Below are 139,582 nucleotides of genomic sequence, written 5' to 3'. Positions count from 1 at the left end.
TTCATACTGCAGGAAGATGAAAGTTGTAGCACTGAAAGCCAGGTAAGTCAAATAATGCCATCTGAAGTGCAGTTAATTCATGATGAAATTAACTCACCTGTTCCTCTGTAAAGTACTTTTTCAACAAAGGAAGGAGAATGAGAAGGCTATCATACCACTTGGGGCTTCTTGCTACTTCTATACGGACTGTTCACAGAGAGCATACTTTGAGGCAGGTAAATGAGCAAGTGGAATTTTCTTCAGCCAGAATTTCCCTACATCTGCTTGATTTTATTTATTTATGCACATACACTGAGTGGGGCCGCTAACTTAGCAGTTCCTGTTCTTGGCTTGAGAGATCCAGTTTGGTAGATTTGGGACATGTCAGACTTGGAGCTACAGCCAAAGAAAGATTCACATATCAAAAATCACCCAAATTTTGGAAGTGCATTCCAGACCTACTGCTGTTTAGCAGCTGCTTGGTTAGCTCTAAAAAATACATAAATTCACTAGATATTCCCCTATACGGCCTGCAAGTCCACTAAAAGCACTTGCTTACACGCCAACTGGACCATCCCCAGCTGTAATCTAATCCAAGTAATTAGGTGCCTCATTTAATTAGGTAGGTGCCATTGAAACCCAGAAACTAGACAGATCCTATTCTGAGGGCACCAATCCAATAGCCATGCTCTGAGTTCACTGAATGCAATTCAATGTCAGGGAGTTCAGCATCAAGACAAACAGCCACAGTGGGCACATTCAGGGAAGGAGGGACATTTTCTGGTTAAATACTGTGTTAAATCACAGGTCATGTGTTTTGTTCTCAGTCAAAGAGTCCTCCAGAAGAAGTCTCTCTTTGTGTCCCAGCATTCCTAGACAGCTGAAAGCCCATAGCATGGTCATCTCTGAATCCACCACTGGTCTCTGAAGGGTCCAGGACACAGGATGCTTTTTCTCAACGTACCCCTGAAGGTGGTATTCTCCTTGTCAGGTAGGTTTTGGGGTCTTCATGTAGCCTTCCTCATGCACTGGGTAGGTAGCTTAATGTTTAACTCATGAATTGTATTCCAAATTGAGACAAAAATAAAAAGCTTGCTGTTACGCTGTTAGTAACACCCCCAAATCATTTTTATACCTGATGAACAATTCCTGTAAAAAAAAAAAAAACAGGATAAAATAAGGGGAATTCCCAGAGTCCATCAGTTTGGACAGCTTTAGTGTACGTTGTGTTTATATTGCACACATCTGTACAACTTTGTGTTTAGCAATAGATGCTAGTGAACAACCAGCATCTGGTCCTGTCTGTTTTATTTTAAGCAATATCTGTGCCGCAAGCAATGTACTCCTCACTCCAACAAGCATAAAAGAAAGCGTGAGTCCCAGGGACAATTTTGGACCAGCACAGCCATCCAGAAAGACTGCCAAGGCTTCTGTCCCAAATGGGAAGAAGGTGGGTACCGCAGGATACAAGAAGCTGTTGTTTGTGCCTGATGGGATGGAAGAGCTGGGAGGAGAGGGAAGTGGAAGGGAGACAGAGCATGGGCAGGATTAATTCTCATTTCTAGGATTCCAAAGCTGAATCTATGATTAAAATTTCAGTCTTGCTGGGTTCTGGCAGATATGCTGGGCAGCGAGCACCCTCCGTACACGTCTCAGAGTTTTAAGTTCAGAACACTGACTTCAGTACTCAATAGCCCTGGCAAGTGTTAAGAGGAAAGCTTTGGCATGTGTTAAGGATCTCAAAAAGAGGGGGAAGGGGACTGCTGCCAAAAGCTCTCAGTTTCAAACTCGGTTTCTCTCAGAAACTTTGTTTCTATTGCTGCTCATTAAAGCTGCTATTCCCATACCTGGCAAAACAGGGAGACAAAGGAAAGGGAGAGGATGAGGCTCTTGGTCTTGAACAAATGTTCACTTCTTGCGTTCACACCACTAGGTTTTTGGAGGTAAATTCATAAGTGAAGTAAGTATGCTTCCCAACTTGAATTTAGGTTGGGCAGTAACAAAGGCTTTTTTGGAGATGGTCTTAATGTAGAAACTGAAAACAATGCTCAGTGTTTCTTGAAAAAAAAATGTTCTTATTGTTTGTTAAGACTTTTTTTTTTTTTTTTTTTTTTTTTTTTTGTCCTCTGTGGTGCTATTTTGAGTTCTAGCATGTCTATTGTACACAGGCTGGAGTGCTCACTCTAGTTGTTTACAACAATTTTCCTTGCATTGCCAGGCTTTTCTTCTATGAAGCATGATTTTGTAGCCAAAGTTTAAAAAAAAGGAAAGAAAGAAACAAGCCGCAGCATAAACAAACTGAACATGTGTGAAAAGTGTTGGCTCAACATCCCTCATAAGTTGTCTCTAGCTCTAACACCATCATGAGAGCATGAAACATGACAAGTTTCAGGTTGGATTCAAAGGCTTCAGCACCTACTTAGATTCAGTGTTAAAGGATTGTCTTGTTTATGTAAATCTGTAATTGAAAAGATTTCTCTGATTTCAGGGTTGTTGGGTGGGCTCTGGTTGTTACCCAGATTTCACTCCAGCTCTGTGGAGCTCACTGTGGTCACAGCTGCTCTGCCACTGCTGATTTCAGGGCTGGAAGAGACTTTTTTGATTGCAGTAGCTGAAAATGTTGCTTTCTGGGGCAGCCATGCCCTGCTGGCCACATCTGGGAGCTAATAGTGGAGAGAAGTGCTTTGTTCCATCCTACTTTCATGTTCCCCACAAACGGCCTACCTAGCTCACTTGAGGCACACCTGGGAGTGCCCTATGGTCATAAGAGAATGGCTTGCTGACTTTACGTTATTGAACTTTCCTAGGAGATTGTGAAGCAATACATTGTCTCACGGGGACAGGGATTGACTAGAGAAACAAACGAAGAGTGAAGTGATGGGGAGTGCTCTTGTTGCCAGTTCCCTCATCCTCTGAGATGGCTCAGTAAGTGGACACAGCACAGCAACGCAGCCTTTCCCAACCATGCAATCCACCGCACACACATCAGGCACTTCCACCAGCCCAGTCCTACACAGTGCCCCTTTCATCAGATACCATTTCTGCATGGAAAACAGGTTTTGAGAACCATTGGCTGAAGGCTAAAAGGGAAAAAAATGTAACTGTGGCACTTCTACAAGGTTTCCCAGTCCCACAGAACAGTGGGGACAACGCAGGAATAGAAGAAAAACTAACTTGCCCGGCTAACGGCACACACATCTGTAAACCAGTTGCTGTCGGTGATAGGAGCGCTCCCAAATATCCCACAGGTGGGTCCCAGGAGCTGAACAGAGCACCTCATGTAGATCTGGAGCTGCTGTTTTCTAGCTGCTCCTCGACTGCAGCTCTAGAGCAGTTCTGCAGGTGGCACTTGGATTCTGCATCGTTAGCTCTGATGTGTTGACAGAGTTTGGGCTTCAAAAGCACAGTGAAGTTGGGGCTCAATAACTCAGTGAGCTGCACTGAAGAACTTTGTCTCCTTGCTTCAAAAGAGTAGTATGAGACCATGCAGAGTTTTTGAAGTGGATACACAACTTACTGGATGATCTTGCTCTCTGCCCACCACCACCGCTGTAGTACTTGCCAGCATGCCATCATCCCTTGACTAGGACCATCTCTTGGTAGCCATTTTTCCCTACATCAAATAGGTCCTAGAAGGTGCTGGAACGTGCTGTCTTTTTCCACTAGCTCTTTGTTTCACCCAGTGCACAGAATGGACAATACTCATTTCATGAGCAGCTAGTCACTATTTTATTTTTTTTCCTTGCTGCTTAGCATGTGGCCTCATCCTTTGTTTACTACATGCTTCCCAAATCCTGCTATGAAAAAAACAGTGATTAAGTCTCTTGTTGGGTGCTTCTGTCCTGCCCATCATTAGCGCATTTGATTGTTTCATGAAAGTTAATGACATTTATTTCCCTAACTCTATGGCACATTACATATTACTTGGTGAGTGTGTACAACACAGCTGAATACAGTAATACTATTTTTAGGTTAAAAAAAAAAATGTAAAAACAAGCTTGCAAGGCAAAATTGACCATAAGAGGGCTGCATGTGAGTGGCTCAATATCTTTAGGTTACAAGAATGTAGTCTAGAAGTCATCCTTCAACCAGTCTTCATGAAAAGGGCTGGATGTGTTATCCTGACCAATGACAACAATTATTTTTTAGTGTGTATCTCAACAGAAAATTTTGTATTAGGTCTGTGTGTATACGTATTACATAATGGAGCTTTAAGATAAAAATTGCATGAAAACAAGATTTTTTTAAAAAGTCCCTAGAGCTTGGAGCACTGAAGCACACTGTTATAACATAAATTGTCATTCACCTCATGACCAAAACCACAGGGCAGTCAGGAGCTCGTGACTCTCCTGTGTGCCCCTTTTCACAGCCACTCTGAGTTTTCACATGCTCATCTCTGAGACCTTGAGCACAGCCATTGAAATCCTCACTGATGGCTACTTCACAGACACATTTATTGCCATGACCACACTGGTGTAAAAGTAAACCATAAATCACAGTTCTTAGAAATAGGTGTCTCATCCCCTCCACGTGCTAACATGTGCACCATCTTCTCAGCTCAAGAGAAAAGTAAGATTCAGACAGGCCACCACAAACAGACAGGAACACTATCACGTATTTAAGCATTATGAAACCTTTTAACAGACGTTATTAAAACAGAATGACAAAGGAATATTTTAATGAGGCTTATAAGCTTCTCGCTTAGGATGGATGCCTTTGTCGCTAAGGTAAAAGCTGCCCCAACTCAGACCCACACACAGGCTTCTTCAAGTTGCTGAATGCACAGAAGTAGTAGCTGCTGGAATGACCTTTCCCATGAATCTGAAACGTTCAGGCTGACCCTGAAAATGGTGAAGTAACTCAAAAATGCTGTTTTGGTAGACTGTGTGATCACAGAAAGAAAGACCCATTTCTATTTACCATTTGTTTAAGAGATGGATAATAACACCATCCAGATCAGTCTTCTGATGAGTTGGTGGAAAACTGTGTCCAGAACCTCTCTGAGAATTAGCAGTTGTCGTGCATCTTAGATATTGACTTCAGTAAAAAGGTCAGCTGCACTTTGACACCTAACATTAGAAAGAATTAGGGCTCCTGCCATTGGGGTTTCCCAAATAGAATATGCACATATGTTATGTGGAACACAGGCAAGATATATTCAAAACTTCATGGTTTCCGGGTGTTGTCAGGGGTATTACATGTACCGCATTGCTGATCTGCTCATGTGCTGTATGTAGCTGGCTTTGATCAAAAGATGTCTTGTTGAGTTGAAATCGTCTCAGACTCTTTGGTGAATGTTTGCTCATATTAGTCCAGTTTCCTAACCAGGATCCTACCTGTCTCCCCAAATACATGCTGTAATTTACTTTCCACATTCACTTTTCCACTTCTGTGCAAAGATAAAGGGAACGTTTTGCTTCTAGAGACAAGGAAGCTTTCCAGAAAGGAACTGCGGTGAATTGCTCGAGGAAGCCATTGGCTTGCCAATTGGCTTGCCAACCTGAGGATTTCAAGGGGGAAAGAGAATAGATTCCTCCTCCTCCTCCTCCGTCTTTACTACTAAGTCTAAAAAAGGGAAATTTCTAATCACAGTGAGACACTGATTCTGAAAGTCTGTCACTGAGTCACTTTCCAGTTTTTCAGTAGTAAGAGCTACCTAACTAGCAGTGATATAGTAAAAGAATTTTATTCCTCCAGGTATTTACACTTGGTGTGGTTGAAGAACGCAGTAAAACTGAAACTAATTTGCAATGAATGCTGGTGCACTAGACCATGAGGTTGTATGTCAGTAGAAAGCTGCATGTGACATGCAGATTATAGGCTATTTTTTATTGTCAAACTCGATCCTCAATTCAAATGAATACATTGTCAGAACCCTAATTATTTCTGTTAGAAAGGCTGCAGCTTGCTAAGAAAGGGGCATAAAAATCTTTCTCTGTAAATCCTTGATCATTGCATTACAATTCCAAGCCATTTATGAAATACTCCATCATTTAATTTACAGCCTGTTTCTCTCCATGTGGGCTCTGATTACAGAATCATCAATCATTATACAATATTAGTCCTGTGATGAACCATGCACTAATTTTTTAAGTCTGCCCCAAAATAATGCCATTCATTTCTTCCTCATTATCTCCTGTTCCTCCTAATTGCTGACAGGCAACTGGAAAATCTTTTATTCAATCTTCTTGCTCTTTTTATCAACGAGAATTTTGGGCAGATTCAGTGATAATCCTTCTGCCTTCACCTAGTGCTACCAAGTTTCATGGGCTGGTTTTAAAGTTCAGTGTTATTAGGAAAATGTTCTGTGCATGCACTGGAAGCCTCTTGCCTGATTGTAATTCTGTATGGAATTCAAGTTTGATCGATGGAAAAATTGCAACAGGCACAGCCTCTTTTGGTGCACATCTGCACACACAATTTATAGCTTAATTATGTTTCGAGGGAGCAAATGCACCAAAATAATAGTATCTCCTGCCATTGCTGCTGTTTTCAGGTCAGGTCAGCATACCAGGATATCATCAAGGTAGCTGGAACAAAGTCAGAACTCAAGGATTATAGGTGTGTATTTATTTATTTTTTTACCTCAGCTGGAAATGATGACTCAAAGATGTTTTAGGTACAATGTGACTCATGCTGGAAGCTACATAAATCTGTAAGGTGATGTGATCCCAGTGCAGCATAGCCCAGAACAAATATGTGGAAACACTGGGTCCGGTAGGAAGAGCTGGAGATGGCTACCTGAGTAACAAAGCCCAGGGTTATGCTGCAGGGAAACTGGGGAGAAAAGCACATGTGAATTTAAATCCAGAAACAAAGGCCAGTTTTCCAACACTTTATAATGAAATGTTTATAAATCCCTGACTGAGCAAGACTGAGTACATCCCTGGTCAAGTATTGATGCCGGGGAGACCTCACATTGCTGGGTAGCAACTCAGACACTGTCTTTAATGAACCTTGGCCCTAGATTTCACCACCCAAGGCTATCATATCTTTCCTGCCCAAAATCATGAGCACCAGGTGGAAGTGATCAGTGGCTCGCAGCTCAGGCTGATCTGGCTCTCAGAGTGGAGAGAAGTGACAGCAATTCTCCCAGGCTGCCAGCCAGTGAACACATTTTTGTGGCTTATTGCTGTGAGAGCAGCACAGTGCCGGCACAGCTTTTTTGCAGAGTTTTTATACCACCTCCTTTGGTTTGTGCTGATGATGTCAGTGTGGGTGTTATGTACAGGACCAGGTTGCTAGGTTAAGCAGTGGGAAATTGTACCTGAACCGGCCTTTGGAATGCAGGTAAAGATATCGAGTAGGACATCATCAAAGATTTGCCTTGAAAAAGCAAAACTCTGAAATACTATGAATAAATGATATCCTTTGCTCTGAATGAATTGGGAGTAAAACAGCTAGATCCTGAACTGGGAACAACTTCCCTGTAGAGAAAACCACCATGAAGGTGGGGTTTTTTATTTTTTTTTCCCATTTTCTGTGAACTGAGAGCTCTGAACTCTTTTGCTTTTATTTTTCTGAGAAAGTTAGTCTCGTAATTTCTTTACTTTAATACAGAATTCACTGTGCTCATCCATCTTCTGAAACCAAACCAGGCTTTGGAGATTAATTGCTGTTCTCCTGCAGCATTTAAACGAGAAGTCAACAGTTCAACCTGGCAGCAACCCAAGGCTTCAGAGGTCTGCTTGTTTCCAGGGATCTAACTTAGTATTTTGAAGGGTTTAAAATTTTCTCTAATACTTTGAGATAAAATAATGCACCTTCTCTTATGATTATTTTTTTTTTGAAAGGGGAGAAGGCTGATGACCTTTCTCTGGGGAAAATTTAAAGATTTTCATGCCAGGATCCTGTTTTATATACAGTGTTGTGTTCAATGAGTTGACAGAATTAATGTCATAAACCTCAATATAAGATATTGTTTAAAATATCACATTGTATTTCTTACTAACATAATGAAAAACCTCAAATTGCAAATATTTCCTCTTCAAAAAAGCTTAACTCCTGGTTCTACTTCTGTATTACTGCCTAGTTCTGCTCACTGAAATAAATAAGCAACATAAGGTCCTGTTTCCATGAGGGAATCCTCTAAATGAACACATCCTCATGATGTAGGAGAGGATAATAACGGTGATGCCCTGCTCCAGCTGGAAGAAGGGAAATACACAAATGGAAGACGTTTTCCTAACTAGACCACCATATCATACCATCACTACCCATTCGAAAACCTTACATGCATGACTGCTTTGCGATGAGTATTTTAAGACAGGAATGAATTTGCTGGTCATTGGTTTATTTTTACATGTAAGCTACCCAGAACCATTGAGTTCTTACTACACAGGAGCACTTTACCTATTAAGTATCTTCATTTCAGAAAAAAAAAAAATAATCTTAAAACTGGGAACAAAAGGGCTTTAACACACAAATGTTTTGGTTGTCAAGAGTCCCTGGAGAAGACTAGGGACTAGAAATATAAAAGAAAGCCTCTGTAAGTGGCAACATACACTGTGGCTCATGCCCATGACTTTAATTAAAAAATTAGAAATTAAGATGGTGGATGTACCCTAAAGTACTCCACATGTACTTGTGATTACATCATCATAAATAAATTCCCATCTACTTCCAGTATCTCTCTGAGTAACTCAGAAAATGTTCTTCCACATATCAGGGACAGGAAGAAGATTATTTTATGTTGCAGTGGAACTGAGAGAAACCTTTACAAAAAACAATACTGAAAATATGATTTGAAGAGAAATGATCCAAATTGAGAGAGCATACTTGTCGCAAATACTTCAGACTGAAGAGCTCAATGAAGTCTGTATGTTGCCTACCAAAAGCTGAAGAGGTTAATGGAGAAATTGATATAAAAAAATAAAGGGGGTAGTTGATCTGTTAGCTCCTAAGGTTTTACCGTAACCCATTCTCTAATTCTTGTAGTGAAATGGGAGACAGAGCTACAGCAGGACATGTAACTGGGATCTCCCTACTTTAAAACCACTTGCCTCTTCCTGTTCAACCAAAGAACAATCTCTGTAAGTCTTTCCTAGGGAGAAAAAGTTTTATTTGTCTCTACCCTGAAGAGGGAGGGAATACACAGACATTTGCAATGTATTCACCTAAAAAGAAAATCAAAGAGGTGAAAGAAGGCTGCATTCAAGGATTAAAACATGAACAAATGTTTTATGTATCTCAAAGAAGCAACATACGAAGAAAGAGTTTTGAATTAAAACCCTTTTGAATGGGACAGAGAATCAAACAGCAACGGAAATCAGAACAACCAAGGTATTATCCATTCAAAGGCAAGAACATGCATGAAAACGACTACTAAATCCATTGTCACAAACGTCTTCAAGATCAGTGAAGCGGAGATATTTAGTGAGTTGGCATTGCTCAAAACCTACTAATCTCCATGAGCAGACTGAGATTCAAAGCAGACCAGAGAGCAACCCTTTGTTAATCATAATAAAGAATTTGCTGTATTCAAATGAAGTTACAGCAAAGTGGATGCGTGCCAGTGCAGCACCAGTGTTCCAAGAGAAAGGCAAGCTAGGAAATTATAGACCCTTCATCTCAATGTCTGCAATTTGCAAAATAAAGAATACAACAGAGGAGTAAGTTTGCAAAATGCGTGTGCAAACGGAGTATCATTCTCTGTAATCTAGTTGCAGATAACTAGTAGGGATAGATGGTGTTGGTTAACTAATCTTTTTGAAATAACTGTGCTACACTTTAGTTATGAAACTTAAAATACTCAAATAATGGTTCGTGTGACAGGCTGCTCACCTAATGCTTTGTGGTAGAAGAGGTTAATTCTTTAAAAATAGAGTCAGTTGTTCTGCAAGATGAACTTCCTGCTCCTGTAAGAAAGTGGTAATCTAGGTCCCATGTCTTTTAAGTCTGGGTTTGCAGCCAACTGAACTTCTGAAGGCAGAAGGGGCAACGTGACCACAGAAATAGACACAGAAAGAAAGTGATCCAAGTTGTTATCAGAAGCTGCATCAGACATCTTCAGGACACTTACATGTGTCACGGGTAATTATCACAGGCCGCTTTTAGAGGCATGTAATGTTCATTTGATCACCTACTTCTCCTTTATCCCAGTAAACTCCCTGTGAAAAAGAGTTGTGTTTGAGGGAAAGTTATATGAAGAAATAAATATCAGAAACAAAATTATCGGTTTCATCATCTCTGCTTTCATTCCATGCCCTGGGGCTACTCCTTCATTCCTACTACTTGACCCCGCCAGCCTCTCACTCCTCTTTTGCTGTCCTTCCTCTGTGCCTACAGCCGTCCTCTGCTATTTTGTGTTGCTCCTTCTCTACGTTGTTTTATTGAGCCGCTTCGCTCTGCCTTTGTTTTCTGCTTTGACACTGTTTATCTAAGTAACACGTTCCAAATGACTAACTCAGCCAAGGCAGTAGATGCTTCAACAAATTGTAGCTCAAGTAAAACTCATTATCTTGCCATCTACACCAGCCTTGCATTGTGTTAGCACGTTCTGACCAAGCAGCTTTAACACCAAGAGGAGGGAAGCCTCCAGGGTTACTCGGGTGGCTTCTCCCTGGGCTCTCCTCTTCCTTCCGCCCCGACCTCCCACCCCGCTGCTCTGTTCCTCCCACAACAAAGCCTGGAGTAGCAGCTCATTCATATTCTAAAAAAATATATAAAAAATGTTTATACACAAATAAGTTTGTTCTGTACACAACCGAAAAAGAACCCTTTGTATCTAATAACACTTTCTGTACCCGCAAGGTTTCCTTCTTGCTCACACAAATCGCTGATTAAGATATAACACACCGCTACCAAAGGGAGCCAGCAAAAGAGAATCACTCTGGTGGCTCTAAACAAAATTCAGCCAATTATAAACAACAACAAAAAATAATTAAAAGATATAATTCCAGCCAGAACATTACTCTTGAAAAAGCAATCACAAGAAAATACTTAAAATACTTCAAAATTATTATTTTTTTCATTTTAACAGATCTTCCCTCTCAAAACGAAATCAAAGCCCCAGCCACCAGGCAGAGCAATAAATGAGATTTAGGACGTGAAATGTAAAAATGTTCGCTGTTTCCTGGGGAGGGCTGCTGCAGTTTAGGAACTGAGCTCATCACAGCTACGACTCGCAGCCTTGACTGCACTGCGAGCTCAGGAAGTGTATTCTGCCCCAAACCCACAGCCTGTTTAATGTTACACGCTTACATTGGTATTACGTCTGTAAAATATGTAACTGAGGGAGTACAAACTGTCCCGATCTAACTCGGCTCATAAACTGCGGTTTCCAGTTGGTCAAATTTTAGCTTGAAAATGATGAGATGCGACTGAGCAAAGTTTTGGTCTTTGCATGCATTTGCCGATTGCTGACTGTTTACTTATTTCAAGTTTCCAAATCTTATTTATTTTCACCACAGACGAAGGTTACAAACGCTCTACTTGGATATCTTTTTAAAAGGGAGCTGAAAGTCTTATGCAATACTAATTTGCTAACGGGGGCTTTGAGATGTTTTATTTACGAGTTATAAAAGCGCTTATTGCAAGGGGTGGGCTTATTGAGGGGGGCTCCCCTCAGAGCCAGGGGCGCCGGCCGGCCGCCATTTTCCGCCCCTCCGCCCAACACACGTTGCCGCGCAACGGCCGCCAACGGGCCGCGCGCGCGGCGGGCGGGAATGGCGGAGCTGGCTGAGGGGGCCGCGCATGGCGGCGGCGGGCGGGAGGAGGAAGCCGAGGGAAAAGCCGAGCGGGATGGCGGCCGGGAGCACGGGGACGGGCCCAAGGGAGCCGGTCGGGCCCTCACGCAGCCGGGGGCATTGGAGCGAGGGGCCGGTGGGCGCGGGGAGCCTGTGGAGACCGGTGGCGCCGCTGCCCGCCTCAGCTCGTCCCCGGGTGTGTGACGGAGAAAGGCGGGGAGAAGTCTGCTGCCGAGCGCGACGGCGTTGTGCCTGTCCAGCTCCGGGGTGTTTTGTGGCTTTATTTATTTATTTTACTTTCCTGGAGGAGAGCAGGGAGGGAGAGGCAGGAAGAGGTCAGGCGGATTTCCCTTGGGAAATGGGGCTGCTTGTTCCCAAAAGGGGGCGGGAGGAGGAAAGAAACGACCCAGAGGTGGCTTTTCCAGGGTTAGTTTCGGTTTGGTTTTAGTTAGGGGAAAACGGGACGTCCAAGCTGTCAGTTTTTCGGAAGACTCCCCAGGAGCACCTCCAGAGAAACCTCCATCAGGGAACTTCCCTGAAAAACACAGCAAACACGGGCCTTAATGAGCCCTGTCTACCCACTGGGAATTGGGAACACGTACACCATGGAGAATGGCTCCAACCCTCAAACTGGTGTCCTGGCTTTCAGTTAATAAATTCACAAAATCTTCGTGGTTTGGGTGATCCCCAAGTTATCTGGCTAGCTGGTGTTTCCCTTAACTTCTAATTACTATAGAATTTACTTAAAGAGCCTTTGGGGTTAATGTCAGTGTGGTAATGCAAGCCAGAAATCTGGAGTGCTGTTTTCCAAGCAGAGAACATTCATCTCCAAGACTGAGAATTTACGCAAATAAAACTATGCTATCATAAGATAGGTAGCAGTATGATCAAAATAAAATTGTATCCGTTGCTTAATTTATTGGATGAAATGTTTTTATTGCTGACATTGACAGCTATATAATTCTTTTCCTTGATTCCACAACATTTACAGTGGAGTTTCCATGTAAAAAGTGAGTCTGTAAGTACTGTTTTATGTGGTCCTGTTATATTTATGTTTTCCCGAGTGCTTGATCTAATTTGTTCATTTTGAAAGGAACAGCTAGTTATTTTCTTTGTAATTGCTACCTCTGCAAATTCAGTCTTTACTCTTAAGAGTCAAGCTGAGTTCTTTGACACTTCACTGAGAAAGGGGAAGTTGGCATGCCAGTCTTGCAATTTTTTAACATATGTTTAACTTACATGGGAAGTTCCACCTAAATTAAGGCAATGAACACACTTAAAATAATGTTTCACTTACTGTCTTTCCTTTTCTATGTGCTTCCTTTTATTCTGGTAGCATTTTAGGGATCATTATTCACACCCATTGCTATTATGCACAAACCACTTTAACCCGCCCCCCCAACAGGTTTTTGTAAAATATATTCACATTTCTTTCCAGTATGTGCTCAAACATTTGCGTGCCAGAGGCCTACGTTTTCTGTGTTTCTGCTCTCATTGCAGACTGAATATTTTGCTGTTGTTGTCCTGTGCTGTGTTCATTCCCTTTCTTCCTCTCGTTCTTTATTTTTTTCTTCCTTGGTCCCTCTGGACTAATTAAGTAGGAAAATGTTAGTCTTTTTTTTTTTTTTTTTTTCAAATTCATGGCTTTGCTACTCAGACTACTTGATTTGATAAAGGGGGATCTGTAGCCACGTAGCCATCGTATTCATACTAGCATGAAACAGATGAGCTGACCTGTTTTTCTGGGAAACAAGGCTTTTTAAGAGACATAGTTGTGTCAGTTTTGTGAAATTCCTGATTGAAATAGTTAATAACAAAAACGTTGGTGAGAGGGTTTAAAAAGGACGTGCCATTCTAGCTGATGTTCATTCTCTCGCAGTCCGAGGATAGAACATCCAGAATTCCTTTCCATACCCGTGAGATTATTCAGAGCTAGTAAATGTTTCAGAGAAGTAACTGGGAAGAGTAATGCTTAATTGATGATGAATTTGTCTGCTTCATTCCAATGCATGGCTGGCGCTGGAACCTCCTTCAAGCAAAAAGCATAGCCCTGTCTGCAGGGCGGGATTTCGCTGCACAACAGCCAGACGCAGCGGTGACCTTGTGCTCCCCGCTCAATTGATGATTGGGGCAGAGGCAAGGCACAGAAGCGATGATTTCGCTTATTGAGAAGGGGGTCGGGAGGTTGCCACCTCTCCTTTTGAGCAGCATCTGGTAGACAATTTTCTGCCTAATATTGTCAATCATTGCCTTGTTCTCCAAGGTGCCTGACTGTCCTCCCAGCTGGAGTGAGAACTTCAATGCTCACTATAAAGCAAAACAAATGCAAAGTTTACAAAGGGGGTGTGGAGAAGGCAGGTCCCCACATAAAGAAGTTGGCAGGGGCTCAAATGCCAGGCGTTATGGGAGGAGTGGGACACACATGATTAGTGCACGTGCTGGTCTGAATACTAAAGCTCAAACAAATAGATTTGTTGCGCACTAAAAAATGAAAAGTGACTGACTACTTCAGCAGGTCGTGTTCTGAAAAATGTTGTGGTTAAGTGCGTGGAAAATTGGGGGTTTCTTTGCTTCCTACTGGTGCTAGACTTTTTTAAAGGCACGAAACTGAAGCATAGCATCGGTCTGGGAGGAGGTAGGAGCAGAGGGGACCTTGCCTCTAGTGATAAAAAGCTGGCATTCGGGGACAAAAATATTCCAAGACTAAAGGAACCTCTGCCTTTCAAAGCAAACCAGGCTCTCTCCCCAGCTTCGTGTCAGGCAAGGTTTGCCTGCAGTCATGGTCAGGATAGAAAGCAGCAATAGCTGAACGAAACACAGTGTCAGGCAGTTCAGTAAAGAATTAAACCATGAGAATACTTAGCTGAAAGATGGGCTGTACAGGGTGTCTGGGAAAAGTACGTATCATAAGAGAACTCCGCCAGACATTCATGAGTACGGACTGGTTAAGTCAGTGCCAGGGAAAGCGAGAATTTTCCTGTGCCTAGTGCACGGAACTGCCCGGATTTACCGAAAGAAGTTAGACAATGATTATTGGAGACAAACTGCAAAGCTGTCGCTGTCATTGACCTTCACAGATTGTTCTGGAAGAACTGCTGGAGGGAGGAGATAAATACACGTACGCTTACCGGTGGAATTATTTTCATAACTTTCTGTAGGGGGTACTTACTGCTTTTTTGGAAATATGAACTGACTGCTAAGGTGAGGGGCAAGGGAGCATTTGGAACATTTCTGCTGTGTTGGAAAGCTGTGTACACAAAGGGAACGGGAACGCGCACATTAACTTTTAATGAGCGTGGAAATCGTTGACACAGAAGCAGTTATTATTACAGCCAGAGCCTGTACGTTTGTGAGAGGCGTATTACGCTGCAGTGCCATCATTAGATGTCTCTGTTTGGCTAAGTGTTACCACACTGCCCCGTACATCACAAGGATTTTACTAGATGTCGGGACGTGGCTGTGGGCCAGAATTGTTCAGCAGTTCACCCCGAGAGCGCTAACACTGAGTCTGAGGGAAAAAAATTTGACGGGTGATAGCGGATTATGGTTTATGTTTGACTCTTTAACTATTTGTGAATGTAGCAGATTAAAGACACCGAAGAGTGCTATAGCTAGGACTCCCTGACCGTCCGTAGAAAACTTTCTCCAATATTTAACTCCCGTGGGAAGCACTGGAAGGGCAGTGTAGGTTCGGCTTCAGTCCCATTCATACTGCATGTCAGACAGGCTGGAAGAAATCGAGCAAGCAGTCATTTCTATCCTTTGTTTGTATCAAATATTGTGAGAGAAGTTATTCTTACTACAGCTCCAATCTGGCTCGCCTGGGAAGTGCTAGAAATCTTTAACCAATCTGTTGCAGAGTTGTCAACACTGGCTTCTCGTTGCATTTGATAACCCAGCAGGAGTAAACAGCAGCAGCTTAGATTACTAATCAAAAGTAAGTGTCCTCTGAGCCCCGTCTTGGGATTGCCCTGCCCACCTGCCCACTGAACTCCGGACTGCCCTTCCTTCTCCCTCCTGAGCCCGAAGGTGTTTTGCCCCCTCTCCCTCCAGCAGGATTGGGTTACCCTCTTCCTCCCTCACCCTGCCTAACTTTTCCGGGGCTCACCTGCGGTCCTGCTCTGCCTGTCGAGCTGCGGGGCCGCGACCTGCGGGAGTCCTGCGGAGAAGAGGCGGCGTGCTGCAGGATGGAGCAACTCTGCAGAGGGAGAAACGCCCCTCCAGCAGGCGAGCAGGCAGGCCCGGGGGGTCTCGCGTGTCCCTAAGACCTTTCCGAGCCTCTTTTCTCCCTCCTACCACCACGCTTCCAAACCGGAGAGCCTGGCTGGGAACTTTAGAAATGATAGTCACTGAACTGACAGCTGAAAATCCGCTTGTTGGTTCACGATCCCCGCTTCTGTGTTCATCCACCCAAACGGAGCGAGGGGCGGCAAGTCAGCTGCCTCTCAGCGGGTCCGGAGCTAACCCGACCAAAGATCTGAGTGCAAGGTTCAGGTGAAGGCTGCACTGTGGGGTTTCACTGAAGTTAGCCGGCACGCTTGTGCAAGCCCAGCTGTACTTTATCATCACTACTTTCTACATGAGATCCTATGGTCTCCGTGCTATTATTTTGGGGTGTTCATGCTAGCATATAATCCAATTTTGTGAAAACACATTTGATTTATCATTGCTAATTTTTATTCCGTTTTTGCTACAATTAAAAGATACAGGCTTTTGAAAACCTCAGTGAAGTCTCTCAGAATTCACTCTGGTATGTGACAGGTAGGAATGTGACATTCAGTAACAGGGTTTTAATTTAGATAACTGTGAATGCAGGCCACTACACAAGATCACAATTAGATTTAGGTGGTATTCAAGTGATTTGAAGGTATTTGAAATAATTTGAAACCATTGATTCTGTTTCTAGGTATCTGTGCCTTTGAGGTATGAGTATGAAGGAACTGGGAATGCCATTTAAATTCAGTGAGGAATTTATGTTTAAGACAAACCTGAAGCATAACTTTTTGTCACACAGTCAACATAGAACTAAAACTACAGAGAGTTCATCCTTTTTTACCCCACAAATCTATCCTTTATGCAACATCACCTTCATAAAACCATGTCTGATCCACCAAGCAGGCACCACGAAGCTAAGAAGGGGCAGGACAAGGCTGGAGGTGGCTGTGCCGACAGCTGTTGCCACACGTGTCAGGAGGACGGACCCTCACCAGTGCTGGCAGCAGAGGCTTTGTGAGGTGGTCTGGGCTTTGTGAGGTTTGTCAGGTGGGCTGGGCTGATGTGGCATAGCTGACAAAAGCTGTGGTGAAACATCTGGAAATGTCACTTCATGACGTGCGAAGAAATACTGTTGAAAAACCAGATACGGTACAATTTGCCAGTGATTGTGTTACGGATCTCGTCCAGAAACACACCGTCTCCGGCAACCTGGAAAGAATAAATGAAAGCAGATGTTCTGTGGGGCTGGGTGGAGAAAATCGAAACACCTTCCCTAGTTAGACCTGAAAAGTAACTTCATTATTTCTTTAAGAACGGTTACTGTATTACCTGTAATTTCCTGCATGGCAAGCACCGCATGTTGTATTCCAAAATGAGTAAAAATCATTACTTTTGACAGTGACAGCCTGCCTTAGAGGTGAAGCTCGGTTCCACGCTGACACATTACGGGTACATTTTGCACATTAGCATTTCGCTAAAACTGAACGTGGCGGGGGGACAGGTACTAACCTCTGGAAATGGAGTTACTGAGGTTTGTCTGTAAATGGAAAAGAATATATATGTGGCTCAGAAGTGACATGTAAGCGAAGACTCAAAACTTATTTTGAGAGAGATGGTTAAAAAAAACGTAACAAGCCTAAGGGTGACTAAATTAATGTTAGGAGGTTTTAATAACTGTATGGAAAGCTATAGGAAATGTAAATGGTGGGGGGAAACTTAAAGCTCTCGGTTTTGAAACAAATTAATAGAATTTTAAGAACTTTCAGAAAGGTAGTTTAAAGATTAAAGTGCAAAAGTACTGTCATTTAAAGGTAAGTAGAAGTGATTTTGCTGGCCATCCCGGTTGGTTTCTCCTCAGCAAGCTTTTCATCTTAGAGAAGAAAAAAAAAAAAAAAAAAGGGAAAAAAAAGCCTGTTTTTTTTCTTTTTCCCCAAAAGTTGTATTTTTTCCCTTCCCGCTGTTTTTGCAACAACCGCGGCTATCCCCCCCCCCCCCCCGCCCAGGCCCGACCCCCCGGGGAGGCGCGGCGGGGAGGCCTCCTCCGGCGGGCCCGGCCCCGGCCTTTCGGAGCCCCGGCGGCCGCTGGAGGGGGGCGGCGGTGCCGGTGCCGCACCCCTCGGCCTCGGCCTCGCCCTCGCCGCGGCCGGGCCCGGCGCGGAGCAGGTGGGCGGCGGCGTTCGGCCCGTGCCGGGCGGCGGGGAGGCCGGAGGAGGGAGGGAGGGCGGCGGGAGCAGGTGGGCGAGCGGCGGGGCGGCCGCGCTCCGGCACCGGCACCGGGCCCCCCCATGGCCGCGGCGCGCCCGCCGCCCCCAGCCGCCGCCGCCGCCGCCCCCCGGTGAGCGCCGCCGCCGCCGCCGCCCCTTGGGCTCGGCGCTGCCGCGGAGCGGGGCCGTGCCGAGCCGAGCCGAGCCGAGCCGGGCCGGGCCGGGCGGAGGCAGCATGCAGGCGCGGCGCCTGGCCAAGCGCTCCAGCATGGGCAGCCGGCGGCTGAGCTCCTCCGGGCCGGCGGACGGGGCCCGGCCCCCAAGCCCGAGAGCGGCTGGAGGCCGGCCCGGCGGGAGGGCTCGGCCGCGGCGGTGGAGGAGGAGGACGAGGACGAGGACGCGGTGGTGGTGGTGGAGGTGGACGAGGAAGAGGAGGACGAGGAAGGCGGCGGCGGCGCTTTGGGGAGCCCCCCCCGCGGCAAGGGCCCGCTCCGGGCCGGCCCCAAGGTGCGTCCCGGGCGGCGGCGGGGCTCTGGGGCGGGCCGGGCCGGGTGGCCCCGGGCTGCGGCGGGAGCGGCTCGGCACGGCCCGGCCCGGCCCGGCCCCTGCCCGGCGCGGGGAGCCCGAGCTCAACAAGTCCCGGACAAAGCGGCCGGCAGCGGGAGGGCGGCGCCGGGCTGGCTCCGGAGCGGGCGGCGGGGCCCGGGGGGTCCCAGCCCCGGGGGTCCCAGCCCGAGCGGGTCCGGCCCCGCAGCGGGTGCCGGGTGCCGGGGTCCTGCGGTGCTCAGGTGGCACCGTGCTGCCCTGCGGGTTTCTGTCAGCGGTGCTCTCGTGGGGTGACCCACGCCGCTGTGTGGGCGTTCACGTGGTGGGTAAGCGGCGAGTGAGGAGAATAACATGCCTGAGAGTTTGAGTGGTGTCCCTCTGGAGCTGTTGGTTGTGTTGTTTGTTTGTTTGAAATCCCTGTGATGACTCTTGCTGAACAGGAGATGAGGAGCAGTGCCACGTTACCTTCGGAGTGCGCCCTGTGTCCGCAGGGAGAAAGAAAACCAGAGAGGGAAAGCGGCAGCAACACGAGCTGTCCCCGTGTTGCTTTGTCAAGTTCGATGCGGCAGTGCCAAGGCAAGCCCAGCCCAGTTCGGCCACCAGGCTCTCCGTGCCGCCGCCCGGTGTGCTCGGCTGCCAAACACGCTGTCTGACGCGTGGTCATGGTCCGGGTGGCCGGGCCATGCTGCCACAGCACCCCATGGCACCAAGCACTTGGGTGCTGGGCGTTAGCAGAGGTTTGGATGGAGGCAGCCCCTGCAGTGAGGGCAAAGGGCCTCTGGTCAGCCTGGCAGGCCGAAACAGTGGGCGTACAACCTGGTGACAGCCCGCACGAGGGCTGCCTGGGGGTGCCATTCTCTTCATCGGCCCTCAGCACACCATCAGTGTAGGTCTGTTACAGTGTACAAGTTGAGGTGGCTGTTATTTCATTTACTTAAGGCTATGTGTGCATATGAGAACATCACACCTGCAGGTGGTTTCACCCCTGGAAAGTAAATCTGCCTCATAGATCAGGTCACAGGAGCAGCGTGTGTTATGTCTAATAAACCCTCAACTCCTCCGCAGCACTGTGGTTCAGTAAGTAGGTCCAGGTATTTACTGCATCTGCAAGGATATTTCTAACCGTCGTGACCCGCTCCGTTTTTGCTTTCAGCGCTTACACTTTTAAGTACTATACACTTGGAAAAATATTGCAATTTAATAATTTAAAGAAATTAAACTGTTTGCTTTTTGTACATTTCTTTAGGGGTTGATAGTGTAGGAGTGCATAAAGCTCAATCTAAGGGTTCTTTCAGGCAGGTTTAAAGGAAGAGACTAAGTAGGAAAAGCAGGCGTGAAATGAATGCAGGGGACTGACCGCAGAACTGCAAGAGGATAATAGGCCTGGCACGGTGTGCCCGCGGTGAGTCAAACTGGATTCCAGGCAGATGGAGAGCTGGCATGGGGTCATGAACATTTCCACCCCCAGGAGCTGAGTGAGCTGGATGGGGATCCGCTGTGGAGGTGGGACAGGGATTGTCACGGTGTCCAGTACCCTCCAGAACAGGAGACATCCCAAAGAACTTTAGAATTTAATCAGAGTCGAAAGCAAGGTTGTTTGGGTGCTGTTCTTGCAGTATGCTCTTCTCGTATAATGCAATTAAATAGAAGCATGCAAAGTTTGCATGTGTGGCATAGGTACAAACAACATGGGTGTACACCTGACTTCTGCTCCCCTTGGTGGAATGGCATTTTGAGTCTAGAGATATCACTGGCTCTTCACAAAGTCACCTCTGTGGAGCGCCTGTGATAGGTAGATGAATGTGTCAAAGAGTCTGCAAAGGAATTGGTATTTTTGAAGGAGCCTGAGAATTTGGTCCAGGAGTCAGAACGAACGGCACCCACGCCACCAGGTGTCACAGCGGTGTTTTCTCCAGTGGAAAGAAGTCCCCTGTGTGGTTGCACCATGGCGGTCAGTTCCTGACCACCACTCTAAAGTGTGGAGAGAGATAGGAAGTACTTTCCAAAGACAAATCTCACTTCTCCGATTTCGAAGGTCTTGGAAAGAGAGAATAAATATGAGAGAGGGAGAGGGAGAGGGAGAGATTGCTTCCTTTTGCTGCTGTGGCCACACCGTTATGCGAGAGGCAGAGGCTGGACGCTGAAGAGCACTCATTTTTTCCCCTCTCCCTTTCCCCTGCTGTTCCGACCTGATGCTGCACGTAGCTGGTGGGTAGTGCCAGGACAGCTGGGGAAACCTTTGGTGCCTGTAAAGCCTTGCTCAGAGCTACTGGTATTTCTGATATCGTCAGATGTGCTCGTTCATATGTACTGGAAGAACAAGTAACGCTGAGGCGCTGGTCGTACCGACTCCTTTTGCGTGTGAAACTCTCCTGGTGCAACCCACAGTTCCTGCTTTGGCTGCATCCAGATTTATAGCCATTTGAAATTAGACGAGAAAGAAAAATAGCATAATCCGCAATGCTTTGTCTTGTAGCGTGGATTAATTTGCAGTCCTGTTTATTTCATCTTTTGTATGGAGTTTCTCTGAATCCCAGCGGAATGCTTCCTGCTGACACTCCCGCTGCATTAAAATCTGCGAAATCAGTACGTGTGCGTGGGGAGGGTGTTTTATTTTGTACGCACATGTCAGTTTCACAAGTTTTTGTTTTTCCAAGCTTGAGTTGGAAAAGTGGTGGTCTGATATCCTTCGGTAAGCAGCCCCCCTCCGCTGTGCTCCGCATGCTTCTGGGATGCCGCGTGCTGTGTAGAGACCCCAAAGCAGTGTGCCTGGGTTGGTTCGGACACCATGAACAGCCGCATCTGTGCTCTCCTGAGCCTGCTTCACACTGTGGAAACTGCTCTTTTTGGCGATACGAGAGGAAGTGGTGGATGGGGGCTGTCAGCCCCCAGCCAGCCCCGCTGCAAGCCTCAGCGCTGCAACCACCGGAGCGCTGGGACTGAGGATTTGGGCTGGTAACAAACACGGGCTTGTGATAACTTGCCATCGTGTCACCGTATTTTCTCTGCTGTTGAAATGGTAAAGGGCTTAGTGGCTTCTGCTTAGCCCACCAGAGCTGCTGCTTCATCTCCAGCCCATGTTCTGTGCCCAGGTTCAAACTATGGAAACGGGACATTTTGAACCCAGCCTGCCGTGGGGCTGCTCCTGCTCCTTCAGCAGTGTTTCCATGGGCTGTACCCTTTGCCTTGCCATAAGCACCCGCAAAATTATTCATTCTAGGCGTTGGGCTTGTGTGTGAGTACTTCTGTACTTCAGGAGGATGAATTTACTTCAGATGTAGTTGTTTCCCCAAACACTCAGCTCCCAGAATGTGACCCTACAGGCGTATGAAAACCCATGCTGGATAACCAGGATTTCACTTCTTGCACACAGAGGTGCCCTCAGTTTGTCCCACCTCGCGACATGGAAATTGCAGCAAGTGCAAAGTACAGGGCACAGACAAGGCGCTGTTAAAGGGTCTAAGTGCGGGTGGCAGCTGTTGGTAGCAAACTAGATTAATCCAGTAAAAAGTACACTTTTGGTCATGCTTTTTTGTTCTTCTTGATAGAGACGTACATGCAATACATGGAACGTAGAAGAATCTTCAGACTTTGTCTGGAAGCAATTAGTTGCCTCTAATTTTGTTGCTTTGTTTCACTTGGTTGACTTCTTAGCTCCTTTTCTCTGCGTTCTTTCTAAAGCCAGGTATTAATTCGTTGTCATCCTTTAAATCAAATTTCAGATTTACTATTGGAATGGATTATAGTCTCACCTCAGGCAAAACAAACTTAATTTTTTTATGATTAGTAAAGTGCTATTTAATTTAGCTTTCATATGTCCTTACAAATATATTTTAACTGGCAATTTGCAAAATGCAAAATTCAGCAAATACCAGATTTGCTTCGTGGTGGAGAGTTAGCAAGAACACTTTAGGAACTTGCATACTAAGGGTAAACTGAAAAGTTCTCTCTCAGACTAGTAATGATAATAGCTATGAGTATTTTTAGAAGTGTCTCTATAACATAGACCTCGTGTTGTGGTCTGGGAGCAGGACCCTGTTACGCTGGGCTGTGTGCGGACCCACAGCAAGCATAGTCCTGCTCTACCTGCTCCTGTGAAGCTGAAGTGTAACACGAGGGAGAGCAAATGGATGCTGATAGACAATGGCAGCCCAGTAAGTTAAGACAATATACAGTTATTCACAGCAGCAGCTTAGCCATGGTTTTGCAAGAAAGTAAACGTCATTTTTATCTTTCCAACTCCGTTCAGTTATCGACGTCGAGTGGAAACCTGGCGAGTGAAGTTGGTCTGGAAACTGCCCAAGTAAACTTGGGATTTTTTTTCTTCCTTATTAAAAATTAAAAAAAAAAAAAATTTGTACATAGTATGGCTTAGTGGGGGCGGAGATGGGGGTGGTGAGATTGTAAGATTTTTTTTTTCCTGAATCTCCCATAATAAAGAATGAATGGGAGTAATTTGCTGGCGATTTTTGATGCGGTTTATTTTCTTGTTGTTTGTTGGACACGGACCAAGGATAACTACTCTGGCCTTAAAAGGAGCTGTATTAGAAAACTGTAATTATGTGAGACTAAGGATGTAGCGGAGCTGCTAGCAGTTTTGCTCCCTGCTTGCTGGACTGGTTTCATGCCGGCTGAGCTCGGCTCAGAGCGATCTGGTAGCTGCCATTCGTACGTGGTCTGTACCAGAGGGTAGGTGTGTGCTGCTCTGTCCTTTTGCCTCTGAAAGCTCCACACTGGAAAAGTGCTTTTCACGGTCCAGCCATCGATCCGTGTGATGCACCCTGCGAGAAGCACGGAGGCAGAGACCACCCGTGCCTTTCCCATCCCCACAATGCCCAGCCTTGCTCCTGACCCCAGGCTACTGAGAAGCCCGATGGTCCCGTGGCTCACCTTTGGACCCTCCTCTGTGTGCTCCCCACTGTTCGAGCAGGAACTCTATCCCCCGAGAGCACTGTAGAGATCTGAAGGGACCGCGACAATAAACCCATGTCCCAAACCATGCCACCTGGCCGTATCAAGGTGGGGTTTTGCTGCTCGGGCAGTCGAGAGCATGCTGGTCCTGGCTGGTGTCCACTCTGTAAATACTGCTGCAGATTGAGCAATGATGGGTTTATTTATTTTTTCTCAGAGTAAGAGTGCCCATTGGCTTTCCCATCATTACCCTTGAGTATTTGTAATACTTTCAAGTGATTTATTGAAGAATTTATTCCTAAAAATAGCGAGCAGCTTGGCCATTCCTATTGCTCGAGGTCAGCCAAAAGAGTACAGAAGGATGGTAGGCGAAGAGAGAAACTGTAATTAGTGTTTTTGTTTATTTGTAAAAAGCGAACAGGAAGTACAAAGTGAACAAAAAACGGGCATTATACTTGTGGGGTATTCAGCTTAGGCATTGTGGAGCAGTGCTGGCTATGTGGGAGCCCCGTGCCACCCACCCCAGCCAGCAGCCTGCGAGCCGCTCACTTTCACCGCTCTGGAGACTCGCCAGACTTTCCAATCTGAAATGAGGGCCGCGGTGACGTTCGCCTCATTGTATTAAGAAGTACATGTGTGGGTGGTATTTGTTGTTTGACAACAAAACTAATGAAGACAGGAAACTGAACAGCTTCTGTTGCTTGAACTTTGGAAAAAAATACAGATCTTTTATTATTGATTTCACAAAAGATAAAGAGTCGAACTTCCGTAAAATCCTGACCCAGCTGAAGTTGATGGAAAAATGCCTTTAGTTTAAGCAGATTTGGCTTTTCAGCCCAATTACCTAACCACAGGTGTGCATTCACTGGTCTAAAAGCCTTTCTGCAGCAGTCCTACTCATTGCTTCAGACTACAGGAGGCAGCTACCATCACTGGACACAGAACCAGAGAAGGTAAAACGCCTCAGTGATTAGATACGGAAGTGAGAAATTACATAGCTCATCATTTTACTGTCTTGAAGGTGTTTTTTAATGCAGTGGAAAAAGGTTACTTGAACTTTAGATAGACATTGCAATTACGACGAGCGGTTTCAAGATTGGATGGTTACTTAGAAAATTTTCTGCTTCAGTGGAAGTGGCTAATGCCTCCGTCATTCTGACATAGAGAACAACTTGTGTGATATCTCTATAGAAGTTAGACTTTGTGAATTTGGTGAGATAAATGTTTGGGCCAATGTGATCTTTTGTACATCCATGCCTATGCATTTGAAATGGCCAGAAGAACTGTCTTTGAATTGAAAATTTTTGACCCCCTATTTCTTAACAAGTCTCTTTTTCATGTAATTGTGACTAACGTAAGTACTGCATGAGGCAAAAATCTGAAACAACTTTTTTACTACTGTAAAACACTTCTAAAGAGAGCACCATGGTGCAGATCCTGTTGCTCGTACTGTCTGGGTGAGTGGTGGTTCCTCAGGGGCTCTTGGTTCACAGGGCTGTGGGAGGTGGTACAGAGCTGTGTAGAAAAAGCAGGAAAGGTATTAAGGTGAAATCGTGGTTGCCAAGGGTTTAGAGCAAGCTTTTGCTTCAAAATTCATGGCCAGTGGTGTTGTAGGCAGGTGTCCTTCCTTTATCAGGGCAGGAGGAGAGTGGCTTGTTCTGCAGGCCTTCCTCTTCCCCCTGTGCCCTCGGTGGGAGCAGCAGCGCTTGGGCCCTGCTGACCAAAAAGCCAGGTAAAACCAGGTGATGCTTGAGGAGATGTGGCGAGCTGATAGGTTTCATCAGCACGGCAAGGGGTAAAGTGTCCCCTTCCCATCTTTCCTTCGTTCCTTCCTCCCAGCGATGCACTGGTGGCCTTGGCACGTGCTTTGGTGGGCTGTCGTAACTCACCGAAACAGAGGGAAACGAGTGCAGCGAAGAGCCTGTAGGCTTCTGGTGGGGACAGTGGCTCAGGCAACGGCTTGCCAAGCATCTTGATGTTGTGAGGGAAAGATGGGGCATCACAGATAGGGCATGAAGGAGGAAAAGGAAAGAGAGAGAAGGGAGCGAGCCTTCTGCCTTTGAGGACAGCACCCACCTGACTGGGCGGGCTACGTGCAGGACTTGGGGCTTGGTTGTTCTTCAGGCTCTTGGTGAAGGCTCTTCTTGCATGAGACATGTTGTTGCGTCCATCTGGTTTGCCAGGGGCTGGTTTCTAGAGTGGCTGAGGAAGCGAGGGTCACTTTTTGCCTCTGCGTGTTTCGACTAGTGCTGTTCCCTTGCTTCCAGGGATAATGAGATGAAACTCTGTGATACCGCTTCTCTGCGTAGTCAGGCCCCAAAATAAACTCCTCTGTTGGCGCCTGTCCCACTCAGCAGGAAAACTGGCAATGTTTTTGTCTGGAGCCAAACATAGCTTTGGGAGAACCTGTAAACTGGTGGCAGTGCTCCTTATGTGTTAGTCTCCACTGGAGGACCAGGCTTTCTGCTTCCTGGCTGGAGCTGAGCTAGAGGAGACAAGAGCATGTGCATAGTACTGGTGTTGTAGTATCTCCACCAGGCTCTAAGCTCCAGGGATCAGCACTGACCCTTGAAGCTTTTGTCCAGTGTCTGTTTCATTCAGAAATTGGATACACCTGAAATCCCATCTTAAATAATCATAATAATTAAGAAAAAAAGCCCCCTTTTTTCCCTAAAGATGCTTAGGCAAATGGATTAAATTTTCACGCCCTTTCAAGGGATCTGCAGTCTCCATTCTCTCATCTTGGCTGGCTGCTTCCAAACTGAGGCAATCGCTTCTAACCTTAGAAGATTTACACCTCTCTGTACTTTATTTGCAAGTGATCTTGCAAACGAGGCTAATCTGTCCTCTCACTCACACTCACCCTCCATCTCAGTCCATGGAGAGATGAGCTTTCAGATGCAGATGAACCAGGCCGGTGTTCCTTACTGAGGAGCCAGTGAGGCAGCTTTCCCAAAATCTTTCTGCTAAGTGTGGAAGGTTCCCCACTGCCTCTCAGATGCTTTGATTTTGGGAGCTCTGCTTGCTTAATCCTGAACGAGGTTATCGAAGAAGCGATGGTATTTCTCCATCCTGCTTTGAACCACTTTCTTACTTGTCCCAAACCACTGGAAAATGGAAAGAGAAGCAGAGCTTCTCATACACCTTCAGCAGTGGTCTTGAAAGAGTTGAAATCAAGGAGATAAAACATTAATGTAGATTCCTTAATTGAGATATTTTATTTACGCATGTAATATGACAAATACAGGCTAGATGGATATTTCTATCCTTAAAGAGTCCACAACTAAGGCTCTGTTAAACTACTTAGATATAAAGCTGTTGCATCCAACTTCTTAATGTAGACAGAACCAAAATCAGGGTCAGCAAAGACACCAGATACTTCTCTGTTAGCTTCTAAGACCCTCTTTACATCTGCTACAGTAGAAAAAAATCATCGTTTCAGGGGAAATAGATGTTCACAGGAAAAATAGCTTTCACAGAACGTTCACAGATGTTCACAGAAAATACCTTGGTGTGAGGTTTCAAACCTTCAGCCATTGCAATAGGAACACCTGATTTGATGGCACTCATTAATTACAGCTTGCCATTACAGCTAGCCCCGTAACAGAAATGAGAGAGAAAAAACTTGTAGTTTAATGAATTTGTCTGCTGCCGTGTTAACACACTCATTTTTAGCTCCTGTTTTTTCAAGCTTTCCCAGGGATGGACGGACAGACCCAGTGTACCCTACTCTTCTGTCCTTTCCTGCTCCGTGACCAGCCCGGTGGCACGTTGTCAGCCCCTCTCCCGTTCGGTATCCGGGGGCAGAAAGCATGTAGTGTCTCGCAGGGACCTCCGACTCGCAGAGCCAGGCACGTATGCCACCTTGGGGAAACGTGATAATTGGCTTAGTTAATTTTAAACTCGCCATTTGGGAAACCAGTAATTGGGAAAGCAATTATGGCTTCCCATTCTGGGCCAACCAAGCCCTTTTTAATTTGTGTCCGGTGGAAACCCGAGTGTTTGACGGTGAGCGGGCTTAGCAAAGCTTAACGTGCAGTAACAGGATTGCTGAGTGAAAAATGAGCCTGTTTGGCAGATACAGTCCTCTGCTTTCCTTCTGCGTAAGGCTTTCCAAAGCAGCTTCTTAATTTTACGTGTCTAGAGGCAAAGTGCTTCTCCTTGTTTTGTTTAAGAAAAGGAAGATGGGGCTCAAGGGCCTCTGCTGAGATCCTGCCAAGGACTTCTGTGTGTGGTGGTTGTCTTCCAGAGAGGTCCAGGCTGGAAAGAGCCTTGGTGCAATTGACCCTAGTAATCCACATATGTTTGTAGAACATCCAAAATACCAAGCACTGAGGGTTTTTTGTTTGTTTGTTTGTTTGTTTCAAATTTAAACATTGCAACCAAATTGTGAAGATGCACGCATTCGATAGTTGGTATTAATATTTGGTGATTGTTATTAATTGGTGTCTGACTATCTTAGAAGTGATGTCGTGTGTACTTTTCTGTAAGAAATTTATGGCTGCATTTAGAATGGAAGAGGAAACTGCCAAACCTCTTTCATGACTTTGTCCCTTTGTTCCTGTAGTAGAGGCACAAAAGGCTGTAATGTCTCTGAATTATTTATTTTTAGATCTGAAAATGATGTATGGGAAGGGCCGTGGATTAGTGGTTGTTCAAGATCAGGTTGGATGAGACCCTGGGCAACCTGATCTAGTGGGTGGTGTCCCTGCCTATGGCAGGGGGGTTGGAACTGGATGGTCTTTGAGGTCCCTTCCAACCCAGGCCATTCTATGATTCTGTCCCTCCCTGTGATCTTATTAACATATCTCTGTCCAATTTTAATACTGCTTATGCTTCCTGTGTCAGTTATGCTGAATTTCAGATGTCACAAATCGATGGTTATTCTATATGGGACATGGTAGGTACCTGGATGAGTGTTGGATTTTGAATGTGGGTATGCACTTGTGTGCATGTGGATATGTGCTGGTAAGTGTCTACACTTCCTGCAGGTAAGTTAAATTTAGCCAGATAATGTCATGTCAGCACTTAAGAGTGAAGGGATAGAAACTTCTTGCTGACTCCAGTTCTTGCTGGCAGCGCCATATTGTGTATCCATACAACATAAATGTTTAGATTCACATTTTAATATTTAGAAAATACATTCTCTGGACACTTTGTATATTCAGTCAAGTGATGAAGATACAGACTTCATCCTACCCAGGTTGAAAACGAATACTACGGTCACACTGATATATTGGAGAGAACACGTAGAGTGACCTTAAAATGCATTATCTTAGGTATTGTTAGAGAGAAACAGTTTACAAATGCTTAGAGTGATTAGATTGACAAGGTTTATGTGTAATGAGCAATAGCTGGTGAAGCAAGTAATTAAATGCAAAGTATACTCCAAAATGTAATAACACATTGAAATTCAAGGCTGAATTATTTCCAAGCATCATTACAAGAAACTGTCTTATCTCTTTGTATTCCTGTATGAATAGAGATTTCTGGTGAAATAGAAATTCAGTTTGTACAATGTGTTCTTTCCTTCCGGTGAGAAGGCAGTTTGGGGATGACAGAAATGAGATCCTGCTTACAGAAAGAACACTGCTAAAGGGACTCCAACTGCAAATAGTGTATGAAATAGTAAGAATAAACCAAAGCCTTTGTCCTTCTGGGGATTTAATTTAAATATTTTTTACTTGTATGATGTTATCTTGGTAATAAGTTCAGTGTTTCTCATTGCTGCTTATTCTGTTTTGCTGTGAACTCTACTTCTGATCTCTTTCTTTCACAGAAAAATGGATAGGCTTATCACTGTCTATGGAACATAGCCGGCTGTTCAGGCTGTGCCTGAAAATAGGCTTGAAAAAAAAAACAAGAACTGATCTCTTACTTTGGCTGAATGTATATCATGTTGAATATATTCATTTCATTATTATTATTATGTATGCATTAGCACTTTCTATTAGTATTGCTAGGCTGAAATACATTAATTCCTCCTTCCTCTCTGCCCTTGAACTGCATATTTGTTCAGTGGTAGATCAAAAATGGTAAAGCCTTGTTTAAAAAAAAACAAACAAAAAAACCCCAGTGACTTGTGGTTTCTTGCCAGGTGGAGGTTGGCAGTCCCTAACACATATCATCTTTGCATTTATTTCAGAAAGTAGAAGAGGTGGTCACCAAGTCAGAATGGAAAAATTACCTGTGAAATACAACAGAGTTGTGTGGCAGGTGGGATGGTACTAAGCCATCTTGTGGCTATTAGTGTTTTTACCAGTAATCACAAGGTGGGGGGGGGGGGGGGGGGGGGGGGGGGGGGGGGGGGGGGGGGGGGGGGGGGGGGGGGGGGGGGGGGGGGGGGGGGGGGGTGGGGGGGGGGGGGGGGGGGATGGTTGATGAATTAGACCAGATAATTGCATAATAAATCAGACAGAAATCCAAAATCCTCATCTTGAACTGTGCCCTCTTTAACAGCTATGTAGTGTTGATACTGTACATAAGCCAAGTGCTCACAATTAAGTTAAAATATTTATCTGTCAGCCATGGAAACTTATCCAGAATGGGAGCAGTGTGACTGTTGGTGTGTTGGTGTGTGTTTTGTTTTGTTTTGTTTTAAATGAAATCCTTCCTAACCTGGAAAGCAGCCGGGGTGTTTTATTAGGGATCTTGTTTTGGAATGAGGTGACACTGGGGCGGAATCCAATTATGGTGACCTGTAGTTGAAATACTGGAAGTATGACTTTATGGGTTGAGGGAGAAAAGGAAGTCTGTATAAAAATGGAAGCGTGGCAATGGCATCAGGAATATTAAGATAAGGTATTGGTGGTTTTTTTTTTTTTTTTTAGATGCTAGTTTCCCAAAGCATATTCCCACTGGCGTTTTTTGTAGGGAGTTTTGGATGCAGTCAACTTTTATTTACTCTCCACCCTCATAAAATATATTTTTTAATGTTTTTAGAGCTACTTTTAGTAAAATGAGCTCTTTTATCTGTTTGGCAACAAAAAAGAATCAAAAAAAACATAATGGCACAAATAGGCCATAGTAGCAAGATTATTTAATTTACCCAGGCCTCTGGGATTTGAACTGTGCAGAGAGGGGACCTGCTTGTACATCTTAGTGCTTCTAGAGTCCCAGCAGACATGTGAGGACAAATGGGAGTTAGCTGGTGAGCTTCTGTTTGCTGGGTGACTGCTTGGCAGCCCACGCGTGTGGCCACAGCTTCAGCTGGCATTAATCAGCACAGCTTCACAAAGGTTGGATCATAGAATCATTAGGGTTGGAAAAGACCTCCAAGATCATCTGGTCCAACCATCCCCCTACCACCAATGTCACCCACTAAACCATGTCCATAAGCACCACGTCCAGCCTTTTCTTGAACACCCCCAGGGACGGTGACTCCACCACCTCCCTGGGCAACCCGTTCCAATGCCTGACTGCTCTTTCTGAGAAGAAATGGCTCCTCATTTCCAACTCAGATGAGCGGTGCTCAGTGCTGGCGGCTGTGCTCTTCTTGCACCATCCCATCGCGTTGTGATGCCTGGCTCCTCGCTGGTGAATGAGCCCCTGAGGTGTTTGTACAGCTGACAGCAAAGTGTGTGCCTTGTGGGGCATGGCAGCTCTTCTGATTGTTTTCCTGTTACCATGTCTTTGTAGACCATTACAAAGCCTGTTAAAAATAAGGTCTGTGCTCCTGATGAGTCCACCTGATTTGACAGGTACCGAACAAGAAATAGGGGGGTTGAGAGAACATACGTGGGAGTCAGTTTTAACATTTACAGGGGCTTTTCTATACATTTGCATCACATACAGGTAAATTCTAATATTCTTGGGAGATGAATTCTTTGCTCTGTATAGGAAAAGCAGGCATCTAAATGCCTGGTAAGTGCTCGTAAACTATCTGAAATTAACTAACTTCAGTTTTTAAGCAGCAATGGGCCAAAAGTGAGGGAAGATGCTAAAAGCCCCGTGGGGTTGTACTTGAGGTGACGTGTATAGTCTGCCAAAATGAAGTCACTCAGTTTGATTGTAAATAAAAGATGGGTCTCCTTTTTCTAGTGCTAGTCCTGGTAATCTTTTAGCTGTAATATGGAATATTAAACTACTTTAGCTAAAAATAATAACAAACCAAGAAAGAATTTTAAACTAAAAATAAAAACCTCAACCAAAACTGTCTTGGCGACTTCGTAACAGAAACTAAAACTCTTTCCGCTTTGCATTTAGCAAAGTTTCAGCTCAGAGACTAAAGCAAAAAAAGCTACTTTCAGTTTTCATGGGAAGATCACCAAACTGTCTAGCTGCAGCAGCACCTGCCTCCAGTTTGCTGGAGCACAGCTGCCACAATCCTGATCTGCTGACCTCGGAGAGGGGGAGAATTGCAGACCGAATGAGGGGAGGAGGCTCTGTGGCCTGCTTCATGTCTCAGAAGAAGTCTGTGGAAATGTTCGCGCTGTTTGATGTTGAAAACTCAAGGAGAAGGAGTGGGAGGGCCAGCACTTGTTGCAAAACAGCAAGAAGAGTGAAAAAGCGGGACCCAAGCACTTGCAAGTGCCAGAGTGGAGCTGCAGGGAGGAGGCTACATACAGGTAACATTGAGCTGTCATTTCCATGCCTATCAACAGTTTCACGTGCCCAACCAGTGCAGGAGGGAAGTTGTCAGAGGGAGGTGATGGTAACTGCAGATAGAGACAAGGTTAGATTAAAATTTGCAGATTGCTTCCAACTCGTGTTTTTGTACCTGAGCTTCGAAGCAATGTCAGTTGCCCGAGGGCAGGTTGCAAAGCACTTAGCTGAAAGCAAGCTGAAGGTTACTGATGTCTTGAGGGCAAAAATATGCAATGAATTACATAGAAAAGCAGTTACCCTAGCATAAAATGGCTTGTATGAGTGATAATTAGTTGTGTGTATGGAAAAACTCTGCAAGTTCTTATCAGCCATTGATACCGGAGGCAATAAGGTGGCAAGTACTAAGGTATGATGACAAGAAAGCCAAACCATTAGCAAACAACATAATCATGTGGTTTAACAACTGCTTTGCAGCTAAGGAGAGAGAAGTGCAAAGTATCAGAAGTAAGCTGGAATAAGTTGATATAAGCGTGTTAGTGTACAGCTGACAGTGAGGCTGTAGCTGCTTGCGCTAGACCTTCCATCAGGTTTTTGCTAAAATGTGTTGTGGCTTTACAGAACCACCAAAAGCCTTGAAATGCTTAAAAGGCTATGAGGGATCCATGGAAAAAATGTTTCTGGTAAGATATATCAGAATAGTTAACTTATCTGCAAAGATGCATTAAAAATTGACAATGGTATCTCAGAACTGTGAATAATTGCGAAGCAGAACTTGAGGGCAGAGAAGTCCCAATGGTTAACCAATGGATTTACCAAAAAGTGAGGAACTTGATCAGTCAAATTACTAGTGGCACTTGATGCTCCCACATTTGCGTCTGCTTATGTATGTGGTTGGATTTCTGTAAAAAGGTCAGGTACCATGTAGGCAGTGTCTCAAGTGGAAGTGTTTCTTGTAGACCTGGATGAATTAAAGACAAAAACCTGTCTGCAGGGCAGGAGAGAGTTACCAGACAGTGGCTACCGAGTTAAAGTCTCGTCTTTCTGTCATCACCACCTGTTTTTAAAGCAGAAAATATTCTTTATCTGAAATCACTGTCAAGGGGATGTTTAAAAAGATGTTAATCATTTTTTTTCAAGTAGCTGTTGAAAACAGAATAAGCAATAGTTTTGGTCTTCTGCCATTTCTGGTCATCTAACCAGTGGACCTGAACTGTTTGGCAGCAGCTCTGCAACCTTCGGAATATTTGCCTGTGTGGTTTTTGTCATTTTTTCACTTTCACATGCTTGGATAGGTCTGGGTATTTATTTCAGCATATTGACATTTGAAAAACAAACCATTATTGAATATATTTGAACTGCATATGAATAATTTTCATATATATATATATATATAATATATATAGATGACAATCTGGTATCACAGTACAAGTATTCTGCTTTTTTGCTTTAGACTTTATTTGTCCAACCGTTAAATTAGTCTGAGTCTGCAAGTCTGCAGTCTTTTGTGATCACTAGGTCTGTAAAGTAAACTTACAAATGTGTGACAGTATATTGCTGACAAGGAATAAAATGTAATAGTTCCGTATGTTGAAAAAAAAATCCTTTAATGAAATCATGAATTTATTGGATAAAAAAAAATCCTGATGAGTAGTGTGTTCAGTCTGGAATTGGAGGGTAGGTAAGAGGGGAGTCTGCCTGTGCCGTGGAAGACAGTGGGATTCACGTTTTTATACATACCTTCATTTGGCTTTGTATAATGTCTAGAGGCTGGATAGTGGAACCTGGGTGTTCTCGAGCAATATTTTTCTTTAGTGATCACTTCTAAGTTAACTTTGATGCAAATGGAAGGCACCTCAGCATCTGTTAAAATCCTCAGAAAAGGACTTGTTTTTAATCTAAGTTTTCTGAAAATAATCAAATCATAATTAAATTTATATTGTTTATGTCTTCGCGTAATTTTGTGTGATCACATGCTGACTGTTTTGTCTTCCAGGCAAATTTTCTTGGTAATGTGTCATCTGTTTGTGTGTGAAGAAGTGTAAAATGACTAATTCTTTCTACTATTTACATTCATAAAGCAACAATTCCAGCTTTGTTCTTGAAGCAACTGCCAAAAGCCCTTCCATGGAAACATGAGAATGAGAGACATTAAATCATCAGTCCTAAGTATTTACGTGTTAATGGTGACATATGCTTTGCATAACAAAGCAAAATTACCTTGACAAGATTGTCTTTCCTATGAACTTACAATAGCTTGCACCATTTTATACCTGCTAAGGTCTGCAAGTTATAAATAGATTTGTGGGGAGAAGAATATATCTTATTTATGTATAGATGTCAATATTCATTACATCTGCAGTATTTTTGTTGAACACAATGAAAAGGAGTAAGGTGACAGAGTTTACACAGGAAAGGATTTCTGCTTATTCAAGCTGTTGGTATCTGATGGTAGCGTATTCTGGATTTCTCCACTGTAAAGCTCAGCGATAGTTTACAGGTGTCTAAAAATCCAGTTTGTGGGTCCGAGGAGACGTCTGGATTTCTCTGGGGCAGTTCATGTGCTGTGGAAGTGCGTCTGTTCAAGCCAGGCATTTCTGCTGGCTGTCTTCTGCCGGGGGCTGTTGGCCTTCGGGGCCTACCCTGGGGCTTCCAGCAAGAAGGTGGTTGACGCTCCTGATACTAAAAGCACAGACACCTAGAAATAATACATGATCAGATACTTCTGGTTAGCCCTGTCTTGTCCACATGTGTTCATATGGGTGTGAGGATGTTAGCAGGCTGAAGGTGTTCACCCAGCATGGAGCAGTGGGCTGTAAGGGCCCGCAGGACGGCCTGCCCTGTGGAGCTGAGGAGCATGGCTGGCTGGGGAGTGGTGTTTCAGGGGAAATTGTACATCCCAGACTTCGGTTTACTTGCTGGCAAGAAAGAATGACTTGATTAAGACATCCGTTTTGCTTATGTGAAGCAGCTGCAGGAGCCGAGGCCACTCCTTTGTGTGTCCATGCTCCTTGGTGGCGGAGCTGGCTGGCTCCTCATGGAGGTCCTGCCGGCATCGCCTGCTGCTCTGTGCTGCCCAGCAGATGACTTGGGTCGTGACAACTTACCTCTCTGCTCATGGAGAAATCCTCATTTACAAAATAGCTGTTAAAAGAATCCCATACGTGGCTGTCGGAAGCTTCTTCATTGCTTGGTTGCCTTTTAGAAAGCCATCTGTATAAATTCTGTTGTCTTTACTAGGATTTTAAGAGGAGGGTGGCAAGGATTTCTTTTGGATAGATACACAACACAAAGGAACATACAGTAAATGTCAGTTGTACGTACTGTGGTTTACATTACTTAAATTCATTTAAATTCTATTTAGCATTAAGAGGTAACTGATTGCTTTACGAAACGGCCAAGTACTGCTTATTTTCTTGGACTGTCTTCAACACCGTTGAGAAATTAACAGCAGTTTCAGAATTTATGAAGGACAAAGAAATGGTATACTATGATTCAGAGAGCTAATTAGAAGTAAATGCCTGTGGGTATTGGGCTTTTCGCCCCCTACTTTTTAGGAGAATTAGAGGAAAATTTAATAATTGCTTTTAATTTTGCAGGCAGCCAGCATCAAGCGTGAAATGACCTTCCCTGCATTTCAACAGGAGGATGTGAAAAGTGACATCAGTCAAAAACTGCCAGACCAACAGTTTCTCCTGTTCACCACAAAGGAGGAAGATTTAAAAACAGCAGAGACCAAAAAACTGAGCAGAGTTCATGAGTATGAAAAGGAAAACACTCGTTCTGTTTGTCTTCTTGAACAGAAGCGCAAGGTTGTTTCTTCAAATATTGATGTGCCTCCAGCAAGGTAGGGAAAGTTGGGTTTTGTTTATTTTTTTTTCCTGCTGGGATATTGAAGGCAAGTTTGACAAGTGGTACTATGAACTATTAAGGTTAGTAGTATTCATGTACAAGTAGTCCAAAGTTGATCACAACTCCTCTCCTTGAAAGATGTGGTGGAAGTTTTACGGTAGTAGTGGGAGCTGAGACTGTCTGCAATGTAGGACTTTGTATTGCTTTTGCAATGGTTTTGCTTTTATCATGTGCTGCAACTGAAGTACCCCCAGAAGAGGACGTGCCTTAACAGGAGGAGGTTGTTGACCCAGCTTCAGCAGCGCCTGATAAGTAATCTTCTAAATGAGACTTAGAATCAGCTTCTGGCAATGTTATTTTATTTTTTCATACCTACAGCCACCTTATACTCATGGGAATGTGCGGTGCCTTATTCGGGATAGTGAGGATGTAGTATGTTATTTTCTGTTACATTCTTCTATAGCGATAGAGCTGGGTCATGATGTGGTCTATGAAATGAATTAATAGAAAAAAGTGGCATAGAGAAATCGAATTTGTACAGAATAGGGATTGGGGGATTTTGGTATTGCTTTTTAATTTCTTATTCCTTGAGGAACTATTGTAAATGCACATATTTTTTTTGTGACTTCAGCACTATCATCTGGGCAGTTACACTTTTAATTATAAGCTATTTATAGGGAAATATTTTGAGGAAAAAAAATATTTGTTCTTTAAGACATGACATATATCACAGCAAGAAATTCAAGATCTATTTATGTATTTTTATTTCCTTCTGACATTTAAGTAGAATAATAGTAAGAGAAGGGGAAACTGAGAATTGCATACTAGCTGATGATTTAAAGAGAAGGGGCTAGAAAATAGCCTAGAACCTTGAACTTTGGGGGAAGGGGTTCTCTGTTTTCAGAGAGAAGGGGAATGATTCCTCTAGACAAGTGCTGAAAATGAGTGTAAAGGAAACATCCAGTAATGCTACAGATTCTCATGTAACGGTGGTGAAAAACTGACAACAAATTGGGTGTTCTGTCTTGCAAGATGACAAATGCACGGGAGACTTTTTATTGTTTGTGATTACATGTTGGCATCAGTCTATCTGCAAGAGATATATATTTTTTAACTGCCTGGAAAATTCACTTGCACAAAATGTTCAGTGAAATTTCTTCCATGTTTATTTTCTATGATGTCACTTAAAAATTTAGTAGTCAAACTGTATGTTTTGTTGTTTTTTGGGTTGTTTGCTTTCTAAAAGCCAACATAAAGCATCTGGTTTTGCCATGTCATCCAGAACAGGATCATCATTTTTCTCTGGCTCTCATAGATGACAGTTGTGAAAACCACAAAGTTCACAAGCATTTTGATAGGATTTTTTTTTTCCAACAAATACCTAGTAAAAAGCTATACATTAAAAAGTCAACAATTTTACAATATTTACTTCACCTGTAATCAGCCTTGTAATGGCTGACTGCCCTTTTCATTCATGCCTACGTGTCTCATAGTAAATAGGATCATCAGAAAATTCAGGCTGGGAGGGGACTGCAGGAAGTCACCTGGTCCAACTTTCTTCTCAGAGTATATGTTAGCATTTCCATTTTACAATTCAAGAAATGAAGGTACAGGCTTTAAGAGCCTTTTTGTTTAACTTCATGCAGATAATCCAGAGCGGTCAAGTCATCCTTCTTCTGAGCTACGGAGATTTCTTCCCCAACAGGGTGGAAAAGAGAATGAATAAATGTCTTTAATACCTCATTAGAACTAATTATGCCACTAGTTTTGAACATAGGGTAATAAGATGATAGGAAATGTGTTCATTTGTGAAGGTGTCTTATGAATTGTTCTTGTACTTTGTTGTGAACAGATAAATGGTTTTACGTACCTATGAGAAATTTTTTGCATGTTTTCAGACACGCAGGTCAAGGTGCCTTATTAGAAGATTTAGAAAAGGAAATAGAAAACAAACCTAGAGTCTAAATTCAAGAGTATGATAAGTGTCTTGGTCGCTTGTGCCATGGTTGGGAAGACAAATTTAATTCTCCCTTAGAATTGGAGGTGACTTGTTGGCCCGTCTGTCTAAAATCAACAGGAAGAGCTCTAAAAACCTTTGCTTGGGGAACTTATGAAATATTTGTTGTTGTAATGAAGGGAATACCAAGTCTCTCTTCCTCTTCAACACAGTTTGAAAAGCCGTATTCTCTGGAATATAGAGGCGTGTAAGGGCAGGCATTTGAAGTTCTCCTGCCTCTTTCTAAGCCTCTCCAGTCTTCTCTTTAGGACTGCGCTGATGCAGCTGCTCATTCCCCCAGGTCAATTCCTCCTCCGTTCGCCCCCTGGCAGGGTTGGCTGGACATCTTGTGTTAATCAGATGATGTTTACAAACCTGTGGGAGAATTTGAGATGAATCACAGAATGGCCGAGGTTGGAAGAGACCTCTGAAGATCATCTAGTCCAACTCCATGTGATCTTCAGTTTCCATTTGCTCTTTGGAACAAACTCAGCTCGTGCTTTGAAGTAGAAAAATGCCATGGAAATGAAGTTTGATGTTTGTTTTAAAACCTTGATTGAGCTGAGGAGGTTATCTACTTTACTTCAAATGCCAAAGTAAAGGGTAAAGTTAAGTTTTACTAAAGTGATTTTGAGACAGAAGTTTATCGTACTGCAGAATCCTCATTAACAGGAGTGTATGAATGCTCTGGAAAAGGGTCTGCAAAAGAGCGAGTAACATGCATAAATATCCTTCATTTTGACTACTAAATGAAACAAAGTCCATCCCATCTCATCTGTTCTTAAGGATGCCAATGAATATGAATGAAAATCCTCGTGAACCACTGTATCCACAATCGCCAACAGCTCAGAAAATATTGGCATAATAAATACTGCTTCTCAGACATTCAGCTGCACTGGTGCTGCAGTGCTTTAATTATTGCTTACAGACTCCAACATTTTAAGGATGTGAAAATATTTTATCGCACTCCCTGACATCTCAGGTGCTTCATACTAAGGTGTGCTGAAATTGTAGATGGAAGTGTAGAGAAGGGACGGTCTGGTGGCCGTGTCATGTGCGTGTGTGGGAAAACAGGAATCCAGTGGAAAACGTGGACACTAGAATTCTGTTTTTCAATGAAATCTGCAGAGAAGGGATAGATCTGTAGTAATTAACAGCCCAGCAGTTATGTACTTTCCTGGAGGGTGGAAGGTGTGGGTTTAGGTTTTTCTGTTGCGTTTGGAAGGACGCCCTGGATGTGTCGGGGAGGGGGGTGTCATAACCATAGCATTCCTGGCATGGTTGGGGTGCTTCGGAGGGCAGGTCTTTAAAGGCCTAGCATTGGGATAAATGTAGCAGATCTGGCATCGGTATTTTGCTACATACCCGAGAATTTTAATACTGAAATACAAATCGATTATTTTGAAGTTTAGTGTTTACAGTATTTATTTCATCTTGCATTATAACTGTAGAACTTGCAGTCTCTCTCAATAGTATGTGCTGTATTGGAAGTGTCTGCTGAATTCAAATAGGAGATTGGGAGGTTTTTTTCTGGAAAAAAAAAAGTTTTTTTTTATGTTTGGGAATGCAAAAATGAAATATGAGATAAACAGCATTAAGTCTTTCCCTTTTCAGATCTCTTCATTTGCTCATTTTGAACAAAAATAAAACAAGTTATATAGCTTTCCTACTTCTGAAACTCAGATGAGTGCAAATGAAACTGTTCAGCTTGAGTAAATGATTTGTTTAATATAAGGAAATTTGAATTCCTTGCTTTTCCTTTCCAAGTTTAAATTTAATCAGTAGTTTTAGTGTCTACAGGACTGGAGTCTTGGAGAAAGCAGTCTGAAAACTCAACTGTAAACTGCGATTATCTCTGAGAATTGAGATTTTATCTACACAGTAGAGGAAAATATGCTTTAGATTGGCTTACTGTTCAAACGTCAGTGATCAAACACAGAACAGATCCCTAGGATCTGAGTAGTGAAAGGACATTTACTAAAAAGAGAGTGGTGTCACGGAGGGAATAATAGCGTTGCATTGTAGGCAGAAGCAAGCACAGGTCTGCTGGTGTTTTGGGCAGCTCCATCTGCAGAGGTCAGATGCAATCAAAGATGATGTCCCCAGTAGGCTGCGCTGTACAAATTAACAGAGTCTTTTCACTCATTTTTATTTTCATCGGTTGCTTACCACAATCCACACTTACTCCCAAAGCACGTCGGCAAGGCAGGCGAGAAAGAGCCTGGGCTGCTGATAGCGCAGTTGTGAGCACGGGAGTCATGGCGTGGGGAGCAAGCTTGTGCCTCGCAGAGATGGACAGCAAGGGATGAAATTTCCTTTTTTTGAGTAAAATGTAAGGCTAAATGTCTGGAAGTGGTAATGGGGCTAAAACTCCTTTTTAGACAGATGTGTTTCGAACAGCTATATCCGGAAAGTCTTCACAACCTTTATGTATTACTTAGAAAGGCTGTCGTTTCTGGTGTCGCAGAAAGGAGTAACTTGAAACATCCAGAAGGATTAGAGGATCAAAGAAGAAAGTGGGCAGGCATCACTCCTATCCCTCTGCTGGGTGGGAGTGTTTTAGTAATTTCATTTTTGGTAACCTTCTGCTAGAAAATCTGTAAATATTGTGAAGTTTGTATTACCTCCTTGCCATATCATTACCATTTCCCCAGTCCTCCTGTAGTGTATGTCCAACAAAAAAAAAGAAAGAAACCAGAACTTTCCAAATGTCCAACTTTTCTATGTTGTTTGCTCTCTTAAAGGAAAAGCCAAAGCTAAACCTCATCTGCTCAAGTACTTCCTATAGTGAGGAAATAGGTATTGAGCAGTAAAAGCCTCTAGTTCCTGTGCCTTCTGGTTCACTGTTACTGAGCAGTGTCATTTAGGATGACAGTAATATATTGGATTTTCCTATCTCTTTCTTTTTTAAAAACAGTTGCTCTTACTACAGAATTAATTTTTATTCGTGTGCCTATACTTTATTGCTAATTAGTTCACAATTTAATGGAAAAATGTGCGATATAATCGAAATAATGTAAATGAAGTGTCTCGAGGAATTCTTTTCCCCATTGCCTCTCTATGCACTTTTACAATAGCCACAGAAAACTGGGGCAAAAGAAATTGCAGCCATGTTTTCTGACCATCGTTATAAGGAAACAGCATAGGCAGCGCTGCGTTTTCATCCCGGAATGATTTTCTTGCCTGGCGTCTCAGGAAATGTAGCTCTGGGCAGTCTTCTGGTTAGGGAGTTTGTTGCTCGTCTGCGAGGCCTGCTGGGTGTGACTGATTATGCACCACGCATTTCAGTGGGAACATTTGCATGTTTTCCTCGCCAAAACTCTCCAGGAGCCTGACTCTGACATCAACAGCAGTATCTGCTTAGCTGTGATACCCTCACGGGGAGGACTTCACAGTGCGCTTGCAGAAGGAAGGAAGAACCCAATGATCACGCTGTGCTGTTCCGTTTACCCAGAGATGTTGTTTATTCAGATGCAGTCTTCTGTGGTTCTTCTCACTCTGTTGTAGAAAATCTTCAGCTTCTCCATGGGAGAGCAGCGTTTTTACATGCCATGTAATTTCGGCAGAATGGAATGATCAGGCAACATCAGAGGGAGTCAGAGAATCATTAAGCTTGGAAAAGACCTCCAGGATCATCTGATCCAACTGTCCCCCTCCCACCAACATTGCCCACTAACCCATGTCCCTGAGTACCACATCCAGCCTTTCCTTAAACACCCCCAGGGTGCTGATGCTTTTCAGTCAAACGGATGAAAACAGAAAGCCAAGAACCCAGGCTGTATTTCAGATTTATTGCAAGCTTCTGAGCTTGCTAGCTTTCCTTCCAGCTCAAAATACCATTGAGATATATCACAAGTGTTTTGTGCTTTTTTAACCACCCTATAGATTGAGTGTAGTAATTTTTTTTGTTTTCTGTGCATCCATGATAGTTGGAAACTTTGAAAACCATTGTTTTTTCATGTAATGAAAATTACTCCCAGATTAATTCCCGTATTTCAGGGCTTCTGTAAAAATGCTGGTATTTGGCAATACCATGTGTTTAAAAGCAGCTTCTCCAAATAACCGCACCAGCTAATTATTGAAGTATTATATTGTTGCTTTGTTTTGCTAGACTTCTTTAGTTAAATTTGTGTGCAGCTTGATTGGATTTCACCCAAAAAGTCATTAGAGCTTGATTATGTTTAATATTGATGGTGAACTGCTTGTCATGGTCTGCTGCAAGAAAAATAGGCATGCCTTCTAGGATCTGACTGTTAACAGAAAACAGAAGTTTATCCAAAAAGCAGTCAGAGAATCAGTCAGTTAGTGTGTTGTTCTTAATGCATGTCTTGATGCTGCTTTCTAATACTGATTTTTCTTTACTTTTTAGAAGGACTATGTATATTAAACCCTAGAGCTTTTGAAAAAGCACACAAAAGTGGTGTAGCAGAATCAGATTTGAAAAAACATAGATTAAGTTGCAAATAAAAACTCTGCAGGTGCTTACTACAGTTACCCCAGAACCAAACCAGAACTGCAGAAGTCACCTTGCTCATTTAACTGGGGTCTTCCAGATCACTTCCCTAGTGCTTGCTGCCATGATAGTTGAACCAGCTTCTTATGATGCTGAGATGGAGAAGGGGAACGTATCCGTAGATGTGTTTGTGACTACTTCTAAGCTGTTGGAAGCTCACCTTTCAAATGGTGGATCAAGTCTCAGCAGTGCTGGGGAGCAGAGGACACGATCAGGACAGTCCCTTGCAAAGGGTGGCCAAACGTGGCCAGCTACAAATAACGTAGACAGGCTGGGGTTTCATAGCTGCATGTGCTCCAGGTGTGTGACTAGAGCAATTCGTCTTTTCATCACCACTCTTAGATTTGTGGGCTACCCTATCCAGCAGGATTTTGTCAGCTTGGTATTCTTGCTAAAGTGTGAGTTTTGGATGAGATAAAGTTAATTTTTTTTTCAGTAATGCCTAGAGTAGAGGGATATTAATGTCATGAATAAAGCAGAGTGCTTTTTCTTCTCTTCACTAATAGTTGCCTGCATTTGCTAGTGATTTTCACACAACTTGGTATAATGCCAGCTATTTGTGTTTGTGGTCTTTCAGCCTGTTTTGCTTTACTTGATTCTGTGAGAGGATGGGATTTACGAGTGACTGAACCATCAAGAATGGGAATGAAGGCTGCTTCTCATGAGTAAGGTGTTTTCTGCTTGGTGGGGCTTTTTGTAGCAACAGGTCATCCATCACGCAGACTTCTTAGTTGTTCCTTTGTTTCCATAATTTTTAAATTGCACCCTTTCTTCTACATTTTTTCCTTTCTAATTTTATTAGGAGAGGAACTTCGCACACCATTAATATGATTTTAGCCATCTGGATTTTTGGCCAATGTTATTTGTCTTTTTTTTTTTTTTTAACTGCAGGCTTGTGATAAAATTCCCAAGGAATGAAATTCCATTGAAAAATAAACACATGATGATTTGATTGTGCAATTAATTGTGGTAATGTTAAGTTTTCCCAGTGCCCAATGTTGAAGTCTGTATTATTTTAGGTAGTCATTGTTTCAAAAGGAAGCCTAGAAGATTTTGCATGTGTCTGTATATGTATATAAACAACGTGTATATGTACACAAAACAATAATTTTTCCATTTCTCTAGAAAATCGTATCTTCAAAGCACCAAAGAAGATTTGTCTCCATCTATAGAAGTGTAGCCACTTTTCTTTAAAATCTTATTTTGATGGTAGCCCAGACTAAGGGCTGAATTATTTCATCTTTGTGACCAAAGTTGCCAATGGACAATGATCTCATTACCAAGCAAATTTCAGTGAATTCTTCCAATGTGACACAGAGGAAAAATGTGTCCTTAATCTGCAACCAGCATTGGGTGCTGGTTCTTGAGGAGTTGTATTCAGCAGTCATTGCTGCTCTATCTGCTAGCTATCGCTGTGAATGCATGTCTTGTTCTCAGCCCTTCAGTTCCCTTAAAAAATGGAGTGTAATTTCAAAACACTTTAAACAGCAGGCAATATTCAATAAAAGTAATTTCTTTGTGGTTTGTGTTAGCTGTGGCACAAAAAAATCCGTCTTGAAATGCCATCTGTGCTGAGAAAAAAGAAAAAAGTCAATGGGTACATGGTTCTAAACTTGTCTATCTGTGAAACGTGTAAGAATGGGATACCATGTATATGGTTACACAGAAGCATGTTCATAGCCATAATTTTATTTAAATGCTATAACGTTAAAATATTCTGGTTTATGCAGTGATCTTTGACATTGTATTGTTCAGCCAGGAAAGACATGAAGCCTGCCCTCTGAGAGTAGTTCTATCACTAATTGTTATTTTTCAAAATATTTTAGAATTTTCTGTTAACTCGTTTTTAACTCTCTCTGGCATCATCTCCATGCAAACATTCATTTTACACATTAAAAAAAAAAAGAAAAGAGGTAGAAAGTTTGACTTTTTATATTTAAAGTAGTATGCTTGTATTGTGTGTAACAAGAATTTTTCAGTATTTTGTTCATATTCCTAAGATGACTATTCATGGTGAAGCTGTTTAACCCTGTTGGTTCATTCTCTGCTTAATCTTGGTTTGCATAGGTGAAAGGCTATTTTTAAGGTGACTTCTTATTAATTTCTGTAATAAAGATGTCCTAGTCTCTAATTGAGATTTTTTTATTACATCAGGTACTGTTTTGCCTATTACTTACAAGATCTGTGGCTAGAGGAATGTGAAATGATGCAGCACTTAATCTAGATATTGGTAATTTCAATGTGATTAGGATATGTATGTAAATTAACTATAGATTTTTCTAACGGGTTAATTTTATTTGAAGCAGAACTGCATCTTTCTGTGGTTTTAGCAGACTTCAAGGGATTAATATCTATATATTTATATCTTTATAAGCTGAATATATCCAACTCTTCCCTTTTTGCTCCTTAATAGTTGTGGAAAAATGTTGGAACAGAAGTGTTAATACACAAGATCTGTACAAATCAGCTATAATTTTCAGTAAGTTGCTAGTTTTTCCAAGAAGCATGTCCTTTGGCCTGGTTGTAACAGCAGCCCTTGATGGCAATGCATTGCACAGAACGTGCATTGTGGGCATTCTTGCAGGTGGTTTTTGTTCTGTAAGGAATGCTGAGGTACTCTGCAGAGCTGAGGGGATGCTCCTTGTAAGCTTACAAGAGTTAACGTTTCTGTTGGTGTATTTTTAATACATGCTAAATGACTAGTCCTCAGTTTTGAGACAATGACAGTAAACATTAGTTGCTGTTCTTCAAGTACTCTAGTCGAGCTCATTAGGTAGGAAGTCTGTGATTTTGGTATCCCTTTATTTTAAGTGCTGTCATAGGAAATCCTGCTGTTGATGCAATGCCAGTCTACCAAGTAACTTTGGCCTTCAGTGTTCAGTAACCAGTGAACAGAGCATCTTTGGCAAACCAGAGGAAGCTATGGGTGAAACGTGAACTTGTGTTTTGACTGGTCCCAGAGAAAAGTAAATCCTGTAGCACCTTGCTGCTCCATCCATAGAGTGAAGTAGGTAAAATGAGATATCTTGCTAAAAATATTTAATATTCCCCAGCAATTGTAGGTTTTTACTTTCTGTAGAACTGATGTTTAGAAAAATAACTCATTTTGGGTTAAAACTTTCAATGTTAGTGGCTGTGTATGTGAAATTGTTCAATAACCACATCTTCAAAACAATCTCCTTAGGAAGCTGAAGTAAAAAGTATGGATTACATTGCCAGAATACAGTAGCAGAGTTTCTTTTTTTTATTTACACATCATCATAAACTCTGGGTGTCTGACGGTTGCCCTTGCTTCTCTCAAGGAGCGTACCAGAAGCCCAGGTGCAGCTGGACTCCCAAACTGTCTTGTCCTAGGGGACGATCGCTCTCGGCAGTATTAGCACTGGCGCGTTGCGTTGAAGCTGCTACCATGTTGACACAGGAAGAGAAAATGGATGTTTGGGGTAACAGCAGTATTCAAGATGGTAATGGAGTCACTAGCCAACTGATGCTTTTAATAGGCTATATTATAATGTCATTGCTGCTTACTTGATTTGTTTTGCTACGCACAGTTTAATATCTTGGCTGCTTGAGGAAGGACAGAGGGTGCTATTTCCACCATCAGCAGATGTCCAATCATTATGGTCAGCTGAGCTACTTCCAATGCCATTTTATTTGGAACATTTAGAAAGAGCTGTTTCCTTGAACATGAAAAACATGGATGGAAAACATCCAGGTGCTGCTGGTGGCCGTGCTCGCAGTTCAAACCTCTTTCACCTTCAGGATCCCCACACATCTCATCTTCAGGGGCATCAGAGTCACTGAACTTTCACTTGTTTAGTGGGCCTAAGCTGCTGTCATTTACTGTTTGTAATGAAATAAAGCCTATGTTTAGGTAACGCTTTCCTATTGAAAAACAAAAACAAACAAACAAAGCCACAAAAGTTTAAATACTTTGTAGCCTTTTACTTAATTTGGTATACTAAAGCCATTCTTTATCCCATAGTGCGCTCCCAGACTTAAGCTCACTGCTTGTGCCTTTTTCCCCTTTATCTTAATTTGGATTGTTTCTCTTGCTTTCCCCCTGAATATGCGATTCTTTCCATGAAGCTGAGGGAGGCAGTGAAGAACAAGTGAAGGTTTCAACAAAATAACAACAAAAGTTGGTTACTGCTTCCCCCCAAAGCTGCTTACAGAGCTCTGTGAAGCATGGTGGCTGGCTGGGGGGAAGGAAGAGGCCCAGAGGGAGGACATACGTGGCCTTTTTGTGTGCCTTTCTGCTGAAAGGTGCCGTGAAGAACAGTTTGATGACACTTTCTGACAGGATGGCTGAGGCCAAAAGGGACCTCTGGAGGTCATCTCAAGGGCCCAGCTCAAGCACTGGTGATTTTAAAACGAACATTTTGACTGAGTTCCTTACTTCCTGACTGCTGAGAGTCACTGGCCTGAAATCACCTCTAGTTGTTAATGCCCCTTTGGATGAAGCGATTTGGTGTTCTCTTCCAGTTACGTGCATTTTCGCGAAGACGTGCCTGTTTGATCAGCAGTATCTCTTTGAAGCCCCAATGCCCCTTCCTGTTTCCATGGCCGTACTTGGGTTCTCTGTCGTCATGGTCTCCTCTGTTCTGCCCTTCACTGCTCACGCTGCCTCTCCCTGGCAGCCCAAGGGTGCAGCTCCTGCCCGTCACAGGTCTGCAGGTGACGGGCCTGGGGGCTTGCCGGAGCACCTCAACTGGAGGGGGCCGTAGCCGTGCCCATGCGGTCTCTTACTTCTCAATATCCTTTAGGTTTACGTGACAGTTATGGGGGTTGCTCATTGTCACTGGGCCCTTAACTTCAAGATTAGACCTTATTGCTCTCTACAGTTACCTGAAAGGAAGGTGTGGGGGAGCTGGGGGTTGGCCTCTTCTTGCAGATAACCGCGATAGATAGAGGGAATGGCCTCAAGTTGCACCAGGGGAGGTTTAGGTTGGAAATTAGGAGACATTTTTTCTCGCAAAGAGCAGTCAGGCATTGGAATGGGTTGCCAGGGAGGCGGTGGAGTCACCGTCCCTGGGGGTGTTAAGGAAAGGTTAGACGTGGTGCTTAGGGACATGGTTTAGTGGGTGACTCGGTAGTAGGGGGGATGGTTGGACCAGATATCTTGGAGGTCTTTTCCAGCCTTAAGGATTCTGTGATTACGGATGTGTTACTCCGATAGTAAGTGCAGAGTAGCCATTTAATGTTTTTCTGTGTGAGTGTGTATGTGTATACCGATCTGTGTGTATATTTATATAATATCATGGGTGAGTCTGTGTCTGTGTGACATGCATCATCCCTGGTTATCCTGAGACACATCTTGCTGATACTTAACCTTTCTGCCCTAGTTAGAGTACTTCTAGATCGCAGGAATGCTTCTAATAATAACAGCAATAGTAAAAAATCTAATCGAATCTAACCCTTTAAACATGTCACATAAAAAGGCTTGCGGTTACACTTATTTTGTGGTTTGTGGTATGTATTTTCTCATTGATGTTTACAGAAATTTTAAGTATGATGAATATACATTGCTTTCTCTTGCCAGTCCCTAAAGAAAATAAATGCAGGCGAATGCAGCGATTTTGTCATTTTATTATGTTTTAGTCTGAGTAAGAAGCTTGGAGAGAAATCGACGTTGGATATATAATACTGGTCTTACAAAATAAACTGGTTATGTACTATACTTCTATAATAGATCTTAAAATTAAAGCAGTACAAAAACAAGCTCTCACTTATGTTTCAAATTAAGACATAATGTGTAACATTAATAAACATGGCTTGTATTGGTCCTACAGATAGAAGCCTGAATTACATTATGCAACAAATGTTCTTAGTTATCTTTGTGGGTTTTTTCTTTTTCTTTTTTTTTTTGGCAACCTGTTGTGCAGACATCCAAACTGTTCGCAGTACTAATTAAGTTTGCCTGTCATTATTGCGGCAGAGGGATTGGAGAGGCAGTTTGTATACAGTGTGGAGCTGGAATGACATGCCAGGGAAGGACATAGCTGCTGTGAGACATTGCTGAGGAGGCAGCAGTGGTCTGCCTGCTGGCACTGCCCCACAACGCTGGGGTTTCCTTCTTCAGGACAGGGATTTGCAGTTGCAGCTGGGCCTCCATGGTGGTCATTTCTGCTCTCATTTTGTCTGAGACCTTTCCCTGGGGTAGAAGGGACTGCTCAGTTATGCCTGGGGAGGTGCTGAATGCATTGGCTCTGATGCTGTGATTCATTGGCATCCTTTGGTGCCTCATTTTAAACTGCTGTTGGCTCTAGTTGTACTTGGCTCTTCTGCTCCTAGAAGTATGCTTTGTTTACCTGATATCAAATACATAAAAAAACAAGAAATACAGAAAAGAAAATCTTTAGTCAGACTTAAACCAAGCTGCCCTTCTTCCCATCCCTACATCCAGTGGCAAATATCAAGCCATTATATGCATCTGCTTCTTAAGAGCTTCTTAAATTAAAGCCTGTCCAAGCTAAATGTATCCCTTGATGTCATGCTAACTTACTAAGCATTTGGCCTAGAACTGCCCTCCTACTTTGCAAAGCTCCTGTTGACTCACTGCGCTATACAGCTTCCCACGTACCCATCTATCGCTGCATGCTCTGTTCCTCCCACTTGTTCTACCCTTCCTGCTCCTCTTATGGGTATGCCTCTGCTCCAACCGTCCCTTAAAAACAAGTGAAGCTCCAGACCTCACCCTCCTTTCAAATACTTTACATTTTTCATAGTTGCTCTTCTAAAACCTTCTCCTCAGTTCCGGTGAGGAATACATTTTTCTTCCTCTTCACCATTAACTTTGTTCAAAAGATGCAGTTCCAAATACTCTGAAATTACTCTCTCCCCGTGCTTTTGTGATATGTTATATAAGCAACGCTTAGGATAAATTATATTGTGCTGAACTAAGGAACTGCGTTGTTAAAAGCTCCTATTCTCATATTATATGCCGAGTGTATTTGTGTGCGTGGAAAATGTCCAGATAACCTTTGCCTGCCCTAATGCATTGGAAAGGAAGGCTGCAAATAGCAGTGTGAGCTCGTGGAGGGAAGGAAGTAGCTGGGAGCAAAAGCAAGCCAACCGAATACCTGAGCTCAATCATCACTTTTCACTACTATTTTTGTAAAATTATCAACATCTGTTACATAAGCTGATTATATCTATTTTTTGTTTATGAGGTGAAAAATCTACTTTATTTAAGCTGTGAGCAACAGACCAAACTTCGTCTGCTTTGTGTGGTGGTGAGTTTTTCCAGTTCTGTGATCTAGCTGAAAGTAACAGCATTTCCTAAGTAAGTAAAGGTTTACGTACATGCTAGGATATATTTCTGTAAAATGCTAACTCAGTAAAAAAAAATGGTAGTTAAAACTTGGTAACATCTGTGGTGGGCCATAAACAACATGCCCTTTGTAAGCATGGATGGGGAAATAAGCCAACCACAAGACAACACACAGCATGGAGAGCAGCAATCATTACGAATCGATGGCATATTGCCTCTGTTCTTAAACTGCTTTTGTCAATATGTATCGCAAGGTTTAATGACTTGTTTTCTGTTTTTACTATACTTGAGCCTCGGATGTGCATGGTTATCTCTAGACCTTTATAGGAGCCCATGCGCAGGAGTACAGGGACCTCATTATGCTGGTTCTGCACAAATGCAAGTGCATAGCTGATACAGAAATTATATTTTAGTGGGAGGTAGAAGAATCTGTGGGTGAGTGCCTGCAGATGCTGAAGAGTTTGTTTTGATGGGAAAACTGCCTTTATCTTAGAACCGTATCTTATTGACAGAACTGCTACAGTTTTAATGAAAAATATTTGAACAGATTTTAACAACCTTAAACTCGTACCACGTTCTGTTTAAAAATATGTTGAATACTTTTCCCAACTCTATCTTTCAGGAGATGCATGACTGCGTGTTTTGCTTCTGGTGCGTTGCCAGATTTCCTGTATCATCATCTATGCCAAATAATTGCTCAGTTATTACAGTAGAAGCTTAAATATTTTTGATTCAGAGATATGTTTAGAAGATGCTGATATGATAGATATTGGCATATTCTGATTTATAGCATTGAAACAACAAAATCAGGGCTAGAAGGCCCTCTGCAGGTCATGTAGTTCTTCTCTGCCCCCCTATCAAGATCAAATGTTTGTATCCCTTTTGATAACTGTTTGTGTAATCTGTTCTTAAAAGATGTTAATTATTGACAGGTCATAATAATGAAAGGCAGTCAGTTCCAGGGTTTAAATGTTTTCATGCCAGAATATTTTCCAATTACAGCTGAAACCTCCCTCATTGTTTTTACATCCATTGCTCCCTACCTGTACTCCTGTGGGCATGGAGAATAATTATTACCTCCCCCCCATAAATTTGTTTTCTTTTACTCTCTGTCATTTTCCATGGTGGAGAACAGTCCGTTTTGGTGACTGGAAGGGACACCCTTTATCCAATAGTTAACACAAATTGCGTGAACAAAGGTGAAAACAAATGCCAGACCCAGGCTTCCTCCTTCTCAAATGAACATCCCATTCACGGGGATGCACATTCTGGCTTTTAGGCTGGGGCAAGGGCTTGATGTCCCCCCAGGAGCTGGGTGGTGGGGTTGGGGCCGGGAAGGGGCGAGCCCCAGATAGTGGTGGCACAACCCGTGGGAGCGGCGCAGGCGGAAGCTCGGGATGCCTGTGGCTTTGATATTGCGTGAGAGGAATCTGAGGATCGTGCCCTTTAAGCATCAACATTTTTTGGTGGCTTTATTTATTTATTTTCCCGGCCTCAATTCTTCCAGATTCAGTGTAGAAGGTAAAAACTGTCCTCCCTGGTGAAGAAGGTTGCACGAGCTCCGTGGCTGGTCATGTTGGGTAGCTCCGTGAGATGAGTGAGCGGGATAAATAGGTGAGACTGCTGCACCGTCAGCTGGGAACAGAAGTAACAGGTTCTGAAAACTGAATCCAGCATTTGTTTTCTGGGAAAGGGAGCGTAATATTTTCCACATTAGCACATTGTATGGGCTCAGGGTTGGACCTAACCCAATCTGTTGTAGTTCATGTGTGGCTGGGAGCCCAGAAATGCCAGTTCTGCTCGTGAAGGATGGCTCTAAAGCTAGCTTGGACAGAGAAGGCATACCCGTTGCTCACTTGTAAAGGCAAAAGTCTCATCAACACGGCCAGCTCTGCAATTTACATGGAGCTGTCTCTTTTTTATGTTTGCATTGAGCGGCTGTGTTGGGTTGGGTTTAGAGGGAGGCAAGGGTCTTTTACTTTTCACTCTGGTAATTTACGTCCGTAACCGCAGATCGCTATCACTGCTGCGCACATTTCAGCTGCTCCCCCTGCCGCTGCCTCCTTCCCTGCCTGCTCCCCAAAACACAACAGGCAGGCACGCTCCGAGTGCCCAGTGCTTTGAATGCTTTGATTGCAGAAGATACAAAGTAGATGCACGGTTTTGTGCTCGGAAGGAAGCGTGGGGGTGTTGGCAACCCTCCATACGTGCAGCTTTGACACCTGATGGCTGTTCGCTGCGACGCGGATGCACTGGGTAGGTTTTGACAGACTCCAGGTTGCAAAGTAGTGGCGATGAAGCACGAATTGTTTGTCAGTGTATAATACCTATATGTATGCGTGTCTGTAGAGAACCTGATTTTGAAGTGACTGTGGTTTAGATGAGTCTCGGAGGTTGTTTCTGCCCTCCCTTCTCCCAGAGATGCTTTCATTGTTTTCTGTGGGAATTACGTTCAGGTTACAGCTGGAAATGGTTAAACAGATGACCCCGTTGAATCTCTGTAATAGTGAAACACCATTTCCTTCTCCACGTTTTCAGGTCTGTTGTCCAGTTGAAACTTCTGGCATCCAAAAACTGCACACTTAAAGAATGGCCGTTTCGCTAACTACATACAATAAGAATCATTTCCTGAGTGCTTTCCCTCATCCGTATGTGTGTTCTGTTACGTACTTATGTACCTCACTGCTTGTGATTAGTGTCCTGTATAATTTAAAATAGAATACACTTTTTGTTTTATACGTGAACTTCTTCATGCATGCACAGAGAAAGGCCAACTTATATTTGGGGGAAAAAAGAATTACACAGATGTTGATACCTTCCAAATTTATCACGTCCACTTGAATGTGTCCAGGACAGCAACTCTGCTTTTAGTAAAATAATAACGGTTAGTACAGTATTTTATGATTCAGTGCTGTATAAATACTGACGCATTTTAAAATAAGAGAGAACATTAAGCAAAACCACTTTAAGATGTTCAGAAAGTGAAACAACAGGAGGAAATGGATGCTGAGCGTGGCAGGGGCTCTGCCAGGATTAGGAGTAGAAACTTTCCAGCCCTGGCTCTCCAACTTCTGCTTTTCAACAGCCAGTCTCTGTTGCTAAATGTTATGCCTCATTTATACTTCCTTGTCACTTGAAATCCCACTTCAAAGTTGATGTGAAAAATAGGGACAAACGTCCAATCCCAAACCAAAGCAAAATAATATCTACTCCATATCAGAGTATCTTACAGAAGTCTGTTTCGTAGAATCATTAATGTTGGAAAAGAGCTCCAGGATCGTCTGGTCCAGCCATCCCCCTGCCACCAATGTCACCCACTAAACCATGTCCCTAAGCACCACGTCCAACCTTTCCTTGAACACCCCCAGGGACGGTGACTCCACCGCCTCCCTGGGCAACCCATTCCAATGCCTGACTGCTCTTTTTGAGAAGAAATGGCTCCTCATTTCCACCCTGAAATATATGTTTCCTTGCTACCTTGTATGTCTAATGGCTTAACAAAAAAAAAATCTTGGTTTCTGTTACTTGTTTCTTAATTGGATTCCAAGGATGGTAAAATAATAAGATATGTATTTTTAAAATGTCTTTTTTTTTTTTTCCTTTTTCCCAAAACCTTTCTGCATAAGCCATGCAGAACATGGCTTTAATTTTAAAGGTGCTGAGCACCCAAACTTGCACTTGTCCAGGACGTTGCAAAGTGAGACCCATGGATGAGCTTGTCAGACTAGGAATTGCCCAGTTTCTGGAAATGCTGGGTTAAGTGAATTGTCTAGATGGACACAACTGAGTTGTTAGTATTGGAAGGAGATGGCAACTATCAGTCCTAGTACAAATAGCATTTTTAGGTTATTGCTGTTTTCTGATCAGTCCTTCTGCAAATAAAGATGAGGTGTTGAAAACATCAAATTTTAATTGTCTGCGGGTGAAGAACTGAGATTTGTATTTATATTTTTTCCATATATTTCCATCCTGTTTAAAAGCGATTCCTTAGCCAGGTTGATATTCAAACAAAACAGCAGTAAAGATGTAAAAGAAAAAAAAAAAAAAAAAAAAAGCAGTCATTCTTTTTTGTAGCTTACCAGTGAAGAGCTTAGTGTCTGTGATACCAACCCTTACTTCACTGACCCAAATATAACCTCACCTGTCCAACATATAGAAGTGAACAGGGGAAGGAGGGTACGATTTTCAGGTAAGAAAGGACATGTTCCTGAGCACGATGCTCCCTGCAGCCATAGGGATGTCCTGTGCCAAGCCCCCTGCGAGCAGGTGGGAACTCCCAGAGGTTTTGAGACAAGAGTAAGTAAACCAGTTGCATTTAATCATCGTCGATTTTACAGGTACATAAATTTTTTGAGTGTATCGTACAGCCAAGGATCGTTTGTTTTTAAGAACACTGAACTCAGACGGCTGAACAGCCCTAGCTACAACGCTCCCTGTAGACACCCTGCCCGCCCTCGAGGCTGAGCCCAAATTTGCGAATGTTTGGGTCAAAGTGAATTTGCTTGAGGGGATTTCTAGAGCAGCTTAAAAAAGGTGGGATACCTTTTGTAGTTGGAGATTAATTTTGTAATTCAAAAATAGTTGCTACTAATGACCTGTTAAGTAAACTGTGGTTGTAGGTCCGTGGCCGCTGAGGGGTGGCGGTGGAATACCCGGGGTGGAAGAGGCAGTGCCTGCAGCAGGCTGTCTGTCTGTAACCATGTGCCCTAGGGCTGGAGGTGTCAGAGGGACCACAAAGGGGGAATTTCTTCTCAAAGCGCTATGGGCAATATAAGGATTTGTGCGTTAGGCCGCTTCTCATCTGTATAATAATTTCAAAACTCTTGTTCTAATTTTCCCATGTTACCAATTTATTCAGACCTTCCGTTGTTTGCTGCGTCTCCACTTGTGAGATATCTGCAAGCGGTCATGCCTGAAGCGTCTGCCAAAGAAGCGTCTAAGAGAGTGGTTTGTAGAGAGTGGGATTTAGGTTAATTTGCTTTAAAATAGCTTCTTGAAAAACTTGAAATGTTTGTATTTTATAAAAAAAAAAAAAAAATTCAATGAAATGTTGCTACAGAAAATACATACAGTCACCATCACAGTGGTCCCATACAGTGTCCCTGGTTCTTGCACGTTGCTGCCAGTCACAAGCAGTGCTTCATCTTTAGTGTGGCTCTCCAACATAAGCATCCTATCACAAGGATCGAGTTGCATGAAAATGTTTAAAGGACTCAGATCTCAGAACGATAAGAGTGATAAACTCTTATTTCTTGTTCCAGGCAGTGGAATCCATTGCATGCTAAGCAAAACAAAACCGTATTGGAAACGTGAAGGTCTTGTTAATAGAAGGAAGTGGAACTGCCATGTCCCCATTAAATAAAAGATTATGCAACTGCATGCTTCAGCAAAGGAAGATCTTGTATTTAATAACTGAGGCAGTGATCTGAAACATCGCATTTGTGACCTGCAGTTCTTCGCTGTTGTTTATCTAGCAGCTAGAATTAAATGAAGTTCTGACTAACGGAGCTCCTCAAAATACAGTAGTGCCTTATTTCATTGAAGCAGGGAAAGCTATGTGTAACCAAAGTCGACCCCTCTTTTTACAGCAGGTGTTAGGGACAGGAGGAGAGTAGAAGAGCAGAGGTAGCATTCTTTTCATTATGCTGGTGCTATTTATAATTGTAGAATAAGCAGTTTTAGAGCAGAGAGTAACTTGGCTCTACTTTAAAACCTTTTTTTTTTTTTTTTAGATAATAACAAGAGCTATGCTTTGGTGAATTGGTAATTTTCCCAGTTTAAGCAGGCCACTATAAGACCTGTACTGATTTTCTTTCTCCTTTTCTATTAGCAATATTTTATAATGCTTCACTGGGAAATAGAAGAGAAATTGTACAAGCAAAGAAACTAAGTAGTGGGTGAGGAAGCATTTTTTTTGTGTTCTTTGATGGCTTCTGAAATCCTGTGCTAGCCTGGCAGCCCTTCTTTTCCACCCACCAGTACTTCAGGAGCCCTGCTGTTGTTCCCATGTCTGTCCGCTCCCTGCCCTGCTGATTGCCAATTTTGCTCCTTGGGAGTCTGTTCCCTTCCCTTCTCACCTCTGGGTTTTCCTTTCCACTGGGTAGCCTTGCTCCTCCTTGAAACCCTGTACTCATTTCCTCTCCTGCTTTACAGCAGCACCTCCCGTTTTCCAATTTTTATCTCTGTCTAAAGTGTTTTAGTAAGTCTCTGGTTACTTCTGACCCCCTTAACTCTTGAAGTCTTGCTGGTTATCTCATCCAGAAGTCAATTTACTGTGCATTTTCCAGATGCTTCCCTTGTGCCAAGCCTTGCATGTCTGGCACAGCCTGGTTTCTTCCACAGGCCTTCAGATCTCTGCTAAAGTGCCACTTCTGCCTGGTGTTACACCACAGGTTGACTTTCTCTGTCTGCTTGTTAGACGTGTACCTTCTTCTGCAGCCGGTGCAGAAATGGGGCATCTGCCCAGTGTACGGTTTAGGTCCCTGCCTGAGAGCTCCTTGGCTCTGATCTTGTGTGGTGTAGATCAGAGAAATATAAATTAATACATACCATTATGAAAATGCAATTACAGTGTTTCCAGGAGTATTTTTAAAACCAACCTTTAAAAAGTTGCAAAGAATTTAAGCTTGCTATTTAAATACGTTGCAGTAATATCATTAAAATGATTTACAAAAAGCATCTCCTTTATGTTCTATACAGAATTAACTATTTAAAAAAAGAACGTTGTGAAAAATAAATAATCAAAGTGAGCTTATCCCTTTGCCTGTCCATGTGGGATTCAGTTTGTGCATCGTTTGAAAGAAGCGGAAATACAAATCCTCTACATCAGTGGAGTTTTTTCATGTTGTAACTCTTCACTTATGTATTTTCTGCTCAGAGATCAGTGCTTCTGATCGAGCACTGAAGACTGAAATTGTATGCTATTAGCCACTAAATTGCATTAAATCTTTTGCTGGGGCTGTATGCAGATGGAAAGAAAGACGGGATAAAGCTTAGCTAAAAAGTTATTTTTCCACGTTGCAAATCTAAAATGACTTCTTTAAGTGGAAGCATTACTGATGCGTTTTGTTAGCCTCTTCTGGGGCAAGGTAACAGTGTGAAAGATGAAACGCAAATGCAAAGTAATAGCAAAGCAACGAAATGATCTGTTGGTTCCTCTAAAGTTTTTCGTTCTGCGTAGCCTGTTTCCAGATTAATTTGAAGCATCCTGTTTCGGGGGGGAGAGGTTCTGGCTCGCTGACATTGTGAGAAGAGTTAGCAGTGACAGATAAGTACGTGCCCTCAAGCTGTGCCATACTGAAGCCACAGAATTGGGATCTGGGGGGCTGATTGCCACAGAGTTTGATGTTAAAATGGAGATTGCAAATCAGTTCCTTACAATACAAAGTCTATTTACAAGACCCAAAATGTGCACTTGGATCAGAAGAGGTGCTTTGGTTTGGTTTCCTCTGCTGCTTGTTCTCAGAAGTCTCGAGCACACCACCGTGCAAATGTTTGCATAGTCACCGGCAGGATTCCTCAAGGGGAAAGGAGATTTGGCGGGGAGCTGATGCGCCCGTGCACCCCTTGCTTCACTGCTTTTCATTTTCTCTGATACCATTGCTTCTGCCCCGAGCTCTCAGCTGGTTTTCAAGGCATTCAGGTAGTGCAGGGGCTGAGCAAAAGGAGCTGTGCGTCTCTCACTGCAGAGCTTGTTATTTCCAGAGGCCTTTTTTCAATGGGCAGAGAGGGAAGAAGGGACGGATGATGCACTTGTTCCGAATTACGAGCCTGTTGAGTCTGCTGCGCTTCAAACAAAATGTTTCCTCACCTCCTACCTGCTGTTTGCCTGGCAGGTCCCACGGGACTCCCTCTCTCTGGGGGCTGAGGCGAGCCAGGCTCTCCTGCTCCGCTCGCCTTGTCCCGTGCAGTGCCGCTGCCAAAGTGTGCTGTTCTTGGGTGCTTCGTCTTCTCCGGGCATCTGTATTCTGGGTTTCTTAATCTTAAATTGTGTTTGGAACTTGGGTACTTGCATCAGTGTTAAATAAGGAGGAGGAGGATGCTCCTTTGTGGAAAAATTGCCCGGCAGTTCAGTGAGCAACAAAACTCTGCTGTTTTATTTCATTATCTGAAAGAGATCCTAGTCCAGGAATGACACCACTGTACTCTAAAAATGCTGTGTAGCGTCAAAAAGCCCAGAAGTCTGTCTTTTTCCTCGAGCTTTTTTTCTGGAGGCTGGAGCTCCTGCCACCTCCTCGTGCCGTCTGCCTAGTTTACTGCTTCTGTGTGTTGTTTGTTTTCTTGTTTTACATTTTTCCTGTTCGTCTCAAGAGCTGTGTAGTCCCTGTTTCAGCATCCTGTTTTAGTTCTCCTGTCTGCAGGGCTTCTCCTGTGTTAGCAAGAATCCACTGCACGCCTTTTTCTTCCCATCTGTGGGTTTTAGATAGCACGGCTCAACAAGCAGCATGAATCCTAGAAAACCCAGTAATTCTGAACTATGGCAAACCCATAAACCTCCTGGGGCCGTGTTCCGTCACTCTCACACTGGACACAAACCAGGTCCCTTGATTTTGGCCCGACCACCAGGCAGGAGGTGATACTGCACATTCAGGCTCTGTTACTTAGCTTGGGGTATGTTGTGGCAGGTTGTTTTTGTAAAAGCTTTTGCAAAAAGCTCCTCCGTGTCATATGCAGTTGGCTTCGTAATAGCAGCACGTAGCCTTTACGAGTGGACAGAAGAAAAAGAGTGTCTCAAACTTGGACATGGCAGAAAGGATAATTTTGTTGTGTGTTTTAGGCAGGATGCATGGTGAGAAAATGTAAAACTTTTTTTGTAGAGTCTGTCTCGTTTGTGAATATGTGCCTATTTCATTCTCATCTGGGGGTTTATGTAATGCGCCCTTAGTACAATATGTGCATGTATGTGCATTTATATATATATATGATGTGTGTATATACATATACAGTGCATATAGATAGATATAATGTGGTCCTTACTCACTGGGAACTGGTTTCAGGACCAGTAAGGGTCAGGAGCCGGTGTGGTGGCTCCAGTTCTGTGGGGTATTGCTGCCTGCAGCTGACACTGAGCTGTGCTTTCTACTGCCATGAGAAACGGTATAAACGTCTGCAGCAAAATAACAACTGCAAGTCATTGAGGAGCATGAAATAGACCTAAATGAGCTTGTTAATATTGATGCTTGCTATGTAGCTGAAGTTACAAAGCTTGTTGCAGACCTTGCCTGGCATATTCATGAGCACAAACAAGTACAGCTGCCCTTCCTGTTCATGGATAAATAGCAAAACACCTTGGATTCCTGCGGATTTGGTATCAAAACTGTTAACTGGGCTTTTTATTCACATGTATTAATTCTGTCTGTGGGCTTTTTATTAACTGTTTAGTTTGTCTGGTACGTTATCCCGTATTAATACCTTCTGACAGTTTACCAATGTCGCATATTTTCATATCTATACCTTAATTGTCTGATGGCAAACTGAAACCCTGGCAAATGAGAGATTTCAACAGTGTGGCTGTATGAGCATTTTCAAACTTGTCTGTGCTAAATGTTCGTGAGACCTGGCTTTGAGAGTGTTCTTGTGAGCAAAAGGTCACGGAGACATGCTGGATGAGTATCAAGTACAAGCGTTGAGCAGTCCTTTGAGAAGCGTTTGTGAATTTTATTCAAAGGCATGTCACTTTACAATTTTTTTTTCAGGATTTTTTTGAGCTGGACCGACCAAGGTTCAGTTTCATTCCTTTCCAGATAGAAAGATGCGTTCTATTGCGTCTGTGCCGGAGCTGTGACAACCTAGTGGGACAAACCCTGGATTCGGTGGCAGGTCCTCCGGCTTCTTTCTTCTGCCTAGGATGAGCTGTACAGCTATGGAAAAAACCCTGTGAAAAAGCAGCAGCAATCCTGCGTGGGGAGGAGAAGGGGAGTGAGCGAGCGTGAGTGCGTGTGCGCGGCTTGGCAAGCATGATGTCACTCTAATTTGCACTGCTAGGGGATGAGCTCATCGGGGAGGCGTCCTGCAGATTTACAGCTGTGCCAATTCATCTCTGTTTGGATTAACATTCTCCAAGCTCCCTCCTTGAACTAAACAACAGGCGCTGCGTTATGAATTATTTAAAGGCCTGTGAGAGCTTCTGCCAAATAAAATTGAGCATCAGTGAAAAACAAAAGAGTCAACTCTGTATTTTGCTTTCACTATGTTAGAAAACGGCATGACTGCCATTCCCAAGAGGATAAGCAGGTCGTAGCATCCCCATTCCATTTTTTTAAATTCCTCCAATCCTGTCCCTTAACATTTTTGAGCTACTAGTTTTCAACAACAATCTGAGGTGTGTTTTTGTGGACGGTGGGTGATGTAACTTACATATAAAGACAGATAATTCTTGCTTATGTACAGGGTAACATTGGTAAGGCTGCATTATTCCACTCTGTACCTGGGCTTTCATTTGTAACAGGAATTGAAATGTAAAACATGGACTGCTAGGAAGAGCAAACATATTATTCTATTTCTAGAAGCCATGTTTAGACAATTTTTTTTTTTAATAATCCATGAGAAAATGTCTGAAAACTGATTAGCTTTGGGCCTTCATTGTTTTCAGAATTTAACTGTGTTAAATATAAGGTAATTAGCATTTTCCATATACAAATTTTGAAAGGGATTTAAAAATGCTGCCTCCGTTGTGAAGGAAGATCCAGAGGAGTTTTCCTTGCAGAACATATGCCGTTCTGCAGATGGGTCAGAGCGGCCGCTTGACAATCAGGTAAGTGACCTGAGAACTGTTGCTGCCTCCTACTTAGCTGCAGCGTACAGAGGTGTGGGCATGGTTGTACATTTACCTTCGGTGAAGTTATCCTCGGAAACACCTGGCTGACTCTTCCCAAAGATTAAAATACTAGGGGGAGATCTGCAAATGGTGAGACAGAACTGCGCCTGGCACATGTAATGCTTTGGGACCTTGCTAAGAAGCAGAATGCAGTGTAAATGTTGGACGTTATTCTGGTTTCTCATAGATACCTCTTGTGTTCTTCTTCAGGGCAACACTCAGGAATTATTGCTGTTGTCTGTAGCAGCTTTATAGCTTTGTTCATTCCTGATGTGAGGTACTTCAGCTACTTCCTTTTGATGGGTGTACCAGCAAGCTACACAAACAAAGGGAAATACAAAAATAAATAGAGGCAGAGTTTGAGTTACAATGCCTGGTTACTCTGATAACGCTGCCCCCTTCAAATTTTGGTTGTGAGCAGAGCCTGGCTGAATGTGCTACGAATGGGAGCAGTACCAAAATGTGCTCATTCAGAGGTGAACTCAAAATACCTTCAGCACTACCAACCCAGCATGCCCCTTTGAACAAAACCTGTAATGCTGCATGAACACTGCCTTATTTCCAGCATTTCACAGCTCTTTATATACAGCTGGGCTTAAGGATGAACGTAATCTTCCAGGCAGCAAGCAGTTTTCAACCTGTTTTAATTCAGACAAATACCCAACCAAACAAAAAAGCCTGCTACCCAAAGCTCGAAATGTTGAGTTGTACCCATACCTTGATTTTGGCAAGGTAAAAATTAGTTGTTTTGGGAAGGTTGCCTTGAAATGCAGCTGGGGATGGTGCTGGCTCCTGGCTGACAGTGATTGCATGGCTGATGCTGGGCACATGCTTTTGCTCTTTTTCTGCTGTCTTTCCCTGTGTGAAACCAGGACTGTTGTACTTTTACTGCACTTTGAGGGATCTGCTGGAAGGAGCTAAATAGTACAGCATAGCAGGTTAGATGTGAATTTCAGGAATGCAGTTACGATTAAGCTCTTTTTAGGAATGCAGTTATGACTAAGCGTGTCAGTCAACAGCAAGTACCTTTGTAAAAGTTGTTGGCGAAGTGCAGGAGATCTCTTACTCTGAAAAACCTGCCAGGAACAGGGTCTGCATTTCAGGTGGTGGAGTGTCAGTACCGAGCACAAGCCAGCTTTGTGGTCAGGAGGCTTCCTCGGTCAGAGGCCAGTTCATCTTGCCCCAAGGAAGCACTGAGCAGGAGGACACCAAGGTCTTGGAGCAGCAGCTCGGAGCCAGCTGGGATGTGCTGGGGCATCTCAAAGATGCTGCACACCTGAATTTACACAAGATAGGTCTTGATCCTGTCCGTAAAGGCTGGTCAGTGACCCCCAGTGCTCTGCTGGTGACGTGACCAGGTTTCTGCTGGCAGTGGTGGGAGCGCAGACACAGCCCACACGTACACGTAATGCAAGTGTCCTAAACTGGACCCGAATCCCTTCTTTGCCTGCACTTCTGTAGCTCCAAGCACACGCATCTGGACAATGAAGTTAAAATTAAAGTTTTTGAGCATGGAGACTTGGAGATTTAGTGCTGCTTTCATTCTAGTTCTGATAAGGACACAAAATTGGGTTCAGAGCTGCAACTGAAAAGCATCCCTCAATTAAGGTGGTTAAGGAAGCATATGGAAACTACAAATCAAGTGTGATCGCAAGTGGCTTGAGGGAAAGTGAGGGTGTTCAGTGCTCTCAACTGCATCCTTTTTGTTCCCAGGAAACTGAATTCATCTAGCTGGAGGCAAAGTGTTATTACATTTAAAAACATAAGAAATACAGGCATGGGTGTCCTAGATTTGTTACCGAAGCCTTCTGAATGTTACTTTCTATTGTTTGCTTTGGTTTTTTTTTTGAGCTTCTGCTCACTGCAGGTGTGGTGGAGAAAATGGGGCCAAGGGTGGGGGGAGGATTCGTGGGGTCAAGAATTGTCTGTCCCTTATTTCTCTGATGTGCTCATACATTTACTGGATACCAGGGGAGATTAATATGAGGGGAAGCCTGGTTTGTGAATCCCAGATCAGCTAAATTGCAGGTTTAGTATAACATGGGACCGATGGGACTTGCACCCCTACTGCTGGCAATCTGGGTGCTGTAGTGTGATTTCTGTGAAAAAAGTACAACATTATACTCTGCACGAATATCCTACCTCTTGGGATCCATGCTGGTTGTTTCGGAGCTGTCTTGGTTAACGCTGTATACCTCTATTGTGTCGTGCTGGACAGATGCATTTTCACTTGTGCTCCTGTTAGTTACTGAGCATTTCACGAGCTTTTATTTTGAAACCTATTGTTTAGAAGTGACCCCTCATGTTCGTTTTTATGTGGCCATTTCCAGTGCACAGTTTCCAGAATTTAGTTTTAAATAAATGGGAACATTTTTCCTGGTTTGGAAATGTAGGGCAATTTATCTATTTAGCTATTGCTTAATCCTATGCTCCATTTTCTTTAAAAAAAATAAATAGAGCAAATCATCACACTCCCTTTTGTAGGGTCGAAGCTACCATACACATGCATTTTAATCCTGTAATAAATGCCAAACAGGCATTTTCTGGGTGGCTTGAGGTTCTGTTCTAGAGAAAAAATATAAAGAGTTTTGGTAAGATTGTTGGCAGAAATTGGATTTTACAGGATTAAACTGTTAATAGTTATGGCAAGTATAATAAAAAGTAAAATATCTGAAAAAAAATACATAGTTTTCGTTTGATTTTTCCAATCTGAGGGCTTCTCAAAGCATTTCATGCAGTGCAATGATTGTTCCTCTGTTTTTGGTTGTTTCCACAAAGGCTGGGCTTAGCCAGTCATGCACCAAAGTATGGATTTTTGCGCTTTTGGCTTAAAAAGAGCAAAGTATTTGCAGAAACTTCTTGTAGCATCCTTTGTGTTCCCTGCTGGGAATTTCTCCAGTGTAAAATTAATGGAAATTAAATCAAGTAGCAAGTCGCCAGGGCTGTCAGCTGATTTCTGAGTACAGCAGGTATTTATTTTCTCTTTCCACCAATAACTATATTCTTGTCACTGCTATAAGTGAATTTTAAAAGGTGTTACATAATCAATTGCTATGGCACATTAACAAGCTGTAGTTCAACTTCTTAAAGTTATCTTGTCAAACTACATCTTAACGCAGAGAGAAGACATACTGCAACTTGATGAAATATTTCTGAAGTTTCAATAAAGGGGAAAAATAGTTCCCCTTTTGGCATGTCTACTTTTTATTTAGTAACACAAAGGATTATGGGCTACTGAAATAAAATTTTGGCTCATGAATTCTTCCAACAATATAACATGGGAAAATGCAATCTGTAATGTGATGAAATCCTCCAGTCTATACATACCACTTTGCTTTGTAATAAGATGCAGCTTGAAGATGCAGTAAAGATAAGGAAGCAATAAAAATAACAAGCTGATGAAGAAGCAATATAAAAAACAACCTTCATAGGGCTGGGCTTGCCAGTTACTTAAGCATAATAAAAATATTGTGTATCATTTGATTAATTTATGCAACTTCACAAATGAAGTGAAAGATAAACTTCACTTTAAGGCCTTATTTAAGAGTACAGCTAAAGTTTGTGATGTAAAAACGCTCAGAAAGTTCATTTTGTACAAACTCTGTCCTTAGAAGTTGACGCTGAAGTTGAAGCTCAAGATGAACGCGGGTCCTTTGGTTAAAAGATAAATATTTACAGGTTTTGTCCCTGTGATTCAGTTTTGGGAACAGGCCTTCAGATCACTGAGGACTGTCTTTAGATAAAGTCTCTTTCACACTTGTCTCTCTTCCTGCAGTTTTGGAAGCAAATGCCCCTTTTAAAAGTATACATTTTAATAACCCCCAAACCAACCCATGCTTGCAGAGGAATATTGGCTATTACTTTTTACACGTACTGTAGAAATACTGTGCTGCCTTTGGTAGCATTCCAATAACAAGCACAGACCTCACATGCTGGGTGATACTCTCAGCTTAAGCTACTTGTAAAATTGTTGTGAAGTGAGCTTTTAAAACATTACATGCTTCTCTAACTCTATTCGATCTTCTGTGTTTTTTTTTTTAACAATGGTAGTTTAAAAAAAAAAAGATATAGAGAATGCGGCTGCTTAATCTTGAGGAATAAAAATGAAACTATGAATCAAAAAAAATTTTTTTTGCTTACTTTTTTGGTTACTGCATTTGCTTTATACAAAATCTTGACTGTTCATCGTGGCAATAATACTTCAGGAAGATTGTGTAGACATCTTGGCTTCCTTGTGCAACTCATATGCCCTTGAGGCTATAATGTGAAACCAGTTTTACTTCTGTACATCGCTGATTCAAGAGTGTGAGACTGCTGATCATATTGCGTGATTGCAACAACTGCTTTGTTTGTTTGTTTGTTTTTTTGGTTTAGTTTGGTTTTGATAGTTGCTGCCTAAACGTTTTCTGAAAAAAATCGTCCTTCCAAGTTGCGAAGTTGTATGCCCCAAGTTACTGCTCGTTTCTGAAGAACATGACTGTGAACACACATGCAACATAGTTTTATTTTGCTTTAGATTTTCATGAAATATTTTGTAGAGATGATAGTTTTGACAAGTCTTTTTCAGATTCCAACAACAATACCCTTACCCAGGCAGAAGTGCAGCAGCCAGTCCACTTGAAACCAGCAGAGCCTTTCACATCCCAGTGGTGGGGTGGTTGGGACCTGCAGGACCCGCAGGAGCAGGATGGAGAAGTTTTCTCCTTCTCCTTGGCTGGGATCTGTGTTGTGTGGCCGAACTATAAAAACACTTGGTCATCAGACATTCAGCATGGATGGAGGAGATCTTGTTGAGGGTGAAGCTTTTGTTTTTTTCCCCTCCCATTCAGGATTTTTCTTGGGTTTTTGCTTTGGAAAGGTAGGAATTATGCTGGTTCCCAGCATGGTAGCTGAAGAGGTGGAGCAATTGGTGTTGCAACACAAGGGCTCCACATGCTTCTCATCAGACAGCTAGGTAAGCATCACACAGAGGGGATACTTAGAGTTATTTAAAGAGTAAGGAAAGCCCTTTAGATTCAAAGCTGGGACATAGGATGAGATTAGTGTTTGCAGTGGAGATGCTTCGCTTTCCCAAGGCAAGCAGTCAGAGCCAGCAGACGAACCACAGATGGGTCCATTGCATAACAGCCATGTCGATCCCTGCATTGATGTATTGCTTGTGACAGGGTATCCCTTCAGTGTGGCATGCAGTGGGGAGTGCAGTTAGGAGAGCAGATACATGAAAATAATCACTATTTGAATCAGCCCTTGAGTTTATTTTCAGTTCTTCAAAACACGACCCTTGTTACAGAGCAAGAAAAAAAAATCAGTCCTAAAGCTTGTGTTATTGTTTTAATCTTGCTTGTGAAATGCTTTTTGGAGGTTGTGACATATATGTTTGCTTCAAAGTGATTTATCGTGCTCTGCATGTTGCTGTTTATAGCTGTTACTGAATAACTTCAGTTAGCAAATCCTGTTTGTGGATCATGTGTGTGACTGAATTCTTCTGACATTGCAAATGAATGATTCTCTTTTTAAGACATTCCTTTAAGAGAAGGACAAATACACATCTTGTGCATGGCTATTTGTCTTATTTTAGATGAAATTAACGAATCAAAAATTCACCTGTAAGGTTCTACACAGGAGGCTGGCAGATAGGATGTAGAACAAACAAAAAGAATTGTGAGTGGTAGAATAATACTTTTCTAATTCCTGTGCACACACACTCTCCCCTCCGCCCCCTTAGTTTACCAAAAAGTAGCTCTGTGCATTGTCGAAGCGTTGGTAAGACTTCCACCCATTGCAGGTACTGCAACAGGCTCTGCTGTGTATTTCCTGACCACTAGCAGCTTTCCTTGAGGCACAACAGGGCCACTTTCCAAACTGTTTGCCATAAATGTTGTTTTAATCTCTTTCAGTTGGCCACAGTGAGTCCTGAAGTTCTTGAAGTCCCAAGTCAGGCTGTTTGAGGCCTTCCTTTCCTTTCTTCCCTCCTGAGCAATGCCTGAAGCACCCTGATTTTTCTTTTCAATTTGGTTTCTCTGTGTGCTCTCTGTGATCGATACTTACCTGACGATGCAAACTGAGGAGGGAGCCTGAATCTGGTAGTGAAGCTCCGGCCACAGCAGTCAAGTTTATAACAGCAGCATCTTCCTTCCATGTGGAAAGGAAGAGTTTTGGATAATTTACAAAATCCTGGACAGTGTCAGCAATCGGACGGTAGAGTACTGTGTTGTGGGGTCGTGCTTTTCATCTGCAGGCCATCACTACACCGCTGTTGTTTTGGACTTCATCTCCTGTGGGTAACTCCCAGAGCTTGTTCCCCTCAGGATGAGAACTTGACTCTGGAGTTTCTGAGCCAACCGCCTTGGCACGAGCTGGAGGAATTAATTTCACAAGCTGAGGATGGCACAGCCTGTTGAGATAAACTCGTGCTTCCTTACTCGCAGCATGCTGTAAAGAAAGACGCTGTCCTAGATTTGCTCATCTGCCAGGCACTGCTGCGCAAGCAGCAAAATCCTGTCAGGGACGGGATGGGGAGTGAACCCCGTGCCTTTTCCTATGCCGCTGGGTCGGTCCGCGGGAGCGAGAACGGGGCTCTCTGAAGGTCAGAGGAGCTGGGGTGGGACGCACGTTTGGGGCATGTTCCTAATGTAAACTTAAAGTTACAACAGGACTCTGCGCGGGAGGGGAGGTAGGCCGAGGGCGAGGCTGGGGAACCGGTGACCTGCCGAGCTGTGTGCTTAGGAGGGGAAGAGACACAAGGCTGTACAACGTGTGTGTAAGGAGAGATTGCAGGAGGGAAAGAAGAGAGGAAAATAGGGCTCACTGGTTTTGAAGAGCCAAAGGCTGGGGGTTGAGAGCAGGCTGTAGAGTCAGGCTGTGCTGGCAGTTCTGCTGGGGACTTGCAGCTCTGTCAGAGCTTTAAGTCTGTATTGAGATGTGCAGAGGAGAAGGAATAAGTCCAGCCGCCGTAACTTTTCTGCAAAAACATCAGACGTTATATAAATTCTAAAGACAGTTTAGTCCTTAAATAAAAATGTTAAACTGTCGAAACACACTAGTGCTCTGCAGAGATAATGTCTAGCTACAGTGCTCCAGGTGGCACACGATGCAGATAATGGATCCAGAGACAGTAACGTAATCAGCCTCTAGTCTGTATCTTACCGAAACCTGCTGTCATATAAACCGAAAAGTTTATATGTCAATGGCTTTAAATACTTCATTTATAGTTTATATGTCAATGGCTCTAAATACTCCCATTCTGTATCATGGGGCACTGCATGATCAGTCACTTGTAGGTTTGTTATGAGAAGGTGAAGAAACTAGACTATTAGGCTCATGCTCATAGTATGAAAGTAGAAGAAAAGATGAAAAATATACTTGTCTAACAGTGGCAAAGAATGCATGTCTCTATATGGAAGTAGGAAGACAAAAGAATTCTGTAATGGAAAAAGATGCCATTTGTCGTCGAAGTCTGTCATTTTTTTGAAAGTAGAAATACGGATTAATAGTATGAACCATAACTTGGGCATTTCATAACTCCATCTTAAGAATGGCCTTGGTAAATGTTGACAATGTGCATCTGTAGTTTTTTGTAGAATATAGCTACTGTAGGAACAGTACAGAGGGACAGATGAAGATGGTATCTTCATTACAGTTACATTTTTGCTGTGGTTTCTTTAGGTGACTATTACTGTTGTTCACATGCCTCTCAGTGTCAGCAGTACCTTTATGGAAGTGTGAGAATGGGTAACATAAGCATAATACCATACCCACAGTAGATGACTGGCAATTTTATGTCATGGTTATTATTACCTTTGGTATTTGTTACAGCAGCATTTTCCTAGACAGAAAAAAAAAAGATAAGCATGCTCTACTTTGTAATTTAAAAACCTACGAGAACAAATTTCACATTGCTGACTTTGTAGAACGGTGTTACGTTTTCATATGTAGTTGAAAACAAATACATGTATTAACAAGGAAAATGTTTCCAACAAACAGAAAAAAATGGAGAACAAGATGGACCTAATACTAGACTGGGGCTAGATATCGTATTCTCAATTTCCTTTTGACACCTGCAGGCCATAGCTCAGTTTCTCATAATGAAAAAGAGGGATGAATTTAAGACAAGAATGCTAAAGATGAAAGTAGGGTTAAACCAGATACGTTCTTCCAGTACTGAATATTATATCAGTCCTTTCATTGTTTAAAATGCAAAGCATTCAATTTAATTAAAAAAAAATAAAAAAAAAAAAAAAAAAAACACCCACAGACTCATAAAGCAAACACATTATAGCACAATCAGTGTTTAATGTGAAAAGCACCTTGGAAAATCATTTTTATCAAGAGTACTTATAAATATTGCTAATACCTCTCTTCAGTTTTAATCCATCTAAATGAACTATTTTGTGTTTTCACAGTGGTTTAGGGAAAAAAAAATCATTGTACTTTCTAACCCATTTTTGTTTTCATAATATCTCCACACATTAGTTTTTCTCCTCATTCAAAGTACAAATATTGATTGTGGTAATCTTTTCTTACAATGATTTTACGGATCATAGGTAAACTACTTGCAGACAGCTATCTAAGCAATAATTTGCAGCTTGGGTTTGCCCAAATCTTCTACTATCCCAGTAGGACCATGGATGATGATTGCTACTGCCAGCTTTTTCTGGGTCCTCTACCGCTTGGAAGGTGTTTTGTATATTGCTAGTTGCAGATTATTAAAGATAAAATCTTGCCCTGCTCTCAAACTGTATGTTATCTACCCACTCACTTCACTGTGCAACCTGTGTTTTTTGGTAATTTGATATAACTGTGTTGCAGTAGTCTTAATTACAGGGTTAGATTCCAACTTCAGGTCCAATTTGTTCTACCAAGATTGTTGCATGTATTTTAAAAACATAATCAACACGTGGTTAGTGATGAAACTCAGTAGGTCAGGTTGATGGCTAGACTTGATCTTGAAGGTCTTTTCCAACCTAGAAGATTCTGAGTTTCTACGACGTGAAGATTATGATTGTTTTTCATTGTTACATCTCCATAAAAGGGGAATGCTTTCCATTTGCTTGAAGAGGAGATCAAGGGTGAAAAAACAGAGCTCAGAAATTTCATGAGGACTTGAATGAATTCCCAGTGGGTTAAAACAGGGCTGTATATTCATATGTACATGTATAGTTGTCCTGAATCACCACTAGGGTGCCGCTATTGTTTAAATGCTATGATAGTTTTAAAATGAGTAAATCTACATTTATTGGTGGTGGAGAGGTCCGCAGTAAGGTACTTCCTTAGTTTATCATAGATCTGAAGATCTTTTATAGGTACAATAATGTTGCATAGAATAAGTGAACTATGGCAACCTGCTTGGCAATCTTTAATGTAATGCAATGTAAAGTAGTGGTGCCATTAGCAAAACAGCCACTGAGTTTGCAACTTACCTATAAGCAGAAACAAGACTGAATGCAGTCCTCTAAACCACTCTGGATCAGTGTTTGAGCATGCATTCTTTATTTTATCACCAGCAGCATAATGCTGTTTTCTCTACTGTGGCTGCTGCTTTCATTTTATACCGTTCCAGCAAGCATGATCGTTCCCAATTGCAGCATTGCCAGATTTGTGTGAAACGTCACGTTCACTTTGACACATGTCCATGGTATGTTTTGAAAGTACAACTCTAGGTCTAGTTTTGTGGGTTTTGACTTCTGTTACTTGGGATGCAGGACAGTTAACAAATATCATTTGTAGAGGAGGGGAGAGGTGTGGGGGAGGACAGATCTGGGGAAACACAGATGAAAGAAGACAAATTTTTTAGCCCGGTAATCAGACTGTGGTAACAGAAGCAGAATCACACACAATCTCAGAATGGTTGAGGTTGGGAGGGACCTCTGGAGGTCATCTGGTCCCACCTCCCTGCTCATGCAGGGACACCTACAGCCACTTGCCCAGAGCGGTGTCCAGCTTTTGAAGATCTCCAAGGATGGAGACTCCACAGGTCCACCTGTGCCAGGGCTCTGTCACCCACACAGCACAAAACTGCTTCCTGGTGTTCAGAAGGAACCTCCTGTGCCTCTTGTCCTGGGGCTGGGTACCATGGAAAAGAGCTTGGCTCTGTCCTCTTTGCACCCTGCCTTCGGGTATTGATACACATTGGTGAGATCCCCCCAAGCCTCCTCTTCTCCAGGCGCAACAGTCCTGGGTTCTAGCCAAGCTTTAATGAGTCAAAAGTAAGCCAGCTCCAACGGAGTTGGAAAGACTGTTGTAAACCAAGAAGAGCAAGAATTCAGGAGGGTGTCCCCCATCTCCTTGAATGTCTGTCAGATTGTAGTTCTGTACTGTCTGCTTTCATATACACAATTTCTAAAATATCTTCAGTTAGTGCAGCAAAGGAGGAGTGTTTAAGCTGTGGGATGAGAAGACTGATCTCTTCTCAGCTGTAGTGAGAAGACGGCCATCTGTGAGTTTGCACTCAGTTCCTGTGGAAGAAAGAAAGTTGCTAGGGAGATCTTTGAAAGGGTCTAACAGTTGTTTCAAAGGCAAGAGGAAAGATTGGTGTTAAGGTTAAATATGTCATCTTTGTAAGAGAGGGTTCAGAAGAGAGATGTCTTTGCGTTGTGTTTGTTTCTTGAGAGACCAAAGACCAGCTGCCCTTGTTGCGACACTTTGTATTACCTAGGTCTGGAGATCTTATGATTTTAACACTTTGTCAGTTCATAATGTCAAGTTGGAATTGCAATTTTAACCAGACAACAGAAACCTCTCACCTGTAATTGTGAGATTAAAGAAAAAAAAAATGCCTGAAAAATCCCAAAGACTTAATGGTAAACTACATGTGACCTGAAATGAGGTTGTGCAGAGGGAAGGGATTACGCACTATAGAATACATGCAGTATGATTTTACTTAGTGCAGAATGTATTTTTAATTTGGGGTGGGATTTTTTTATCTATTTCAGTCTGTAATCCAGCACACTTTCCTAAAACAGAAGGACCCAATTCTTCTTTAGCTCTCGCACACATCACTAATCAGAGAGAAAATCAGCTTATCTCTCTCCTGAATCATCGTGGCACAGAATCAGTGAAGTCAGTTGAAATGTGTCCTGATCTCTGGCTTGATAAACATAGAAAGAGCTTGGTGTGAAGGAAAACTGAAGCTACTGTGTATGTCCACATCAAAACAGTATGTACACATACTGGGTATGTTCACCTCAAAAAGGAAATTTATAGGCGGGGACGTCATAGCAAATAAAACAGTCCTAGGATAAAGTTGTGCTTACAGCTTCTGTTCTCCCTTGCTGGTGGTGTGAAAACAACATAACGATCAGAAAAGCAACCAAACCAAATGTGATAAAAGGTAATATTTGTCTCCTTAATAACATAACTAGATTGCAGTGCTCCTTGCCCCGGAACATGAATGAAATGCAGGCAGGAGGGCAGCTTACAGAGGAGAAGATACCATGGAAATGAAGAGTAGAGCCATAGCTGGCTGCAAATGTATTGGAAGATCTAGAGCATTTTCTTGGTGCTTTCTGAATCTGGTCACAGAGCGTAAGGAAATCCGTAATTCCTGGGTTGGTGTGTTTATCATGGGAAGGTCCCTCTCGCATCTTCCTTTGAAACAGGCAGTGCTGGCCACAGAGCACTGGACCAAGTGGTCCCACGTGGAAGTGTGAGAGCGGATGCGTGCCTGATATTTGCAGCATATACCCCGCTGGCCTACCGGAAAAGTGTCCAGAAGTGCTGTTGTCTCAGTAATGATCTGTCCCGGGGAAAAAATAGAGAAAACAAAGAAAGAAAAATGCTGTAAATCTGCGCAGTAATCAGGTTGGATGTAAAGATAAGCGTCAGTTGTGTTTGTTGGCTGCAGTGTACTGCAGGCTGCCTGCAGACACAGGGTGTCCTGTCCCCTCCCTGGGCTATCGGTTGGCATCAGCGGTTTCCCTAGCACATCACACTGACCTGGCACTTCTTTTTTTTTTTTTTTTTTCTTTTTTCTAGCAGTCCAGCCACTCTGCTCTGCCCATTGAGCACATTGCTGCTCAGAAGTGCAAAATGTCCTGTCCTGTAAGCAGTACCCTGTAGAAGCAACCCCACTGATGAAAGTGGATATGCCTATGAACAAGCCAGAACAGCAACATTAAGCAAAGGCAGAAAAGGGATAAACATGAATAGAATGGATAATATTTGGAATAATTGCTCTGTTGCTTCAGGGCACTGTTGAGACTCAGTTTGTGGAGACTGATTTATTTATTACATCAGCAAGCGGCCTTTTAAAGTAGAGGAGATGGAACAGAAAATCTTCCCAGACAATCTTCAAGGATTGTGGGTGACTGTGAGGGGTAACAGTTCTCTGCAGGATGCTATTATTCCTTTCTGAATGTAATTTTTGCTTACCACTCATCATGTATCAAGTGATTACCATTTATTTGATTGCTGTGTTGAAGCGGACTATTCCTATTCTCTGTCATATTCCTACATCGACTTCTGTTGTTGCCCTTGGGGCTCTTTGCCAAGATGGGTTTCCCTGATAAATCAGGGCTGTTTGCAAAGTAAAAAATTACTAATTCGATCGAATTTTTCAATATATAGAATAAAATGTTGATGTCAACTACAGTTTATCCCCCAATGTTGAATTTGTCTTAACTATTCCCGTTCATGCAAAGCATTTAAAACTAGACCTTCTCACTGGCCAGTAATGACAGCAGTTTCTTACCTTGCACCCCAGCGCACTGATGCCCGTGTGATGTAAATCAGAGAAGGAAACCTAGAGTTCAGTTCTGCTCCCATCTGAACACATTTCAAACTTCAGCTGACGTTAAGGAGAAGTCAGAGGAGGCGTTGATAGGAAGGACTTGTTTTAAAGAGGTATTTTCCATGTGTTTGGCAGACTTAGCCTTAAGCAGACCTTTCTGGTGACCGCTTGACTGTAAAGCAGCCTTCCTGGTTCTGGTCAGGCGATACCGGTGCTCCCTGAAGACATCTGGAGTAGCGACAGTCCAAAGAGCAAGTCGAGAGTATGTGCTGCACCTACATCGGCCACCCTTCGAACCAACCACTCGTGTTTGCCTGGTTGTCTGAACCTGCAACACGGTCACTAAAACAAATAGGTTATTTTCTGTTATGTTCTAACGCTTTTAATGGTAACCAGCAAAATATCTGGTTGTAAAGTCCTCTTTTTGCAGTGCTGGGGGAAAGTGTTTGCATTATCTGACGTGAGGAAGCATGGAAGACTGGTGAAACACTCTGTCATTACCAGTCCCTTCCCCTTCAGTTCTTCTGTTAAACAGATTTTCTCCTCCAGGATGCCGAGAACCACCCTGTGAGCAGTGCCTCCCATTTGGTACAACTGATCTGCAGAGACACTTTATTGTTTTTAAACCATCACAGTCCAGATAGAAAGTCAGTATCTGCGCTCCTGATGACTCTCTATATAAAGTCTCCGCAGCCCCGAGCAGACCAGACAGGCTTCCAAAGATGCTTTGAATAATTGAATCTCCAAGTCTGTCAGCTTGGCCTGAGGGAGCTGGAGAGCTTAGAGGTGGCCTTTGATGCCTTTTTCTTTTTTCCTTAAGAAGTTCAAGTATATATTTTTCAGAAGTTCCTGTATTTGTATCATAAAGACTTTGATCATAATTAATTTCTAGTAGCTGTCAGTGTCCTAAAAAATTGCTGGTACGTAACCAGAACAGCAGAGACACAGAAAGGGCAATTATTGTATACATGAATACAGTCCACAAATATCACAAGGACCGTGTGGAAAAGGTTAATTGCATGTTTGGCCAATATGAGCAAAGGCATAAAACCCGAGCTTCTAATTACTGCATTATATTATTGTGTTTGTGCTTCAGATATCAAACACCAGTTCTCTTTTCAGATGTATAAATAGTAATGATCCCTTATGTTTTCAGCTCTGTCATTATAGTACTGTACTGAATTAATATAATCTTTGAAAATATTTTCCTTTGAGTTTTGCTTCATTGTGAGAAGGTACAGCTTTTCCCAAAGAGTGCTCAGGACCTCTGACTGTTCCCCTGCATCATCTTTTTATACAAGTTCTGCTTTTCTCTTTGTTTGGAAAGCAGGTTAATTTTTAATCTTCATAATCAACAACCGACCACAACAGCAACGAGCAGGATCAGTTCACTTATTTCTCTGTACTGTCAGTATTTTGAGTTGTTAAATGGTAACTGAGTATTATTGTGAACATAAGCTATTGTATGGACTAATCGTGTCTTGTAGCACATTATTGTAGGTCTTTGCTCGATATAGAAGAGTGGTTGTGGTTATTGAGGTATCTGAGTCACAGCCACGTGCATGGCTTTTTTTGCTGGTTCCTCATTAACGTCCTGTCTTTGCCATTAATGATGAATTGAAGAAATCTAAAGCCTTTTATTTCACCTGTAGAACATAATTGAGGATTTTCTCTCCTTTCAGAAGGACTTCTGCTATTACTAGTGCACTGATTACAGTTTTCATTATATGATTAATCACCTTTTTGCTGTACAGAAAAAAAGCCTGTAACAACGTGTTTATCAATCAGTATTGCTGTAGTGCTCACCTTGATGTGATGTGCTTATAATCAGGTGGTGAAAGTAAGATTTTGTTTGGTTTTTTTTTTACTGTGTCCTGTTAGTGAGGATAGTGGTAAGAAACAGGTAAGTGCAAGTCTCTGCCAAAACAAAGCAAAATGTAAGCCTTTCGATAAATCTGAATGTTTTGGCCATACGGGTGTTGCTTAGAAAGTAGAATAAGGAAAGACAAGCTCAGCAGAGCTGGATCTGTGACCACCAGCTTCTGCAGCCAGCTTTCACCTAAAGCAATTGGAAATACCCTGCCCTTCTGCACGGGCTCGTGTCCCTGTGCTGGAGCTTCTGCTCGCCGGGCTCTGGTCCTGCCGTTAACTGCTCTTTCCCTGCCCAAACAGCGAGCCTCGTTGATTTGAGCATCGTTGCACATGAGGTGGAGGTAGCGGGTCTGGGAATTAGCCAAGGGTTTGGAGTTGTGGGCAGGGAAAGTAAATTTCTGTCTGTTTTGATTTTCTTTTTTCTTTTCTCTGTGGTGAAATAGGAGAGCTTTTTCCGTTTTAAATAAGGTCGGTTTTATCAAAAACACCTGCTAACGTTACCAATTTTTCTGCTGTGCAGAAAAAATCTGCTTGGGTAAAGCTTGGCCTAAGATGCAGTCTGTCCAAGAGGAAGAGTTGCAGGCTTTTGATCTAAGCCAGACAAATAGTAAAGGTTGCTTAAAGAAAATCAAGGGTAGGCCAGAGAGACTTTAACACTAAAATTCACCATATTTTTTAAATTTTTTTTTTGAGAGAGGATTAAGAGAAAAAAAGGAGAGGGGAGCTCCAGCTGCAGATGATATTGTGGTGAGTGGAGAGAAGAACCAAGGGGTACAGGTGTGGCCGGAGCAGAGCAGACACCTGTGAAGGTGGGCTGAGGAGATCAGGGGGACTTCCAGGGGGCAGCAAGTTGTGAGAAGCTGCACCAGGAGCTCAGCTTGGGAATTCAGTCCCACGAGGAGTCACGGGCTGTGGGAATGAGGCAGCAGGAGCTCGGAGGTTGTATCTTCTTTCTACCTGGCTGATAGCAGCCATCGTGGGCTTTTTGAGAGGACAGGTCAGAGCATCCCAGATCACGTAATGTAAAAGCAAAGGAGCGTGTTGCTCTGGTGGGTCAGCTCAATGTTAAAACCCAAATGAAGGCTTGCAAGGGACTGCAGACGTGGTCGGGGTGATGCTGCAGAAGGTACTGCCGGAAGAAAAGTCCCATCTGGGGCTGGTCCAGGCCCACAGTCAGAGGCAGTCTGCAGAGACTCGGACGAGGACTTTCTGCCTAAGTGAGTGGTTTGGGACACTTGCCTAGCCTTGGACTTGCCTTCCGCCCTCTTGTGCTCATCTTTTGGGTCTTAAGTTCAGAGAGCTCTGAGAAAGATGTAACAGTTTCTTAACATAATCATATGGTTTTCAAAAAAAGTGGTACGTTCATCAGTGAAACAAACGAAAGGGGTGAATGAGTGAGGGTAATGTCTACATTTAATTTGAGCTTGCTGTTAAAGAAAAGGGCTATTTTAAATACCAGGCTGGCCAGGTATGGAGTATTACAGGGATCAACTGAAACTGTTCTTCCTGCTGTGGAACTGGGAAACCCTTAAGCCAAGAGACACAGGACAGTGGTAAAAGGTCTGTCACCGAGGTCCTCTAATATCCATGAGTTATATCTGGGCTAGTTTATTAAAATCCAGCTGTTGGCTTGTATTTGGACTTACAAAATGCTCTGGGGATTCTGGGCATCGCTACAAATATGAAGACTTGGAAATAAAGGATCCCAAACTGTTTGGTCTCGAATGCAGGCTGGGCTGATGCGAACTTACATGTCCAGAAACTGGGAGAGTGTGTTTGAGAACTGGATTGTGGGAGTAGAGGAAAGAAGAAATCTTTGTAGCTGGTGTAGTAGATGATTTTACAGCTGATCTAGATTTCATTGTGCCTAATAACTGTATAAGCAGTGCCAGGGTTTATAACTTCGGTCTGCAGAAATTCACATTAGCAATGGTGGAATAAATGGCTTGTGAACAATCGGTTGGTAATGGACAAGCTATCCTCCCCTCTGAGTACAAATACCGTCGAACAGCTGCATGCAGGTTCAGCTTTCCAGCACGAAAAGCTGGAGAAGACTGGGGCTTTGCCTTGCATGTGATTCTGACTGAATGCAGATGGCTTAAGCGGTTCCTGTCTTCAGTTTTATGCTTTGCCTCTCTCTCAAAGGCTGCTGTTCCTACAGCGGTGCTGGCTGAATGATGCATGAAATATGTGTGTTTACGTTTAGGAGCCAAACTGCAAAAATGTGTTTGGGAGCAGATTCACATAAGGCAGCGCTTGGAGCTGCTAAAATTCTTGTGGCTGGGAAGTACGAGTGCAGCATTCCTGGGTGGCTGGATGCGTCCGAGGAGCAGCAAGGATTCGAAATGGGCAGAGGAAAAAAAAAAAAAAAAGAAGTTTTATTTCCTTGGGCTTTCCATGCTGAAAAACTGTTAAATTGCTCAGGTGAGGAAAAAAACATGGACACAGGTGCCTGTGTTGACAATTCGGTGCATTATTGACCCAAGACCAGAGCAAAGGGTGGATTTTCAGCACAACGGTCTGAGTCCTTGTAGAGGAGAAAAAGGCATCGACACAGAAGAGCCTGAAGAAGTTAAATTTATAGAGCACTTGGAGGAACTTTGTGTCTGGGATTAGCTCTGGGTCTTTAGACCCTGAGATCTTGACACCAACTTGGCAAATGCTTGCAACAACCGCTATTGCGGGATTTTGTAACTCTGCAGAGGCCTGGGTAGGATCGTGTTAATCCTGTTGCCACACACGCAGAGCAGCCTTGTTGGAAAGCTGATGGCAAACACCAGGGATTGGCTTTCCCAGCATATCAGGAACCTGTTATTGTTCCTTCCTCATAAATTGCCGAAGTGCAAATATTACTGGTTCGTCTGCAGCAGGATAAATGAGTAGGGGCAGTCGGTGGGACGCTGTGTAGGTGGACTACGGGGCAGCTAAATGCTTCTCAGAGAGAGGATTTCCATAATGGAGTATTAGGGAATTGGAAAACCAACTGGCAGGACTGGTCTCCAGAAAATGTAGTTCCTCCCTGTCATCCCTGCGGAGAAGGCTTCTGCGTCCAGAGGGATTTGGCGTTCCAGGTGACACACTCCTCTGCAGATGAGAACTGATGGGTGATGGATTCAGGTATTAGCGGATCATAGCGGGTATCCAAGACCTTTTCCAGTGTCTGATGGTGACCATATGGCTGCTGTGCTCTTTGCAAAAGCCTTGGCTAATGGAAGGAGGATTTCTATGGCTATAACTGGAACAGAGCAGGAATGATCATCAGTGTCCCGGTTCCAGATACTGATGTCTTGCAAAAGACAGTAATGAAAGCTAAGCTGTTAGCACGGGAAAGTGTTCGTTGACATCCACGTGGGTCCTTGCATCAGCCAAAAAGCAGCTATGCACTGGTCCGTGGAGCAGTTTGAGGCTCACTAAAATATCGAGAGGCTTTGACTGTAGCATAGTTTCCAGTAACTGTGTCTTTCACCTGTTTTGGGAGAGCTGCATGCAGGTCAGTGGATAAACTTGGCATCTGAAATGTGTCAGCTTGTGAGTTTTACGTGTCGGGAGCGATTCCAGAGCTCTTGGTTACTCATCTGTGTGTCCCGCAGTCCCAAAAGGATGGAAAGCAAAAGTCTGGTAAACCTGGTGGGTTTCGTGGTTTTCTTCTGATACATTGACTCTTCAGAAATTTTGCATTGTACTGCTGAACCCCTCTGGAAGAGTGGTATTTTGGGGAAAAAAGAATTATATATGTTTTTACAGCCTAAAGAAATTCTGCAGGTTTTTTAGGTTTTGTTTTGTTGTTGTTTTTTTTTTTTTTTTCAAAAAAAACATTACTCCTTGAGTGATGAATCACTGAAGCCTGGTTTCCTGAGGCATCCCTTGTCTCCAGGTCATCTCCTCCCTCCCCTGGAAAGATCCCTGTCTTCCTCTCCCTTATTGTCCCTTCCCCATCCCCTGAGGAAACACCTGCGTGCCCTGGGGCTGTGGATGCTGTGGCTGGATGGGTGCTGCCGGCGTGTACAGAGCTCTCTCTGCCTTTCCTTTGAGGCAGTGCACAAACATAATCCCTCTCTTCTGCCTCTTGCCCGATTTATTTATTTGTATTTTTCCCACAGAACACGTTGATCTTATCTGTACGAACCAAAGCAGTGGCGTATGGCTGGTTCCCAGCCACCCGGTGCTGTCCCGCTGGCTTGGGTGCTTGGTGCTGAGCCTTCACCGGGCTGACTCAGCCCATTTCACCAGCAGAAAACTCCTTTTTTTTTGTTTTTTTCTTCCTGTACCAGCTTTCTACCAATTTAATAAGTTGAATTAATTGAGCTGCTGCCGGTGGCTGTGGGTCGGGTGGGAGAGCACCCTTTTCAGCATCACCTCTTCTGCAGACTCACCCTTACCTTGGGGCTGGTGGTGGCTGAACAGATGATTAAAACTAAAGGACAGTATAGATGAAAGGAACGTAATTTGTATGTATGTGGATTTTAAATAATTGGTTAATAATCTGATCAGGAAAAATTGAGGGTTAGAGTAAAGGAGAGTTAAGGGCATTAAGATGAAGCAACAAAGAAGTAATGTCATCCCTTTGTTCTAGTTCCCAGTTCTTCCTCACCCTATAGAGAGCAATGTGGGTTATTAATGTTACTGGTCATATTACCTGCTTTTGCATCTCTGTCCTCATCCAAGAAAAAACCTTAATCACCCACTTTGGTTTTAGCATATGACTAGCTGAAGTTCTGAGAAAAGGGAATGGAGTCGGAAAAATGGAGTGTCGCAGTACTCCTGGCAACTTTCTGTCAAGATGTGTTCTCTTTTTCCACTCCTTTTCCTATTCACCCCCAGCTGTTGTGCTTGAAGTAGCCACTTGGTATGCTCAGGTTGACAGAAGACAGAAGCTTGGAGAACTTTGTTTGCTTTGGTCACTGTGCTTTGCCATCTTAGGGTTTGGTCTGTTATACTAAACATATATATATGTGTGTGTGTGTGTGTATATATGTGTGTATGTATATATATATATACACACCTGCTGATATGTTTCCTGCCTCCTATTCACTGTTTTTCAGAAAATCTTCAGAAGAACTGGACATGGATAAAGTAACAGCAGCCATGGTACTAACCAGTTTATCCACCAGCCCTTTGGTTCGCAGCCCTCCTGTCCGACCCAATGGTAAGCTGCAGAGAAATGCCTGTCAGGGGCTTCCAGGAGGGGTTGTGCTGAAAAGCCCCAAACCCGGGAATTGAGTACACGGGCTATGGGGGGGGGGATGCAGTGTGGTTATCTGTGTGGGAGGAAGAGAGAAGAACGTGTCGTGTTTGCCAGCGGTGGTGCTGGGAGCTCGTTTCATGGAGTCACAGAGGAGAAGGTGCGAGGGGCTGTCAGCTGGCTGTGGCCCTTGTGTGCTGGGACAGCACCGAGCCTGGGTCCTGGGTGCAGTCCTGGCAGAAATGAGGAAAAAACTGCTTCCCTTCCCCTGGAGCCGCTCCGTGGGCAGGAAGAAGAGGGGGAATTAGCACCGCAGAACACCTTTTGCTCTCGCTGACGCGCTGCCTTTCCAAACAGCCTGGTTGCGTTTGCACACACGCCGTAAATAATCTGGCGGTTGTTCTTGCCCACACACCACCGAAATCAGATCAGATTTTACTCAACTCTTCGATGAGGCAAAGCATTTGTGGATCCCGGTCCTCTGCAGAGAGGCTGTGTGTTGGCGGCCTGCGGTGACACAGGTCTGCCTCTGTGGCGCAGGAGTAGGCCCTCGGCTCCTGCCCTGTTCCTCTGTGCCCTGAGCAGCTCTGGTGGTCTGCCATCAAAGGCTACAAGGCTACTCAACTACAAATTATACATGGTATAGCAGAAGGCACACAGATAAAAATAAATGTGAGCGATAATAATGAAATCGCTAATGAATCATAATTAATGTGTGCAAGCTTGACTGGAGTTACAAGAGGTTTTTAAAACTGTTACGTGTTAAGGAATAATCTCAAATTAGGACACTCTTGTGAGGATGTACCACCATTGTTTGTGTGACACTTGCTTTTCTTACTCACTTGTAGCTGTTAAATAGACACTAAATGCCCTCCTACTGTAAATAAGTGGAGTGCTGAGAGGAATACTTGTGGACTGCAAATTAATAGGGAAGTAGTCTCTGCGAGTCTTACTGTTATCAGGGATGACCCTCTGAACGATGTCATACCTAAAGAAAATCTGTCCTATGAGGAATGTCGTGGCTTTAAAGATTTTTATGACTAGTGTGTTATTTATTTATTTATTTATTTATTTCCAGAAAATTTAAGTGTTGCCCCTCTGGCTGAGTAGCTGGAAGTTGGGCCATGAACTTCCATGGCTGCTGCCTGTGTGCTTTGCACACACCTTCTGGATATTTTAAAGCTAGCAATGCCTGTAGATTAGCACAGCTCTGACAAGCCCTGAGAAGTTTCTGGTGGTGGTGTCCCTGTGACTGTCCTGCCGCAGGGCTGGAGGCTGCCCACCATCAGGAGGGAAGGAAGACCCAGTGGACAACTGCTCTGCAGTCACTCCAGCTCAGTGAGACCACAGGTGAAGGTGGATGTTTGCCGATGTCCCAGGCAGGCATTCGGAGCGTCTGAGGCACCTACGTGTCCCTCTTAGCATCCCCTGTCACTGGGGGTTGCTTGCTTGTGGGGCAAGGCAGTTCTGTCACCTCCACCAGCTTCAGCAGGTGACAATTATAAGGACTCGCAGTGCACCTTAGCTAGCATCTGTTGGCTGGGAAGATCTCCCAAACAAGCCTTTTTAAATTGCTAAGAGGTAAACAGTAGCTATTAGCTGTGTTTGATACTTCTTTTTGCAGTCTGAGTGCTCTTTGATATTCCTTCACATAGATTGTTTGCATCTTTCCCGAAATCTGGGAAGACAAGCTTGAAAAAGCAGTTCACATGTTTTCGGTAGTCACAGATGAGATTTTGAAGCTGTTGTTGGGCATGTTCTCCCTGAATATCTTAGTTTTGCCTGAGTGGAGGCTTATTAAAGACTTCAATAAAAGTGCAAAGATCTGATAATTTAAAACTCAATCAGTATTGCAAGGCTAGGCTCTGATCTTAGCAATAAAAATTTAGTAATGATGAATCCTCCCCCCGCTCCCCCTCTCCAAAAAAAAAAAAAAAAGGCAGTAAATAGTAGTGCAATTAAAGGAGCATTTCTTTTAAAACATGGAATTCTGCCTAGAAGTAGAAAATAATATTGTCATTAATATGAAAGTCCGATCTTTGCTGGAATTGCTGGGGGTGCTCACCCACGTAAATTGGATCAGAGTTTGGCCCCTGTTTCCCTGCAGCTGAGTAGTATTTGGTCTGGTTCTCTTTCACGCAACTCCAGCAATGTGAAAAGAGCCCCATAGTAATAGTAAGTTGCATTTATTTTTATTTTAAACTCCTTTTAAAATTTTTTAAACTTTAAAATTTTTTAAACATTGATAGATTTGTTAGTATTAATGAGAACCAGTGTTTGTTTTTTTTTTCCTGTTGTCAGCCTCGTTCAGTCTTTTCTTTCATATGTTACTTTAAAAATGTTCTTGATCTAAATCTCTTTCTCAGTAAGGTGAGGAGGAGCTGTAAAACCCGAGAATACGAAGTACCACTGTAAATGTGTCAGAAAACAGTAGTTGAAAGAGTGCTGTTTCCTTTGTTTATTTGAACAAATGCAATTTTTAAACTATGCAAAGTTCACAAGTTGATACCAGATGTACTTCTTGGCTTTGGCAGGAAACTCAAGTACAAATACTTAAAAGAAACAAAAACCACCTCAGTTACAGTCGCATGAAAATTCAGAAGGCTGTAACCATGAACCAAAACATTACATTTTCATACGTTAATTTAGTAGCTACAGGAATTATGTGTCCTTTTCCAAACAGGATTATTTTGTTTTGCAGAGGGAAGTGGGGTTTACAGCCAGTGGCCCTGATCTGTAAGTGCAGGGACTTGGCTACTGCCTGTGCAGGCAGGTATTTTTATACGTGTGCTTACATGACGAAGCACTGAATTAGGTTTTGCGAGCAGCTGATGTTAATAAGTAAGGGCTTTGTCCAAAACCAACTGAACTAGGGGTAAAAAAAAAAATTAAAAAACGATTCGTTTAATTGATTTTGAGGTTAAGCTTCTGGTTGCAGGTGGCAGACATTATGTTCTTGCTGATGTCATTAGTTAAATTTGTCTGTAAGAAATTGGGAAGGAATGAAGGAGTGACTTCTGCAAAACTCTTAAATGCAGGCACTGACTTGAAAAGACTGCTGCCTCATACTTAAGATCTTATCTGTTAAAGAAACGTTATTTATTTTATTTCCTTGCCAACTCCAAAGTCAGGTATCGCACAATGCTCAGACACCTACAGTGCCATTGAGAAAAACTTGCGATGCCCGACTTCTGGCGAGACCTCACCAAACCATCCCCGCACGGGTGCCCAAACCCGGTTCAAGCTGCAGCTTCGGGCAGAGCCCCCCTGGTATTCGGCATTACACTGCTGGGCGTGCTCGGCCCATGCATTGGCTGGGGACCTGAACCTTCCCCTCCTGCCAAAAGCCTTTTGGGGGCAGAGAAGAGTGACGTGCCAGTGTCTAGCTCCTGAGGACCTCAGTACGTGAAATACATCTCAAACCATGCCCCAGACAACTCCCACCCACCACAGCGTGGCCAAACCTATGGATTTGGTTGTTAGGCTTGCTGCCTAACACCGGGGTAGCTGCTGCAGTGAGGAAGGGGCTCCTCCAGCGAGCAGGCGGGACGGGGTCCAGGGATGCCACGTCTGAAACCAGGTGCCTAGCCGCACACCTTTATGAAGGAAAAGGGATATCCTCCTAACGATGCATCCAGTTACACCAGGATGCAAATTAGGCAGAGGTGTGTGAGCTGGCAGACTATGAGAAGGTAGTTAGAGTGTAATTACGGTTTTCTTTGGTGTTTTAGTGCTTGGATGATGATGGATGTTTTTGCAGATGCAGCTCGTGTCCTGGGGCACAGAACCTATATCCTCTTCCCAGGGGTCTCCTCTTGGTGGTGCAGTGGCTTGGGGCTTGCTCTTACACCCCGCTGCAGTCGTGTGTTGGTGTTTAAAGCTGAGAATGTATTTGAACGTTTTTCCTTAATTGTGCATGCAGTATCTGAGTGCTTATCTCTGTTTATGCTCCAGAACAGTTTATTTTTCTAGACCCAGAATTTCTTTGTAGAAAAATACCTTTTTTTTTTCTTAACTACAAAATCAAGCGTGGAATATGGCTATTAACAAATGTAATGTGCATGCTCTGGGATAGATGTGGTTGTTTTCTCTGTGTCCAAGACTTTTGCTTTCCTGTACTGAACACCCAGTTAATTACCAACATGGTACCTAAGCATTAGATAAAAGTGCTTCTTTGCCCTAAACACGTGATACTGATGATCGCTGTTGTTCTTGACAGAATCCCTAAATGGATCTTGGAAAGAAGGAGGATTTGTGCCTTCTAGTACCAGCAGCAGTGGATACTGGAGCTGGAATGCTCCCAGTGACCAGTCCAACCCATCCACCCCATCTCCACCTCTGTCAGCTGACAGCTTCAAAGCTTTTCGAACGCCTTCCCAGCCAGATGATGGTATTGATGAAGCTGAAACAAGCAACCTTCTCTTTGACGAACCCATTCCTAGGAAAAGAAAGGTTAGCTTCCTGTTGAATTCCATACCCGTAGGCAAATTGGGCGTCGGTAAACCTACTCTGCCGTGAGGAAGGAGTGGGTCACCCAGGCAGCTCTGTGTGCATATCCCTCCTTGGCATCCAGTGAATGTAGGTGCTGAGCCTAGTCCCTGTGTCTGTGGTCTCCTCACCTACTGCACACGCTGCCATCAGCGCCACATATTTGCTGGCAGATGGTGAGGTTCTGCAGAGCCTCCTGCTCGGAAAACAACAACGTGGTTTCCAGAAGGTGTCGGCTCTGGCCATTCAAGGGATTTCTGTCCCACTCTGGCAAATTCTTTGCATGCAGGATGCAACAGGCAGCCTTTACGTGTCATCACAAAGACTGGATATGGCCTTGATATTTCATGTTCCCTGAAAGTGCTGTTTGTCTGACAGTGCGTCAGTTGACTTAATACTGCGAAGCTTTTTCTGCACAAACCTATGGGGTGAAAACAGGAGAGGGAGATCAAACCCAATGGCTTTTGATCCAGTATTAGCAGTGGCCGAATTTATCCTTGGTAGGAGTGCAAAAGCAAACTAAATAAGGCACAGGGTAAAAAAGAAAAAAAAAAGTCCATAAATAAAACCAAAAAAGCACCGCTATGCTATCAAGCAGGCTCCTCTCAAAGAAAAAGAAAACAAAGAGATGGCACTAGTCCAACTTCTCTTCCCTTCCAACACAACAGGACAGGTTTTACATAGCAAGATGAAAAAGAGCTTTTTGTAAGAAAGAGAAAAACAATTTATTCTCCCCTAGTGACTTTGTTTCTGGCTCAGTCTGAGACAGTTAATTGCTTCACCACCAGCAGGAAGAAGTTTTAATGATCGTATAAACGTGTTCAGATTTATCTTCTTGCTCCAGAAGTTGCTTATTTGCTGACCCACACTGTTCTGCTCGTGTTTGTGGGAGAAGGGTGTAAAATGCCTTTTTTTTTCTTAAAAGGAAAATATATATATTTTGGAGGACACGTTTCTTATAATAAATTAGAAGTTAGACCTGGTTGTTAAACTAACGGCAGAGATGATTTTGGGCTGTGTGGCAGCAGGAATGCAGAAGTGTGCTGGTTTGCCTTTTACTTTTCAGTTAAAGTTACGCTTATTATCATCACTCCTATTGTTCAGCTGTGATTAGACAGATGGTTTTACAGCTGCCATCGTTATTGTTATGTAAGTTGTCTTTGAATATTTCTATTTATGTACACACCACAGATATATTACACTATCTGTTCCCGTTCTCATGAATTTTGCTCTGTATGGCCAATGTTTAGTTTAGGTGAATAATAACAATACCTGCTAAACTATGTTACAGATGAACAGCATTTCCTGTGGTTCTTTGATTCTGGCCCCAGCATGGCACTTTGCCTGAGTACATCTTCACACATTTAGAAGCTGAAATAAAAATGTTCAGGTTAATTCTCCTTCTGATTTTGAAGCCCTAAAGAAATAGACATGGAAACAGTGATTGGTAACCTTACTTTGACTCATTAAAACTTCTTCCATTACGTGTTAGCAACCACTTCCACTAAGAAGGTTGCTTAAAAGTTTCCATTAAGGTAGTCGTTCCCCACCAAATCTTCTAATGTTCCATTATTTTCTAAAATAAAACATTAAAGCCTACTAGGCAGTTTGGTCAGAAATGGAAGCGTGGTTTATGTTCCATATTTCTACTGTGTGAGATTTCATTTGGTTAATGTTAAAATTTTATTTTTTTTTCAAGTTCCTAGCATTGACAAAAAAAAAAGCTAAAAACGCCCTAGAGAGAGATTGTTTTTGCCATGTAACCAGAGACTGATGTTAAATCACTCTGTCTTCAAAAAGGTACATACGGTGTTCGTGACACCACATCAGAATTCCTAAGATGTAAATGGAAAACGTGATCTTCATCTTGCCACTGTGGCTGGTGGTGTTTTGTTGTTTTTTTAAGCTGATGACAGTATTCAGTATTTTATTATGAAAGTAAGAAATGTTTCTGTTAGAATTGCTAGATTATGTTTAATTTTAGGAAGAAACAGTTCTGTATTTGTTTGAATGGTAGTTGTATCGTCAGATTAAAAATATATATATATATATATATATATATATATATATATATGCAAGGAATTTATGTGCAACTTATTCCAAGGTAGAAGGTTTTTGTACAAATGGTATGATAGGTACCTCAGGTTTTGAAGTACCTAGCATCCATACTTTAAAACAGGAGTTGTTACACTGCCAGGTAGCTATGAGAACATGCTACTACAATCAGCTCATGTTTCAAACAGCCCATCAGCTCAGATTTTTTAAAAACTGTGTTCTAATTGTTATCTTTATAGCAAATGCTGAAACTTACATCTACTCGCATGCAATTCCAAAGGGTCCAAACTGAAGAAAGCACTAAGTTGATTTCTCTTCAAGATACAAAGGAAGCATGTTATTAACTCTAAAGATATGCTTGGTCTGTTGTTTTTTTTTTTTAATTGAACTTTACATGAGCATATTCATTTAATCTTCCATGTAACTAAAATTATAGGTTAATAATAAAATATTTTGAAGCTCTTCCTCATGTTTTCGTTAATAATACGTTCTGTTATAATAGAGAAAATGATTTTGAGGAAGCACAAATTATTTAGTTATTAACAGTCTTTATATGAAATGTATAAAGTTGGTGTCATTTGGGGGTTATATTGGCTTTTAAAATGTCTGTAAATTTTTGTAACTCCTGTGCTGTTTGTTACCACATACTGTGTTTTAAACTGATGATTTGTTTTCTCCAGTCTTCAAAATAGTGAAGACGGGGGTGGTTACAGTCTTGTCTGCCGTGCTTTAAATCAATGACAACTCAGTCTAGTGAAATTATACATGCACAAGAATCTCATTAAAATGAAATTACACACACAGTCGTTATAAACATTAAACAAAGTTAGATGGAATTCTCATTCACTTGTCCAGGCAAGGGTCATAGGAACTTTTGAGTGTAATAAAAGTAGTTTTTGCTGGCTTGTGGATGAATGTTGTCACAGCAGAAGCTGTGGCTTTCTGGCACTGTATTTTTTCTGTGTTGCCAAATTCATTAGCAGTAATATTCCTGAAAGCTTGCTTTAGGAAGAGCTTAATTTAAGAAAAAAATCCTCATCCACACAGTAGTTCTGTGAAAATAAGACTCCAAAGAATCAGAGAAAGTTTTTGTATTGTCTCCCTCCTTCTGTGGGGAGACAAACTGGAATTTGCAAATTAAAAAGTCATGCCAAAGAGCAGAGAGAGGTAAACTTCTGGCACAAGCTGTTCCAGTGGCTTTCTACCGGAATTTGTTGGGTCCAGTGGGATTGCACTGTCAACAGAGCCAATTGCAGTATTACAAATTCAGAGTTGGACACTCTAGACCTTCAGTGATTTAGCATACAGATAAAACAGTGTTTTGTAACTCTGTGTTTGTTTTGGGTTGCTTTTTTTATCTACCTTCCACGCAACTAAGAAGAATATGTTGCTTTACTCATAAATTTCAGAACTCGATGAAGGTGATGTTCAAATGCCTGTGGAAAAACTGTGGAAAGGTACTGAGCACAGCTGCAGGGATTCAGAAACACATACGGACCGTTCACCTTGGGTAAGAGACTGGTGTCTTCTGAAGACACAAGGATTTGGTATAGAAAGCAAGCAGTCACACTTTGCCAGGGAGATGAACCAGATTATCCTTGTCTTTTCTAAGATTCCCAGGTTTCTGATGAAATTGTGGAGCAGTGTGTTAAGGTGAACAGGAACGTTTTCCAACAGCAAGGCACTTTCTTTTCTGAGCTTTTGTGAACTTTGCTAGAAGGTCAGATGCAGCTGTGGATCGCTAATGTCAGTGCAACTCAACAATATTTGATAGAGAATTGTTTTCACTCCATATCTGCTCTCTCTGCACATCACACGCAGACTGAAGCCATGTGAAAGATGACAGGTTTCAAAGTCTTGCATGAATACTTTCCAGTTTTGTTTCATATCACATTGGGTGCTTGCACTGGTTCGGATTCAAACCAACTCAAAAAACCGAAAATGAAACCAAGCTGCAAACTTAATATGTGTTTATTTGGACTAGAAGCAAAAGCTCTTATATGACACAAGCTTTTTTCAGAACTTTAGTTTTCAAGTAAAATCTCCTGTGCAATTCACTGAGTGACCTAGCTGTCGAATATATAATTACAGGGGGTCCTCATGCTGCCTTGTGGTGTCTTTGAGAAAGCAATCAGGGCAATGAAAAGGGGTCTAGGTGTTGGCTTACATGTGTGTGTTCTTTGAATCTTTTTTTCTTATTCCCCTTCTTATGATCTTCACCTGTGAGATGTATGGAAACATATCTGTTGTGTAAGCCTGTTAAACAGTGCTTAAAAATTAAAGTGACCATGAGGGTGTAGTCTGGTATGGAGCTCTGGAGAGACTTGCGGGCTTGCAAAGGTGGCAGTAGTTGCTGTTGGACTGAGGTTCTGAAGAGTGAGGTTACCAGAAAAAAATCTCTTTATAAATGCCGTTATAAATTTTTCTCTTTGTCCTGTGTATTGCTGGGACATGCTTTTCATGGCCTGGGGCAGGCAAAAGTAAACAGCAGAACTTCCCTAGAATTTGGAGCTTGTAACTACTGGGGCGAGAGACGCTTTTGGTGGTTAACTTAATGAGGTCCAGCAGACAGTGCTTTTGACAGAGCCTTTCAACTGTGCTGAAACCCTGCTCTCTGTGCTTTCTGTTCACTAAGATAGCAAGAGGACCACAGATGGAGTTATATGGACAAGCAGGCTGAGAAATAAGCTAGGGGCTGCTCTTGGGGTGCATGCCTGGAAAAAGAGAAGTCCAGCATTCAGCCCCGATGTGGGCATGCACAGGAGGACCCACAGGGCTCCCAGGCTTCTCATGGGGAAGATTGGGCAAAAATATGCATGTATGAGCTGCGAGTTGCATCTGAATAGCATTTGACTTGGGAATGTGATAAAATAGTGGTGGTTTGGGACTTCGAGATAACGCGTAGCCTGTTGGGAACTGCTGCTTTTGACTGGGCTGCTTCACTCCCAGCACTTGTGCTCTAACACGCAACAGGGGGTGCCAGGGGATGCAGGGACATTTAAGCCTCTTGTATCTCCCCCTTCAGTAAGTCTGCATCTGGAGAGTAGGACCAGAAGGTCCAGCACTGGCAAGCCAGCCCTTACATGTCCTTCCTCTGCCTGTGTCTGAGGGAGCTGCGTGGTGGCACTGTTCCTGAGCAGCTTTTTCTATTACGGCAAGGAAAGTTACAGTGAACCATGGCCATAACTGTATTTGATTTAAGAAACCTATGATAAGATTACAAATTATTTGCTGTTATGTTAGTAAAATATATCTTGCCCATGCCTGTTATCTTGACATGTCCGTCTGTGGTTTCTCTGTCATTTATGAAGCTAAAGGGCTTTGCAATTCTTGTTAACTTCAATGGTTAGCAATGGGAAGCAAATACTGATATTTAAGCGGAAGCATAGAAGTTAATCATCAAGACCGAGGTCAAAGAATTAGTTAAGAATAACATAGAGGAAAAAACAAAAATTTTAATTCCTGCTTCTTCTCCCTTCAGACTAGATGATTTTCCTTTCCTCTCCCCTTCCGTGTGGTCAGAATACTGATCAAGTAGGCAGAGTTGAAACTGGGAATATTAATTTATCAACAGTACGAATATATTTGCTCATGCATGTAGGACTTAAAACTCACCTTAGGATTCCTGCTTTCATTTAATCGATTATTCTTTGTCTCGATACAGACGTGTAGTAGAGTCTGACTACAGTGATGGAGAGGAGGATTTTTACTATACAGAAATCAGGCTCAACACGGACTCAGTAGCCGATGGCTTAAGCAGTCTTTCCCCAGTCTCTCCATCTTTAGCATCTCCTCCTTCGTTTCCCACCCAAGATGCAATCCGTCCTGAAACTTCCTGTGCCAAAACTGAGACTAAATTGATGACACCTCTGAGCCGCTCAGCTCCTACCAACCTCTACCTCGTACACACGGACCACGCTTACCAGGTAACGCGAGTGAGAGGGAGTTCCACTGCTTATACTAACTTCGTTAACGTAGAAACAAATGTCTGATCACTATGTTTGGATTCTGAAAAGCCAAGCCTAGTTTCAGGGGGTTAAAAAGTTTTATGGGGCAGCCAGCAAGATTTGTCTCATTTAAATCTAATGTCCTCTTCTGAGCTAGCTGTTCATGCTCCCACCACAGGCAGTGGACTTTGGGGTACTATCTATCCAGCCACATATCCTTCAGGTTGAGAAGAGCTGCTCTCTGTGTTCCAGTGACTACTCAGTGACTGTCATCCCTTTCTCCACTGACTGTAAGGAAAGGCCAAGGTGACGTGTTCTAACATGGCCTCCTGTGTTGTAAGCGATCTCATTCAGTCAGCTGAATCCCTCCCAGAGTGTTACCCATACAAGCAGAGCTGAAACTGTGTCTGGAGGCAAGTACCCAGCAGATGCCAGGAACAATTCATTTCCTGTATTTGTACGGTGTGAGATGTCAGTTTGCATATGGGAAGTAGAGCAGGAAAAATGGAAAGGCGTATATGGTATCCTCCTACCCTTAAAGGTAATTCTTTGCAAATGGCAAAAATCCAATGAGATCCAAAGTGCTGTTCCAAAAACTTCCAATTAAGTTCAGACAGAAAGCATTAATTGTAAAAGTGCACTAAAATTTGACATTTTTTTTGTCTGGATACCATATGAGAAAAGAAGAATTAAGGCTTTGAAGTGGTGTGGTCCATGACCTGCATATGTACCAGAGAACTGAACTCTGTTAAATTTATCAGATGCAATAACTTTTGTATGCAGCACGGTGCAGATGAAGCCCTTTTGTTGTTTGTCTGGAACAGTCCCATTAAAGGGGCAGAGGGAACTACCCAGAGTCCACAGGCTTATTTTGGACTCCCAGGCACTGTGGAAAGCTTGGGTGGAAGTTTGGCACCTCAGGTAGGACCTGCATCAGGTAGTGCACCAACCTGGGCAAGCCAGCTAGGAGAAGAGCTTTCTTCTCAGGCTGATTTAAGCCCTGCCTCTCCCAGAGCGAGGCACCAAGTCCTGGCTGCTCATTGCATTTGGCATTGGCAGTCATGACACTCTTTCCTGCAGTTTGAAGACTTGCTCAATCCTCCTTTATATAGCAGAGAGAGGATATGCCAGCCCTTTCCATTTTTTTTCCAGCCTTTGAGTAAAGCACTTGATTAAGGAAATCATGGTTCAGATGTTTCAACTGCTTGAATTGGAATTGGGCTGATGTATTCTATGGTATCGACCTGCATGTATCTGAGCTTTACAGATGCCTCCTTTTCAAGTTGCTGCATTTTGAATATTTCATTTCATCAACGCAGAATGACCCTGTGCTTACTGTTAAAGGCATTCTCATGTTGAAAGTGAGAAACTGGGGTCCCTGCTCCAGGTCATGTTTAGGTTTTCCTTGCCAGGGAATCAGCTTATGTGGAACAGGTCAGTGGGATCCTGTGCTAGAGTCCTTTCCAGCCCAGCCAGAAAACAATTCTGGGAGGGAAGGTGGAGATTCAACTCTGACCAGAAAGAGGAAGAATTAAACCCTGTTTTCCTTTGTAACATTTAAGCACTCGTATGACCAATCTGTTGTGTCAAAGGGAAAAGAAGGGAAGGTGACATCAGCATCTTTAATGCCACTATCATTCATTCATTTTGCTTGCTGGAGTGAGCAATGTACAAAATTTCTAAACTTCAGTTTTGATGAAGTTTGTATTTTTTATCAGAATTAAAAAAAAAAAAAAAAAAAGGTATCCAGTGGGAACGTAGTTAGGAAGACAATCTTTCATATGAATCAGATCATGAAAGTGGAAATTACTTCATTGGGAGAAGTGAAGAGGCAAAATTCAAAGCTCAAGAAACTTATATAAGGGAGGTTGGATAATGTTCATCCCAGAATTCCTATTAATAAAAGGAAAAAAATACAGAATCCAAAGTTGGGTTGCAGGAATCCTAAACAGATCTGTTAATCTGCATTTCTAGTATGACCGGAAAATGACAAACAGAATACCTGCAGTAAGAAAGGAGTAAAAGGGTAGTGATCAGGCAAGTCCTGACTGTTTCGTCAGACCCAATCATATGGGTGAGGAAAGATCTAGAACAATAATTGAAGAAATATAGATAAATGCAGCAAATGAAGTAAACTGCAGTGGAGAAACCCCAAAGAAAGACTATGCTAGAACAATCTAAGATCCAAGAAAAAAAAGAAGGTAGCTTTTTTCCAACAAAGAAGAAGCAGTACAGTAGAACAAATCCTTCTGGATTTGAGGAGAGTTTGATCTTAAATCATATAGGCAGTGTTTGTTAGGCTAGAGATAAATTTTAGTGTAGGAGTGAAGCTGGGAAGTAAGGGAGAAAAACAGTGAGTTATTTTGAAGGGACTGTAGGATGTTATTAGTGGAGTTGTATGAAAAGGCAGTATTTGGACTTGGTCGCATTTTCATTAAATCATTTTGATACTAGACAAGTACTATAATAACAAACTCAGGAGATGTCAGCAGTACTGAGATTTGTGGATCATGCTTACATGACTGGATGATCTTAAAAATAATACATTTTTGGATGCAATTTAGTGGCAGAGTATGCAAAGTCCTGCACCTTAGGAACTAATAAGATTTTTCTGCTCTAAACTGGGGTAGTTAGAAAATCACAAGAGGAGGAAATCAAGCACAGAATGACTGTGAGTCAACAACAGTGGAGATGTGAAGGGAAAAAAAACAGTTATAAGTTGTCTCAGGTAAGAAATATAAATTTCTTATGGATATTTTTTATGCCATTGTACAAGACCCTTATATGCCTTCAGCTGAGATCCGGAGTATGGTTCTGGTCACCCGCGTTCAAGGATGATGATCTCAGCTGGAACAGGTAGAAAGAAGGTGATCAGAATGAAGAGGTCCCATCCAGCGTAGGGACTGGGAACTTTGACAAAACAAGATCTGGTAGAGGATGGGATTGCTGCCCATGAAGAGCATTAGCACAAGAGTAGCTAATTATAAATTGGCCATAAGTATATTTTGATCGGAAATCAGGTGGAAATTTCCAAGCGAAGTGAAATCACGGGTATAGAAACTCTTCAACCCATTTTAATGTTATGGTTGCTTACCTGATGGAAAAGATTGTCTAAAATGTTAGCCTGAAAAAAGGGACTGTGCTTGAAGTGCAAAGATGCACTTATGGGAACCAAAGAACAAGGTGATTGATTGTCTAAATCTCATCATTTCTGAGGTAAATATTTAGGCACTGTGAAAAAAGAATTGAGCATCACAGTATTTTAGGAAACTGCAAATTAAAGCAATTTGAAACTTTTCATACTTCACATTTCATTATGAAACCAGTGCCTGTACCTGTTAAATTTAGCTACAGAGTAGCTACAGGTGGGTACTTTCAGCATTTAGGATTCCGCTTGCAGGTCTTACTGGCATCCCTCAGGAAGCAGCCATGCTGGCACTGACGTCCCAGGGGATGCTGAGCACAGGCACTGCCTCACTTTCCAACCTGCTGCCTCCAACTCCTTCTGGCAAGAGTGCTGCCATGATTCAAAGCCAGTGTGGGTTCATGAAGGCAAAGTCATGCCTCGCTAACTTAATATGCTTTTGTGGCAAGATTACCCGATAGTAGACAAAGGGAAGGGCTTGGATCTGTTTTTGTTGTTGTTGTTGTTCTGTTTGGTTTTGATTTGGTTTTTGATTCTAACAAAATTTTGATATTGTCTCTTACAGTGTCTTTCTGGACAAAATCTCTAGTGTATAGCTGGATGTATACACAGTATTGTGGGTGAACAATTGGCTGAAGGTTTGGGCTCAAAGAGTTGTAGTAACTGGGGTTACATCAGTTACAGTAACCTGAGTTGAGTGCACACTAAGTAAGTGTGTGGATGATACTAGATTAGGAGGAGCAGTTGATTCCCTTCAGGGTAGAGATGCCTTGCAGAGAGATCTTGATAACTTTGAGTGCTATGAAATCACCAATCGTATGAAATTTAAAGAGCAAGTGTCAAATTCTGCACCTAGGATGGAGTAATCCTGGATGTACATATGGGCTGGGGGACAAGGGCTGGCGTTCAGCCCTGCAGAGGGTTTTGGTTGGTGGTAAGCTCAGTATGAGTCCGCAGTGTGCCCTTGTAGCCAAAAGGGCCAACCATACCTTGGGGTGCCTCAGGCCCAGCACCGCCAGCCGGTCCAGGGAAGGGATTGTCCTGCTCTGCTCTGCGGTCTCACCTCAGGCACTGTGTGCAGTTTGAGGTGCCACAGTATAAGAAGGACATAAAACTATTAGGGAGTGTCCAAAGGAGGGCTACAAATACGGTGAGGGGTCTAGAGGGCAAGACGTATGAGGAGCGGCTGAGGTCCCTTGGTTTGCTCAGCCCAGAGCAGAGCAGGCTGAGGGGAGGCCTCATGGCGGCCTGCAGCTCCCTCACGAGGGGAGCGGAGGGGCAGGCGCTGAGCTCTGCTCTCTGGGGACAGCGACAGGACCCGAGGGAACGGCATGGAGCTGGGACAGGGGAGGGTCAGGCTGGGTGTTAGGGAAAGGTTCTTCACCAAGAGGGTGGTCGGGCACTGGGACAGGCTCCCCAGGGCCATGGTCACAGCACCAAGCCTGATGTAGTTCAGGAAGTGTCTGGACAATGCTCTCAGACACATGGTTTGGTTTTTGGGTGGTTCTGTGTGGAGCCAGGAGTTGGACTCTGACACTCGTGGGTCCCCTCCAACTCGGGATATGCTATGATTTTATTTTCACCCACTCCTGTTTAAATAGGGCTGTGGTAAAGCACTGCAGGTACCGCCTGGAGTTGCTGTGTTTTTCCCAGTGCCTTTCGGTGGGGCTTTTATGTTACTGAGCTCAGGAGACGCGTACTGCCTCGAGAAGGTGGTGTGTCTGTATTGATTCCCTTTGAGCTGTCTGCAGCCTCGGCAGCATGCAGAGCATAGCTGCAGTAGATGGAGTCATTCAGTGGTCTTGGTTTCTTTTGCTTGGAGAGGCTCCAAGGGATTGCTTCAGCACTTGTTTGCTCTGAAGATTATCTTTAATGGGGACAATCAGACTGTAGTTTGTCATCGCTCCTTCTCAGCGTCGTGGTTCAGGGAAGCAGTGAGGTAACTCCAGCAGCCTTGAACATAAATACTGCTTAAATAAATGCTTTGTGCTCTTGTAAGGCACAAGCAACTGAAAGATAGAAGGAAAGCTCATTTTTAAGAGCAAATTCTTTATAAATTTAAACCAAGGGGCCCTTTTTTGTGATGAAAGCTTGAATCTCAAGAGTCAAAGGAAGCCTGTGTTGACGGGGGTTGCTCGCACTCCTGCGAAGCAGGGTAAGTGCAAAGTTACAAATTTCCTGACTCTGTCAAACAAACAGGGATTCAAAAATAGTGGGGAATGGAATTGCAGAGGACACAGAGCCCAGTGAGAAAAGATGAAGGAAGATATAAGATGAAAGATACTGAACAGTTGTAAGCTGTAATTACTGGGGACTACAAACCAGGGTATTACTGGGTGTTACAACCCGGATAGAAAGAAAGTAAGAGTTCCCAGGACTGTAAGAGTCCTTCAGATATTTGCTTTAGCTGTTACTGAATCCCAAGGATGATTTTCAGCTCCTTGTTTTTAATAAGAAAGGCTGTTTTAATTATGTTGATTCTTAGGAACATTCATCTGATGAACGGAAAATGGCCAACCCTTACTGTTAACCCTGTTGTCCAAAAACACTCTCCAGGCAATCTTCCGTTGTTTAAACCAGCTGCTACCAGTTTAAATACTTCCTTGTTTATCACCGTGGGAAGGTTAATCATTTCTAATACTTTTTTTTTTTTTCTGCTGGCTAGCGTTATTAAATAATTTTTTTATATGGTGCTTAATTTCATGTTTTTTTTATCAGATCTAGCTTTTAAAAGTTCTGTGTGGATTCTTGCAAGAGCTATCATCTCTCTCTAAACAAGGTTTTAAGAACAGTGGTGTATAAACATGTTCCTTCCTTACTGGCTTATCTGTGATTATCCCTCTCAGCAACAGAGTAAAATGCTTGTCACTGTCAGCACGATGAAATTTTTTTCCCCTCTTGCAGATTTACAGTTTTGAGGAGTGAAAGATCCCTTGAAATGCTTTGGAAGAGGAATGGTTCTTTTACTGGAATAATATTTTCTTTTCAAACAGGCCACTCCTCCGGTGAACATTCCAGGGTCAACAAAATTCACTCCTAATGGCAGTAGCTTTAGCATCTCTTGGCAGTCGCCTCCAGTTACCTTCACCGGCATTCCAGTAAGTGAATGACAAAAAAAAAATGTTTTTAGAACTTTTTATGTTGTTTTACAGTGTCTCATAATAATAGTAAATTTGATGTAACAGTTACAGGAAATAAATGAATTTAATATATACCCCAGTTTGCTTACATGATTTACATGATTGTAGCATTCTTGCCAGTATGTTGAATTCGGGACAGTTACTTTTTTTTGCAACAGTACCTACAAGCAGAGAACTGGATCAAAAGTATATGTTTTTTAAACTATACACTTACAAAAGTGCATTCTGGCAGGTGTACAGCCTGCCACTGTACGCTTCTTTTTGTGCCACTAGGAGATTGCTCATGAAACTAGAGGGAAAACCAGAAAGATGATGGTTGTGCTAAAAGGCTAATTTGAGTCCAGCAGTGGGGCTGTTATCTAAATGAACTCTGAAGATGAAGGATATTTCAAAAACCACTGAAGGAAACACTGAAATGAAGTGTGAAGTCTGATTCTAGTAGGCAACGTATACATAGCCTCTAATGATAGCAGAAAATTCTCTAATTTTGCACAGAAGATGCATTTAATACATATTGCTTTTTACTATTATTACATACTGCAGTTTGACAGCTTTTAAATTTATTGCAAGTTCAACTCCGACCCTTTCTTCAAAAAAGCTAGTGTGCAAGGCCTAATTTTGGAACAGTACTATGGAAATGGAATGCTTGCTTAAACATAACCTTCCAGTAGTCCTAAACACCAGGCAATATAGGTGTGAATACTGTAGGGGGAGTTAAAAACCTTTATGAAAGCTTCAACAGGATTAGGTTTCTGGGGCCTCGCATGGTGAATAACAACAACAAATGTAAATCACTACCTTTAAGTAATGGAAATTCTTCTGTATTACAAATAGAAATAAATATGCATATAATGTATTCTAATTTTTATTGGAAAGCATTTTTCAGTATAAATTATTACTCGCTAATCATAAACCCACTTCATATCATAGCATTTCATTTAATATTGTACTTTATGATTTTTTACAGTGTATTGCATAAGGCACATTGCTCATTTAAGAGCCATATAGTGTTTTTTTCTTCCTGACAGTGAACATTAGGCATGGTGATAACAGATACTATTTCCTTCCCTTTTCTTCACCAAGCGCATCTCCAAAGCTTCTTACTGTCAACCGTTGGCAAATCTTGGAGATTTTCTGCAGAGGTTGTGGTATCCTGCAGGGATGATAAAAAATGAAAGTGGCTGAATCAATTACATTGCACTCTGCCAATGAATATTTATTAAATTCCATCAAGGAACAACTAACAGTGAAAGACATCACGCTGGCAACAATTTGAACACGAGCGCCTTGACAGAGCATGCTATCCATAAAGTTCCTCAAGTATTTAATTTCACAACAATGGGGTTGATACAGAGCAATTACAAATCTGGCTCCTTCTGTGGAGTAGCAGAAATTGGTGCCAGCAGTGTTGGGAATCTAAAAGTGCAATTAGCCACATTGTAAATCAGACACTTAAGAGGACAGGATTAGACATGTATGTGTCGAGTTTACCGGCTCGAGCTACGACGTCGATCTGTGGCTGTAGAGTTGAGAGTGCTCAAAAGAATTCAAGAAATGCAAAATCACTTTCTGAGAATTGTGTGAAGATATCATTGGTTTAAGTACAATTCAAAAATAATCCTAATACAAAAACCTGGGGAAGCAGTGATGATAGCAGAATTATAAACCACTCAGGGAACCACACGAACTGTTTTTATATCTGTATCTAATAACATTTATAAGGCTGTTTGGCAAAAAGAAAAAGGGAGGCAGGGAGAACTTAAGTTCACACATCTGAATATTCTGTCAGCAGTGAGATCATTTAAGAATTAAAGGCTTGCCTGCAGTGGGAAATTATGTATGGTAAGTGAGGGTGTAAATGCACAGTGATACTAAAAAGCTGCATATTAAATGAAAATTGCATTTCGTTTGTTTCAAAGTAAATTACATATTACGTTATAAAAGCAGCGGCCTATCAGATCCCACCCTTGCAATGAGAGTAACCCCTTTAGGAAAGCTGTTAGGGTATAGTGGACTTTCTCTGCCTTACACGAGGCTTATTTGCGAGCAACCTGTGTGACAGAGCCAGCATAACATAAACTCGTGCTCTGAGCACCAGGCATGCAGTTCTGTATGTACCTGGTCCCTGAGGTTAGGTGCATGTCTGCAGCAAGCAAGGGAACCTCAGAGAGTAAGTCCAAGGCATTGCTTTCTCTCTGACCCCTAATAGTTATTCAAGCTATTTTCTAAAATGTCTTAGGGATACCTTTTTGGCCTACGACAAACCACTGAGTAGTAACAAATTAGATACAGATCTACAAAAGCACACGGGTCTAAAAATTTTCTCACGTTATCAGGGAGGTTGGGATGGAGCAATTCTGTTCTGGGCCCCTGAGAGTGCTGTTGAGCCCTTGTTTGACACAGGCTCCTTCCTAAGGCCTGAGTGTCAGCAGTTCAGTCTCAGAGAGAGGTGAAATTTCAAAATATTTTTTTGGGCGGTGATTTTTGACACTTATCGTTGGTGTCTCCCCATTCATTCCCGTGGGCACTGAATTCACATGGCACTGAACACTCCCTGTGTGCTGTCCCAGGAACTTGGGTGCGGTACAAACTGCTTTAAGCCCTCGCTTTTGGGTGGTCTTCAGCAGGAGCACCAAAAGGCCTTTGTGAATGTGAGTGTGCTTATCAGCAATTTCCTAAGCACCTCCGAACAACCCGTACATACAGCTGGACCAGTTGGGATTCATTATGCAACTGCTTTTGGCTTGGGAGAATTGACAGCATCTAACCTTAGACATTTATCTAGAAGTCCTGTAAAAGCATTATGGAACTCTGCTGTGGTCTCTGCTGGGTGATATTGATTCTTACCTCACTGCTCATAAGACCCAAAAAGATTGTGCAGGAGAAGATTTGGGTAATTACAGATATTCTCTGTAACTACAGCTTCCCCTAGGAGCTGTAACTGGAAGCTCCAAGTCTTCCCTCCTAACAAACAATATCATTTCACATTAATTCTCTGTGCAGACAGCACTTCAAACTTGAAAAGCCTCCAAGGACTGAGGTCTCAGGCCCTGCTCTTAACTGGCACTCAGCGCAGTGTACAAGCGAGTGCCGCTAACCGGTATTGTTTGTACCTGCTGCAAAGCATATCGAAACACACTGAAGCCCAACTTTGGTGCAGTTTAGCCTCCGTGCTGCCCTCATCCATAGTAACCACAGTGATGAGACCCTCCTTGGAGAGCTGGGGGAGGCTGTCTGCACGTTGTAATTGCTGCTCGAATCTGTTCTGTGTTTGGAAACAATTGGGATAATGTGCTTGTATCACAGGAGGCCTTCAGAATGCTTCTCTCTTCAACGATAGCCAAGAAATACACTGAGTACCAGTTAGCAGTGATACTTAAAAACCAGTGCCAAAGAACAGAGAAGTGTTACTGCTTTGCCAATACGAAAACAAGGAAATGTTTTCAACGTTTCAATCATTCTCTGATTAAACAAGAGAAGTGATTAATAAAGGATAGAAAGTTAATGTCAATCTGCGTGATTTTACATAAAGCTCGATTTGCCGAAGAAACCCCACACCGATCTTGACGGAGATGACATTTTTCTGTTTAAAGACAACTGCAGAAGTCTAACGTGTAGATTTTGAAAGGCAGCAGGTATCTCAACTGAAAATGCATAGTGCCAACGCAGCACATACTAAGTGAACTAAGATCTGGCTGTCAGATCTCAAGAAGCAGTGGTCTGCTGGGAGTCCACTCAGCCAGCATCACCTCCACACTGGGGCTGGTGCTTTTGGGCATTTTTGGAAGTGAAAATATAAAGTCACTGCTAATGGAGAAAGACTGACAAAAAGGCAAGATAGTCATGAATACTCCATACATAATCATGTGTATTCCAGTTGTGAAGTGGGGCCCTTAAGACCAGGTGTGTTTCAGTTGTGCAAAATGCAAGTCTGTATTTATGAGAAAGGCAATTTGGATAACCCCTAGCTTATGGGGGAGGCAGCATGTAGTAACCAACAGGCAGCACTCAGAAGTGAGGACTGATAGGACAGAAGGACCTAGGGTAGCCTCTGGTTGTATAAAACTTGAGTTACGGTAAGCAGGTGGAGAGAGGAAATCTATTTAATTTTTTGAGATATGAAATACTATATTGGTAATGGCTTAAACCTGTGCAGTGTGAGCTGCACATGCACTTAAATCAGAAATTTCTGTAGGCGCCAGCCAAAAGTGAAATTTGAAAGGGTGTCTGCTCTAATAGATTTTTGCTACTGTGCAATAGCTGTAAAATAGACTAATGCTCAAAGCACATTCAATAACTACTCTCAAATCAGGTCAGTTCTTCCAGACAGATATTACGAGACTTGAGGAGAGCAGGAGCAAAAAGTCGTGGTTATACAAGGAGCTATGACAATATCTGCAATTACTAGATGCAGTAGGCAGCGACTGTGTGCACCTGATGAAGCTTGCTGCATTCTGTACATATCAAAATGGAATTGTTCAAAAGTGCCATTTTTTTCTCATTTTAGATGTAGGTGGTTGGGGCATTCACCCAGGAGCAAAATAAGTCCCTAGCTGTAAATAATCAAGGAATTATTTAAGGCCAGGCTTTATGGCATCTGGCTACTTGAATTATGGCCCCAACTCCCAGGCTCCTGCAGCACGTTTATTTGTGAAGTCTCAGAAGACCAAACTACGCCGTGCACTCAGGAGCATTCATAGAAGAGGAAACCTGCTGGGAAGGTTTACAGTGCAGAATAAAGGAAATAATTCAGTACGGCTTGCTAGCAGCCTGGATCAGACGGGCTGACTTGTGCCCCCATCGAAACCTGGGGGGCTGCATTGTAACTGCCTGCAGCAAAGCCCCTTCTCCAAGGCTGAATCCACAAACAGTGCAAGGTCACAGACAGAACAGCATGCAAAATCCCTTCGTTTCATAAGGGGTTGCTGGTATTCATCTTAGCACAGCCTGGAGTTTGTTTTTCCAGGTATTTTCTCTGCTTACATTGGAGAAAGCTTTAGTAAGAGCCATTCAGAGTTCTTAAAAATGAATGCATGCATTTTCTGTATTTCCCAAAACCTGAAGTGATGGCGATCTGTATTTCAGTTTACTCTGCTGGGATGGCTAGAAGCACAGAAAAATGAAGTGGAGCTAATATGTACCTAATGCAAAATGGACGTGTTTGTACAGAGACCTCCAGCTTATTTGTGTTTCTGTGTTATACACTAACCTTTCCCGGGTGTCTTTGCCGCCACGTATCATTAATTACATTTTCTGGGAATAGTTCTATTTACCTGTGACAAACAGCAGCGGTTTGATTGCCAAAGACTTAAAGGTGTGTTTGTATTGCATTCGTGCCTGTATGCAGTTCATAAGCAGCTTTTTTGTCTGTATTGACAGGTCTCACCAACTCATAATCGTCCTGCAGGGAGTGGAGAGCAGAAACAGTCCCACACAGTTCTTTCATCACCGCCTAGAGTAGCATTTGGCTTGAGGTACGGGACCGTTAGCTCCTGCTGACAGACCAGCAGCTTCACAACTTGGAGGTTATTTAGTAAATAAGATGTCAGTGGCCAGAGAAACAGAAAAACTACAGCACCAACTGTGATTGCAGTTGTCAGGCAGCTTCTCGCTAAAATACTTCAGGATAACCCTTCTAGACCTATTATGCTTTTCATTAGCATCAAAAGTAAGGTTGTGGGGGAAAATGAGTTGTCAAGAAATGAAAAGTGCAGACTGTGAAGCACAACTGCAGGCCTTATGCCAGATGAATCTGGAGTTCAGATGCAGATCTAAATTCTGCTGTAAATCAATGTTTCGCAGACCCACTGTTCCAGTTGAAGCATCCTGAACTTCATTACATGGCTTTGCTTTTTTTCCTGAAAGGCTGGGCTCTCTTGTGTGTTCGTCACCATTCGTTCAGTATGGTATTTGACTCCAGTTAAAAACATGTATAAAAGTATATCTTACAATAAATTAGATAAAGCGGAGCTTTATGCCTTGTCTTCCTAGATGTGAGCTACGTTCACTTCCATTAAAGATGATGTTTGACTGGAGTCTGCTTTAAAAAAAAAAAAAAAAAAAAAGCATTCAAAAAGTTATGTTAAAAATTCAACTGTAATGCTAGATTTCTTCTAGTAAAGAAACGCTTCATCTCTCAGTCCTAGAAGGTGACTGTACCCTAAAAAGAAACCAAAGACTAAAAGGAAGATTTTAAGCTTTTCGATTTCTTCATGACTCTCAGATCATTGCACGTGCTCTGAACCAAACTTGGGATCTTCCCAATTCATGGGTTGTGACCACTAATAAATGTTCAATAATAAAACAATGCGTATGTATGCAAGAGAGTAATCACCAGGCAATTCCCATGTATGCCATGCAGTATTTAATACAGGTATTAAACAATTTTATCTGTAAACTTACTTGGTTTAAGGATGCCAGGGCAGATGGCATTGCTGTAATGAGCACTGGGTCTCTCCTTGTAGCATCGCTCCTCAGGTTTGCTACAAGTTGAATAGGAAAGTTCCATTTTAGCAATTACTTTGATCATTTTCAGAACTTCTGGTGTGAACTCTGAGTATGTTGCAGGATGGAACACATGACAGTCGTTAGAGGCCGGTACCGCCTGCCTGGCTGGCTTTGGGGAGGAAGGAGAAGGAGCACACGTGAACGCCTTGCTGCTGAGGGCAAGGGTTGAAACTTGTTTTTAATCACCTTGGTGTTCTTTGATCTATCAGCCTCAGTAAACCATGCAGCAAGGACTTAAAACCTTCAGAGCTTGTAGCTTTTCTTCTCCTTTGCATAGCTGCTGCCTGCTCGTAGTCAAGGTCTGCCGCTCGGAGCTATGCAAAGTATTTGTACCAAAGAGCGCCCGTGTCTGATGTGACCTGGGCTGTGCTGCAGAGCAGCTGGGGTTATCCCTTACGCCTTGGCACTTCGTGTGGCTAAAGTAACACGTTTCTAGATCAAGCTCAGCCTGTGTATTGCTGGGATCAGGAGCAGGCTCAGCAGCTGCCACAGACTGCAGCCATGTCTCTGCCAGCTTCACCAGTTCCTGGTCACCTCGCAAACACCCCCAAATCTCTGTGAAACGCTGGGGTTCCTCGCCCTTCTGCGCTCCGTTTAGCTCGTTTGTCCTGGTCTGGGGGTGGTAAAGCAAAGCTACAAAAACATCACGTTAACGAGCTTCCCTTTCTCTCCAACAGGAAGCCCAGAGGGGAGGGGAAAAAGTGTCGAAAGGTCTATGGGATGGAGAACAGAGATATGTGGTGTACTGCCTGCCGGTGGAAGAAGGCCTGCCAAAGGTTCATCGACTAACGAGTGAAATTCTGCAGAGGATTTGGGGATGGGGGAGGACAACAGCAGGACCAGATCGCTACAGCTGCACTGTATCACTTCCCGGTTTCCCTCCAGTGATGTGGTGTTGGGTTTTTTTGGTTTTCGTTTTGTTTTGTTTTGATTTTTTTTTTATTTTTTTTTAAAACGAGAGCTTTGTATCTCAAAGTGAAGCACTTGTAGCCAAGGAGAAGCACTAATCAAAACCTGTGTGGAGCAATAGAGCAAAAAATAAATAAAAAGCAAAAACAAGAACATATCACAAAAATCTGTCTTACTAAGTATCGAAACCAGAGCAGCTATTAGTGTTTTTCTGTTAAAAAAAAAAAAAAAAGGAAAAAGTTAATTTTTTGCTAACTCTTTGAGCTACTTGCTCCTTACGATCATTTTTAACCATTTTAGTCTCTTTGCTATGAACATGTGTATTTGCTAAACTGAACAATTTTTCTTTTCCTGAAATGAAGATCTCTTTTTGAAAGCTTTCTAATAAACACTTCAGAGTCCTATAAGCTACAGTTCACTCAGCAAAAGCTGTACTAAGCCTGGAGACTGCTAACTAATTCTCCTGATACGAATAATCATGATTATATTATATTTTTGGAAAGGGGCTATGGGGAGGAGTTGGGATTTTTGTTTGTTTGTTTATAGGAGAAAAACAAAAGCCTGAATTTTCAAGAAGGACAAGCAGTGCTCCTGGAAGATTTTTAAACCAGGCACAGACCAGTGGAGTGGAACAAAGTAATTCAAGTACCAAATTGGATTTCGATCTCTGGAGGAAGAAAAGCAGCGATGGAAAGTCACCAGCAGATACCGTCACCACAGAAGTGGAGGGAAGAAATTCAGTGATGCTCGATTGAAACTCATGAGAATATAATGGGGGTCCAGTAGCTTTTCTTACCGCTCTCCCTCTTCCTAGGGAGGACTGACAGTTGGACCAGCACATCTGTTGCTGCAAAAAAGCCTGTAGCGAACTGGTGAATGCAGCCACTAGGATTACATAAAATACCTATTCAGGGACATGATCCAGCCCAGCAGTTCCGCTCTTGCTTCCTTTTCTCATATTTGAGAGATTGTTGTTGAGGTAATGGTTTGCTCAACGTGTTTTTTTTTTCCACCTATTAAAGTTGCTAAAATTTATTTTGCGCAAAAAAAATGGCAAAGAAAATACCCCCTGTCCACAACATCATCTCAGAAAAAGGAGTACAACAGCAAAGGAGCAACATATTTATGGTAAAAGTCCATTTCTTAACTCATTTCAGTATACACATTAACAAATTTCTGTACTCGCAGTACTTGGATAGAGTTTCTCTGTCCATTAGGAAGTATGCACCTGAATGTGGAAAGCTGTGTTCTGTCTCAACGTATGTGGAATTAATTGACAATTATTTTAATACAAAAATAAAGTGAGGATTTACTAGGATGTGAATGTATACTGTTAAGTAATGCTTGCCTGTTAAACAAAACAAGACACCTTAAAAAAAAAAAAGCAAAACTTTGCCTCTTAATAGAGGTATAGAGGCCCAAAATTTCTGGATTTCTTTTCATACCATTTGAAATGAGACCAGTTTTTTTTTTTAATTTCTTTAAATTGTCTAATCTGCCTCATCCTCCCTGGGATAAGGACTCTGAGTATCTAAACAGCTTTCTAAAATCTGGTCCAAAGTTCATTTGGTACTTTATTGAGCAAGCACTGCTGCTTATGCCTGTGTTAAAGCACAAAATAACGACGCAGCTGTTGAGGATATGTGCTATGAATTCAGCAAAGTGATGCTGAGAAGTAAATATATAATAGGAGCTACTGATGGTTATCGTCTGATTTTTTTTTTAAGCAAGTTAATTGGGCAATCAGCTGCCTAATTTGAACATGCTATTTCTGCAGTTGTTTACAAATTGTGTAATTTACATGCACAAGCAGCAGGATATGCTTGCATGCACACAATTTCTTGATTTTTTTGAGCCCAATTGTGTTCTCTTATTTAAAAAAAAAAAAGAGGAAATAGAAATCTAGTTAGACCCTGAAATATATACATGTATGTATGTGTGTATGTATGTGTATATATATGCACCTATATATATACATATATATATATGCATATCTGGGATCAACAGGGATGAGAAAGATTGTTTTCTTTATAAATCTAAAACCAGACGGTTAATGTCACTGGGTATACATAGCCACTGTTTTATCATCTTTTTTCCTCAGCAAAATGTGGCTCGTGGGGTTTCTTTGTATGTTGTATTTTTTCAATGTCTGTAGTAAAATGCCTCGTAGTAATTCATAGTCTCAAATTTCGTCTTCAAACACTGAACTTGCTGTTTCTGTATTTACTGTGGTAGTACTTACAAAATCTGGGCCTTTTCAAAGATACTCCTGCCAATTTTCCCCCTATTCTTACAGCCCTGCAAGACTAATTATAAAATGTTTCATAGTTAATTAGACTATTGTAAGACTTAACAGTATTTGCTTATATATTTGTTGTTCCCTTCCTTTTGTGTTTTGCCTTTTTGCTTTGGAGGATTTTGTAAAAATAATGTGTTAGATTGTATGTTGGTTCCGTAATGTCAAGGCATCACGAGCACCTTTCCTGAGGGCACTTTACGAATTATTGTAGTAAGATTATTCTTTATAGATTTCTGCACAGAAGATTGGTTTTCGTGCCAGACCAGAGCGCCCTCTGGTACAGATTTGCTATGGATTACGTAGAGGCACAAGAGCTGCAAACCATCCATCGTGATAGAAAGTTTGTGTTAACAAGCAGAGGACAGGAAATACTCAATCCAGCATAAATTTTGCCAGGACAAAATTAAATTTTCAGTATTTTTACACAAACTTTAATCAGCAGAGTTTATATTAAATCAGTTCTGCACCTTTTGGCTGTGGCATTTTGGTTAACGTGTCTCGCTCATGGCCTGAGCTAGGGAGATGGCACAGCCCTCTTGAGCTGCTTCAGGCTTCAGACTCGGGTTGCTTCAGGGCACCCAGGCACCCAGCTGACTGCGCTCCGGCATCCGCGAAGATCCCCTTCGCCTTCTTAACACAGCCAGCAAGACCAGAAACATCAGCAAAGCCTTTCTCTGTCTTGGCATCGCAGAGCACGCTCCGAAATAACTTCTTCCATTTTTTAGTATATTGCTTCGGTGTTGTTTCACGCGGTATTGTTGTCCTGCTAATGCCTGGTTCATGTCACAGTTCTGCACAGTCCTTCCAGAAAGAGTTTGATCTCTTTGTTTCCCAAGAAGGGGCTAGCTTGAATGCTTTGCTTGTTTAGCGCCATCAGGGCACACCACTTCCCCTATTTTCTAATTATTTGCAGTTTATAGGTCATTCTTTCTGACCTCCCAAAGACGGGAGGAACGGCCAGAGCTCGTTATGCAGTGTCTGTGTGGTGCAGGTGGTTGGACACGTGCGCGTTGATGGCAAGAGCCAGAACCTCCCTCTGAGATACACAAGTGGGAGGATTAATTCTGCTAGTTTTAGCCGCTTGCTGCCAGTGATGCTGGTTACAGAGACTGTCGGCATCAGTAGCAGAGTGGCTGTCAACAGCGTAACTCCCAAATACTTTTCTTCAGGATTTCTCTTCCTAGAACAAAGCTGTTTCTCATGTCCCCATTTATTCTACCCCTAAACAAACAAAAGCATCTGGAAAAGGAGATGTTCGAAGAAATGCAGTTTTAAAACGTGATTGTGTTCCTATAGGAAATAGCAGCTGTTGGACATTCCGAGCTCCGATCATCTTACTCATAAAAATTTGTTTCCACCCCAATGTGCCTGATTCTCTAGTGCCTTGCACAAGTGTAAAAGGATACACTGGATGCAAAGTGAGCAAAAACTCTTCCACAAAGCGACGTGCAGGTTTGCACTTGTCAGCAGTGCCCGTCATCCCTTAGCAGGTACCCATCGTCGTGTGAGCCAGAGCTGCCGGGCCTGCTTGTGTGACCGCGCTGAGCAGAAAGCCTTCCCGCTGGGTTACCTTACCCACATCGTTAGCATGGCATGAACACCGGCTTTCTGATGATACGTGGTTTCCTCGCAGCCCTTCTCCATCACCTACTTTCCTCGTTCCTTCTCCCCTTCGCTGTGTAAGGTAACAAAGAGGTAGGAACACATCGGAAGGCAAAGCTTTAGCAACAAGTTCTTGCAGAACCTGTGTTTAAGAACGGGTTCTGGCTCCATGTCATGGTCCAACGTGTACTTCCTTGTCGCTGCATTTGGCTTTTTTCATTCATCCTGACCCAGTAAGACAGTCTGAGTGGTTTTCTGTGTCTTGCTGTGAGCTGGGACCCAGTAAGATGGTCTGAATGGTTTTCTGGGACCAGGTAGAGTGGCCCTGCCCAGACCGCAGGACAGGCAGACCCATCTGAAAGTGTGGCACACAAAGTCATTTCTTTCATCCTCTCTCTGTCATATGTTGAGAAACCATCTCGGGAAGAAGGCAAGACATAAAAAGCTTGCTGGCCATGTGTAGAGATACAGCAGGTTGCAAGAGAGGCTTGTTTCTGTCGGTATAAATTTCAGTCATCTGTAGGGAGATGGTGTGCTGCTCCTTTTCTTCAACTACTTTGATCAGGAAGTGTTTGTGGAGTCTCATCTTTGTCGTCTATTGACACGTTATCAATCTTCCTGTAGGTGGTAGCACTGGAACTGGGACCTGGCAGAGTGCTGGATCTAACCTGCATCTGTCAGGGTTTTGCTGGTGGAAAATGGGGCTGCTGCAAAGCAGCGTAGTGGAGTTGTTGTTCCAGTGTGAGTAGGAGACTTTTATGACACCTTTAGCAACATAATTAAGAGAGTAAGTCATTAGCAGAAACTAATCAAGCTGACGGTTTGAATGCATTCTGTGTCTGCTAGATGGAAGCAGCCCTTGGCTGCGTCTGCTTGACCTTGAAAAACTTCCTCAGGGCTGCCAGTGTGCCGCGGGAGCTGATAGTGCCCTCTTGAAGGCTTTTCTCCATCTTGGACTACAGTGCTTCCGCGTAGACAGCGATCTCGCTTCTGTCCAAACGCAAGATACAAAGGATCTTCAGCTTGCAACTTCCTGAGTTTGTAGCTCGATATGAAAAGCACTACCTGTCTGCTTTCGGCTTCACGCAGGCCATTTTGCGTAACAATCCCAAAAGACCCTGAAAACAGGGTCTGTTTCTGATGGCACCATGAAAAATAAACTACTTGTTGCTCCTGTTCTTGCTTATACTAACAGCAAGAATCCATTTGAAATGTAAGGGAATGGATAAATTCAGTAACGAGCTAGTGTTTTGCTTTTTTAACACATCTTAATGCCAAGATTCTTTTTTCCTTCAGTGTTTGAATGTAAACGTGAGATATCTGCAATACCCTCGATAGAAATTAATTTAGCAACACAGACACTATTTCAGCTTTTCTGTTACTTTGGACTGTACAAAATATTAGACTAACGGGGCAGGGTTTCGATATTAAATTAAACTTCTTGATGTAGTTCCTTGCCAAGGAGGGATGCTGACATGTTTGAATGTGTTTGCCGTCTTTGCCAAACGGGAAGGCCAGGTTTTCTTACTTGCATTTGAAACCAGTCCTCTTCGAAAATGTATGATTGACCTCCCAGTCTTTATCTTACCGTGTTATGCCCTCCAGCCATTAGCATGTAATGTGTAATGTTCAGATAAACAGACGTTACTAAAATGTTTATACAAAATGCCTTGGGAAGACTAACAAAACAAAAAAAAAAGATAAGGTTAATGCAGATTTCCTCAGGGAGCATAGGAGGGTTGTCAAGGCAAGGTGTAGTTTTATTTGAATGGAAGATGGGTAAGAATTTAATTTCTTTTTTTTCTATTCTAGGCAAAATCTGAAGAGCAATATGTCACTACTTGAATTATTAATATATTATTAATGCTTGGAAGGAAGCATTAATTGGTGAATGTGATCTCACTCAGCACTATAGCTTATGAAGGTCCAAACACAAACCAGACATTTTAGCTGATACAAAAATACAGAAAGTGAGTTTGAACCATATCCTAAATGTACTATAAATCTATACATTTGTATAAATCTTTTCAAAATCTGCTGTAAATATAAAGGGTTCTTGTTCATGTAGCTGCTTGGTCAAAGCATACTTTGTCTGTAATGGAATTACTTACCAAATCACTTCAGCAAGCAAAAAAATCGTACACTAGCATGATATCCCAGAGGTACTGAGTGCTCCACTGTGCATAGTGCTAATTTCTACATGAAATTAAAAGAAACAATGCCACCACCAAACTCTTCATATCTGCAAAGGCATCAGCTTCAGTCACCCCAAGGTCTTACCGAACCATGTTAACCAGTATTTTAAAAGAATACATATGCAAGTTCTCAATGTTTTCCTTATTTATACAGGATTATTTTTTTGTCTGTAATAATTTTTCCTATCAAATCTTTTTCTGTTGTCCCGGGCCTTCTTTCTGCAAATTCTTAAATATACTGAAGTGAATAAAAATGCACACCAAAATCTTCAGTATTGGGACCTAAACGTGTGAATCCCACTCGACGTCAGGACTTTGGGTGTCGCTACTTACCTGTAGGAGCTGTGGCACTGACGCCAGGCGATGTCTCGTGGCAGGGCTGCCCGTGATCCCCAGGGCAGGGCTGGGCTGGCTGCGCAGACAGGGGCTGCCCGGTCCCAAACGCAAGCTCAGCACCACCGAGGCGCTCAAGGAAGCCTTTAGCCTCCTGCGCTCGCTTTGGCGAGGGGATGTGCTGCTCCCTCTTCCTAAAGCCAGGCTTGTGGTTTTCTGAAATCAGGCCGCGGAAGGAGCTGATGTTCATACGGCTTTGAGCAAAATATGCACTTTGTAAGACAATCTTTTTCTGATTTTACGCGATTCGTACTGTGCGTGTAGGAGATGAGATGAATTTAGAGGACTCTTGGATTTTATTTTTTTGCATTGTAAAGGGAACGCGAGAAAGAAGAAACATTTAATTGAGCATTTTAACACGTGAAAGCATTTCTTAGTTATGTAGAGGTGTCTATTTGCCATCAAGCTCAACGGGACTTATTTGAGCACATCAGAAAAAAATGCATGAGAAGCAGAAATGTGTGTCGTCCCACCTGTATCCCCTGTGCGCTCAGCACTCCTCCGGGGAGCTGGAGGCACAGAGTTCTGAGTATGCAAGAAAATAAGTAATTTTACCTAAAAACTTGAGGATATCGTGCTTTTAAGCCACAGATGATGCTGTCTTGGTGTGTTTTTTTTAGTGTTAAAAGAGTATCAGTACTGTTACTGAAGAGAAAATAGATGGTAGCCTTATTAGCAAGGTGCAATACTTACAAAGGGCTAAATTACGGAAACAAGCGGTGTGCGTATGTACAGCGCTGCAAAATGTGCACTCTTTAAAAATGGGCTTTTATAGCACTGGGATCTTATTACCTCTCTGAAGTGATAACGTTGGTATAATTTTATATCCATTCATTGTAAGTTACAAAACAGAATTTGGGATTTCATAAGAACCAAAAGGAAGAGAGGGAAAACTGTAAATTACATAGAATAGCGGTGTGTTGTCTTACATGGCGGAAGTAACCTAAAGCACCTTTACAAAGCTATACCCATTTTGGATTAGTGACAAAAAAACATTGCCTTTGGTTACAGAAATTGTTTAGTCTGAAACTGCCAGTGATGTTAGGAAAATGCCTACTTCTGGGTAAATTTTGCTTTGTCTCTTGCATTTTATTACTGGGCTTCATCTGTTTGTATTCTAATTGTGAAGACATTCCTAAATTAGCAATACTTGGCTTGAAATCAGACTCTTTTGAAAAGAACTTTTTAAAGGAGGAGATTTCTTCCTTCGTTGTACTGCACGGTCTGAATGATCTACTCCCTCTTAAGCGGAGAGCTCGTCAAAAAGTGGATATGTACAAAAAGATTGCTCTGGGGGCTGAACAAGCAACCGGAGGGCTGCTCTCCTGTTCGGAGAGAACAACTTCTCTCCATCTGCACTGTGAGGTCCCTAGAACAGAGGTTTTCCAGGCTGGTGGCTTGCTAACTTAGACTTTTGCTGTTAAATAATGACTTACATGCCATTTTTCCATCACTCTTGCTGTTCCCATCGTGTTCTCCGAATCCATATTTAAATGGCAGGCTGAAATGCTCTGGTCTGTTGAGCAGGAAGGTGTTCGGTTGTTTCCCTCTGACTCTCCTAGCAAAGGGCCAAAGGACAAAGTGAAATTCAGAGACGTTACTGGAACAGGCCTGAGCCATGAGGCACAGCCTGAAACAAAATAGCTCAGGGAAGCATAGTAAGTAGAATGAAACTTCTCTCTTGGCCCATTTTCACTTGTGTTGAGACCAGAGGCTTGGGAGTAAGGGGTTACACACAGCAAACCTTACAGGACTGTCTTCGTTCAGATGCTACCTTGTAGTGTGCTGTCACTTCTGCGGCCTCATCTCTGTAGGTTTTGATACAAATTCATTCCATCTGCCAAAACATTGCACTATTTTCTGTGCAGAAGGGAAAGGTTCTGCCACCCCATCAGTAGCCAACGCTGGCTTTATTTATTTTCTGTAACAGCGTACGTAACCTGCTGACGGATCCTTCTTGCCCAAATGAATCATTTTTTCTCAGAAGTATCTTTAGCCAAACATGTTCAGATACTAAAATTACCGCAGTTACTAAAAACTAGATTGTGTGAATAAATTGACCAGAAAAGACCAAATTTGATGAATCGAACAGCATCAATGCAACCTTTTGCACTGACCGTCTTTCACACAGACTGAAGGTCAAAAAAAGCATTTTCCCCTCCCAAGTCGTGCAAACAGTTAGCAGGAAATCCTTCTAATTACTCTGAGGAGGAGAGGAAAAGCACCCTTGCGAAGCTTGCGTGAGCCCTGTCTGCAGCCCTCAGGTGCCACGCTGCAGGTTCCTTCTCACACGTTTGCACTAGTCTGAAGCAGTCAGTCGCAGAGGGCTCATTTTATTTAACTGACAAGCTTGATAAGAAGTCTTGTTACACAATTAAGAGTAAAATGCGCTGTAACAAGCTGAGCACTCGAAGCATTACATTTTTTCTCCGGAGAGCTGCCATTATCCCTGCGAATGGCTTCATCGACTGGGACGGCTCCCGTGGGCGGCAGCTGTGGGGAGGAGGTTTGGGATTTCCCTGTGTGACTGTTTCCGGTGTCACTGCCTGAGAAATTGTGACTCTCCCTCTCTGCTTGCAAAGAACAGTGTGCCGTAGGCTTTGCGAGAGGGACAGACGCTTCCCGAGACGTTTGCACTGCCGCTGGAAGGTCTTGGCTGGGTTTCCAGTGATACCACAGTGGCGATACGCTGGGTGTGTCTTAGGGACAAGTTGTTTTAAGCACGTGCTGTGCGGTGTGTGATCCCTCCCAACGATGCCAGGCACGTTTACGGAAGGTCACTGAGTAAAACACGGCGCTGTCAGAGCAGAAAGCAGAGGCGGTGGTCTCCCTCCTCCCAGAGCCGTGCTGCATCTCGGGGGCACCCTCGCTTCTGGGCTTTCCCTGCCCCGTGACCTGGCCAAAGGCTTCTTCCCAAGATCTGCTGGAATCCAGCAACAAGCCCTAAAACCAGGCCGGTGTTGGGTTTGACCCTCAGGTAGGGGAGGCTTAAAACCCAACTCCTCCCCTTCCTGAGTGTTTTACTGGCAGGCTCTTACAAAGGGGGCACTGCTCCATCGCTTTCCCAGTGGGATTTCGAACACGGCACCAGCCACCAGTGCGTTTGCAAGGAACCGGATGTTGTCTTTGTCAGTCACGGGTTTGGGGGAATATTCTTTTAGATTTAGAGCTCTACACCTCACCTATTACCTGGCTTCAGAGCAGCTTGGGTTGGCCCAAGCTTGGGCTACTGTCCCTGCCCACAGCCTCTCAGCCTCTCTTTTCTGCTGGCAAAAGTACGGCTACAGAACAATACACTGGGTTGTGCTGGCTTGAACCACTCCTAAAAGCACAGGTCTGTAGAAAATGCCCGAAAGCTGTGTCAGTGCATGACCTGCTGGGTTTGTGGCTCCGCTCTTCATGTGGCCAGCAGTGGCTCACTAATCCTACGCCCAGTGAGGCCTAAGGCTACACCTCAACCGTGCCGCGGTTTTGCTAAGCAGGTACAGGAGGAGGAAAGGGGCACGAAAAGCCACCCCGCGGGACCTTAGTCCTCCCCTCACCCCAGGCGCGTCCCGGAGCCAGTCTGAAGTCAGTCGGGGTAATTTGGGGCCATGCACGTTTTACTGGTGGGTGCGAAGGGGAGGTGCTACCTCTGCGTGAGATCTCTGGGCCGCAGGAAGCCGGGCCGTGCTTCTTGTCCGGACACAGGCAGGAATTTTCCTGAATAGAAAGCTCCGGCTCCTAGTGCAGGTCCTCCGCCGCTTGGCACAAGCGTCCCAGTGCAGCGGTGGTGGGGAGGAAAGGCTCGGCACGCAGCTCGAGCGAGGTCACAGCAGTGGCACTGCGATTGTTTAAACTCTGTGAAAACAGCAATTACACCTTCTTGTCATCTGCTACTTACATTTCATATTAAAAAAAAAAAAAGTATTTCCAATAGAGACAGGAGTGAACTCAGCACACGTTAAGTCAGTAGAAAAGCAGGAGCCCAATTGCCCGGGTTCATGAATACAGGATTTCCAGTGCCCTGTGCTTGCCTAAGACTGCAGTATTTAGATCCCTGCATCCCTTTGCCTCTTTTCAATCACAAAAGGGAAATACTTGCCCACATGTATTGTTTTTTCCTTTGTTTCCTATCAGATATTGTTTTGGTGAATACAGAGTAAAAGAGTTCTTTCTTAAAAACACTTTTTCTGCATTAATATTGTTAGAACCAGCGCATTTCCTCTTTCATTCAGTGTAAATCTATTTCACAGAGCTTTAATGTGCTCTGCATTGCACTTTATGTGCTTTTTCACTTGTTGGGCCACGTATTTTTGATGTACAAAACTTTTTGTTACTCTAGTTTCACCTAGAAATTAACCGTGACACTCAGATGTTTTGATAAAAATGCAAGTTCCATAAAACATAGCAAATAAACTATTTAGATTGGAAATCTTTTAATGATAATGCTGAGGAATATTGTAGCCTCTGAAATGGTTTATTATTTAGTAAATTCAATATATTAATGGGTTGCATGATTTAAAATGGAATATGGATAAGCAGGAGACAAAGCTCTAGCCATTGGATTTGCTTGTATACAAAACCTGCATTAGTTTAATTGATATGGGCCTTAAGAAATAGTTTAAAGTGCGAAGTCATTTAATAAGCCAAGTTGACATGAGAGGAGTTCCCAGAAAAGTTGAAATCAGCTTCACTTAATTACCAAAGAGAGGTTTTCACTATTCTAACACGACTCTGGGTACTGGGCAGTCTGAGATGCCTCTGGTCTCTGAACTCTCACAAGTAGGATATACCACAGAATTAGAGAATCATTGAATCACAGCATCACGGCCATGGTTTGGGTTGGAAGGGCCCTAAGAGATCGTCTAGTTCCACCCACCTCTCACTAGAAGCTGTGTGGGAGCACCAGAAGCCCTATGTGAGCACGTGTTTTCCTGCTTTCAGCAGGAGCTCTCCGAACTCTTATGCTAACAGTCCTGCTTCCAGGCTGACAGTGCTATTTTCTGTTTTTTTCTGGCTTTATTCCCCCCCCCCCAGTTTGGGGAACCAATGTCCTAAAGACAATCTTCTTGTTCCTAGATGTGCTAATGAAGAAATCGTCTTCCTCCTGATCTTGGTGTCAAACGTAGGGCCCTAATACTGTTGCATGTGGGTTAGCTTAAGTATTTTTAGATGCCAGTTTCAGTGCTTTTAACAAAGAACAATTCCTCTGCCCCAGCGCAGAATCCTGTGCAGTATATCAAAAAATAAAGACCCCTTTTCTTTTACTTCATCCGAACTGTGTTTGTTCCAAATAGAAGTGGGGAAGTCTGCGGCGACTGTGAGTGGAGCACGGAGCAGTAAAGGGGACAAGGAGCCGTGATGCTCCCTCCTTCCTGGGGCAAATCCTTCTGGGCTCTCCGCTCCCTGGCTGATCAGCGAGTGTGTGACCTCAGACACCCCGCTGGCCCATTTCTGCATCCCCAGGCACAAGTGACGGCTGACTGCTGAGTCTAGCAGCGTGGGTGCAGACTCCATTTGAGTTGCAAATGTGTCACCTTGCCCTTTTTCCATCAAGCTTCCCCTACAGAAGACAATCAGGAGCAGGGGATCCTGGTGGGTGGCTGTCCTTCAGCAGCACAACAGCAGCACTGCTCCCCGACTGCTTTCTGTGTTTTTATGTGTGTTTGAAGGAAGGCTTAAAAGAGAGAGACTTTCGCATGTAGCTCATACTTACTGGCAAGCTGATAACTCGTTGCCCTCTGGGGGCAGCCTGTGAGCAGCGCTGCAGATTTAGGTAAGGTAAATCCACTGCCAGCCACTTGGACATGGCTAACAACTGTTTCTTATAAAAAGAAAAAAAAAAAACAAAAAACACAGAACAACAAAATGCCACCGTGCAGACTTTTGCTAACTCCCTCAGTGTCTGCCCGTAGTGCCAGCAGCTGGGGAGAATGGTGGAAGGCACAGGACCACAGCCATAACTCATCAAAACGCCTCTGCAGTCCATTGCCACTGGAAATGTCCTAGTGTTTGATCAAAAATGTATAGACTCAGGCTTTCCAAAATTCCTCTAGGAATTTTGCTGTTACTTTCTATGAAAAAAAAAAAAAAGTGTTTAAAATCTTTGTGTCTGCATCTCAGTTGCTCCTGCATGCTGAATCAAGAGCACTTCAAATAGACTTCAGCTACGCAGGGAGTCGTTCTTAGTGCAAGTGGTGACACCCCAAACATTTCAAATATTTTCCTTAAAAACATTTGTGAAATTAGCAGTGTGCATATTAATGTCTAAAAGTCTATGAAAATTGAGTTTAAATAGTAAAAACCATGTGCTTGTACTTGAAACTTTAAAGAAAGACTACTGAACTATTTAGTTTGCTAAGCACCAGCTCCTGAGTTTGTTAATGCACTAAACCAGCTTTTGACAGAGTCACTTTTTCTAAATGTAGAGAAGGAATAGTTTCTTCTCAAATTATTGGAATAATTCAGGAAATGAATTCTTTGTTTCCAGTCACTGGGTTTTAGAAGGAGCCCAGAAAGAGCCCTCATCCTGTTGTGCTTTTAATATTCATTATTTGTATGGAAAAAATCTTTGCTTTTTCATTTTGCTGTGAATTATCAGTTCACTAGCTATAGGCAGTATTTCTTCACTTTGATTGCCAAATGTGTTTTAAAAATTTTACTCTCCTCCTTGAAAATCCTGATTTCTACATTTTTTCTAGTTTTAAAAATGCTTTTTGTGCAATTTGCTTAGATACGGTTGACTAAAAATTGCAGAGAAGGATCTAAATCATCTCATAAGTGCATGAAACAATTTTTCCTAAAGTGAAAATTAAGAATATGAGAAAGCAAGAGCATGAAGAATCACGAACAAAGCATTGCATTTCTGAATTAAATATTTTTAGAACATTCTGATTAGTAAAAGTCACTAATCTTTGTTGGCGTTATATTCTGTTGCACATCACTGTGTTTTAGTAAATGAGAAAGCAATTTTTCTTCAGAAAAAAGAAAAGAAAAAACACAAACGGAAAACAAGATTAAAAATGATCATTTAAACCCAGGTTTTCTGCTTGTTTTTAAGTCTATCCTGCCTGGTACATCACTGTTGTGTGTTCAGGGATGCTCAGGACAACAGATGTTCCTGCCGGGAAGCAGCTAGGTTCCAAAGTGTTAACTGAAATAAAAGCTGCAAGCAAACTCTTAGAGTTTTCAAAATATTAGCTCAGCTATTGCAAAAAAAAAAAAAAAAAAAAAAAAAAAAAGCATAAAAGCACTACTACTTAACTAGAATTTCAGCGTTTTAAAAGAATCACTTTTTAATCTAGCTCATTGCCGTCTTTAAAACCAGGTTTCTGTTGGTCTGCTTGCTTGTCTTTTAGGGCTTGTATTTGTTGGTAAACCTCAGAGCAGGTTTATCAACGCTGGTGCTCAGATGGCCACCACTGAACTGGAATCTCTCAAAATCCATGGTAATGTTAGACATTTTTTGAAGAAACAGGAGTCTTTGAAGGAAAACCTACTTAAAATTATCTCAAAAAAAGCAAGAAGCAAAAGAAGCCACTTTCTTTGGGAAATACCATCGAGTTACGATTAACTCACAAGATGTGTGCTTAATTGCTCTCCCGTAGCTTTGTCAGATCGCGTTTTTGCTGAAAGCAGGTGGTGATCAAACTACAGCGAGGAAGCTCCCTTTGATCCGTGCGAATGAATGTATACACACGAACTATGCATTTCATCCAGCTGCATCCTGTGTCTCGAGTCAACTCCGTTCCAACCTTTTCCTCTAGGTTAGCGACTCCCAAGCTCCAGGAGCTGGAGGCGCTCCCGCCTCCTTTAGCGCTTAATTCTCACCTGTTTTGCTTCAGAGCTTTGACAAGGCGAGAGGTGGGAGCGGAGTGACAGGGACCTGGCTCTGTCCCGGCTGCTCCCCGCTCCAGGGGACCAGGTTGGGCCCCAGGTCCAAGGTAGCCGAGCAGAGGGACAGATGTGCTCCCTGCGCTCGCTCGGACTGCTCCAGCCCTGGCACCTCTCGCACCTCTCGGCCTCCTGCAGGCCCGGGCAGCAGAGCAGGACCAGCAGCTGCTGTCTCACACGGGGTCAGTGGCAGCAAGGCTGGAAGAAGCTATGCCAAGTAGGAGGCCACTGCAAATGGGGCTTGCAGCCACCATCTTCCCCCTCGCGAGAGCCCTTCCAGCCCCCTACAGCCCCAGTTTTGCCCTTGGCACCACTTCTCCATGCCCCAGGTGATCAATCCCCTGCTCACAGCGCTCGGTCCTTCGCCCTGAGCACCACCGGGGCCTCAGGGCTGGGGTGCCTCGGTTTGAATGTACCCTCTGCTGGAAGGCAGTGGAAAGATGAACATGGTTGTCTTGTCCTTGTAGCTGAGGTAATTAAACGAAGGGAAAGGTATCGCATGCAGCAATACTTGTATTTTGGGTTGTTGCTGTGATATACATCAGCCCAATAGGGTCAATGAATGAAGTGTGTTCTTATGGTTTATCTTAAAGGAAGAAAGACCAAAAAAAAAAAAAAAGATGTACTAGGAACACCCTTGCTTTAGAGTAAAGCAAGCCTGGACTGAACAACAAAGAAAGATTTTGTTTATATGCAACCTATTCAAATATGTGATACTGGTATGAAGGCAGTGGTATTTTTACCTATCTGGAGACGTGCACTCATCTACGTTATGCTTAATTGAAAAATATTTTTACAGTATGTGTTTGTATTTGGTGGGCTAAGGCCCTTAATTTTATATTCTTTACAAGAATTAGAGTGGAAATTATGTTTCCCCATTTATTGAGCTCCCTGACCATGCTATCTGTCCGTTTGCATAAACAATGATTACAGTACTTTGGCGGATTTGGGTTTTCTTTTTGTTTTGTTTTTTAAACACCATCCTTAAAAAAATGCAGCGCTTTTTGTATGTTGCCTAACAGAAAAGCATGTTCCTTACCAGGGCCCCTAAAACGTGATCCACAGAACGCGCTGACGTGACAAAAAATGCTTGAGGACAGGTCTTCATGGGTTATCTGCTGCCGTACCTCCCGTAGGCGTGCCCATGGCCATCAGCAGAGGGCCTGCCCTGGGGGGTCACGCAGGGGCAGCCGTAGGGGTGCTCGGTGCAGTACGGGGGGCTCCTCGGAGCTGGGAGATCCTGTGTCCAGGACGTGACCTGTAAGAGCAACAGAAAGACACGACTGCATTTCTTTTCAACCTGCAACTGCCCCGTGGGTCTGGTGCAGCTCCAGCTGCAGTCCCTCAAATCCCAGCTCTGAGCGCAGCGGTCAGGCCTTCGTCATCACTTACGATCACCAACTTAACTTTTTAAAACGAGAAAGAGCTTCCAACTCTGGCACTAATGGAAATACTGAATACTTTTAATATATATATATATATATTTGGAAAGTATTTGAAGAAAAAAAAAAAGTGTTTTGTCTTTTTTTATACGACTTTTAGCCAAATAGAAGTATTCTGATTATTACTTCTGTGGATAGCTGTCCACCTGTAAATAAACTCAGATATTCAGGTACGTGAACCTGAAGAGAGTAAATAAATAAATAAAGACTGTTCTCTGGCTATGCGCTTTGCTAGCTTTTGGTTCCTTTGTACATAAGAGGTAACTGTTTAAATGTTGGGTGGGTTTTTTTTATTTAATTGCTGATCCTCTAAAGAAAGAAGAAGAAGAAGAAAAAAAAAAAAACTTTTGACTTTGTTTTCTCTTTTCTGAGTTAATACAAAGATTTTCTAACTTTTTACTGCAGAAATGGATAAATACCTGGTGCTATGTGAATTTGAGTCGAACTGGCCATAGCAGACACACCAGTTAGAATGCACTTTTCCTGTGGCACACAATGTATTTTCTCAGAATGGACTTTCAAAGGACCATCAGATGTTTACATTTCTTCTTGTGGCCCCAAATGGTTTTGAACATTGAAACAACTCCCCAGAATAGAGAAAGACATGATGCATTACCGATGTGATGACTCCTTACATTTAGGTATCTACAACAGGTTTGTACAAATACCATTTTAGAGATAGTTGAAATATTGGGCTTTCATACTTTGTAATGCTTTGATGTGACAATAATTATGCTGTTGCTATCTATCTAGTCTAACCTCATCGTAGACCTGTAATTTCCTGTTTATGGTTATGTCATGAATTGCACTGGCTTGAATTCAGCCAAATACTGACTGTTCAGCTGAGATATTCCGACTGTTATGATGTCCACAAAACATTAAATGCACTTGTAACCAATTACCAAGGAGTATGTCAAATTATTCATGTAATAAAACCCATATGTACTACTTTGCAACTTGTTTGTGTGAAAATTAGTTCTTTTACAGCCACAAATGCCAGCACATCAACCAAGAACCTGCACAAGTCAATGACAGCCTTTGCATAGACTTCATTACAAACGGGACTGACCTCCTTCCCTGTGCACGTGAGGGAACGCTCCTGATACACAAAGATTAGTCTGAACAGAATAAGCCTTCCTCACGGCAGAGCTAATGAAGCTACTGCTTTGAACTCACGAGTAGGAGAGACATTCCCGAAACAGGGAGTAGTTTGTGGGGGGGGAAAAAAAAGTATAAATTAATACTGTTTCTGTCCAAATTCTCAACTCCCTTCGCTTTGTTAGGTCATATTTAGATTTTCCTTTGGCTAATGCATTCCTACCCTCTGCTGCAAAGCCAACTCCAATATAAATAGCAGGGCTATTAAATTTAATGAGTGGTTTAATCACTCTTCTGTTCATATTTTTCTCCCTTCCAGCAACATCTCCTCACCACACACATGCACCAACAGCCGTCCATCTCTAGTCAGGAAGATCTCTAAGCCCGTCTGTTCTCCAGGGCAGAGGCAGAGCAGCTCGGGTGAGGAGCCCCTGCCCTGCTGCCCACCAGCACCAGCACCAGGCCGGTCTGAGCGTCCCCTTCCCCAGTGTGCATTAATCCAACACGTACCAGGCATTGCTGGAGTGAAAGGTGCTCCTTGGTGCTTCTGTTGGAGGAGGCTGTCGCCTTCAGAGACCCCCCCTCCTGCCAGGCGGTACCCAAAGCTGTGTCATTAGGGTCCTGCGACCAGGTGATCCTACAGCCCACTCGTCTAGATTGCAAAAGGAAGGGATTTTGAAGCCATAATTAGCAAGGAAGTGCTTCAGTGGTATTTCAGACTAAATCCCGCTAATTAAATGCCACTCTAAAAGGCAACAATCTCTGTTGCGATATTTCTGAAGACAGGCGCGCCGACCATTGCAGTTAGCTTTGTGCAAAGAATGTGGCTTAAGCACTGTACAAAGCAGAAGCATTAAAGAACGGGGATTTCAGTTTGGTGCAGAGCTGAATACCTACACTCCCTCCTCTCCCCTTTCCACAGCCTCTGCCCCGTTTTGAGTTAATTCCGAACAGCCTTAAGAAGTGACTGCCGTATGTGCATTTGGTTTAGAAATAGTTTGTGCCCTCATGTACTTCCTTTAGAAAATTTGAGACAGAATGCTCCCTTCTCTGCATGCATCAGTAACTTCCTCCAACCTCATTTCTTTTAGCTAAAATAATTCACTAGGTTCAAATTTGGGCTTCAAATACTCTTCACTGCAAGAAAACAATTTTTCTTGAAATATCCTGTGCATTTTATACTTCAAATGTTGCCATCGTCTTTTTTTTTTTTTTTTTTTTTTTTTTTTTTTTTTAATACCAGCACCATTGAGACCTGCTCTCCAAATGTGGTGCTAGAGAATCGTTACGTTATAACCTTACTTCTTTGTTCCTGCTGGGAACCTGTAACACTGGAATCAACATTTTAGCAATGAAAGTGCTACTTAAGGAATGGCAATATCATTTTGGTGCCCCTTAATTGAATGCATTATTTTCTATTTTATTTGCTTAAGCTGCCAACTTTTTTCTCCCCCTCCCACCCACTCTTTTTTACGGTGCCAAGACAAATATTTAGGCTATAAAAACAGCCGTATTGGTTTGAAGTCTAAGCTACATTTTTCCTTTTGGCTAGCAAAATAAAAAGTAAACATTATGCTAAGATTTATGTTCTAAATTTAGCTTTGAAACAGAGGGGGAGAGAGAGAGAGAGAGAGAGAGAGAGGGAGAACTTGCACGTTCCTGAGTTATACTTTCCTGCTTTATCCCCAGATGATACCAACATGAACAAATGAAATCTTTTTTTTTTTTTTTTTCACTTAAAATTGTTGAGGAAGGAGGAGAAGAATTTCAAACACATTTGTTTTAAGGCAAGACAAACGACAAGCAAATTTCTCATTACTCTTTGGCTTAGCTTTGCCACTATAGTACTGTGTCCTGCTCTGAAGCAAAACTTCGATTCTTTTTGCCAAGCTGTTGAACAAAAGAAAACAACAACAAAACAAAACCCTTATGGACAGGGAGAAAGGGAGGACACACTACCAAGGTCTGGCTTAAACTACCAGGCTTGTTTTTAACCAACTTTATGGCATAGCTCCAAGTGTCTAAATCCGACTCTGCAGATCAGTGATCCACCAAACTTTACCTTCGTTATTTTTGAGTAGTGTGTGAGCATTCCCTTTTTGGCTAGAAGCAGATTGACCCTTCCCTCCCAGACTTCTTAGCTGGTAGCTTTGCAGACTGCTTAGCTTGCTGTCATAATGCCATAAGCAACATTTAATATATAACAATAATGTATATTTCTATTTTATACATAAATTAAAATTGGTTTAGAGACTGATTTCCCCCAAATTCATTTCGAAAATGAGAACCCAGAAAAAAATAAAAGAAAAAATAACTAGAAAACAGCGCGTTTTTAGCAGAGAAGAGATTAAAGACGTGCACAAACTGAGGCTGGGATGCACACACCCCGTTACTGGAAGCGACTCGGTGCTCCCTGGTGTTGCCGACCCGGGTGTGATGCTGTCATCTGCCCGGGAAGAGTTCAGGACCACTCGTCAGGGATGCAAACTTATCCAGTGCTGACCTCTCGTGGCCTTCAGTGAAGCTGCAGCCGCCAAAAATACCTGGCAAAAGTCAACACCACGGCAAGGCTGGAGAAATACGGGTGAGTTGGCCCTCCGGAACCAAGCTGGGAACTCCGAGAATACAAGAGCGCATCCCAGAGACCCTCGCCTTCTAATTTTCGTTTTTAACCCTTGAGCACACAAAACCCTATATCTTACACATCACTGAAACACGGCCAGACTTTCAGGCCAAGTAGTTCTTAAATTTGTGGGAAGTTTTAGCAAAATTCCTCCCAAAGCTCTTGGAACTGCTGCAGCAGCAGCAATCTCATCACAGATCATTGCAGACCAGAGCTGTACGTGTCTCCTTTTACCACTACTATTGAACTATCCTGTGCCGTGCAAGGCATGGAGCATCCCTCTCTCCCAGAGGACCAGAAAACTAGTCAACAAGTGGGAAACCAGGCATTTTTGTTAAAGTCCCTCAGAGGCGAGCCCGTTTCAGGTCATAGGAGGCAGATGCCACCAGCTTTCGGGGTGAACCTGGGATACTCCTGACCTCCATCCACCCAGCTCGCCCCTGCAGCCGATGCAGGACGCCCCCGACCCTCACGGCAGCAAGGCCCTCACCAATGTTACCCATGCAAGCACTCAGTAAAAAGGGTGCTCTGAATCTCCCCCAGAAGTGGTACCAAATTCATTTCAGTGTCGTCAGGAAGAACACTGCCTCCAAATTAGTCCTTCCTTCCCAGGGCACCCTCCGAAACGGGAACACACCAAAGATGTCTTCACCTTCCCACGCAGCTGGAACTGCAACTCAAACGTAAACACGCGAGTCCCTCTAGCTAAAGCTACCGTGCTTTAAAGCTCACCCCCACAACGAGCACGGAGCAAGCCCCCCCAGATATCACTGCCAGACAAGCAGAATGCTTTTCAGCCTTTTCCAGGCCATCAACAAGCCTCCTGGCCATGTTAGAGCAGAAACCGGCTCTTTCTGTTCACCCCTCCTTAATTTTCTCCTCCTTTCTGTTCCTTGCAGGCTCCTTACTGTGCTGCACATTTGTATCACCGCTGTTATTTCCCCTCATGCTTGAGGTATGAAATCAGTAAAGCGGTGACTCACGTAACCACGTTTAGCCTGAGCTTTGAGCTAGGACTGACCAGGCTTTTTGAAGTCCTGAAGAGTTGAGATTTCTGTTAGGGGACTCAAATGATGTCCTGTTTAGAAAGGGCTGGGTTCCTTCCTTCTGGTCACGGACCTCTTGACCTGTGAAAGCAAAGAGGATACGGAGTAAGGGATGGAGGGAGAAAGGGAAATGGTTTTTACTTCCTTGGCTTTGGTAAATATCAGAAATTTGCAAAAAGCATTCTGAAAATCCCACTCCCAGGCTCGGTTCCCAGGCTACTCCTTTCTTAGGTTCTCTTTTCTCTAAATGTTTATGTTTTCACCCAGAACGGTGGGCAGGAGTTTGGCATTTGGGGCTGAACAAGCCATGTGGCTTGCTATGCGGGGGGACTTTCAGAGCTCCTCCCTCCACCACCTCTTCCATTGCTTCCCAAAATCGGCGCTAAAATGAGAAGTACAATCTCTCACTGAAGATGTTTCATATTTTGAGTCAGCCCGTGATAAAGGCGCATCCTGCACTGCTTCGAGACATATGGAGGGAGGCAAACCTGGTGTGGTGTCAGGGCAGAGGAACTAGAAAGTTATCAGAGGAAAGCAAGATGAAAGTGGAAGGGAAATGAAGTAAGAGGGTGATAAAATAATTCTGTTATACAGGGGGGAAGCCAGACGGATCAAAGGATCTCTTTTATTTGCATTTTAGCCTCATTTCTGTTCCTTGCAGTTTCCTACCTCTGCTGTATATTATTAGCACCTCCATCATAAAACTTTCTGGTTGCCTGCAATTATTCCCCCTTTAATCTCCCACTAGGCTCTTCCCCTTTGATCCGGTGCAGCACATGCCTCCTTGCCGTGTGACTGACTGTGTGCCTGCTGCGTATGTATGTAAAAACATGCACTTTTTGCCACCTCATTTTCCAGTTTTCCACCTCACGTCGCCAGTTTAAGTCTGTGACGTCTAGGCAAAGTCGTGTGTCCTTCACAAAATCCTTCCTGCCTACCGAGGTCAGGGTGGACTCGGCTCCCAGTAAAAATGTTGTAAATGGAAAGCTCCCTCTAACGTTTTGTTTTTACTCATCAGTTATAGTCGCAATTTCACACAATTCAAGAACATGAACTACAGAGAGGAAGACCTAATTATGCCCCTGGTTTTAGGCCATAGGGTTTTTTTGAGGTGTGTTCCTGCACTGTAAGTGTATGAAAAATGCTGACCCTGCTTGCCAAGGAATCTCGTCTTCACTCTTCAAAACGAACACTGGAGGAACAGGAGGAATAGGTACCTTAAAGGAGGCTGTAGCGAGGTGGGGGTTGGTCTGTTCTCCCACGTGCCTGGTGACAGGACGAGGGGGAATGGGCTGAAGTTGCGCCAGGGGAGGTTTAGGTTGGATATTAGGGAGAACTTCTTTACTGAAAGGGTTGTTAGGCATTGGAATGGGCTGCCCAGGGAAGGGGTTGAGTCACCATCCCTGGAGGTCTTTAAGAGACGTTTAGATTTAGAGCTCAGTGATATGGTTTAGTGGAGGACTTGTTCGTGTTAGGTCAGAGGTTGGACTCGGTGATCTTGGAGGTCTCTTCCAACCTAGACGATTCTGTGATTCTGTGATTCTGTGAACAGCATAGAGATGGCCCCAAGTAGTCAGCCATAGTCCTGAGTGCCATAAGGAGTCTCAACAAATGTCAAAGGCCACCTCACATTTAAGCAGTCTGTAGCAGGAATATTGTTAATTAAGCCTTTTGACTTGAAAAAGAAATCGATGGATAATTTCTTCTTTACCTTCTTCCCATAAGCTGAATTCCTGTCTCAGGTACAATAAGCGTCCCAATAGCTCCGGAAAAAAAAGAGCCACGGAAAGGAGGTAGGAGAGCGCCCAACTAAAACTCTCATCCCGGCCTACACAAATCTTCCACAAAGCAAAAAATCTTCCAGAAAAAGCAAGCTTTTATTCTCATTGACCACGAAGGACTTCTGATCTTCCTTTCCCCCTCAGTATCGGTTTCCCTTCCAGGTTCCCTGACTTCTAACTATCTCCTAACTCCTCAAAGCACATCCTTGGCAGCCTCCAGCTAACAGCGTGGGGCTAAAGCTTTCCAGAAGGAGATAAGCCCTGCTCCCACACCACAGTTACAAAACCAGACCCGTCCCTAACACTGTCCCATCTTCACGATCACATTCTTTGTGAAGATGAGAGATGTTCAACACTTATAAAGAGCAACGAGTGATTTTATTTTGTTTTCCTTCATGTGAGTCCTGCGCCGATAGCCACTGAACGAGGGATCTGCAGAGACTGGAATGACAAAATGCATTTGGGTTTCCTGCTTGATGCTCTGGCAGAGGCCGCATCGTCTCCCCAGAATTAAATGGTACCACAGTTGTCTCTTGTTTATGTTGTTCCACGTCCGAATAAATCCATTAATGATAACACAAGTTGCAGCACTTCACTTTCTGGTATTTTAGATCACAACAAGACCTCGAGCACGTCTTTCCACTGCTAACTTTCCGACTGTGTTGCAGGAACAAAGCATTTACATGTTACTGAGTTAAAACACAGAGCTCCAGATCTTTCTACCTCACATCCTTCACGCACCCGGCTCCCCTCTGCACATGGGTGCGTGTCGGATGATGCAGCACACCTTCCTTCTTCTCTCCTTAGAGCCTCAAGCACTGGCGAGTTTATCGATGCCCCCAGACTCTGCCCAGTGATCAGAAATGTGCTCCATTTGATGTATCGTAGGAGGTCCTAACTTCAGTAGCCAGAAACTGGAGCTTGCTGTGCAGAACCGAAGAGCCCTGTGCTAAACCACCCTTTGCAGCTGCGAGTATCCACACCCTTTACCAACCTTCTCCTTAGCAAGGTGTGTTAGTGAGGAGCTCCTGAAATAAGCACCTTCAGGGCTTACTTTCCATTCTCGTGGTCCTCCTTTGAACCCAAGCCAGCCCGTGCCTTCCCAAAACATTAACAACCCCGGTAATAAATACATCCGATAAGAGTTCTCGCAGCATTAACATCAGCAAGCCGACAAATGGCTACAGGTGTTGGGGAACGTTACCTGAAGGGATCATAACAGACCGTGGAGGTCCCTCAAGACCTCCGAAGGGCTGCCTGCTCCCCCGGGAAGCGTGGCTGGGCACAGCTGGCAGGAGCTGACCCATAGGGCTGGACGCCTGGCACACAGATGTCGAAGGGATGGAGGGCACAAGGTGATTCGAGTCTGCTATGACCTCCTCGAGGGAAGAAAGAAAGTGGTGAAAGCTCTGTTGGCTGATTTTTGCTGGGCAGTGGTGCTCTTTTATCCTTTTCAGGTTTGTCATATTTTGTCTGACTCTCACCGAGGACTGCTGCAAGGAGTAACTTTTGATGCTGCTCCTATGTGGTCCGGGCTGTGTGGTTGTGTGCCCAGTCTTCCCCGTGTGAGTGGCACAAAGCAGAGGGGCTCTTGCAGGCTCCTCCAGCGGCTCAGCCTCCCTGGGCTGTCACAACCCCACAGGCAGCCTCCTGCTGCCAGGAGCCCAGAGCTGTGGTGCGCAGGGAAATCCCTCAGTGGCCCGATCTCTTAGGGTAAACTGGGCTCCAACCCCCCAGCTGTGGCGTACTTGGTCATAAAGGGAGAGAACGAGATAGACAGACTGAGGTCTGCCTCGCGTTTTGATGTCTTCTCTTCTGATCTTAAGGTGTGATCTTGAGCCTGTGCGGTGCGTGTTTCATCAGGAGTCAAATTTCAGTAACATATGCAAGGGCTTCTCTTTTTTCATAGCCTAGAGACTCAAGGCTGTGTTCAGTCTGTTCAGCCGCTTTCTCTGTTTCCTTTCAGGTGCCCACCACCTATATTTAATCTAGAAGGATTAAAGAACGTTTCGGGTACACGAGGGTATTGTTTTTCCACATGGCAAGCTCCAGGGGGATGTGAATCGCACACTGTGTCTAGTCGAACCTGCAAAGGGGATACAAGCAAGCAGGGTGTCGTTATCCAAAGTGCGAGCTGGCAAGAGGAAAGGGCTGTGACACCTCCCAGCTACTCCAGGTCACTCTGGAGGGAAGGGGAGCGTGTGCTGGCAACTACAAGCCCAAAACTCCGAAAGGAGGCTCTGCAGTGTGTACTGGTCACCCGACGACTTCAAACACCGTGTCAGCGCTCAGACATGAAGGATAAGGGGGAGAAGGAGGCACGTGGACTTCAGAGGAAACACTTGGATACCACAGCTCTTCGTCCAGACAGACGGGAGGAATTACTGGATTCTCATCGCAGGGGTCATAACTGCGGGCGTCGCTGGGAAATTCAGCGCAGCTGTCTGAAGGCACAGCCAAAGCCAGTGAAATGAGAAAAGAGGTACCTCTGCCCGAGGTACGGTCAGCAGTTGGGCTGTCTGAACAGGAACTGGTGTTCCTAACGACTTGTGACAGAAGGTGAAAGCACAGAGCTTCAGTATTGCGAAAGCTGCAGCACCGAGGACTTCTGCTTCAATTTCACAGTAACGCTTCCCTGCCACTGGGGCTATTTCAAAGCAAACTGCCTTCTTGGAACTTCTGAAGAGCATCCTTCAACCTCAGCTCCTCTTCTGAGACTTCAGTTTTATTCTGAGTCAGTGCAGAACTTGTGGCTCTGCCGATTTCCTTCTTTCACAACAGAACTGTTCTGCTGGTGCTGCAGATACCAAGAACTCGGTTACTGGAGGGGAAGGCCACCACCGGAGGGGAATCATGTTTGAAGTGACGTTTCTGTCTAGGAAAAATATGGTAGAGATTAATCCAGTTTATTATAGTCCTCTCCAGTAAATATTTGAACACTTTCTTGTCTGACCAAAACATTGAAGAATTGAGTCTGAGTATCCTTAATCTATATTAAGATCTTTAAATAATAGCTTGATTGTCAAATATATTAAGCTCCACAGCTGCTTTAAAACCTACACCAAGAAACTTTTTACAGAAGTTCATTTTTTCTAGGAAAAAAAAAAAAAAGATGAAGTATTTAATTAGTGAATCATATGTCTCAATTCAAACACGGTTTGCTGGAACACACTGGAAACAACTAGGATCAGTCTGGTAGTAACCTGTGTGTGCCTAAGCCCCGCAATACCTCTCTGGGAGATGTAATCTGAGCTACATGGTTCTTCTTCTCTGTGGGATGGTTCTTTTTGTCAAAATGTTTTTTTGTTTTTAATTTTTTCTTAATGTATTTTTTCTCTGTCTGAAATGGAACAGTGCACCAAGAAAATTGTGACTGTGTGCTGAATGGGATATAGGTCTTGATGTCTACAAAGCAGAAGCACTAAAACTACCTGTAGGCATACAGTTCCACCTGAAACAAAGCTGAAATGAGCTGTTTTGATTTGGAGAACATCAAAAAGAAACATTCCATGTGATAACATATTTAACTACTTCAGTGGGGGAGCAGGTGGGTCACATTTCTGAGTCTTTATCCTAAACCTGACACAAAAACAGAGTGTTGAAATATCAGAACTTGAGATCTTACTTGCTCAGCTTGCAACTTTCGTTGAGATCAAATCAAGTCAAAGCTTCTGAAATGAACGGTAACTACAACAGCAACAACTCTGTGCCCAAATGCTGGATTGTGAAGCCAAGCAGTAAGGCAGAAGATGTTTTCTCTCCTATAACATGCCCTGCTAGGAAGTATCCTTCCCTCTTACGGATCTGGGAATGCTCATACGCTTTCTTTGAACACTGGCAGAGGACAGAAGGACAACCTACTTTAGTGTACTCATGCTGGCTTCATTCCACAGGCATTCGTCGGTGAGCAAGCTGGATATGGCTCCCAAGATGGTGCAGATGGAGGGTTTGTCACCTGGGAGTGGGAAGAGGTGTGGAGTTAAAGGGTGTTCTCCACTGAGAAAGCAGGCTGCTGCAGCCAGCCCAAAGGGCTGGCAGGTTGGGATCGTCACCATAGGGCCACTTCAAACTGGCACTGCGCAGGCTGCACGGAGTGCAGATTAAATCCTCTCCGCTGGCTGGGAACTCCTCTGTTGTGAGACACCACCCGGGTGGAGAGGCCGCATCTTGCACCGGATGGGAAACGTGGCTTTCTCAAACTAGCTTGGTTCCAGCACGGTCAAGGTCAGGATGCACGTAAACCACTTGTGAGCACATGGTAACATCTCCCTAGCAGATTACAACAAAGAACTCTCCTCGTGAGCTGAGCAAATGACTTTCACCTGTTTATGGGCACAGACCACCAGACATTTTGTGTCAACTTGCTTCTGATTTGAAGACAGGCTTTTTTACATCTGACAAAGACGTCTGGTGGCAACTTCTTTGATCTGCCCCGGTTAAAACACAAATCAATTTGATGAACTAAATCTACACGGAAAGCAAGGGGACAAGTGATCATCCGGAATTAACAGGGCTTGGACTGTATATCCAAGGCACCCATCTTGCTTGTTGAGGTAACTGCAGTCATTACTGAGAACGCTTCCATTCAATTATTTGTGCTGTCCGTGTGAGTGGAATTCACTTCTTTGCGTAATTCTCTGCTTGCCCTAAGCTTGCTCTAGGAAGGAACAATAGGAGACACCCTTCTGCTGATTCTGCTTTTTGAAAGGCCAATGCTTGCTGGTCTGCTGTAAAGATAAACTTCTGAGTCCTTTTAGTGCCCTTCATTGTACCTCAAGAGCTGGATCCTGCTTTTAGTGCTAAATGGGATAGGAAACTGAAGAATGGGCTCGTAGGGATAGCAGCCGCAAGAAAGGAATAGACAGAATATGAAATAGTCTGTGCTCATCATAGGGTCCGCAGAAACAGCTGGACAAGTTCAGCCCACCAGTCTTAAAAGTGGGATGGGAGAGGTTACTGATGTCTAAAATGTGCACTGCTCCAAGGGGCTGGCGGCTTGAGGATGGAAAATAAAGGAGTGCTTTGACTAGGACAGAAGATATCAAATCAGGCTTGAAGGGCAAGAAGTAAGCAAATAAAAAAAGATAAATGAAGGACAAGTTCTATCCCTCTGTTTCTTTCAGTTCAGTGACTAATACACCAATTTCACCACATAAAATACAAGCTGTGGCAAGTGCCCCAGGAACTGAGAAAAAGGAGAAACAATGATGTTTTTTTTTTTTAGAAGTGGTTTTCATGTGAAATTCCAAAGATGAAGTGCATTTTTGGCTACCTACTTGTTTTTAAATATGCTATGTAAAAATCCACTTGAATTTTCTGTAAGATTTCATTTAAGTTCACCTACAGGTTTACTGCAATTTTCTTATTTGATGACTGGAACTCTTTGGGGAACTTTTACTATTTTTCTGTATTCCACAGTTCTGAGGAAAGACTGAAATAGAAAGGGAATACACATTTTTGTGGCCACAGATATGTGTGGGTCAAAGGGTTTTGACATTTACAGTACTAAGCACCAAATCTTGCACTTAAGAGATACGCAAAAGCAGTGACAGCTCATTTCAGAAGCACTGTGGATTTCTTTGGGTCAAGCCAGGATGCACTTCCTATAAGATAAAGAGTAGGATCAACAAACATTTCAAAAGCAGCTTGTCCTTCACCATGCTGATAAGGAAAAACTAGAGCATTCGAAGGACAATTTACAAAGCACGATGGCTGGAGTTGTTCAAAGTGCTCAGCGAAGGACGCGGCTCTCACTTACCTATGGGAGCTGGGAGCACACTGGGAGAGCTTTTGGTGAAAATACTTGTTCCCAAAGTCACGTAGCTCTACTCCTCTTTGTGACCCCACAAGGTCTGTACTCCTCATTACCGCATTTAGGCACCCTGGTGCCACTGGAAATGGTATAACTAAATCCCAGAGGCACCTCTGGAAATTTCAAACTCGTAAGACAAATGAGTACATGAATTCAGTGCGTTATCTGCGTGAGCTTGGATTAACGTGTCCTGATTCCACACGCATCCAACGTCACGCTGGAAATAGCTCTTTCTGCATCATGTGCATGCTTACAGTCTCTTCCTTAACAGTACAGGCCACCTGCTCTTCTACAGAGAGATGTTTCGGAGTACAAAACTACTGTTCTGATGATCAGCAAGACGCTCCGGTGAAAGTCTTTGTGACTTACACTTCCCTGGTATTCACACAGCTTAACAGGAGTGGAGAGGAGAAAACCCGAGGGAATTTAAAGCAGAGCTGCTTTAGAAGTGAGGACTTGCATTCGCCGTCTTGTTTTTAAGGAAGGAAGTTTTAAGGTACGCGTGGGTCCCCTTGTTCTGTTGCCAAGCTAAATTGGACCTCACTGTTTTCAGGTGTGGCAACCTGTGAATCAGACAAATTAAAAGTGCTTGGAATTAACTGCATAGGCAGCTTTCCTGCCTGAACAAACATCATCCAGCCCTAACCACAATCTTAACCCTGTGAATCTGTCAGTAATTGCTTTCAGTCTTAACTGACGTGATAGCTCGGGATGAAGTACTGCCTGGCTTTTCCCTGATTCTCTTCTCAGTCTGCTTAATAAAAGGGCAGCACTAGGTGAGGCCTCTGTTTTCTTCTGGTCTTTTTCCCATCCCTATTTCTACTCTTATTATCACAACGCCATAGGCTCTGGCACTGAAGGAACACACTCGTTCCTACGAAATGACTGTGGTAAGCGGAAGCTTTGCAAATAATCTAAATAGGTGACCACAGACATTATTTAGGAAGAAACCAGGGTGTCTGGGGTTTGGGGAGGGAAGGGGAGAGAATCTGGAATGCATTTTATTTTTTTACAACTGCTGTAATCCTAAGTTTAGTGGTTGTATAGCTGAAGCTGCGTGCTGAAGAAGACAGGTTCCCAACATCTCCCTGTTCCTTCGAATTAATTTTGGTCTCTCACAGACAAATCCTGGCAGGCTTAACAGTAACTTCTGAGGTGTTAACACACCCAGGTGACATGATGCTCACTGCCAGAGGTTACAGACTTCTAGCAGGAGAAGAAAATACAAATTATATCTCCCTTCTTTCTCCCTTTCTCCCTTTACCTCGTAGTTCATATTTCATATCCCAGAGGAAACGCACATTTTTCTGACTAAAAGACTGCTCAGATATATCTGGTGCAGTTGAAATATGATTCAAGTCTGCACTGTGTTACTTAAATTACTATCCATTCTATAAAAAAAACAGGCAAGCAGGCCTGTGCACCCTACTTATTCCACTGGCTGGAGATCCTCCTAATGGATTTTGCGTAGGACCAAGAGCATTACACAGGAAAGGTGCAGGAGAGCTACGTCCTTCATGAAGTGGAGAGCTGTGGCAGAGCTCCACAGTAATTATCTGATTGTCCAAACAGGTCTACCTGAAACATCAACATTGTGAACTTACGGCCCTGAAATATAACAAACAGAAGATCTGTGTTGTACCCCAAGACTGTGTTGTATCCCAAGATGTCCTATTGCTGATCCTGGCTGCTTCACCTCATTGCTTGCTCCTCTGCCTTCCACTTGAAAATGAGGAATTGCCCCCTTTAAAGCTCATTTCCACAACATTCATATGAGTAACTTGAACACGTCCAGCGCCTGCCCAGCGCCTGTCCTCTGACTCTGCTGCCAGCTTGTGTTCATGTGGCAGCATTCTCCTCATTGCCTAGAACAAGTCCCCACGCTGCCTCCTGGGAATGGTCTCTGGGCATGGCCCGGGGAGTCCTGCGTGCATGGACCAAAGCCATCCCAGAAAGCATGCTAGCAGCATGAACAGTGACATACCCGTGACCGCTTGTGCCCTGTTTAGCTCATTATTTTATCATAGTTATTGCCCCCCCAGAAAAGGGATGTGCTTTTCATGTTTTCTTATTAAACAAAACCACGTTGCAAAATACGATTTCTTCGAGTACAGACTTAACAGACAAAGGTGCAACAGTAAAGCAGAGCATGGAGTGCTGTGGGGACACAATGAACAAGTCCTTCCAAAAATATGGAACACTGCAATCTGCATTTTAGGAGTTTTTAGACCATGATTTTAGGAACAACTAAAAAAACCCTGAAGTAACCACGCCTGGCAGCCTAACTCTTATTTACTGGGAAATGTAAAATAAACTCTGGAGGCAATGTTATGTTTTTAAAGAGTCACTGTCAAATTAAAAACAATTGAAAACACACGTGCATTTCAAACCTACTTGTCTCCTGGTGTTATATGTCACACAGACTGCAAAACAGATGCTATTAGCAATATATATTTTTTCTGTTGCCTGGTGTACTGGCAATCTTCATTACTATTTTGGTGGATCTTCCACACAGCAACAGGAAGGAGAAAACATTTTTGAAAGTGTGATTGTAAAACCACAAAATACTGGCTTGGGAACTTGGCCACTTGTCCCTGAAGCTGCCCTTATTTCAAACCAAAAGTAGCCCAACTAACATGCACTAAACTCTCTAGATCCCCCAGCCTCAGCAGTCACCATTTCCTCAGCTATAGACACCATTAAAATTCTTTAAAAAACCTGGCACTGCTGGATTGGGCTGTGCTACTCACCAAACAAAGAGGTTATTCCCTTCCCTATACCCAGGGCCAGAATCCTTAAACCTATTTCCTCATCACTCTTTTTTTTCTGTAAGACAAAAGGAACAAAGGAAACTTCTGCCATTCTAACTTCTGGCAGATTGATCTCTGGTGGGGCAAGCCATCCTCTCGCAGGACCCAGATGCTCTGTTCTTTCTTTGCCCCCCGGCAAATCAATAGTGTACACCCAAGCCTGCCTTTCCCTGGGGAACGCCGGCTGCCTCTCCCCACCCACGCAGCCGGCTGAGGCTGCACAGCTCTCAGCTCACACGCTGCTTTCAGGGGGAGGAAATGAATGCAGCAGCTTCTGTCCAGCTGAGGCAGAAGAAGGTCTGTACTGGGCTGGGCTGTCCTGGCAGCATGCAGGATGCAGGAGGCCCCTGCCACTTCACCCCGGCTCCGTGGGCATGGGGATGCAGTGAGCAGCACCCTCCTAGGTGCTACAGGCAGGGAGAAATGGAGGAGCAGCCATCCTAACCAAATCTAAACACGGTGAGGCTGGAAGAGAGGTATTTTGGGATGAACAGAATATCTAAAAGGAAATTAGTATTTTAGTCAAATGCTGGGTTAAGAGCCATGTCCTTCACTTAGCTCTGTGCACAACTGTGCAAGGATTCAGTCTTTAATTATATGTGATGTTCTAGATTTTTGTTTGTTTGTTTTGGTTTTTGTTGTTGTTTTTCTTTTTCCTGTGGGATTCTTGCATCATTTGGTGAGCAGAACAGCCAGCAACCACTTGTGTAACTCCTGGTCAACAACCTGATTTCTCCTGCATTCTGCCTGTGCTCCTGTGTCCTTATATGCTGAATGTTGCCCTAACCCTGCTCCACACTAAGAATTATTCACCGGTGTTGCTTGGGGGCTCAGACAGCGGAGTAACTCACCAGCATTAACGAAGAAGTTGTTACATGCCTTTCAGAGGTGAGGGGACAGTTCTTATACCATCATTGCTACTCCAGCAAAGAGGGACTCAGGGTATAGCTAATGGAAATCTTCCTCCCACGGCAAAAGCAGTAAAAGAAGTTCCCCCCCTCTCAGCCCACACCTCCAGCTGCCCAGTCCCACTCTCACAGCACAGTTCACTGCTTCTGTAATAGCACTGATGCAATTATTTATGAGATTGGCCTGTAAATCATCTGCACTGCAGTACCACATGCAATTGCATTACCGCACTTAGGGAGCTGGTAACTGCCACGATGAGGCAAAGAACAGTGTATGGGCAGATGTGACACGGGGAAACCGAATCTACCTTTGATATCACAGGAAATGTTCATCTAATTAATATTAAGGCTTCCTTGCTCCTGAGACCTCCCCCATGTCACTCACCCTTTATGCTCCAGTTTCTGCAAAAGTGAAGCAGTGAGTGAACATCCCCCGTAACTGCCCGGCTGCCATTCATCTCCTGAGCACCATCCACCTTATGCACTGAGGAAGAGAGGCGTCCTGTGGAAAACAACCGAGATCATGCCATTGAAACCTGCAACGTGATGAACGTACAGAGGGAAGATAAATTAAGGATGCGTCCTGCAGCATAATTTTGCAGGTCGTACTGAAAGCAGAGAGAGGTCACGCATCCCGCCATCTGAAATTCTGTGTATGTTACCTCAGGATCGTTAGCAGGGTTGCTGAGCACTTTGACTACACAGCATGCCCTTCTGCCATTTGTGCTGGGGGATTAACCTCTATCAGTGGAAAATTGTCATTTTTTACACGGATGAGCAGTGCAGACACTTGATGGTCTCACTATTTGCTGACAGCAGAGGAATAGCAAGCCATGGGTGTACCTCATCGTTTTCAGCCCAGCTGATCTGGCAGTAGGGGACATTCCTTTCTCCCCACTTGATAGCTGTGTGTTTCTCCCCTTGTCCCTGTGCCGGCTCTGACATTCCTCTGAAATTCCTCCCTTTCGACCTGTTGTGTTTGTTTCTCTTTGCCTTGCGCACAAACCCAATTTCACGCTCCTGCTTCACCACTTGCCTCCCTACCTCCCTCCTCACAGGCCTCATACCCTATACTCCATTTCTTCCTGCTGCTAAAGGGGAAGACTTGCAGCACCAGCTGCCCCCACCAGATCCCATCCTATTTCTCTCCTGGCTGCCAAGAGCTGCCCGTTCCAGCCTCTGCTCTCCTCAGTGCCTCATCTCCCCCCTTCCACGTCCAATTCCTCCCCTTTTAGCCAGGAAAACTCCCCACTGCCGCTCTCCTATGTTATTAAAATTAAATACACATATGCAGTCGGTGCTAAATTTGGATGATTTTTTTTTTTAATTGCTTATGATTTTTTATTTTTCCCCCAAAACAACACTGCGTGGCGTGAAGGAAACATCGTGACGCAGCGCTCTGGATGACTTCTCGTGGGTTTCTCTCAGCCCCTCTGCGGGTTGCGCCGGGCGGCAGGGGGGCGAAGGGGGTCTGGGGGGGCCGAGGGCGGCGGGATCGCCGCCCTCGGCCCCCCCAGACCCCCTTCGCCCCCCTGCCGCCCGTCTTGCCGAGGGGAATCCCATTTCCATGGCGGCTGCTGCCGTTATGTCGGCGCAGCGCCCCCCTTCCCGCCGCGGGGCCGGAATGGCGGCGCGGCGGGGAGGGCGGGAACGGTGGCTCTGCCCTGTCAACCCGCGGAGGCCTCCGTGAGGAGCCCTGAGGGGAAATGTGAGGGAAATTGAGGGCTGTTATGGACAATTCTGTGTTTTTCAACCCAAAAGCTCCACTGTCAGCCCGAGGGGATGGTTTGTGCGCAGGGCAGGTCCCTAATGGCAGCAGGGCACGAAGGAGATGGGTGCTTTGTCAGGGTGAGGGTTTCATCTCTGCCCAGCCATCCATAAGCAGATACTCTCTGTGTTTTGATGCTGCATGCAGAAGTGGCCCATGTCTTACCCATGTTTCAAAATGCTGCTTTCAGGACAGCCCATTTTTTCAATACTCCATTCTAAACTGTTCACTAAAATGTGTGTTTTTCATAGAAAACTTGGTGATTAATACCTCTTAGAAGGTCCTGCTGCTGAGCAGCTGTAAAAGGGGGGATGACATAGTCAAATAATTCTGAAGCAAAAATCATTATTCAGCTCAGTCTATATATTTTTAGACATAAGCAACATATCAAAGTCACAAGACCATAGACTGCAGCAGCACTGTTAACAAAATTCTGCTCATTTTGTTTGCAGTTGTGGTACTGAAACCCTCCGTGTAAACAGAGAACAAAATGTACTTACACTGAAACACCAGGGGTGCTGAAATTATATATGACATCATTTAACTTAAAAAAAAAAAATCAAGACCATTAAATATAGGCATCAATAGTATATTGCTAGTATGTGTGTAGCTGCATACATTATGTCATTTCTTACTTCAGGAAAAGAAATCCGCCACTTCCAAAATGATTCACTCCTCCAACCTGGCACCTGGTTTCAAGTCCGTAGTGCATAAGAGTAACACATCCTACACATTCCCTGTAAACTTTGTTTAAAAAATCAGCTTTAGGAATCCAGGGATGGGCAATGCTCTGCCACAGGTGAACTGTATACACGTATTGCCTTGTGCTGGAGCCCACTTGGCTGTGTAATTGTACAAACTTGTTTGATATTTTGCTTATTATATTGCTGCTAAGAACTCTCACCCAAATTAAATAGTTTCTCAAAGTTGCTTTCTAAACACGTGAAGATTAGAAGCCCCTTAAGGTCCCATTTATGGGCTATTAATTATATTATTATTATTATTATTATTATTATTATTATTATTATTATTATTATTATTATTATTATTATTATTATTTATATAATACCCTTCTGTGCTGAGTACTTGTGACTCCATGTGCTTAAGGAGCTTACTGGATGCATTCCAAAGCTAGGATGTTGCAAAGCAGCAGAGGAAAGAAAAAAGCCTAGTGCTTCTTAGAGGACGGCATGTTATATTGGGTTCATGAAAGAAGTAGTTTTATTTAAGCACATGGAAGGTGAAAGGCATAAGAAGAAATGGCAATAGGTGGGTTTCAGATGTGTGTAAGGTCAAGTCAGTGGTACTGAGAAGCTAAATTCATAATGGAGCTTTGAAAGTCGCCAGTGGTAGGTTTGAAGCAGTTTAGCTTTTAACTCTGATACCTAGTTGCATATATAGGTTTGAAATAGAGACTCGTTC

The 139,582-nt window shown here is 43.2% G+C and overlaps 1 protein-coding gene and 1 long non-coding RNA gene across 3 annotated transcripts; one reads left to right on the top strand and one right to left on the bottom strand.

The window, feature by feature from the left end:
- The first annotated feature begins 17,909 nt into the window (after positions 1–17,909).
- ZNF704 (zinc finger protein 704) lies at positions 17,910–105,571 on the top strand. Of its 2 annotated transcripts, none has more exons than XM_040546150.1 (9): positions 17,910–18,044; positions 35,686–35,933; positions 80,178–80,281; positions 84,537–84,769; positions 88,270–88,370; positions 90,525–90,786; positions 96,946–97,050; positions 102,472–102,566; positions 104,277–105,571. In XM_040546150.1, the coding sequence occupies exons 2-9, from the start codon at positions 35,707–35,709 to the stop codon at positions 104,386–104,388; spliced, it is 1,239 nt and encodes a 412-aa protein (XP_040402084.1). In that variant the 5' UTR covers positions 17,910–18,044; positions 35,686–35,706; the 3' UTR covers positions 104,389–105,571. The 2 variants fall into 2 exon arrangements, with proteins under 2 accessions (XP_040402084.1, XP_040402083.1); XM_040546149.1 differs by lacking the exon at positions 17,910–18,044 and adding an exon at positions 18,251–18,592.
- Positions 105,572–119,451: 13,880 nt separating this feature from the next.
- Positions 119,452–122,326, bottom strand: LOC121064532. The gene is made up of 2 exons (XR_005816534.1): positions 121,923–122,326; positions 119,452–120,130 (listed from the first exon to the last, which is right to left on the bottom strand). It is a non-coding gene; the product is annotated as an uncharacterized LOC121064532 (long non-coding RNA).
- Positions 122,327–139,582: the final 17,256 nt, after the last annotated feature.

This window comes from Cygnus olor, chromosome 2, assembly GCF_009769625.2.
Source record: "Cygnus olor isolate bCygOlo1 chromosome 2, bCygOlo1.pri.v2, whole genome shotgun sequence".
NCBI classification, from domain to species: domain Eukaryota; kingdom Metazoa; phylum Chordata; class Aves; order Anseriformes; family Anatidae; genus Cygnus; species Cygnus olor.
This window is presented reverse-complemented; position numbering and strand designations above follow the sequence as displayed.

Bases quoted from the DNA above. Each gene is read 5' to 3' on its own strand.
- ZNF704 (XM_040546150.1), top strand. From the start codon at position 35,707: ATGACCTTCCCTGCATTTCAACAGGAGGATGTGAAAAGTGACATCAGT. The intron at 80,282-84,536 runs GTAAGCTGCAGA...TGTTCTTGACAG, and splicing joins CCCTCCTGTCCGACCCAATG to AATCCCTAAATGGATCTTGG. The intron at 102,567-104,276 runs GTACGGGACCGT...TCTCTCCAACAG, and splicing joins AGAGTAGCATTTGGCTTGAG to GAAGCCCAGAGGGGAGGGGA.